Below are 124274 nucleotides of genomic sequence, written 5' to 3'. Positions count from 1 at the left end.
TTTGGGTATTTTGGGTATTTTGGGTATTTTGGGTAGTTTGGGTATTTTGGGTATTTGGGTATTTTGGGTATTTTGGGTATTTTGGGTAGTTTGGGTATTTTGGGTATTTTGGGTATTTTGGGTAGTTTGGGTATTTTGGGTATTTTGGGTATTTTGGGTATTTTGGGTATTTTGGGTATTTTGGGTATTTTGGGTATTTTGGGTATTTTGGTATTTTGGGTATTTTGGGTATTTTGGGTATTTTGGGTATTTTGGGTATTTTGGGTATTTTGGGTATTTTGGGTATTTTGGGTATTTTGGGTATTTTGGGTATTTTGGGTATTTTGGGTATTTTGGGTATTTTGGGTATTTGGTATTTTGGGTATTTTGGGTATTTTGGGTATTTTGGGTATTTTGGGTATTTTGGGTATTTTGGGTATTTTGGGTATTTTGGGTATTTTGGGTATTTTGGGTATTTTGGTATTTTGGGTATTTTGGGTATTTTGGGTATTTTGGGTATTTTGGGTATTTTGGGTATTTTGGGTATTTTGGGTATTTTGGGTATTTTGGGTATTTTGGGTATTTTGGGTATTTTGGGTATTTTGGGTATTTTGGGTATTTTGGGTATTTTGGGTATTTTGGGTATTTTGGGTATTTTGGGTATTTTGGGTATTTTGGGTATTTTGGGTATTTTGGGTATTTTGGGTATTTTGGGTATTTTGGGTATTTTGGGTATTTTGGGTATTTTGGGTATTTTGGGTATTTTGGTATTTTGGGTATTTTGGGTATTTGGTATTTTGGGTATTTTGGGTATTTTGGGTATTTTGGGTATTTGGGTATTTTGGGTATTTTGGGTATTTTGGTATTTTGGGTATTTTGGGTATTTTGGGTATTTTGGGTATTTTGGGTATTTTGGGTATTTTGGGTATTTTTGGTATTTGGGTATTTTGGGTATTTTGGGTATTTTGGTATTTTGTATTTTGGGTATTTGTATTTGGTATTTTGGTATTTTGGTATTTTGTATTTGTATTTTGGTATTTTGTATTTTGGTATTTTGGGTATTTTGTTATTTTGGTATTTTGGTATTTTGGTATTTTGGTATTTTGTTATTTTAATTGGTACAATTTGTATATTTTACTAATTTGTTATTTTGGTATTTGTTATTTGTATTTTGGTATTTTGTATATTTTACAAAATTTGAAAATTTAGTTATTGTATTTGGTATTTTGGTAATTATTTAATTTATTTTCTATATTTACAAAATTTACAAAATTTACAAAATTTACAAAATTTACAAAATTTACAATTTAATTTACAAATTTTTAAAATTTACAAAATTTACAAAATTTACAAAATTTACAAAATTTACAAAATTTACAAAATTTACAAAATTTACAAAATTTACAAAATTTACAAAATTTACAAAATTTACAAAATTTACAAAATTTACAAAATTTACAAAATTTACAAAATTTACAAAATTGACAAATATTTACAAAAAGATATCTCGGTAGCACTGCTTCCTTCATTCGAACTAAACTTATCTACACAGAAAAAAAATCTGAATCCTTAACAACACTGAAATTGAAAAGCCTTTAATATTACATGACATCGAACACGATTTATTGATGTAAATTTATGGATTGAAAAAAGTTGAATCCATAATAGCACTGAATTCTAATGACATGAATATTACCTGACACGGAACGCGATTATTTTATGTAAATTTCCATCACATATGATGTAAATAAAAAGAAGCATCACATATGACGGAATTTTCAGTGCGAATTAAATATTACACGTCTTAAATATTTACATGTCTTTCAAATTTACACGTCTGTTGAAATTCATAGACGTGTAATATTCAACTCGCTCTGAAAATTTCTTCATATGTGATGCTTTTTTTTCGTTACATCATATATGCTGTAATTTTACAAATGGAGCCATGGAGTTTATTTAATATTACATTACACTGAACGCGATAATTTCATGTAAAAATAAAACTGTCAAAAACAGGAACACAAATGTAAACAGAGTGTTTAGTCAAGTCTTGATGAGTATTTTGTTAAAGCAGTTAGCTTCTCAGTCCATCGATATCGTTGGTTCCGGATATCTCCGAAAAGAAGCGGCAGCGGAAGTGGTTCTGGAAGCGGCCCAACACTACTCTGCATGCTTAGATCCGGTACTTCGAAAGAAATTGAAAGGTGGTGAAAATGCCTTTTAAAATTAATGAATCATTAAAATTTGTTTGTAGATTAATAAAGTAAATGAAATTTATTATTAAAAGATTGTTTCTTATCAAAAGATGAAAAAACTCCATTGAATCTGGTCAATAAAAAAGTAAACAAAACGAATTCCCATAGGATTTTTCCTGAATTCAGTAGCTTTAAAATTTACATCACTTTCATATTACACGCTGCATAATATTACAGGCGTGTAATATATAACTGGCACTGAAAGTTCCGTCATATATGATGCTTCTTTTTATTTACATCATATGTGATGTAATTTTCCAGATTTTTTTGGTAGTGTGTAGATACACTTTTATTTTATCAAGAACACAAACCTCTTAGCAAAGACTCAACCCGTCGATATTCTATTTGCCAAGTTTCATTCTATTTGCCAGCCAAGTGTGTCTGACACTGACAGCACTCAACCGGTTTCAATCTGACAGCTGCTGTCAGTGCTTCGTTTGTTTTGTTCTCGTTTCGTTTCGTCGCGTTCTTCTGTTTGTTTCTCGTTCTCGTTCATCAAAACTGAGAGAATCGAAACATTCCTCTCAACAAAAAGCCAGGGTGAGTAATTTTTATTTAACCTTTTTTAGCATGATGAATCTCGTTAGATTTTTCTTAAAAAATCCTGAAATAGAAAAAAATATTATTCTGTGATCTTCTTAGAGATAAAAATAAAGAAAGTTGAACGAAGTCATTCTTGTGAATTGTTAGTTCTTCTGTTACCTTAGTTAGAGAAAAAAGAAATGAATTGGAGAAACTCGTGTCAAAGTTGTTAAATTTTGATGAAATTTGATTTTAATTGAAAATAAATGTAAAAAAAGTATTATAAAATGGGTCGAGAGATGAGCAAATAAATTGGATGATGACTCCAAGAGAGTTTTAAGTCCTAATAACGTGAACAAAAAACAGTTGAGAAGACAGCTCAAATGCTGTTACAAAGTTTATATCCTAGTGGGTTGTTCAAAAGAAAATTCAATGGACAGCGTAAATACTTTTGGGGATACTCTTGTGAGTTCTAAGGACGACTTGAAATTGTAAATTGAGGAGATTTATGAACATGTTAAATTCCTCGAAATTATTAAGCTTGAAAAAAGCTAGGAAGACAGCTTCGATTGAGATATGGTTTTACTGACAGATCTTTTGGAAGAAAGTTATCATATGTTAATGAAGCATGAAAAGGCGTTTTCTCAATCCGAATTATCAGTTTTAATTCTGTTATAATGGAAATTAAAAATTATCAAAGATTCAAAATAACTGACTTGCTTTATGTTGAAGACTATCGGATTTCTTTTTTAAAGATGTGTCTATTTGTTTTGAAAAATCTTTTTAAAAATTTCAACAGAAAAGATAACGAAGACCTCACTAAAGTGATGGGTGGATTTATCTTTTCAATTCTCTTTCAAAAAAATGAGCAAGCCAAAGGCGAGTGCTCTTTCATTAGGATTCGCATTCGCTCATTTCAGTCTTCGTCGAGAGTTCGTTGCGTTCGGTTGTGTTTCGTAGTTGCTCCCTGAATTTCGGTCCAAGTGTGCGCGCGGTGTTCTTGGCGGCTATCAAAGTGTGAGTGACGTGTTTGTGTGCATTATCTCACAGTTCGCCATAAGCTGGTTTTTGTTGGTTGGTTGATTTCGGTTTGTTATCCTTGTCTCTCGTTCTGGTGCTTACTGGATACGAAACGAACAACCAGTCAAGAGGAGTAGTCCTTGTATTTGGGGGGGCTGACTGGTGTCCTGCTCCCTCTTTCTTGGGTTTGAGTGGAACTTTTCCGAGGGGTTGTTTGTGGGGGGGCTCCCGGGAATGTATGCAGAACTGTGTGTATGAAAACGTCATTGTTAGCCTGTTAATGTAGAATTCGATGTATTTCGATAGTATTCTTGCATCATTTTAATTCGTTCAGGATATTTTCCTAGGAAGGCTTTGTTTTTGTTGAGCCGTTTATGGTCACTAGAGAAAGAGTTATAATGAGATTGATCAAACCTTTTTCAGGTGTGTTTGTTGCTGTTGTTGTTAATGGTTACTACCCTTCCTACCTCTAGTTGTTAGAATAAAAAGTAGTTAAACTAGGCATTGTTTTGTTCACAGAACACATACCTTCTCAGCAACAAACATGTAAAACAAATCGAACGAATCATTTTCCAATGTTTTGACGATAGTATTTGATAGTAACATGCATCGATTGCTAAGGTAATTTTCCCAGGAAATTTACCTCTGAAGCACATTCTGTCTGATTATCGGGCACTGTCATTTTTCACAGGTGTGTAGAAGAATTCCGTCGCCGCCTGGCCTGGCTGTTCTCGAACTGGTATTCGTGGCCATTTGCGTGATTTTAAGCGTGTGTGCATGTTTGAAATCAAGTTGTTTTTCTACTGTCTGAAAGCTCAAGAGTGGTTCTAGAAGCGAGACGACGTCGGCTTATGGGAAATGGAATTCAAATTGGAAGCAACAGAGTGCGAAGTTTTGTTACGAAGAGAAAAATACTCGTAGCAAAACGTTTTCTTTCTTCATAAAAAAAATAATCCATATTTCAAAAATTTATTCATGGAAACAAGAATCTCAATAACTCCAGACAACTATGATCTAAAACTCTTTTTTCTACAACACCCTTTAATCAAATCCAAATTAAATTAACCTGGAATTTTTATGAAACTAATAGAAGTAAAAATCGATCTATTATATGTCTTTCAGTTGTTCTGTAAAGTGAGTTTAGTGCTTAAACCAAAATAGAAAAAAACATGTCCATTGGATAACTTAATTGTCTGTGAAAGTTTTGGAAACAAACACGTCAAGGTGTGCCACACCACCCTCATCACTTCTTAAAGGAAAAAAAAAAAGAAGAAAACACAAATCAAGGATTATTTTGGATTCGGTTCGTAAATATCGACCCGGGGAATCCAAAGAGAAAAGTAGCTGACGACTATTAAGCAGTGTGTGAAGTAGTCTGCCAGAAAAGGAAAAGCAAATCGAAAAAAAAAACATCCCATCACCAGGATACTGTATCTGTGCCCATTGGAAAAGCAGGCCGTTTTTTCGAAAGGAAAAACCAACAACAGTGACAAAAACAACAAGCAACAAAAATAGGATTTATTCTCGATTCCAATAGTAGCAGCACAGTAGCTAACTGGGCCCGGTTGTTGACACAGAAAAATATAAGAAAAAAAAACAGCCAACAAATACCGTTGCAGCGATTTGATAAGAAGCAGGTGAAAACGAGAGAGAACATCCATCAGCACCCAAGGTAAGGTATATTGTCGCTATATCCGTTATTGTACTCGTACAAATAGCTCGATAATTGATTTGCTGCATTGCTACCAGAGGAATATAGCAAAGGTTGCATTGGTGGTCGTTGGCATTAAAAATGATTCTGATTTTTTTCAGTATCTCATCGTAAAATCTACTCAACATTGAATAATAATTCTTAGATGAAAAACTTTTAAGCAATTCAATAATTCGATGCGTAAAAAACTATGACTGTATCCGAGGTACATTCACAGTTTTTGTTAGACTACGCGCGCCGGTCTTTGTAAACACATTAGCTTCCTGCGCAGAGAAAATTGCAAAGTAAACTTTGATGTGCAATGCACAATTTTGTATGCAAATATGCGGGGGAATCAGATAACTAATTCACCTCTTAATCATAATCTGTTCAAACGAAGAACTTTCAGTAGGCCGACCTACTGATTAAATTTCTAACCAATTAAACGGGAAGATAACGCCCACACGTGTAGCTTTCCGCCGAATCTTTATTTTATAATTATCTTTAGAAGAGGCGTTGACGATTAAATTAGTAGAACTGTAGACGGTAGTCTCCAGTAATAACCGTAGCGCCACGTAACCCTTACTTTTTACACGAGCAGCGAGGCGCTTTTATTATGATTTCAGCAGAATAATCGAGCGAAATTGGTCAACGTGGTGCAGCAGCAGCAGCAGCGAAGAACGTATGTAGATAAGAGTGTTGCCGCTGTTTGGACGTTTTGGGTTTTTCTTACTGTATGCGGGTATTTTCTTCGTTATCTTTTAAGGAGAGATACTGCACCGTATCGGTGCCGTGACTTTTGGAAAATAAATTTTGCATTATTTGAAAATGGCTGTCATTAGACAAATTTACCTTCGTTACATAAAGTAACAAATTTGCAACAATTAATGTATGGAAAAATTGATAAATCGTATTTTATTTTAATTTTCTTTCTTGCATTTCCAAGTGTTTAAAATAATTTTTAAATGGAAAATAAAAAATCATGAAACGAAGGGTTAAATCTTTCTTTACCATTCCCGTAACAGAGTCAATTACAAATAAATAAAGGAAGTTCACTCGCCAATTTTAACATTCATCTTCCAAAAGCAATGTATGTATAATGTTTAGGAGTGAACATTTCAGAACGTGCCAAAATAACTGCTAGTATCGTTCTCCAATTTCAACATGCATGGACACTTTCTTAAACAAATTCTTAGAAGAAGGAGATCAGGCAATCATAAAAACCAATTAAAAAAAAAAACAAAACAACATAAAATAAGTTGTTGAACAAAATTCGAGCTTATAACTTGAAGGAACAAGTATAACCCAAAATCGACTGCTACATTAGACTGAGTCAATTTGGGGTCATGTTTGAATTTCTCAAACCCTGGGGTCTCATAAGCTTCGTCTTGGTCATAAACTCAACCATGAATTTCTGCAGAATTTTTTAAGTAACGTTTAAATGAGTAAATTTGAACTTTTAGGTTTGTTTGGGAAAATTAAATATTTTGTGTTAGCTAGTATCACTATACCGGTTGATAGGACTGAGATGGAAATCAATCAACCGTTTCGGATAGATGAACTCAGGTTTGCTCTATCAAAAGTGAAAGGCAAATCAGCTGGATTTGACGAAATTGGCTATCCCTTACTGAAGAAGTTGCCACCAGAGACAATGTCCATATTCTAGGAGAAAATAAATCAAGAATGGACCGGCGAGACCTTCCCTAAAACATGGAAACACAGTTTGGTTGTTCCCATTCCGAAACCAGACACTCCCGGACGTGAAGCATCCCATTACCGGCCAATATCCCTAACATGCTGTACATCCAAAATTATGGAGAGGATGGTCAATCGAAGACTAATGCAGTACCTAAATCAAGAAGGAAGACTAGATGAACGTCAGTATGCATTCCGAGTCGGACGAGGTACAAACACCTATTTCGGAGTAATGCGACAAGCGATGGAAGACGCCATCTCCAACGGGGAACACATCGAACTAGCAACTCTAGATCTTTTGAAAGCATATAACAGAGCGTGGACACCAGATGTCCTACAATAACTTATAGAATGAGGTCTAAAAGGACGAGTTCTGGCTTTCATTCAAGGTTTCCTACAAGATCGAACATTCCAGGTTATATTGGGAAACCATCGATCAGACACCTATCGGGAAGAGACGGGTGTTCCACAGGGATTTATGCTCTCTGTAACAATTTTCCTGATAAAAATGAATGGGGTGTTTCAGAGACTCCCAGGCGATATCCGAATATTCGTGTACGCTGATGATATCGTAATCATGGTGGTTTGAGCAACTGTTAAAGCCTTACGAAGAAAGCTGATACAAGCTGCATTTTATGTGGTTAAATGGGCATCGGATGCCGGTTTTCAGTTGTCCGTCCCAAAAAGCGGCTATATACACCTCTGTGAACAGCTACACCATGTAAATAACACACCGGTTCATTATCTGCTTAAAAATTTACGGATATAACACTAAGAATGCTATGAAAAAATTTCCTAGGCTCAGCGAAAAGCAAGTTCTGCAATTTCGTATCGAATGCAAAGGAATGCTGAAGGCAATTGTACTTAAGTTAATGAAGCGATCGCCATTAATTTATCCTCTGACCAAGGCCTTACCTTGATCCGGCAGTTATGAGCAGCGATACCAAATTGGCCAAAAAAGATTTGAGAAGACTTTGACTATATTGACAGATACTGGACGCGTTAGTGGATGTGGATCCTCGGCAGATTTAGCAGTACGGCAGTATTCCGGAGTGATTGCCAGAGGCGATAAATTTGATAATTATGACCGTAGCAAAGAAAGGCTGGATCATTTTTGGAGTGGAGTGCTAGCAAATGCCAAGTGTCCAGAATTCTTCAACATCTTCAAAATGATCTGCTGTCTTTCACATGGCAACGCGAATGTTGAAAGTGGTTTTTCAGTAAATACCGAATGTCTCTTCAAAAATATGCGTGAAGACTCAGTGGTGGCTAAACGACAAATCTATGATGCTGTTTATTATGCTGGAGGGATAAAAGCAGTCCAAATTTCGAACAAACTTATTCAGAGAGTTCGAAATTCAAATGATCTGTATTTAGAAGACAAAGATCGCCGCAAAAAGGAAGCTCTTGAATCAGATCAAACAAAGCTGATGAAGCGTCATCGAGAAGCGGAAGCAAAATCGCTTGAGGTGAAACGGAGGAAAATTTTGGAAGACGCACAGAAGAAGGCTGTAGCTTGCAAGAGAAAATTGTTATGCTGAAATCATAAGAATTTCTACAAGTGGATCCGAACTGGCTGACTTATCTTAAAATTTTTAATATCACAAATAATACTTCCATTGAAATTAGCGTAATGAATTAGTATTCTCGACTCAAAGCTTTCTGTGCGTTTATTTTCGGGAGAAATATATTTTTTATAACTTTAAGTTGCTTCCTCAGGTTGTTTTTCAAACCTGGGATTTTCTGGAAAAACGACTGAAAATTCAGGGAAATCAGGGAATTTTATTACCAGATATGAGTCGACACCCTGCCTAAAGATCCTAGGTGTAAACCGCCACCTAACCTTCAAGCCACATTTAGACAGCGTTAAAAAGAGCTGCAAGACGAGAATCAACCTTCTAAAAACACTAGCGGGCAAACACATGAACACCAACCGGACGACGAGAATCAAAATAAGCAGTGCTATTGTCAACACGAGGTTGACCTATGGCCTAGAGATCACGGGGATGAGAATCGACGCCCTTATCCAAAAACTGAGCCCAGTATACCAGAGAGCAATCCGAACCACATCTGGTTTACTTCCTTCAACCCCAGGAATAGCTGCATGCGTTGAAGCAGGCATACTCCTCCCATTCAATCATTTTCTAACAAGAGCAATCTGTTACCGGACCATCGGATTCCTGGACAAAACCGAACCAAACCGGTCGAACGAGGAGTGCTGCCTCCTAACTGAGGCTAACCGTCTTCTCATCGAAACTATCGGCCATGTGCTCCCACCTGTGTCCGGGATCCACTGGTGCGGAGCTAGGGGCTGGAACTTACCGAAAACTAGAACAGATCTAACGATAAAAAACCAATTCAGAGTAGGTTCTAACCCAATAGCGATTCGGAGAACAGTCACTGAACTCCTTAGGACCAAATATAAAAACTACACCGTCCGATACACGGACGGCTCATTAGCGCTAGGAAGAGTCGGTATAGGCATCTCAGGATCTGACATGGAAACCTCCTACCGCCTCCCGGACCAGTGCACAATATTTTCAGCCGAAGCAGCAGCAGTTTACATCGCAGGAGTGACTCCGGCTGACCGACCAATCGCTGTACTCTCTTACTCAGCCAGTGTCGTCACCGCACTACAATCTGAGACGGTCTCGCACCCATGGCTTCAACAAATACAACTAAAAGCAGCACCAGATACCACATTCGTTTGGATTCCTGGACATTGTGGAATTACTGGCAACGAAGAGGCTGACCGCCTCGCCAAGTCGGTCCCAGCGGCGGACTTGAAATCATGGGTAACGATAGCAATAGCAAATAAATGGGCCGAGGATTGGCTAAATTGTGATCGAGAAGGAAAGGAACAAGAGAGTATTTCCTACGAAAATCAAGGGGAATACATTCCAATGGGAAGATCCTCTGGCACATCAAGAACAACGAATACTTTCACGCTCTAGGAAATGAACCGACAGTTACCGCAGCAGTGATGCTGTTTCTGAAAGATATTGGACTTTACGATCAAACTCAGCGAGCAGAAACAGACAGGAAGGAGGAGTAAAGGAACTGCCGGTGGTGGGCCCCTCAACGATGCCTGCCACCGGTGGAAACCACTTCTCTCTTCAAGCAACCAAACAACTTGGCAATAAACGCGGAACCGAAATTGGACACGATTCGGACAACCCTGAATAATTTGACAACGACCGGCAACGAAAACTGAAACGATTAGGAGACATATTAAAACTACAAAATAAGAAACGTGCAAGTCCTCAACACTTGGAGTGGTCCCATTTGGAATTTTCCTGTATTGGGTGAATTTATTATAATACGGGAATTCTTCCCCACCACTTGGGTAAGCCCCTTCAGGGCCTCCCTCGTACTTTAAAATTATTACAAAGAGACAAACCAGCCCGAGGCTGAAAGTCTCTATAATAAAGAAAAAAAATAAAAATATTTTGTACTGAAAAATCAACATCATTTTTGTTTCTTCTGTGTAGCCGAGCCAACTGATGGTTTTTTGATTTTTTTTTTTTTAATTTGAGGTTATACGATAACACGATTGAGAATTTCATTGAAAGATAAGCACTAAATTCTTGAAGCTGCTTTGCACCAAACTGCTACAGGAGTGCTAGCTTTATTCTCTTTCGTGAAAATCTTCAAGATTGTCACGAAAGAGAACCTTCGTATAACCTCAAATTCCTTCCTACCCTGTGCAACTGCAAACTTATCTGGATATAATAAACAGCAAAATAGGGTAAAGTTTCCAAATTTCTAAATATTTAACCACTCCGAAATACTGCGCTTATAAACGATCCTCTTAAACCACGTTCTCCTCGCTTGCTCGAATATCTTCACCTGTCATCATTGACATCGCTTGACGTTTATCTATCCGAGGGAATAGACGGTACTCTCACTATCTTGCCCAGGGGTTTCCGTAAAAAACATAATGTAAATGGTCGGTTTTGAAATTCGATAAGGCCAATTTGGCTTCCATAGTCATCATCATCATCGAACCATTTTGTGTTAATCTTAAATTTTCCGATACCTCAAAATATAGTTTTATTATTTTTTTATAATAGTCATTTGTGTTTAGATGAGTCTGAAAAGTTTTTTTTCAATTATTCAATTTATTTATCTTTGATTTCAACTGTATTCTACGATTTCTATTTAACAAACAGCTTATTTTCAACAATCGAAAACATTTGAGAAAAAAGTTTTATTTTTTATTTTTCGATCGATCTGATTAAATATTTGATAAGATACTACAAACATGTGTTATTGTTCCAATACTTTGACTTTATTTGTGGAGAAATTCCTGGCACGCCCAGGAAAATCCGTATAACCGCTCTTCAAACCGGCGAATAGCAACGCTTCAGTTTCCACCAAAATTTGTCCTGATTAGTATCGTAAGTCTGCCCTCTCAAAACCACTGCCATGCGCCCATTGGAAATCGGCGAATGATGAACCTCGTCGTCTGCGTACAAAAACTCTCCGGACCAGGAGTTCCGAATCCGGTACTGATCCGGCCTTGAGCCATCCCAAGCCGGAATGAACTGCCAATAGGCCGTCTTCAGGATCTTCATAATGGCCCTATCTGTCAGGACCCTTCGTTTATCGGCAGCCCTAGCTCCCTCATCATCGCCCACCATCAGCCACTCATTCAGCTTAACGTTCCGCAGAGCATAAGATACGTTCCAAGAATCTTTGGTGTAAAAGTACCATTCAGCTGAATGAACCTTCACCGGGTTATCTGTCACGTAAACCCACCGGAGTTTGTCCCATTTGTAGACTCGATCCACGTCAGCAATCAGATCGCCTCCGTACTTCACCGAAACGATTTTGGCACAGTTGTTGGGAAAATTTTCCAGGTTCAGTTGCTGACGTTTTGAGCACTCACAATTGCAGTAGGGACTTGAGATTTTGGCCAAGGCTTTACAGCTGAGAAACATCAGCAGTAGGAACTTCAAAATGTACTCCATGATTTTGACTGAGTAAGTTCTTGTAGCTTAAAGTTGTGTTATTTATAGTGTTTTTGCGCAACTAATTCGGTTAATCGAAACCAATCGATTCTTTATACCTGCTTGATCACCACGAAGCATGAAGTATGAACAATCACTACTGGTAGTTTTGAGTTGAGAGAAGCAAGTTCGATTGTTTTTTCTCTGAATAGTTCGTTAGAATAGAGGAGAGTCTCCTCTAAAATGTGGCAAATTTCAGAGATGACAATTTTTTATTTTCAAAGATCCAAAAAAAGAAACCGTGACATGAGATTCAGGTCTAAAATGTCATGCCTTAAGTCCCGTTTATCATGTCTTATAACTCAGATCTCAAGTTTCAAGCCTCATGTCGCAGGTCCAACATCGCAGGTCTCGCCTTCCAAACCTCACAGATTAGATTTATCCAACTTCTTGAATTTTTTAATGTTGTCCCTTGAAAAGTATTATAGGTATTTTCTCTCGAATACCGTGTTAATTGCGAAAACGGTGTAAAAAACTGAGCTTGTCACCGAAAACCGTGTAAAACAAGTCGTGTAATCGTGCAAAAAATACCATGTAAAACTAAACCTTGATGTAAAAGTTAATCTCAACAACTCAATTGACATAAGCTCTAATTTTTTAGAGATTTTCTAACAAGTTGTATACAGTTATAAAATTATTAACTAGAAGTTCTAAGAAATGTTCTGCAGTGGTGCCAGAAATGTAAGATGCTTCTTTTTTTTAATAGCTCCTACACTGACCATAAACAACTCCAAGAATCTATAAATTTGGTGAAATTGATTAAAAGTGGAAAAAGTTCAATATAAATTTAAAAATTATCCCTTCCTTTCCAGTTGGGAGGATTCCAAATCCAATCTGCACCTAGACCGAGAGAGTATCTTGTAAATGTCCCAACCGAAGACAAAACAAACAAACAAACCAGTGACCGAGTTATTGATCCGTGTTGGCCCTGGTCCAGCGACAGAAGTATAGCAGCCCCCAGTCAAGTCACCCAAGCAGCGAGCAAGCAGAAGCCAACAGGGCCATAAAATATCAAAATCCGTTCGAGTGAAGTGATGATGAGGCGACGATGACGCCAAAATGGAAGGAAAAGACCTTGGTCGCAGTAAAAAATAAACTGCATCGGTCGTTCTCTGCAAACGGAACTGCAGTCAGTTTTGTCTTGCGGCTGATGCTTTTGCTACCAGTATGCAGGGGTAGGTGTCGAAAGGGGGTTGACACCCCCGCCAGTACCAACTGCGATCGAAGCACAGAAAGGTTAAGGGAGTGTTTTCGAGCTTTTCCGAACGGATGGAACTGCTGCTGCTGCAAACAACACTACATACCAACCTAATTGCAATCGATATTGCACACACAACACGAAATCGATACCACTACTCTCTGGCTGGCGGCGGCAACTGGCAACAACTGTCATTATCGGTCCACCGATTGTCGTTACCTTGATGAAAAGGAACGAACGAAAACATGCACAAATATCAATTACTGCAGCACCATAACAGGGTCGATCGATTGAACGCGTATTTACTGTGCATGGTACGCAAATCGAACTCGTTACACTGGATCGGCGAAGCGAGGTGATTATTTTGATTTATGTCTGCAGATTCTTGTGATAGTTCGATATGGGTTTCAGAATAATGAACCGTTTCTTTACGTGGCGAAAAAGAAATTGAAAATTATATGGACAATATTAATTTCAAGGTTGGGGTTATGTAAAGTTTTTGTTGAAAATTTATCCCTCCTCCCACAATTATTCGGTGAAAATTACTGGATTTTCGGTTAAACATGGTTAAATTTCAACTTTGGTGTAAAAATTATCGAACGTTCATAAAAAATGCTTGATTTTGATTCAAAATAACCGAACTTCAGATAAAGGGTGATACGTTCAAAATTTGGTCAATATCAACTTGACTTATTTCTTTCAATTTTGGATTTAAAAAAACTGAACACCCTTCATTTTCCAGGTGTGTGTGTGTAGAATGTTGCTCCTATTTTGATTTTGAAATTCACTCTTCAGTTGTCAAATGCCGTCCTAGGAAATATCAAATGTTGCCAAATCAACCGTTACAAATGTAATTGAAGTGTTTGGGGAACGTTTGTCGACAGCCAGAAAGTCTGGATCGGGAGGAAATCGAAAACCGGAAGCCGCTGAGACGACAAAGAGAGTTACAGGTAGTTTCAAGCGAAACCCTAACCTCTCTCTCCGAGATGCCGCAAATAAGCTGGGTGTATCGTCTACAACCGTGCATCAAGCCAAAAAACGAGCCGGACTATCGACTTACAAGAAGGTAGTGACTCCAAATCGCGATGATAAACAAAATACGACGGACAAAACGCGATCTCGGAGGCTGTACACGACGATGCTGACGAAGTTTGACTGCGTGGTAATGGACGACGAAACCCACGTCAAAGCCGACTACAAGCAGCTTTCGGGACAGGAGTTTATACGGCAAAAGGAAGGGGAAAGGTAGCAGATATTTTCAAGCACATGAAACTGTCAAAGTTCGCGAAGAAATATCTGGTTTGGCAAGCCATCTGTACCTGTGGCTTGAAAAACAGCTTTTTCATAGCTTCCGGGAGTGTCAACCAAGAAATTTACGTGAAAGAGTGTCTGAATAAACGTCTGCTGCCTTTCCTGAAGAAACACGGTTGTTCCGTACTGTTTTGGCCGGATTTGGCCATTACGGTAAAAAGGCCATGCAGCCAACAACGTGCAGGTGGTTCCCAAGGACAAGAACCCTCCTAACACGCCAGAGCTCCGCCCAATTGAGAAATACTGGGATATTGTCAAGCGGAATCTAAAAAAGACCAAAAAAACTGCTAAGGACGAGCAGCAGTTCAAGGCAAACTGGCTTTCTGCGGCGAAGCAGGTGGACAAGGTGGCTGTACAAAATCTGATGGCAGGGGTTAAGCGTAAGGCCCGGCAATTCGGATTTGGGAAGCCTAACTGAATATTTTTCCTGAATTTTAAACTAATTAAACTTCAAAAAGAAATTTAATTTGATTTTTTAAATGAACGATTTCACCGATTTACACGCGTTTTCCCTTGATCAAATTTTGACTGTTATCACCCTTTAGTGCAACGCGTTTTAATTTCGTTTGGAAATTTGCATGGGATAACAAAATTTTTAATTCAAAAATCACCAGAGCTGTAAAATATAACTTTTAAATTATTCCAAATTACTTTAAATGTTTCTTGATTCTTTTTGTACATTTTATGTGAGTAAAGTACTCACCTAACTTGTACTCCAGAAAATATATTCAATGTTATACAAACAATTTTTTTTAACTTCAACGTTTTTGACTGCTGGAGATTTTTTTTTATTATCTGACGATTTACGCCGGGGGTCTTCAGATTTTCCCCAAAATTGAAAATTTGGTTCATTTTTGCGACTTTAAAACACATGTATTTTTTCAGATTTCTGACCTTTTTATTTTTTGAGTGAGCTTCGGTTAGATTTTTTTGTAAATAAAAAATAACCATTTTTCAAAGCTACATAACTCTGTTGTTTCTCAACGGAAATTATAAAATAGCACATCAAAATGCATTGAAATTTTATCAGCTTTCCAAATAGAATAGTTAAAAATAATGACCTTCAACATGAAAAGTTGTAAATAAACTTTAAATGGCGTCTAAAAGTACCGTCTGCACCACCGAATATTTTGCAAAAAATACCATTGTATAGCTCGATTCATGATGCAACTTTCATCTGAAGACACCAAAGTGGGCCATTAACACCTTGTAGAGTTATGAAAGAAATAATGACAATAAATCTCTTTTTTTGCATCGAAAACAAACAATGAATGGTCAAACAACTGCACTCACATATGTAGATAGCAAGCACTTCTAACAACATGGAAACAAAAGAACTTATCAAAGCTGGTAAAAAACACTATTTTTTCGTCCTTTTCAGACTGCCCCTACTCGCATAACAGTCCCATATGAATTTTCGTCATTTGAGGTCAACATAAGGCTTCAACATAAAAGACTAAAAAAAGAGGTTTTGTTTTAGAAATTTCGAAAAAAAAATATCAATTCGTGGCTGTCCTATATGAAATATACCTGAATAACAGTCCCATATGTGAAATACCATGGATTTGGTTACTTTTCAATGTTTTTTTCGGCGAAATAGTCTTTGCTTTATTGCTTTGAATCATTTAAACATTTTTTTAACTCACTTGATGTCGAATGATGCACACTAGTTTTCGAAGGCAGGTCTGACTTTCTTAGGAATGACTTCCTGAATGAAAAACTATCGGATGCAATCAAAAATCGTAAAATGATTCAACTTACAATGTGGAATTCATGATATTTTTTTGCAAAAGTATGTTTCTTTTTCTGACAATTGCATTTAGAAGTTCAAAAATGATCAAATTTAAGTCTTAGAAAGTAGCTTGGTGAGAAAAATATATTTTGTATGGGATTGTTATGCTAGTAGATTCGAAAAAGGTTTCAAATATGATCGATTAACAGTCCCATAATGAATAAAAATGGTGCTCTCGACCTTACCAATAACCCAATGTCGAAAATTTCAGGTCTTTATGACAACCTAGAAACGATTTTCGTTTATGCTGAAAGTGGTGGTCACAATTTAAAAATATATTCCAAAACAGAAAAAGCTGATTGTCTCGCTTGCTTATTTTTGTATATGGGACTGTTATGAAAGAAGGGGCGGTAGATTGTTGCAGCTTAACTGACTTCATGTTATATCCAAAAATCTAATAACGTATTCGTTTATACCCAGTTTTACTGTCATTTTTAGAAGTTTATGCGCTAAGTTTTGCATCCGTAATTCCCCAGATTTAATTTAAAATGGACGGTGGAACACTGAAGATTCGTGTGTGAGCGATCGAGGTAGCAAAACACTGACGACGAATTATGTTCGTTCTAGTATGGTAAACCTCAAAACTGGGCGAATGTAGAAAACGAATACGGTAAAAGTATCATATTTTCATCATTTTCCAGCCTGGGCTGGCCATACTGAGCCCTTTGATTATTTCTACAACATTTGTGCCACTTACTCATACTTTTTTGATCAATGGGAAATGATTTTGGTGTCCAGTGCTTAGCTCCCGATATAAAAACTATGTAAAGCACGTCTATATTTCATTTTTTTAATCACATTTTTGTGATCCCAAACACAGGGACTGAACCTTCTACTATTGGCATTGATTATGCTTCACAATGATCTTTGATCGAAAAATTAATAAGTTATATAGTATATGACCAGGTTGTAAAAGCAACTTTCCCATTATTAGTTATATCACATAAACAATACGATACTCAGAACTTTGGTTAAAATTTAAAGTAAGTTTTGTTGCTAACACTCTACAAATCACGAAAAAGTAGTGTTTTTTACCTGCTTTGGTAAGTTCTTTTGTTTCTATGTTGTTAGAAGTGCTTGCTATCTCCATATGTGAGTGCAGTTGTTCGACCATTGTTTGTTTTCGATGCAAAAAAAGAGATTTATTGTCATTATTTCTCATTAACTCTTCAAGGTGTTAATGGCCCATTTTGGTGTCTTCAGATGAAAGTTGCATCATGAATCGAGCTACACAATGGTATTTTTTGCAAAATATTCGGTGGTGCAGACGGTCCTTTTAGATGCCATTTAAAGTTTATTTACAACTTTTCATGTTGAAGGTCATTATTTAATTTTTTTCAACTATTCTATTTGGAAAGCTGATAAAATTTCAATGCATTTTGATGTGCTATTTTATAATTTCCGTTGAGAAACAACAGAGTTATGTAGCTTTGAAAAATGGTTATTTTTTATTTACAAAAAAATCTAACCGAAGCTAACTCAAAAAATAAAAAGGTCAGAAATCTGAAAAAATACATGTGTTTTAAAGTCGCAAAAATGAACCAAATTTTCAATTTTGGGGAAAATTTGAAGACCCCCGGCGCAAATTGTCAGATAATAAAAAAAAATCCCCTGCTAGTTTGAAAGCTGTTGAACCGTACGATGAAAATAAAAAAATTGCAAAAAACTGCTTTGCACAGCAAATGAGTTTGTTGATTTGTAGAACCTTGGCAAAATCATTTCATGAAATTATTTTCTGTAGCAAGTAAAGCCTGTGTCATTTTTCAATACTTTTCAATGGATTCAGATTTTTTTTTTATTTTGAAGTGGTTTAATTTTTTTTTAATGAAATACTTAGATTCTTCTCATGTTAGCAAAAAATGTAGCTTAAAAATATGCGAAACCAATTACTAAAGACAAACTTTATTCCAATGCTAATTTGAATTTTCAGGATGATTTTATATGTAATTTTTTTTCCATACAAATTTCCATTTCCATTTTGTGAAATCGTATTTTTCAGTCCAACCCTCAAATATTGCAACTCGCATGACTTTTTATCCCTGATTGATAGGATTTTTGGAAATTTCAAGACATGTTGGCTTTATATTTCAACTATCACTGTGCAAAATTTTAATTATAAGCGTTGAGTAGTTTCTGGGATATTGTCTGTTACATTACACAGTCCAGCATTACACATCGCAACAATAAAGCTCAGCCCACAGTAGCTATTATTTTTCTGAGGCATTACACAGCCTAGCATTACACATCGTAACAATAAAACTCGGCCCACAGTGGCTGTTATTTGTCTGAGGCATTGCGTGGCTTAGCATTACACATCGTAATAACAAAGTTTAGCCCACAGTGTCTATTATTTGTCTGAGGCATTACACAGCATAACATTACACATCGTAACAATAAAACTCGGCCCACAGTGGCTATTACACAGCCTAGCATTACACATTGTAACAATAAAGCTCAGCCCACAGTGGCTATTATTTGTCTGTCGCGTTACACAACACAGCATTACACATCGTAAGAACTAAGCTCAGCTCACAGTAGCTTTTATTTGCCTGAGGCATTACACAGCCTAACATTACACATCGTAACAATAAAACTCAGCCCATAGTAGCTTTTATTTCTCTAAGGCATTACACAGCCTAGCATTACACATCATTACATTAAACATCGTAACAACTAAGCTCAGCTCACAGTAGCTTTTACTTGTCTGAGGCATTACACAGCCTAGCATTACTCATCGTAAAAATATAGTTCAGCCCTCTGTGGTTATTATTTGTCTTTTATATTACACAGTTCAGCATTACACATCGTAACAACAAAGCTTAGCCCACAGTGGCTTTTATTTGTTTGTTACATTACACAACAAAGTGTTACATATCGGAGCATCCAAACTGCAACACATTTACACTTTACATAATGAATAGTTAAACCCCTTCGCTCGTAATTCCGCTCCCTTCTAATTTATCAAAAAGAAACCAGTGTTCAATTGAGCGCCAGTGCTTAAGTAGTTCTTCAGGTGTATTACGGTCTCGACCAACTCCTTCCCAATTCATTTACCTAGCTTCCCGCCAATGTAAAGTTTTTAACCTCAAAGGGATCTGTAATTTCCCACAAGCTAACGCAAAAAAAAATAACAAGAATAACAAAAGTTACTTAAATGACAAAAGCTAGTAGTAATTGATTTAAAGTGCAAAAATATAAAATTTCCAGAAATGAGAAACATTACGAAAATTACAAAAAAAAATCAAAATTGACTATAAAAGTGAAATGAATAATTAAAAAAAAACAAATTTAAAATCTGAACTTTAAAAAAAAATTACAAATAGCAAAAATATTTTAAAATAAAACCTCAAAATAGATTAATAAGACACCCAACTGACAATCTGAAATTCTGTTTTTCAGACAAAAAAAAATTCTCGAATTCAGTGATTCGTAGCTAAAATTCTGTGACGGTCTTCTGTGACGCTATTTCTATTAATTTCATTTTAGAATCATTTGACACATCAAAAAGCTGGAAACTACTAGCAATTTTAATAGAAAAATGTTCAAATTCTTTTCATATTTTCATGAAAAAGAGTCATAAAAAAATAGTCGAACGCGACATAAGAATTCATTATTTTGGAAGTCTGTACAAAATTTAGAAAATCTGTGTATTCTGTGAAAATTTATAAAATTTTGTGATTTGTGAAACAGATTCTGTGACGAAATTTTGCTCATTATTCTGTGATACAGGTTTATCCGTGATTTCGGCAACCTTGCTGACAACACCGTAAAAATAGAATAAAATTGCAAAATTGACACAGTATTAATACGAAAATGGCACATACATGAAACCATACTTATAAAAATATTACGAGAGTAGCACAAAAGATTCAGTTATGAAAGAAAAATCATAAAAAAACTAGAAGGTTGCCAAAAATAACATAAATGATCCAAAAGTGCTAAAATTAACAAAAATATTAAAATGAGACAAAATTAAAAACATAATATAAAAAATTGTAAAAATGACCAAAACAACAAAATTGAAACTTCGAATGACAATTTGAACCTGAAATCTCAATCTGAAATCTGAATCTGAAATCTGAATCTGAAATCTGAATCTGAAACCTGAATCTGAAATCTGAATCTGAAATCTGAATCTGAAATCTGAATCTGAAATCTGAATCTGAAATCTGAATCTGAAATCTGAATCTGAAATCTGAATCTGAAATCTGAATCTGAAATCTGAATCTGAAATCTGAATCTGAAATCAGTAACTGAAATCTGAATCTGAAATCTGAATCTGAAATCTGAATCTGAAATCTGAATCTGAAATCTGAATCTGAAATCTGAATCTGAAATCTGAATCTGAAATCTGAATCTGAAATCTGAATCTGAAATCTGAATCTGAAATCTGAATCTGAAATCTGAATCTGAAATCTGAATCTGAAATCTGAATCTGAAATCTGAATCTGAAATCTGAATCTGAAATCTGAATCTGAAATCTGAATCTGAAATCTGAATCTGAAATCTGAATCTGAAATCTGAATCTGATATCTGAATCTGAAATCTGAAATCTGAATCTGAAATCTGAATCTGAAATCTGAATCTGAAATTTGAATCTGAAATCTGAAATCTGAATCTGAAATCTGAATCTGAAATCTGAATCTGAAATCTGAATCTGAAATCTGAATCTGAAATCTGAATCTGAAATCTGAATCTGAAATCTGAATCTGAAATCTGAATCTGAAATCTGAATCTGAAATCTGAATCTGAAATCTGAATCTGAAATCTGAATCTGAAATCTGAATCTGAAATCTGAATCTGAAATCTGAATCTGAAATCTGAATCTGAAATCTGAATCTGAAATCTGAATCTGAAATCTGAATCTAAATCTAAATCTGAAATCTGAATCTGAAATCTGAATCTGAAATCTGAATCTGAAATCTGAATCTGAAATCTGAATCTGAAATCTGAATCTGAAATCTGAATCTGAAATCTGAATCTGAAATCTGAATCTGAAATCTGAATCTGAATCTGAAATCTGAATCTGAAATCTGAATCTGAAATCTGAATCTGAAATCTGAATCTGAAATCTGAATCTAAATCTAAATCTGAAATCTGAATCTGAAATCTGAATCTGAAATCTGAATCTGAAATCTGAATCTGAAATCTGAATCTGAAATCTGAATCTGAAATCTGAATCTGAATCTGAATCTGAAATCTGAAATCTGAAATCTGAATCTAAAATCTGAAACTGAATCTGAAATCTGAATTTGAAATCTAATTCTGAAATCTGTTCTGAAAATCGATTAAAAACACGCGGAAGCAATCCTTTCATAAATGCCGCACCTTGAGCTTCACTTCTGTTTTGCCCCCTCGTTTTAAATGTCGAACAAATCTGACGGAATTGCATCAACTTGCTCGTCGATGACTTGGCGTTTATGTTGCGGGGCTAGAGCTTCAGTCTGCTGAACTGAACGCGACCTTGGCTGAGTTTTCTCGGAAAGGTACACACAAAGAAGAAATAGTAAATTTGCGCTACCCCCTTCGAACTGAGCCACTGTTTCGGTTTTGGCGGGGCTTGGGCCAGCTTATTTTTGAGCCATGTTTTATTGCTTCAGTCAGCTTTTAATGGGATTCGACACACAAGTTTTTGAATTTAATTATGTTTGCAAGGTTGCGGTCAGTGCAATCCTAGTGAGGATTGTTGGGTTGTTATTATTCTTTAAGGGTTATAACACTGATTGGAAAAAAAAAATTTCAATAAATTATCGCAAAAGATTTCTCGATTCTTAACTTTTATAAAATAACTACCCAGATTGTTATTTTTAGTTGCCACCTGCCTAGAAAAATGCAAACAGTAATTTCTCACTCAAACAAAATCCGCAAATCATCGAATTTTACTCGTCGCAGACAGTTAATTTTAAAATAAAAATGCACATTCTGCAGAAACGCCAGCATCAAGCTGCAGTCTGTCAAGTGAACGGACAACCTGGGGTCGCGAAAATTATCACGGTCGTCGACGCTTTTTTGTCTTCGTTGTCGTCGTTCAATCAGAATGGACGCGCAAATTGGCGGTCTGCGTCAGAAAACTATAGTGGCTGTCGAGAGATTAGCTCGCCTATCTAGGCTCTTGGAGATAGATATGTATAGTGTATGATAATTTGTTGAATTTCGAAACAATCTAATCGAGGCTCGCACCTAATAACCGGTGCGATTTTCCGCGCGCGCAGTGATTGTGTTCCGAGTAGTCGAAGGACAACAGGCCGAATGAGCCAATAGCGCGAAACGTGGCGCTGAGCTTGATGGATTGCAAAACTGTTGCAACCAATTATGCTTGTGCCCATGATTGAGTTCACATCCATTCCTGAAAATTAACTCTTTGAGAACTTCAGTCGTGTAATGTGCAACGAACACTTGAACAGTTGAAAATTTTACCACGAACTAAAAAGTTAAAAAAATCTGTCTTTTAAGCCAAAGATGAGGCTTCAAATCCCGACAAAGGCATTTTATTCCGAAGTATTAAAAAAGCACTCTAAAATTCTTACAAATTACTGCAAACTGAGTTTAATTCCCATTTCGGAGAACCAGAACGATACAATATTGCACCAATAAATAAAAATATCACATGAGTCCACCAATTATCCACAGCACAGCACACATTCTGCCAGTCTCCAGCTGTCAGATGATTTTGCGCTCAATTGGCGACGACACGATCGCAGAATAGCAACCACACATTTTGATCATCGAATCGAATCGAGATGATGCTGATGATGGAGAGAAAAAATCTGACCTCTGATCTTGAAAGACAACTGAATGGCGCTGTCCGATGTCCCCCAGTCTGTTCAGTGGCTGTCAGTCGCTCTTGGCTACTGGCCGCTGTGCCAAGAGTCTATTATTACTAATTTATAATGATCGTAGACACACTGAGAGACACGAAAAAAAAATACAAACTAGCAGACCCAGCTAATTGAGGTTGGCTTGTGTTTGTTCAATGTCGTGCGCGTTTTCTCGTATTCTTTCAAAGTAAATATTTTGATTTTCTTTTCGGGTTGGTACTGTCCCAAACTAATTAACCGTTACTCATCAAATATAGGCACGGCCCCCTTCCAAATAAACGAATTTCAAATCAAATCAAAATCATCAAATATAGTTATTGAAAAATTCATCAAAATGTTTGCATACACAAAGATGAACTAATAAAATGATTTACGATTTTTCTATTCAGGATTCCGGATACATTCTCATTTCTGGTTCCTCGATTCCTATTTCAATTCTTAAAGTGAATAATTTTCTCGGTCGTCTGCTATTAGTCTACCTAAACTGACGTGGAAATTACAACAAATCATCAACATCTTTTAGGACAGAAACGGCACAAAGCTCATGCTGGACTTAAGCTGTCAAAAACTACAATCCATTCGAGAGTTGAACTTAGAAGCATTCTACTGATAAGTGTGGATCTAGAAAAAAAACCTTAGGATGTTTTGGCAGTGAGTGACTGAGAACAGTTTTTGAATCATAGCTTTTTTGGTCAGAAACTTCCGATCAATTTAGGGGTTCTATAGGTAGACGCTTTTTTAACCGTACAAAACATTTTTGAAATGTGAAATCATTGGTTTAACATTTGAAGTCAACAAAGAAGTTGATTTCCAAACTGATGGGAAGAGATGAGGTAGACAACAACAACGAAAAAGCAATTCCAGTTCGTGTATTAAAAACTTAAAATCGGTATATAAGGCAAAGTGAGCGACCTCTGGGACATAATAAGCACACTTATGAATATACGCTTCGATGATATGTTATTTTCATTTCAAATATTATATGCGGCAGAGGGTGTCAGATTAACCCCTCCTAGAGGTTCGCGTTTCAACCCTACTCAGTACTTAAGTTAATTGGCAAAATGAGTCAATTTGTCAATTTGAGAGTGATCATCAACGAGCTGTTCGCACAGCACCATGTTACCCGGCCATACGACTGGGACACCAGCATAAACGAGACGATTACGGTGGATGAATTTCGCGAAATCGCCAAATCTCTCCAACCTAGGAAGGCCCCTCCGACCAGAAGGCATTCCGAACGTCGCCAGAACGGGTGTTCCTTGATACGTGCAAGCGGCAGAAATTAGTCCTTCTGCCAAAACCGGGTAAGCCTCCTGGAGACTTATCGGCGTACCGGCCGATCTGTTTAATAGACACAGCGGGTAAGGTTCTGAAGAAGGTGATTCAGAACCGATTCCAGAGGTATACTGAAAGTGAGGACGGACTCTCGTAGAAACAGTTTGGTTTCCGTAGAAAACGCAGCACCTCAGACGCCATCCGTTTTGTCATTAAGATAGAGGACAGGGCCAGGCTAATGAAGAGAAGAGAGCTCCGCTTTTACGCAGTTGTCACTCTGGACGTAAAAACGCCTTCGACAGCGCCAGCTGGACAGCGATTGTGTCGTCGTTCATCCAAATGAGGGTCCCGGATTATCTATATAGGCTTGTGGAAAGTTATTTCCACAATCGCCAACTACAGTAAAAGACCGGTGAGCATACTCACACAAGAGGTTTCGGAGGGTGTGCCACAGGGGTCAATACTTGGCCCAGTCCTTTGGAACATCACATACGACGAGCTCCTACGAATGAGCCTCCCATCGGCAGCTGAACTCTTAGGATTTGCAGATAAGGTAGTCCTCTTGGCGAGAGACTCTTCGACTGGGGAGTTACAGCTACTCGCCACAGTAGATATCCAGGCAGTGGGAAGCTGGATGCACTCCAAGATGCACAAAACCGAGATGATGAACCGTGTAATATCGTGTCCAAACGCGCAATTAAGTGCCTAGGGGTGATGATCGACGACAGACTCAGCTTCACGAGTCATGTCGACTACGTGTGTAAGAGAGCGGCAATGACCACGGCCACACTCATACGGATGATGTCAAACTCCTCGGTAATCCGAAGTAGCAAGAGGAGGATACTGCCAAGAGTGATCGCGTCATTCTTGGGAAGACAGTGTAACCTGCAGAGGCTTAGCAACGTTCAGCGGCTAATGCATCTGCGGGTTCTCAATGGATACCGGATCATCTCGTCCGAAGCCGCCTGCATAGTGGCGGGCGTCATGCCCATCTCGGTTTTGCTAAAGGAGAACGTCTATTGCTATGACAATAAAGACACGCCCAACGTACTAGATCTCGCCAATGAGGACTCGATGTCCCACTGGCAATAGCTGTGGGACAGCTCCGCGAGAAGAAGGGGGACCCATCGTCTGATCCGGCACATCGGGAGCTGGATCAGAAGAACACACGGTGAAGAGGTTTTCCATATGACGCAATTCCTGACTGGTCATGGATGCTTCATGAAGTACCATTACCGGTTTGGACATGACCCTTGTGGTGACGAAGAGGAGACACCCGAACAAGTAGTGTTTTCCTGTCCGAGGTTTGCGGCGGTACATTGTGGGCCCGACACTACAGTAGACAACGTGGTGCAGAGGATGTGTACGGATTCCAACACTAGGTATGCGGTCAGCGATGGGTTCACCCGGATCATGACTGCCTTGCAGAGGAGCTGGAGTCAATGGCAGTCTGTGAACACTACTGAGTCATCCTACACTCCATCGCCGAGGACCATCTGAATAGTGTGCGTCCGGTCCATTGATCGAAGCTACAAAGATAAGGCATCACCTTCTAGGCAGTAAAGGTCATAGATGCGCTGCGAACGGGAGTAGGATATCCCTCCGCCGGGGAGTACCTGGGTAGTGCCGCTTCCTACGGGGGAAACTGGCAATACCTCCCTCGTAACGGACCTCGTAGGAAGGGGGTAAACCACTGTCGGAGGATACCCACGGGTAGAGTGGTTCTCGATGCCGGGCGATTCTCTCGAGTCGGTGTAGGGTGTCGTCACTGTCGGGAAACGTCCGAGTCTTAGCGTTCCAAGTCCCGAATGTGTGCCGTAAAAGGCGCGAATCCAGGACAAGCTGCTCTCGATCTGGCACACGACGGGCAGAAAAAGCCGCATGCCTAAAATCCTAGGGTTTCCAGACAAAGGGATAAAGAAAACCGGAAAACGGCCGAAGTAGACCCCATCGGAAGAGCGTCTAATCCCACGGTTTGAAGCTACAGTCGTGGGTACGCCGCGTTCGTGCGTAGAATTCTCCACCTTCGGGGAGTACCCGAGTAGTGCGGTTTCCAACGACCGAAGCTGCGGGGATGCGACTTAACCTTCTTCGCAGTGGAAATCGTTTGGAAAGGGTTACTCCACGATCGGGGAATACCTACGGGTAGAGTGGCTCTCGACGCCGGTGTAGGATAACGTCTTTGTGGGGAATCATCCGAATAGTTGCGTTAAGTCCCGCGCGTGTTCTGTGACTGGCGTGAACCTAGGATAAGCTGCTCTCGAATCTTCGGGAAAAGTAGTCGGGCTTCGAGTCGTTAGAGGAGATGTTTGGCCTCGAGTCGTTAGAAGAGATGTCAGGCCTCGAGTCTACAGGAGGGGAGGTTTGTGTGATCAACCCCGAGTCTTCACGATAAGAAGTCGGATCTCGAGTCGCAAGAGGAGAGATCAGGCCTTTAATCAACAAAAGGAGGGGTATAAGTGTTGACCTCGAGCCATTACGAGGAGAGGTCAGATCTCGTGTCGCTAGAAAAAAGATCGAGCCTTGAGTCGTGCAGAGAAGAGGTATGTGCACGTCAACCTCGAGTCGATTGCAGGAGGGTCGGATCTCGAGTCGTAAGAAGAGAGATCAGGCCTCGAGTCACGAAGAGGAGAGGTTCATGTGGGAACCTCGAGTCATTGCGGGGAGATATCGATTCTCAAGTCGTTAGAGAAGTGCTCAGTCTTCCATTCGTAATAATGATATGCATTGCTGGAAGTGATCTCGTCTATGGGTATTGCCTTGGAACGCACTAGCGCAAATAGAATTAAATGATAGTGTGTTAAACAGTTCAAGGTGGGAACTACTTAGGTCTGCGGTTCCAGGTGGACTTTAGGGAGTATAAGGTATACACGGAATATAACACGAGTTTTCCCATTGTGCCCATGGACCCAGAGTTGCAAACTGGGGGGATGGAGGATTCAATTTCATTTCGGTCCTGACTTAATACTCTGAAAACAAATTCAGATTATTTTGAATGTTTTACTATCTACCATTCGTTTCATGTTTAAAGCTTTCAAAATCAGTGCGGATGCATTCTTGAGGTAGTTCAGCAAGTTAAGTTGTTCATTGAAAAATAACGGTCTCAACTGATCACCTTTAGGCACCAGAAGAGACACTTCTTAAGGCTCAGTATAAAGAAAAATGATAGACACGAACTGTCATTCTGCAACCAAGTCTTATAGTTTAATGTACGATGTTACTGATAGCAATTCTTGCAGACATGTCTTCAACATGTCGGACTTTATGTTGTGCACTTGGAATCTTCTGACGACCCAAGAACGTATTCAGTAAGTCGTTTTAACAGAAAATCAACAACTTAAAAACAAGAAATGAGGCAGTAATTAAAGTGTCTTACTCTTATTATAAAGTAACTTCGGAATACAAACAGAGCTTCTGAAGAAACGTCGCTGGAAACCGTACTGAATCATTCGATCTTGAATCTTCTCATAAATAACAAGACAGTGTTACTTCAGTTTGAAAGCTCATATCGATTCAACGACCTTATAAAGGCCGTAAATTACTGCTGTATAAATTGAATCTTCTTTGCACTGACTACAACAAACGCATTGATCACTCGTAAATCCAGTTTGTTTACATCGATCAAAACTTAAACCAAGAGTCGCAATGATTTCATAAAACAGTGCGCTAAGTAGCAGTCAAACCGCTAAGACCTGGCATATGATCTTTTCGCGCAGCTTCAACCAGCAACCCCAACATTGAACCGATGCGATCGCCAATCCGTGCCCAAATCGAAAACAATCGAAAGGAAAAACTGAACTGCACAAAGAAAACCCCGACTAGGTACTCGCACGAGAGTTTGGTCTGGTTCAAAGTTGAAAAACATGTTTCCAAAAGTGGAAGGTGGTTTGGCTCTCGCGTATGTCGATGGCTGCCGGCCCCGAATCGAAAACCCAGCCCAGGCCGGCTGTTTTTCTTGGTTGGTTGTTTGGATGAGTCATCAGCAGCAGCCATTGCCGTCGATTGCAAACTGTGCCAGTATATTTAATTCTACGATCAACCAACCGCAATGATTGCCAAGATCAGCCGGGTAGATCTGTTTTGTCTGTATCTCTCGGTACCGAGTTTGTGTGCTTACTGGAAGAATTAGGTTGATTCAACCTTTAAGATGAAGTTAAACTAGTTGGGAACTTTCATAAACTACGTTTCAAAATATGTAGAATAACAAATTATAATTCAAACATGCCAGTTGGATTTATATTACAAATATTCTTGCTTGCCCTTAAAATAAAATGATGGGTTTACAGTCATCTTTTTCAAATCTGATTCCAAACAACTTTATTTCGCTGTTAATCACACGTTTCCTTTATTTAGGGTCAGGTCAAGCTGTATGATCCGTACTACTCTGAAGGCTGAGAACATTTACAGGCATTTCCTGACTGTGATCTGTTCCATGGCTGTTACTAGTTGGTCATAGAGGTCTCGTTGGCTTATTTTGTAGACCGTGCCTATATTTCTAAAGCAATAGTCGTCCTCAACCAAAAAATCCGAAACGAGCATGACTTCTGTAACTACGCATGGTGCCTCCAACAAGACGGTGCTGTACCCTCTGATGACCCTCAGTTTCATCCGACTATAAATACTGTTGGTGTATGTTTTAGTTCTTATTTTATTTACATGGTTTTCCGACTCACGAAATAACATGATGAACAATATTACTACGCTCGTTGTGCCTCACCTCGTTCCTACCGGATTCTCAGCGAACACCTGTTTTGCAGGACATTCGACCAGCATTCTCGCAACATGTCCTGCCCTGCGTATCCGTCCAGCCTTCGCCACCTTCTGGATACTGGGTTCGCCGTAGAGAGCTCGTGGTTCATTCTTCGTCTCCATATTCCGTTCTCCTGCACGCCGCCAAAGATGGTTCATAATTTGCTCGAATACTTAGGGTGTGCGCGGGTCTCCTCAAGCAAAATCCACGTCTCGTGCCCGTAGAGGAAAACCGGTCTGAGCGTCGTGTACAGGTTACACTTTGTGCGAGTGCTAAATCTTCTCGACCGTAGTTGCTTGTGGAGTCCATAGTAGCCACAACTTCCGCTGATCATTCGCCCCGGTTCTCACGGTTGATGTCATTATCTGCGGTCACCAGTGAGCCGAGATAGACAAAGTCTTAAACACTGTATGTCTAAGCATGATTTCCAGGCCGCTCCTCCGTACCGTATTAGGCTGTTCGTCGATCATCACTTGAAGATATTTAACCTCGCGCTTGAATTCTATACCACGATACGTTTGCAGTTGTTTGCAGTAAAATCAGGTTTGTCCTCATGACCATTTTGTAAAAATCATCTGCATGAGCGCTTATAGCTTCAACACGTCTCTGGAACTTGTTGCCGGACGAATTTTGTCGAACAACCGCTTGCTAGTAGCGGGACTCTACAGAACCAGGCTCATTATCGACCCTTGCGATACTCCAGCTGTAACCACCATTTCTTCGCTCGTTATGAACTGTAGCTCATGGTCCTGGAAGTAACTATCCACCAGTTTTCTCAAGTACGCGTCCACTTCTACCTGCGTCCTTAGCGTATTGCTGGCTGTTTTTCAAACCTTTTCCAGAACCACTCCGACTTTCAAGTTAGCATATAAACGGTATGCCGACGGGTACTGCCGTTTCAACACCTCTGGAAACATCTTCAATACACATTTGCAGTGTAAATCGGGGCATTTCATGAAATTCCATGATCTCAGTGGGATACCTACTGGAACCAAGCTTTCTTCCAACTGAAGCAACTTTGCGATGGCAGTTCCTGCCTGTTGATATCCAATCGCGTTCGCTCATAACCCAGTCGTATGAAGTCAGTGACCAGTTGGATCCATTGTAAGTACTGAGGGAACATCTCCCTTGTTTTCTTCTCCAGATTTCATAAAGGTTGTAGGACTGGCTTGTATAATAGGCATAATTGACATGACATGACATGAAATTGACACTATTGGTCGAGTTTACTGCAATCGAAGAAAACATCACGCAGCGTTGCCAGATCGATCGATGCTCGATATCAACGCATTTCCTACGGATTAACGAAAAAAATTATAGGAATTCTGCGAATAAACGAAAATTTCACCTTACGACAAAAAAAAGAGGTCATCCAAATTCATTTTGCCAAATCAATACATTTCTCGATTTTGGTCAAACCTACGGACTTAAGCGGTTTGCAATCTGGATCACGTTCGTACAGTTCTGCGAATTCGTGTTCGTGTTCGTGTTCCTTCGGCAGCCAAACACATCAATCGGACAACGCAGCGGGGCGTGGCTAGGAGCGGGAAAAGTGAATGGGAAATAAGCGAGAGGGTAGTGCGCGGTACTGTTCGCTCGATTTATCGGGCGACGAACGTTCGTGCGCAGAGTTGCCAACATTTATTTTCAAAAATTAGGGGACTAACTATTCTCTTCGTAGTGTGCGCATTGGCGTAATGATTGGAACGAAGATAAAATCAATCTGCACATAAGGCGTTAAACTTGGAAGCAGGGTTGCCAACATTTTTTTTAAAATCAGGGACAGGTGAAATAAAAATCAGGATACGTTAATGTAACGGAAATTTCGCTCAAAGTGATGACCTTTTTGATTTGGTCGTCGCTCCACATTTTCAGCAATGGTATCTCATGCAGTTCCTTACTAACCATTTTAAATCGCATTCGCCAAAATCAGGCAAAATCAGGCTTATTATCAAAGAAATTCAATTCCTTATCAGATTGTCAGGCTGAGCCTCGAAAAATCTGACACATTGCCATCTCTGCTCGGAAGAAATCAGCAGAACGATTTTTTCCGAAGCGAATCTACGCACGTCTGCCGCCAACAACACCGTTGACCAGAGGAGCCCTATTACAATTCTTAAGGTTAAATTATTTTCTCTTTAAACAGTAGTCCAAAGTTCGAGATCAGTAAGTTTATAAACCAAAAAATCGAGGAATTGAGAAATCAAGAAGTCAAAAATTTGAAAAGCCGAATATTTAAAAAAAATCAAGAATTGGAGAAGTAGTGAAGTCGATAAATCATGAAGTCGGATCATATTTTTGCCAAGCATTGCACCGCCAATGCAGTTACACCACAAGAACCGGTATGAAATTTGCTTTCTTTTGCATATAGTTTTATTGCCTAAACCTTACGTTAACGTACTCAAAATCCAGTGCAAAGCTGAGCTTAGGTGTAGGAATTGTCTTAGAAAATCCAAATTGATAAAAAGTTCGAAAAACAGCTACCTTTGAAAAGTCGTCATAAATTATATACTTCGTATTTCAAAAATCTAAAGATGCCAAAATGTGACAAATTACGTCTTCTTTTCAATTCACTTTTTCAAAATTTTCTACTGTAACAGGAACAGCTTTGGCGGTTGATTAATTGAAAAGTACGGGTTTTACGCAACTTTTTACATTTTTTGTGGCCATGATCTTAGAAAATTTTTAAAAAAATTTTCCATATGTGCAACATATAGCTTCTAACTTCAGCTTTCTCAGGCACTAAGTGCAATTTTTTTCGAGCACTTAATAACTGATTTACAACCTTTTTCCTGAAGCAAGTTTTTTCATAAAATTTTTCTTGTACTGTAAATAACTTTAAAGTTATTGATTATAGCTGGAAATTGTCTGAGAAACATATTTGAGTCGAATTATAAGCTTTTCAAAACTATACATTTGGTAGAAATCGGTAGAGAAACAAGGGAGTTTTAGCGAAAACGGTGTTTGCCGTCATTTGACCGCTCGCGGTATGAATAGGTATACCACATACGTTATTCGAAAACCGAAACACTTAAAAAAAATTTATAAACGCAAAAATACTTGCATTTCAAAAACAAAAATAGTCCTGTCGTTAAATTTGCGAAAAAACAATTATATAAGGCGTAATCATCGTTTAAAGTTCAAAAACCGTCATTTGACCGCCTCCGGTACGTTTAGTGTTAAAAAAAATTGTTTTTAGAAATTCACGAGTCTATTTTCCCCTTAAGTATAAAAGTTGTCGTAAAAATGAATGGTTTAACCATGAATTGAATCACGCGATAATCAATAGAAATTTGGCTTACAACTCATGGAAGCACGCCAAGTCTGTGAAAGATAGAAATAATTTCAACACATTGCAGAATAAAATGTATGCATTGATTATAAAAGCCAAAACTGTACGTGACAAGAATCGAGTTAATCTTAATTTACCCCCCTAGGATCTTTTTTTGAATAATTAAAAAAAATTGGGTTGATCAAAACGGATGATAATTTGGCTATTTCTAACTTTTCTGCTAATGGAATAAATGATTATTTCACTTTGAACTTCACTCTAAATAACAGTGAACAATTACATTGTCCCTAAAACTCGCTGGGACTTCCATTTGTTTTCGTTGTAAACCACGAAATTATCAATTCAGTTAGTTCTATCCAATCGAATGCTGTAGATGTTGATTTTCTGTAAAACTTATAAAAATAATCTTACCATACATTCTACCAACCCTCAGACATATCTTCAACACAATAATAAAAACATCAAAATTCCCTAAATAAGTTTTTCCAATCCCGAAAAAGGCTTAATTTCCTGACTTGTCTAATTTGAGACGCATTAGTATTTTGAGTGCAACTTCTGATTTTTTTGAAATACGACTTAAATGTCAAGTTACAGATCATTTAAATCAGGATGATATACGAATTTCAATCTGGTTTTCGCTCTTTACACAGCACTGAAACTGCTTTTTCGAAGGTGCATAATAATATTGCACATACTTTGGATAAAAATGGAATCGCTATACTTTTGATGATTGATTTTGCAAAAGCGTTTAATCGTGTTTCACATATTAGATTAATCAGTAGATTGATTTCAAAGTATAGTTTTTTCCAGTTCTGCTGTTGAATTGATACAATCATACCTAGAAGGACGTTGAAACCCTGTCTTTTTAAATGGCAGCTTTTCTGGTTTTGCTGCCATCGAATCGGGTGTTCCTCAAGGTTCAATTTTAGGACCCCTATTTTTTACTCTACTCATTAACGACATTCCATCTGTGCTAGAACACTGCTCTATACATCTTTTTGCAGATGGTGTACAGATATACCTTTGCGCACACAGAAATTTTAATATGATTGATTTTTACGCCAAATTAAATCATGATCTTGCTAAACTTATTGACTGATCTTATCAAAACAATTTATTGATCAATCCCGCTAAAACGAAAGCCTTGCTCTTTGTTACACAGGCAACTTCTTTAGTTCACTCACCTCTTTTTCTAAATAACTCTGTAGTTAATTTTGTTGATTTTGCTGATAACTTAGGTATTATATTGCTGTTTCAGGATCTTTCCTGGAACCGACATGTTAAAATTAATGCTAAAACAATGTTGTATAAGATTAAAAGACTAAACCTCACAACAAGCCATCTGGACGCATCTACAAAATTAAAACTCTTCCAGACATATGTCCATCCTTTGTTTATCTTAAGTGACTTCGTTGATTCAAATGCTCAGATAGATCAGTAAATAAATTAAAAGTAGCCCTTAACTCCTGTGTGCGGTATGTATTCAATTTATCACGGTATTCTCGAGTTTTTCATCTACAAAAGCTGCTCATTGGTTGCTCCTTCGATAATTTCTATAAGTATAGATCTAGCATAGTAATGCATCGAATTCTTGATTCCGGAAAGCTCCAGTATTTGAAAATTTTGCTCACTCCTCTCAGAAATTCACGAACTAGAACACTAGAAGAACACATGGAGTAAGAACACGTGAAGTTGAAAAACCAGAAGTCGAAAAGTTGCTGGTTCATGAAGACATCGAGAAGTCTAGAAATTGTTAAGTCGAGAAATCTAGAAATCGTTGAGTCGTGAGTCCAGAAGCCGACGAATCAATACGGCTGTTGAGAAGTTGAAAAGTCGAGCAGGAAAATGTCAAGAGGTCGATATCTCAAGGATCAGGAAAAAATATCGAAAAGTCCAGGGGTCAAGAAGTTGAGAAGTGCAAATGTCAAAATGTCGAAAAATTGAGAAAACAAAACGACTAGAAATGAAAAGAATAACTAAGAAAAAGATAATAAGACGTGAATTCCAGAAGACCAACATTGAAAATTCAAGTGTCATGAACATGAGCTTTGGAGAAGTAAAGTACCTAGTTGTGATTTTGAGAAGTCGAAACGTAATAAAGTTGAGAAGTCGAGAAAGTGAAAGGCCAAAATGCGAGCAGTAAAAAAACTTCGAAGACAAAAGATGTTAAATATTTGAGAAAAATTTAAGAAATCGTGAAGTCGAGGAATAAAAAAAAATCGGAATGTCAAAAAGGCGAGAAACGAAAAATCCGAGAGGTTCAGAAACTGAAATGCCGTGAAATTAAATATACGAGAACTGTAGAACTTGATGTTCCTCGGTTTTCTTAAGATGAAAAATAACTCAGAAAGGGTGGAACGACCAAAAAGTGCTTAAACAAACAAACACGTTTGGAGTGTGTTTATTCTGAATTTACATCTTTCTTTTTTTATCCACTGTTGTTATTTAGTTGTCAATCTGATCTAATTTAGATTCTCTAAAAAAAATTATCAGAGGTTAATGGAGCAGCATTTGTCTCTGCAGAGTAGCGCTTCTCCGAATACGTCAATCTTTTCAACTGAGGCAACGAATGCTAAGTCAGCCAGGAAGATGGAGAAAAATTGTAAAATCAAATGAAAATTATTTGAAAACAAATAATTTTTCCAGTAAATTTTGTGTTTATTTATCGAACGGACATTTCTAACAAAATATTCTAGTAAATTCAAACATTCAATTTTATGTTTATCCTTCGAAATAATTGGTTTTTAATCGAATATTTTAAACGTCGATTTTTTTTTATTTTTCAATACCAATTGCACTCCAATATCCTAACGCCGAACGAAATTTACACTTCTGAAATCTAGAAAGGCTCTAATCTAAATCCTTATTTCTGAGAATGGAAGAAATCCGAAATCTAAGTCTGTTTCTAAAGTTGAGACCAGAACTTGAAATTTGAATTCGCTTCGAACCAACCTAATTTTCCTCAGTCGCTACTGGTAGCAGGAAGCAAATAGTATTCCGCGTTTTTTATTCCTTCTTTCCGGTCATCTTGGGACCCCGATTTCGGTCGATTGCCATCGTCCCGTCACGGACAATTCTTGGAGCAGCTCTCGCCTCGCGGTTGTTCATTGCACGTCCACAACTCTTTATGAACCGCAGCGATTGCAATGAATCGAGCGAGAGAGAGAGAGCAAGAAAAAAAAATCATCTGTCTTTGGTTAGGTTAAGGGGAACTGAAGATGATGGGGCAGCCATGTGCCATAAATTGGCTTTACTTAGAAATTCGGCACGCCAGCCAGCCAAGGTCCCAAGACCCCTTCCCTTTTTCGCGGTTCATGTCGATCTTGTTCGCGGTTGCTGGATTTAGACTTTAGACCCATCTTCGTTGTTGATGCATCCAAAATGGGACTCTTTGTACTTTCAATTCGATGCCCCATAGTGGGATCCCTGGCAATTTCATACAAAAAAAAATTGTCATTTTTCGGTCAAAGTTTGATTGAAAGAAAAATGAAAGGGTTTCTTCTAACATTTTCGTTGTACAACATTGATTTTGTTAAAATTTAATAAGAAATTTGATTCGATTCCGGAATCGATCTCACTGTGAACAATCCTTGCCGGAGGCGGCCAATTTTCTCCCGGGAGGGTCTGTGAAGATCATCATATTTTATTACCGGCTACCGGTCGTAGGTTGGTTATTTAGTTGTATTGTATCGCTCGAAAGACGTGGGTTTTCCACCAGATTTGTTTTTCGGATTTTTTTTTCTTCCCTCGCTTTCTTTCTCTTGTCTTATTTCATTCAACAGTATAGTTAAACAGCAGCACAAAGAATCTCTTCGTTTTTGGTCGGAAAAGGTAGGTTAAAGTTTGAATTATTCATTCGATCTGCAGCCTGAATAAAAAACACAGAATCGAGCTAAGTTCCTCCGCCCGCTCTTTTTGGCGAGGCGAAAATTTTATTGCCTTTGTCGATTGCAAAGGATTTGCGGTAAATTTTTGATTTGGGCTGGTAGTTTTTGTTTTTAAGTGTCTACCTATTTGGTCGGGAAATTGACGCATCGATTGTAGCGGTTTCGAACAAATAAAATTGATGCGCGAAAATGAGTCATAATTTACTGCAACGAGAAACACTTCACATCGATTCATCTCACTAGGGTCCATGTCTACAAGATTTTGTGACCTTTTTCGAACGAAGGGACTGCTTTGAGCGGACAAAATTTAACGAAAGTGAGTGGGTTGACCCTAGCGGGGGCCAAAAGTGGATCAACCAGTTCCAGTTTGGCGGGGTCCAGTTTAGCCCACACGAGGCGTAATCATCACACATACTCACAGATTCATGCACATACAACAAACGCTCGCGCGTTTGCGTCAATCTGTAACGTATGCGATGCGTAGGCTGTTGCGCGAGACCCTTTTTCTTCTCCTTCTCCAGTCCAGAGTGCTCCAGATCATGTTGTACCTATAAAACACTTCAAAAGACGACTTATCTTACCCGTCTTAGCTGTCTTTGACGTTTTAAGGGCTTTCGTAGAAATCTTCCGAGGCGTGGCGAACTCGTTACTTTTTTTTTTAAATTTTTAATGGATATGATGCGACAACAATCTTCCACAATCAGCGGCTCAGGTTGATAGGCTAAAAGGCTTTAAGTCTCTCGCATAACTTTGAGCTCGTTAAATGGCCCCAGCATTGCTGTACGGCTGGCTGGTGGCTTCAAGTAATTTGCGAAAGTGACGAAGAACTTTCTCCAGCCTGGATGAGTGAACTAGGGAAGGTTGATTTATGGTGACAGGCAGATGATAACGTGAACGTGTGCCGCGACAAGGAGAGAGCATTACTTTTCATTCAGTTATGTGACTGACTTCTTTCGATGGTTAATGAATGAAAAATCAAACCTGTTTTTCTCTGAATCTTCGCTTTTGAAAATTCACTCTAAACAAAAAAAAAATCGAAGAAACAATCGAGAAAAAATCACAATATTACAAAATTCATACAAAAATTTATATTCACGACCAATCGGAAAAAATGGTAACCTGAATAAATCAGGCCAATCTCTTATCAGTGCCTGTAAAACATTACCTAATCGATGCCGCTCCTGACCATTAACATTCACACTTCCCGGTAAACTCCCGACAGTAGTTTTCTTATCAGGCGGAACAAATCAATGATTTTTTTCTTGTTTTTATTGAACAGATTAGGACGTTGTAGGAGATTTAATTAAAACTTCCCTCACCATTAACGATGTTTTGATCAACTTCCATATGCTTAAATTATTGGAGCGTAATCTCAAAAAAATAATTAACCAATTTTAAATGTCCCCTACGATTTTTTTAAAAACGAACTTTTTCTTTTAATAATGCAATGACTGTCGTTTTTCATCGTTCTAATGAAATTATTTTCTCTCTATTTTTTTCAGTAAGTTCCAGAATCATTCTTGTCATCTTATCGAGGCGGCAGTGAGTTAAGTACGAATCTTCAAAATGTCCAAGAGTCCAAAAAACCATTGACCCCTTGAAAATCTGAATATTAACTCTTAGGAGAATTCTTAATTCTGACATCGAAACGAGTAAGTCTAAATTTTCTGTATTCAACAGTTAGGATTGAAATCACTAAAATGGACGTTTAAATACACATTACCTAGTTTAGGGTAACAATGGCTATTTATGTGGGAAAAATTTTATGATCAAATTTTTAAAACCGACCATATACGTTTTGTAGATTGGCGCCAAAAAAACTGGCCTGTGCTAAATTTCAGCGTAATCGGACTTGATTAAGGGGTGCCTCAAAGTGCTCAAAGTTTCGGTTTTTTTACCCTCAAAAATCATCTATGTGGGGAAATCCGAATAATAGAAATTTTAATTTTTATGCCAAATGACTTAAAAATGCATAAAACGTCGAAATATAGTGTTTTCTCGAAAAAAAAACATTTGGTCAAAAATCGACTTAAAAGTGTCAAAAAAAAAAAAAATTGGCAAAAAATCTACTTTCTGAGACTTAGTCGGGTTTACGAAAAATTTGGCTTCAAAATTAAAATTTCGATTTTTTGGGATTTCTTCTTCTTCTTCTTCTTTCTACTGCTGGACCGCCTGCTGTTTGGGCCGCAGTCCAAGGGGGGGAAGGGCCAGTGGCAAAGACTATATGCCCGGGATTTCTTCTTCGAAGAGTTTCCATAAGTCAATTATTTACCAAAAAAAAATTTTTTTTTCTAGATTACACCAGATGACGTTTTATAAACTTTCGATTTTTTTTCATTTTCCCCCCTTAAGGGATGACAAAAATGACAAAAAATTTCCAAAATTACATAAATGACAAAAATTACAAAAAATTTCCAAAATTACAAAAATGACAAAAATATTCCAAAATTACAAAAATGACAAAAATTACAAAATGACAAAAAAAAATTAAAATTACAAAAATGACAAAAATGACAACATTAAAAAAATGGCAGAAACAACAAAAACGTCAAAAATGAGAAAAAATTACAAAAATGACAAAAATGATAAAAATAACAAAAATGACAAAAATTACACAAATGCCAAAACATGACAAAAAAAGACAAAAATGACAAAAAAAGACAAAATGACAAAAATAACAAAAATAACTAAAATGACAAAAATGACAGAAATTACTAAAAAATTCTACACACACGACTAAAATGACAAAAGTGACAAAAATGATAAAAATGGCAAAAATTACAAAAATGACAAAAAAGAAAATTAAAGACACAAAATGACAAAAATGACAAAACATGACAAAAAACGACAAAAAAGACAAAAATTACAAAAATGACAAAAAATACAAGATATTCAAAAATTACAAAAATGAATGATAGACATGAGACCTGAAATCTGAAATCTGAGGCATGATACATGTGATCTGAGATCTGAGACTTGAGACGTGAAAAGTAAGAAGTGAGCCGTGAGAAGTGAGTCGTAAGAAGTGAGATGTTAAATGTGAGCTGTATAAGTGAGAAATGAGACATTAGGAGTGAGCCGTGAGAAGTAAGAATTGAGAAATTAAGTAGTGAGAAATGAGTATTGAGATATCAGCCTTGAGAAGCGAGAAGTTCTTTTCTCACGTCTCAATTCTCATGGCTCATTCCTCGCTTCTAGCGTCTCATTTGTCTTTTCTCATGGCTCACTTTTCACGTCTCTCTTCTCACTTCTTACCTCTCATTTCTCACTTCTTACGGCTCATATCTCACTTCTCGCGGCTCATTTCCCATTTGTCACGGCTCATTCCCCACTTCTTACGTCTCATTTTTCACGTCTAACTTCTCACATCTCATTTCTTACATCTCACGTCTCATTTCCAACCTTTCACGGCTCGTTTATCACTTCTCACGTCTCACCTCTAACGAATAACGTCTCACGTCTCATTTCCTTGTCATTCCGTATCTTTCACATCTCACGGCTCACTTCTCATATCCACTTATCACGTCTCACTTCTCACGTCTCATGTCTCACGTCTCGGGTTTCATTTTTTATGTCTCATGTCTCAGGTCTCATATTTTTGGATTTATGTCTCATGGTTCATGTCTCAGGTCTCAGGTCTTTGGTCTCAGGCCTTATGTCTTAGATCCTTTATCTCAGGTCTCATTTTCCAATTCTCAGAACTAAGATGTTTCCAGCTTAAAAAAATCTAAGTGTTTACCTTTGAAAAGGACTTCGAATATTTTGTCTCAGATACTGCGTGTTAACACGTTCGACGTCAAGCGTCACCCACTCAAAATGTCCAACTTTGAAAAGCCAAATCATCAACGGGAAATATCGTTTCAGCTCCAAATTTCGGCTAGACAACAGAGGAGAATATAGTTCTAATCCGAGAAAATTTTAAATTAAAAAATATATCTCCATGTTTGTGTTATGACTTTTCAAATTTAAACGTATTTTGCGTCACCCACTTTTGGCGTGGAGCGTGTTAATTACGCAAATCGCATTATAAAACGGTGCAAATTCCCGAAAACCGTGTGAAAAATGCCGTGTAAAAAACCGCGTAAAAAACCTCTTTGTATATGCATTGATATTGCGGTTAAATTAAAAATATATTTTTCCTACACTAGAGTTTTCTTTAATACACGTTTTTTACGAAAAGAAAATGGAAGAATCGAAGCCATGAGGCAGGTTAGACTTGAGACTTTCGATTTGATACGTTAGACATGAAACGTTGGATCAGAGACATGAGTCCTGAAACATGAGAGATTATATATCGTGCTTTAAACCTGAGACAAGGGACCTCAGACTTCAGACATATAACCTTTGACCTGAGACCTTATACATGAGACATGAGGCTTCAAGCAAAAGACATGAAAAGTAAAGTATGAGACCGGTCCCACGTCTCACTTCCCACACCTCGCTTTCCATGCCTCACGTCCCATTTACCATGTCTCCCGTACCATTTCTCACTTTTCACTATTCACGTCTCATGCCTCACTTCTCACGTATCACTTCTCTGTTCTCACGTCTTACGTCACACTTCTCATTTCTCTCATTTTATTTCTCACGCCTCATGTGCCATGTCTCAAGTCATAAGTCCCATGCATCATGTGTCAGGCCTCAAGTCTTAGAAATCAGGTCCGAGCCGTGAGAAGTGAGATGCGAAATGTGAGCCATAAGAAAAGAAAAGTGCGAAGTGAGACGTGGAAAGTGAGAAATGAGAGATAAGGATGCCGTGAGAAGTAAGAACGCCTCACGTCTCACTTTTCCCTTCTCACTCCTTATTTTTCACTTCTCACGGCTCAATTTTCACGTCTCATGTCTCACGTCTTGTGTCTCAGGTTTAATGTTTTATGTCTCATATTACAACATGTCTCAGGACTCAGGTCTCGTGTCAAAGGTCTCATGTCACATGTCCAAGTTTTCATGTTCCAAGTCCAGATTTTAAATCTCTAGTCTCAGGTCCTAGTTCTTGGGTCTTAGCTCAGTGACAGCAATCATATGATTTATGGAGATTTGGCGACCAAAAAAAAGGTCACCCCCTATAAAAATTGCTATCCACATTTTTCCAGACATTTTTATGAAATCCTCCAGATTTTTTTCAAAAACATTTGACAACTCTGATAGTTATTGTCGCCTAAGCCAGAAGTTAAAAATATATATGTATATTGCCTCCCCTTTGTTAGGTAAATGAAACGTGAAACAAAATTGTTGAGAAATGTACTTACAAAAATGTTCGCTGCTGAAATTAGCGTATTTTTTACACGGTTCCCATAATATTCGTGCGAAAATCCGAAAAGTACGTGGATTTGTAAATTTGACTGGGATCTTGGGAGTCTTGAGGCCTGAGCCCTTTTATTTATGGCATGCGAACTTGACCTTGAAACTTTTACCCTTTAGAAATGAAACATAATACATTAGTCTGAGTCGATTGTGGTTTTTTTTAATTTTTCAGTGCCTGAGGTTTTTGAAGCTTCGTTTTGATTCAAAACACATGATTTTTTTTTGCAAAACTTTCATCTAACGTTTACAAAACTATCTCTTAACTTTTAGGTTTGTAAGGGAAAATTCAATATTTTGTTATGAAAAATCAACATAATTTTTCTTTCATGGAACCAAGCCTTTTAACGGTGTGTATGTCAATTTATAAATTCTTTTAAGTACATTTTCTGCTCAGAAAACATAAAATTGTTTCGCAAATGATAGCTCAAATCGTGACCAATGGTATTGTGAAGCACTATTCCAACGGATCAGTCAAACGATTGTATAAACAGTCGTCTCAAATCGGTTTAAATCGGATTTGATAGGAAGGCCACCAAATTTGTTAATTTAGAAGTGATTTCGTACATTTTAACCTTCCGCGCGGGCTTTCAAGATACGAAGTTACGTACGGTCATGTACTAAGTTTTTCGCTTACAGAATTTTTAGATTGGCAGAATAAAAAATGTTAATTTTTCAGAACAAAATATTGAATTTTCCCATACCATCCTGTAAGTTAAGATTTATTCATGTTAACGTTAGATAGAAATTCTGCTACAAATCTTGGATGAGTTTGAACGAAAACGAAGCTTTTAAGACTTCAGGCCCTGAGAAATTCAAAATGACTCCAAACATATTTTTATCAGTTCTTACACATATTGGAAGATAAAATGAGACATTTTCTATGTTATTAAATTATTTTCTACGAATAAAACGTATTTACTACACACTTCCATTCTCAAGAGCCGTGTCTTTATCTTGAAGAAGCTACTCCCATTACTTTTTCCGATTAGCAACGGAGTGGATAGGAAAAAAAGTTTATTTTAAACCGGCTGCCCGGCTTTGAAACGGTGCATCTCAGGTGAGCCACGAACGAAACGATCAATCAATCAATGTGGAAGCAAACTTTTTGCTGAACCTGAAACACGACCAGCACTTGGTCGACGTTTTATCCTCGATTCATCGAAAACATCGTGGTGCACAAGAAATAAAAAAGCTCCTATTTCATGGTGGTTAAGATAACTGCTGCCCAAAAATAGAAGCAAGCTCGCGTCATTTCGAGCTTGTTCTTCTTGAATCGGGGGCGGCATTTTTTTGACGTTTGCTGCTCGCTGCTATTTATAATGCCAAAACAAGCGGGCGCGGCCGCTACTTTGACGTCTCCTCGACTGAAAACGACGACGACGACGCGACGTTTCGACGAATCGAGGAACCCTCCCTGAGATATCAACGGACGGGCAGGCAGCTGACGTCAGGGAAGAATGTGTTTATATGTACGCGAACTTCCCGCGCCCGTTTTGCGGATGCTGACCGTCGCCATTCGAAGATGAAGATGAAGACGACGACGACGACCAAGAGCGAAGTCTGGTCACGGGGGTGATCTTTTAGTAATGTTGTTTTTCTTAAGTTGAAGCTATTCGCACGTCTGATCTTCCAAGTCAATAATTGTGCGTGATTCAGGAACACAACAATGGGTAGTCCCGCCCGGTTGATGAAGACGAGTTTTGCGTCCAGTGACCCGAGGCTAGTGTAGTAGTTTTTAAAGGAATGATCGCTTCCAAGAAAAAATTGATAATTGTGAGTTAGCTAGGACGAATGCGGAACTTCTTCATTAAAGTTTGTAAGCTTTGATCAAAGTATCCCAAGCTGTTACTTCACCATTATTATCACAAAAAGACTTCAAAAGCCACGTTTCAATGTTAAACATACGGTTAACCGAATTCCTGCGACTTCCTTATCAGTACAAATATTGTGCAATCAATTTTCCTTATTCCATCAACATTCACACTTTCAAGGGAATTCCGCAGAAGCATTGCGACTGTTTGATTACCAAGCGGATTTTATCGTGACGCATCGAATGCTTATGATCAGTCACTGTCGGTTGTTTGTTTGAAATATACTCAGTGACAGTCAAACGGGAGAAATGTTCCAACTAGAAAGTTGTGTTTATGTGCAAATGTTGATTCTAAGCTAACTTTGTGCCGAAAATGCACTAAAATGTGCATTGCGACAAAGATGATATGATTGCATTCGCGTCACTGGCATACAAAAACATACAAAAATGAGCTTAGCTTAGCTTGTTTGACTACTCATTTCTACCTTAAATCATTGAATCCGAAATGTTTCATACAATTTTTAGCTATCAATGTTTAGATATTTTTTGAATTTTTCCTCATCTAAATTTAAATAAGACTACTACATTTCGAGTTCCATAAATGCTGGTGTGGCTCAGTCGAACTTATTCCACATCTTCAATGACAGAGGCCATCAATTTTGTGCAATAGTCAAAAGAAATATACTTGGGAATAACTGCTCTTTCTCTGTGCACAAAACTTATGCTCTCTCTTTGATCATCAATAACGGCGCTGGTCACGTCCAAATAGTCAAAGGATTGTTTGGAAAAGAAAGAAGAGGATTAAAGGTCAATTGTGATTCAGGACCACTTCATACAAAAATTCAGGAAACAAGAAACACATTTTATGGGATCTCCATCCTATTGGATAATTCATCCCAGAAACAAGAAAAAAAATTGCCGTCGGTGAGAATCGAACTCACACTAATTTTTTTTTTATCTTCATCTTGCCCATCTGACAGCTAGACCAGTGTGCCACCAGAGCCAGATGGAGAACGAGATTTAATTGTCTAAATCTTTGTGCAACGGCCCATCACCAAAATATGCGCAGTGTCTGGCGTATGGCCGGGGTTTGCCAGTATTGTGAGGGGAAAGGGAATTGGAAACGAGAAACTGTTTTTGCTTAGTTTCGTGTGTTACATACACACGCACAGCTGAGCAGCTTGGCCAGAGGTGCCGGTTTGCCGGTGGTTTATTTTGTCTCCTTCAGTCATACGCAATGCGGTTGCGCTGGAAGGTTAATGCCGACGGTCTCATATCGTATCATCTCCGCTGGCTTTCACTTCTTATGCCAATGACGTTGAAACATTAAGAACTCATGATTGGAGTAAAGGCTCAGGCACTTTCGACTTCTCATATCCTCTAACCGGGAAGGTACTCATATCTCAATGAGTAAAACACAATACCTCTACTCAGAATTTCTGGAAACACTGTTGTGCTACCACAAACCTAACTTGAGTACTCTTATTTTACCGTGTGATGATGTGAACATTTGTACTGTCAGCATCATCACGATTCTATTGTTCGGCAATCATCAGTTACGCTTTGCCCCAATCATGTGACAAACCAAAACAATGTTTGTTTTGGTTTGCCACATGATTCGGTAATAAGTAAACATTGTTTTGGTTCTACTAAGTGCAGAAAAAAATTTCTGAGGGGTGGTCGTTTAGCCTAATGGCTAGCATGTCTGGTTTGTAATTAGACGATCGGAGATCGAATCCCGTCGCCTCCGACTAGATCAAGAAAACTTTTAAGTCTACGGGCGTTAAAATGAAACAAACACACACAACGAAAAAGTAACACACGAAGAAACAAAAATAGAATTGTAAACTCTTCGGGTTATAAAAGAATGCAAAATATCTCTACGGAGTATAAACGGAAACGTCTCTATTGTTTCTGTAACCTTTATAGAAGCTAGTCGAAAAGGCAGTTCCGAGTCGTGCTAAAAATAGCATTGGCAAATAGAATCAGAAGAAGAAGCAGAAAAGCAAGACGCAACGAGCCTGATTCTTTTGGAGGATCCGAACATCCCGTAAGTCGCAACTCTATATCAATGATGCAGTTGGCGGACAAACTTATCCGATACAGTTGTGTTCCATAGGCTCAAACTCTTGGACATCGGCTCAGGAGGCAACTGCTTTGCCAACTGAGCTATGTATATTACAAAACCGAATATTGCTTTACTGAATTAAAATAATTAATGGCTTCATGGAGTTAAAATCCAATAAAATCAATAAAAATGGAAAAGATCACTGAATCTACTTCACATGATAGCTGATCTTGACGATATTAAAACAGCTTGAGCCTGGTTCCTGCCAACTTCAGATGTACAGTTCCGGATCAGCGAAGAACGTCTCCTGTCGACGAAAACCTCTTTGATGAGCTCCAACCTTTTTACGATTTTAGACTTTTACATTGTATGATTTTTATATGAAGTTATTGTACAAAAAGCATTTAAAACGTTTGATAGGGAACTCCACGCTTCATTCCTCTCCTTTTTCCTGTATCTTTTGTGGTATAGTTAGTATAAGGATGCCATATTGCCCGGTTTTATCCGGGTTTGCCCGGATATTTAGTACAAAATTTGGGAGCAGTCCGGCCCGGCCCGGTTGCCCGGATTTCATTGAAAAATGCCCGTATTTTGCCCGGATTTATTCACTTTAATTAGCAAATAATACAGAAAAATCAACGAACGCCTCAAAAACGGAATTTTTTGAGCAAGTTTTTTTAAATAATCATGAAAGGTTTTTTGGAAGCCTTAGATGCTATTCAAAATCCGTCGCCCAAAATAATTAAAAATATGTTTTAAATGTATTAAAATGTATTAAATCATTTTCAAGCTCACATTTTCCGTAATAAATCAGATATCAGGGAAAATCAGGCTTATTTCTAAAAATCAGAGAAAAAAGAAGGTTAATCGGGTCATCAGGAACAACCTTCATAAATCTGGTGAATCCTTAAAAATGAGGCACATTGGCAACACTGCAAGCAACATAAATTAAAGAGCGGAGAACAGCAGAAATCCGTTCGTTCCTTTTTTCTAACCAAGGTTACCGTAGTTCAAAAAAAGAGCCACGAGCAAATATGCCAATGTGTCTGATTTTTCAAGATTTGCCTGATTTTTAAAGGTCCTGCCTGATAACCTGATAAGCCTCGTTTTTTCCCTGATTTTTAGAAATAAGCCTGGTTTTGCCTGATTTTTTAGTTTTAACAGAAAATTGAATGTTTCAGTAGGCAGAACTTTGTACAGATCAGAAATTCAGTGCTTGCTCGTCCTTAATACAACCTTAACTCAATAACTTCAAACTCTGTTGGATTCAAATCTTCTATCAATGTTTTACAACAAGTTTTAGAAGATTTTGACTTCCTGAACTCGAATTGTTTGTCAGATGTTGTATATAGCCTTCAATTTTACTGTTAAGGCGTTTAAAAAAATCAGTTTTGTGATAAATCATCATTGATATTTCTTTATTATTTTTGACTTATTTGTATAATTAATACTTTGAAAGATATCACAATTTATTTTGGTTGGAAATTTTCTGTAATTTCGTTTTAACAGAAGGAAAAATAAAATAGAATTTCTTTAACATCAAAGTCATAGTTACTGTTGATTATTGAAGTAGTTGGTTATTGCGCAAAAACTTTAATTTTTAAAATCGTGTTTTATTCTACAGTTGCTATTGATCTTAGATATTGCGAAACTCGTTATAAAAAACTGGACATTTCACGGTTAAACATATCATGTTTTCGTCCAACAATCAGTCAATTGCATAATCTTCATAATAATAAGTATGGAAACGGAATAAATGATTAATTATGTTTCAAAGACAGCAACTTAGGCAAATGTACTTTTGATCAAAATTAATTGAATAGAGGATTAACTTGAATGAAAATTTCTATAGAAATCAGAATTTTTGTTTCAAAGTTTCTGAAAAGGCTTTGGTTAGTATCTCAAATATTAAAGTTTGAATAAACAAGCCCAAAATGGTAAATTTTCAAACAACTGCTCAATCACATATCACACATTCGAAAAACGAAAGATGTGATGGTCAATCTGTGATATGAAATATGAATAAAATGCATGAAAACACGTTTAAGGTTGACAGTGAGCAGCTAACTAGCTAGAATGTCAGTTCCACAACATTTTACAAAGGTGACCAAAAAATGCACGCAGCTCGATCATTTTATGTTAGCCTGATTTTCCCTGATTTATATTTTTCCTGAACTGGCTCATTAATTTTAGCGAACGGCTCTCAGAGCCGCTCATTAACCTTCCCATGCCGTTCGCAAAATATCCGTTTCGGGGAAATTTGAGTTGTAGTTTGATTTCGTTCTCCTGGCTGTAAATGTTAACCGATTTTGATGATATTATATTCATTGTGTAGGTAATTTGTTCTTATTACTCAAAGTTTTAAAATAAAGTCGATATGTATTACCAAGTTATCAGAAACTGGTTCAGAAAGTAAAAAGTCCGAAAAATCAATTTTATTTTTAAAATGCTCATAACTTTTAACAGCTTTTCTGTATTTAAGTGTTTCATTGATGTTTGAAATCGTCAAGAATCCATCTATCCGACAGTGTATAGATATGTTGGGGTCCAATGAAAGTTTTGACCGCTATCTCAGATCTTCCGGTAGAAAAAAATCTAACTTCAAAAAAACGTTATCCAATTTTTGCTTTGCTTAACTGTATTTCATTTCCCAATGAACCAATTTTCAAAACTCAAATTTCAATTTTTTGACGTTAATTTGATTATTATTTTCATAGAACATACTTGGTCTGTCAAAATTCCTAGTTCTTCAGTATATTGGAATGATGATGAAGAGATTTTAATTGTGCGCTTCGGGTCATATTGACCCGAACGGCATGGGAAGGTTAAAATGAACGGTTTTGCCCTTGTCTACCGTAAACAGTCGCTAGATGGCATGCTAGAGCCGCCGAAATTTGCTCTGGAAATTTTTGGTCGTGAAGTAAATTGGTCACTATCTCATTTGTGTACATCTTGTCGATATAGAGGTGCAAATTTCTACCAAACATTGTTCGATAGATGCAGGAAAGTCTTTCTGATTGAACGATACTGAAAGTTTTAATTAATTTTCGTAATTTACTAAAAAAAACTGCGATTTTCCATAATCTTCTTTTTTTAAAAATAATTAAAATTTATCTGTGTAATTTTGCACATGCTTTCAAATTTATCAAACATAAATGAAAAATTTCAAATTTATATATAATTTTAATTAGTGTCACAGCGCTATGCATTAATGTTTCATTTAATTTTTTTTTTCTTAGAAATCATTTCAAACAGTCGGAAAAAATGTAAACATGAAAAAGGTTTTTCACTTCGTTACTTTATGGAACGAAGGGTTAAATTCAATGTTCTATTGGTTTATGGATAGTACAATTTTAAAAAAGATTTTCGAAAACAGAGAATAAATAAAAAAGCGCTAAAATGTCAAATTGGTCTGATTAAATCACCAACCAGTGTGCAGGTATCAAATTTTGTTTTACTAGAATGATCGTTATTAAAACTTTTTTTACGTCCTTGAAAAGTTTTGCATTGCACGGGTTTACAAATTTCACCAAACTTAGCATGCCTCATCTATAAAACAATAGTTTTGTTGATTTTTTTGGGTACCGGCACGAGCTTTTATTATATATGATTACAACTCTTTTCAAAAAGTGTTTAGTTTTCTGTCGAAAAGTTAAAATATGCTGCAGCGAATTTCTATTTGCCTGACCTAGGTTTGGACATTATCGAGTTAATTAAAAATTAACATGATTTTACTAGGAATTAAACAAAAACGTTTGGAGCAGAGGCACAGAACTGAGATTGAATAATTGGCTGTTTTGCTTCATATTCTCTTCATGTTTCAAATCGGCGTATTCGGACATATACGAATTGAGCGAAATTATGCATATCTGAAAATCGATTGAAGGCTGTTCGAGCCACGGTATTAATTAGAAAATGCAGATATTCCTGTCTTATCCTCAATTTTCCTTGATTAGAACCCGCTTACAATTGAAATTTCATATGCTCAAGTCATTTCGAGTTTTCAAATGCTTCATTTCTTAAAATAAAAATGTTTCATTTTCCGAATCTTGTTAAATAATGAGCCGTCCCTTTTTCAACTTATTTGTTTTTGGAATTCATTTTAACTTTTCCTTCTAATATGCAACATTTGAAGAAATGTAAACGTCTTATTCAACCTGCTCAACTTAGTAAAGGTCACATTAAATATTCACGGGAAAAAATAGGACACACCCCCAACCAAAACCTAGAAGAATCGGGTGCTTTCATACGGGGAAAAACTAGTGGCAGTCACATTTCCCTACATCGCTTGGGGTCGATATTTTTCACCGGATGTAACTGTCTAACTGTGTTTGTTTCGTCCATTTTTTTTTCTGTTGCTGCGTATGGATGTGTGTATGTATTATACTAGTATAAAAAGTTTTCCAACAAACTATCCCGAGCTACTACCGGTGGCCATAAACGGCTACTGCACACACAAGTTCAAATGTCAAGGTTCCTTCCTTTCGACTTCAGCGCCAGTCGAAGGTAGAGCGTTATAGTAATATTCTGGATGCCATAAAAACAGGCACAAAAAGACAGGGCCTCGGTAGTAAATTTCCATTTCTGAAACTGACAAATGTGCGGGAAGGTTTATCCTATAGATGTATGTGGGAACATTCGGGACAGACACTTGATGTTCATGCAAATTTTCCTTTAGATTTTTTAAATTATTGATTTTGAATTTACTATTTTTCTTTTCAAGCTAGAATTCACAAACGGTTCCAAGAACCACACGGCAAACTTCCTAATTCCTATAGGAAGTAATAGGTAAAAGGCAACTGGCAAAATAATTTCAAAGAACGATTAGTTTTCGTTAGGCTATTTTCGATTTGTTTCCGGGCATCGCGTGCCAAGGGTACATTTGGCTCGCGTGTTTGGACCAACAGCTTTGGACCCGCTCGGTGCTATCAGTTCGATGAATAAAACGTCGCTTTATATTCTGGAGAAGAGAGAGGGGGAGAGGAAAAAAAAAACAATTCCAAAAGACAAAGTTGATATCAAATCAACCGTCATTAGAAGGCGTAGTTTTTTGCCCCAACTAATACGCAGAATCGCCTGAAGCCTGCTCAACTGGTATACTGAATACCTAGTGTACTAGTCAGCCGGTAGACTAAATTTCCTGCCCACAGGAAGATGTTTACGGTGTATCGCGAATTAATCGACCATGAATCATCCGAGAAAACGAGTCATTAGTCGTTGAGAAGTCACGTTTTGTGCTATCTGGGGGTCGAGCTCACAACAAACCTAGGTTTGTTGTATTGACAACTAAACGATGGAGACACGGAGCGCTCTAGGTGTGGATTTATTTGCTGTTGAAATTTTTTTCCCAAACAATTGTAATTCAAACATAAACTTGAAAGTCTATCTATCTATCTTATTTTAAAAATTTCAATAAAACTGCACCACCCTAATGGGTTGAGTTCAAAGTACACAAACACAAGGCCGACGCTTCTAGTTAGTGTCTAAAGTTGAACCACTTAAATCACAACTCGCTGATCGTCAACAGCCGTTGCCGTTTACGTCGTTTGTTGATCGAGGAACTTACCGGCGACGACGCTGACACGAGGCGACAATACAATAGGCACGAGAGAAGATCAAGTTAAGTGATAGGTTGTTACTATCTTTTCAATTGATGCTTACTTACTTACGGCATTCATGGAATGCCGTCGCGCTACTGTTTGGTGTGCTCAGTAAATCACAGTATCAGTTGAGCGCAAACTTTACCCGGAAAATTTACATAGGGGTTGAAAAAGTTATGTTCGATCATTATCTGAATGTTGTTAATCATAAGGGTGCAATCAGTTTTGAGGTTTCGTTATGATACCACGTACACAAAAAAATGTTACAAATGTTAATTCCTGGTACTCATTTGGGACTCCTAAATTCGGCCAAAAGTCGCTGGACCGAATGAGACATTAAATGATAAGGCCAAAGGTTATTCGAATCCGATAGATAGATACTAAGCCGAATGAACGTTATGACAAATTGATGGTAGCCGAATGGACAAAATTTCACAAAAATTCAAACAATTTGCCTATCGTGATCTAACATCCAGTCGGCCTAACTTCTACGTGGTCAATTCGGCCTAACGTACTTTCGACCTTATGTATGGCTATCTGACCTAATGTCTGTTCAATGTAACAACTATTGGCTTTACAATTTTACAATCGACTTTACAATCGACCGAGCGAGCTCGATCAAAAAGCACGAAGTAGAAGTTGCTATTAACGGTTTTCTGTGGCAATGTGTTTAAACCTTCCCTGTTCCAAAATTATGGTACACCACTCCCCTTTATTGGAAAAAAATTTTTAGCATAAAATCTTTTTAGAGACACAATTTATATTTCAGATTTTTAGCGCCGTTATAATTATTGATTATGATATTTTAATGGCATTGCAGCGAGATGAATTCTAAGGTAGAGATTTAAGACTTTGTGAAATATATAGCAGGATTGATGAAGCGAGTGCGTTCCGTAGAAGAAGTGAAAAGATGGTAAAGATGTAAGCGAAGGGCAGTTTGTGTAGAAAGCTGAAAACTGTCGGTTAGACTTTTTTCCTCACCGACTGACTATGTAGAAGGGGGGATGCAAGTGCCCGCCCCACAGTGATCCAGAACCCAGAAAAGCTGGCACAGAAGTCGGTTTTTTGAAGCGCTCAAAATCTGTTTAGTCCCCATCCAGAACTTCGAAATTCGTCCAAAAGTCGCTGGACCGAATAGGGCATTCGATATTTGGCCTTATCATTCGAATCCGATAGATAGATGCTAAGCCGACTGAATGTTTTGCCAAATGGACAAAATTCCATAAAAACTATAACAAGTTGCCTAACGTAATCTAACGTCCATTCGGGCTAACTTCTACATGGCCAACCATCAATTAGGCCAATCGTACTTTCGTCCTTGTGTATGTCTTTTTGACCTAATGTCTGTTCAACCTAACAACCATCGACTTTACAATACTACAATCGACTTTACAATCGACCGATCAAGTTGAATCAAAAAGCACGAAGTTGTTGTTGCTGTTGACGGGTTTCTGTAAAAATATGCCAGTAGGAATGCCCCTCGCTTGAGACCTGAATATATTTTTGTGAGTTTTGTAGTGCTGCTTCATTCATTAACTACTGCAAATCTGGTATGGTGGACGTTTGAAGACTTATCAATTGCAAATTGTATTCTGTTCCAAAATTATGGTACACCACTCCCCTTAATTGGAAGAAAACCTTTAGTACAACATCTTTTTATAAGACAAAATTTATATTTCAGATTTTCATCGCCGTTATAATTATTGATTATAATATTTAAATGGCATTGTGGCGAGATGAATTCTAAGGTAGAGATTTAAGACTATGTTAAATATATAGCTGGATAGATGAAGCGCCCCACAGTAGTCCAAAACCCAGAAAAGTTCGCTGAAAGCCGATTTTTGAAGCGCTCAAAATCTTTTATCCAAATATTTCATCATGTTTTCCGGCATTTTCAGGCTACATAAAACCATGAAAATGATAGTCATCATAAGTAAGTTTAGGAGTTCTCAAAAAAAAATGCTAAGAAAAGTTTGAATATTTTTTGAAAATTTCACAAAGATCTGAAAACATTGAATAACAAATCGATAGTAAAATCGCGAATATATTTTGCTTGAAAATTATTTTTATCTTTTGGTTAGGCATATTTTACACAATGCAATATAAATATGTGTTTTGGGATGAAGTTCAATTTTTATATATGGAATCTAGTTGCAAAACACGATAAATATTTTAGGCTTTAAAACATCAATTAGAAATTTAAAAAAAAACACCATATAACTCCGCTCTTATTTCTGGACAACAAAATATTTAAAATTTTGCTGCCTTTTTGCTATTTTTGGAGAACGATTTCGAAGAGTTGAATCACTTTTTCTTTCAAATTTGACTTCTTACCAAATAACCTTCCGGATCACGAACAAAAATGCTATTAAATTGGATCTCTAGGTTCAGTGTTCTAAAAAATTCATTCATGAAACATCCTTATCATATTTTGATGCACTATCAGTATGCACTTATGTGTAATTTATTTTAATAAGGAATATCTCCTATTTATTTTATTTTTTTATTTACATAGTATTCCGTCTTACGACATAACTTGACGAACATAATTCCTAAAATTCACTCGGTCCATGGCAACCGTTCTCCAATTTCTCGGGCACCCCACGTTCGCCAGATCACGCTCCACTTGGTCTGACCACCTCTCCTATATCATATTTAAATTACATTTTCTAAAATTTATTCTTCTGATTATTGACCAAAATAGAACCTTCTTGCTGGTCAAAACTCATTAGAACCAATTGAAACCTAAAAAATAGGAAACTTTCATGGTATTATTGGTAAGATATGAAATATGATAAAAGTCGAAAATAAAATCAAAAGTCAAAATAAGAAAATATGAAACATAATGTGTCTTTTTCTCGTGAAAAATACAAATGAAGTGTTTTGTGTTAAAACAACCATTTATAGAATAAATGATATTTTAAGAAAAAAGGATACATACCTAAATTTCACAATTTTTATCAGTAATTGCGAAATTGTCAAAAAAAATTCTCATCTAAATAAAATTCCTATATTGATGTGTTAATTGATGAAAATTTAAAAAAGTGATTGGCACCAAAGCGTTATCATGTCATATGTTTGTTTCAAATTTATTTATATTGTAATTTTGAGATGATTCTAGATTCAATGAACCTTTCTAGGATGTGAGAGATTTTGCAGCTATCTATTAAAAAAAAATTATACAAGGAACTACTTACTGAGCAATAAAAATTTATCAAGTTCGTACGGTATAAAACAAATTGAAATTTGTATAAAAATATGAACATAATAAGTTATTTTCAGTAGAACTATGATTATTCAACAATTTTAGTAAGTTTCAGAGCCAAAAAAGTTGATAACAGACTTTTTGCCAATTTTTTTGAGAATTGGACCACTGTTCCCCCTTTGGGTTTTATTAAATAATTTCTGAGTTTTGCCCAAATTTGCTCTAATATTGCCCAGATTTTGTGTTGAAATTTTGAAAATCAAGTGCCCAAATTCTGACAGGTTTTTAAATAAAAGCGTGCGGGTTAAATTTTGGCAAATTTTTTTCTGGTTTGTCAGAACTTGCTGTGTGTGAATTTAAATTACAGTTAATCTTTTTACATTTATGCCAACTGTTGTTTGTGTTCCAAATTTGATAATTAATATTTCGGAATAGCAATTTGCTTTTTAAAACTATATAACAATCTAAAACATATATAACAATGCTGTTAGGGGTCTCGAATAACCATAAACCAGGGTGGATAAAAATCAATGATTTTTTCAAAAAAATCAAAAAAATCAGATTTTTTTGATTTAAATCGGATTTTTTTTATTTAAATCAGATTTTTTTGATTTAAATAGAATTTATTCTATAAATTGCATTTGAGGAAAATATTTTGGCATCCGAAGGTTATCTGTCATGTGTTATTCAGGGTGTATAAGTGTAACATTCATGATTCATGATTTTCAACATTCATCAAAGACCAATGCTTTTCAAACTAAATCCGCTTCGATTCGACTTTGTATCTAACGACTTGAAACGGTTGACGGTTGTCTTGGAAAATTTTGTTAAATTTCTTCGTAAGCTAACTCCTTTGTAATGCATGTTTTCTACTGTCCTCGTCTAATTTTATAGTTAGAATACAATTTTTAAAGCTCTTTAAGTTAAAATGGTTAATTTTATGAACAAATGAGCGATTTCTTTTACTGAATGAAAATATTATCGAAATTCACCAAACACTTTTTAAAGAGACTACGAGTTAGAATTTACCACTCAATCAGCCTTCTTTTTCTCTTGGTTCAGAGAAATAAAAAAATCAAACAAATAGAATAAATTCTAATTCAATACATTTAAAAAAGTTGAGCATGAACATGAAATGAAAAAACATGAAATATTTGTCATAATTTAGGCTTTAAGAAAACCCGTTTTTGAAAGAAATCGGCCGACGGGAACCAAAGTTATTGATGAAAAACTGGTTTTTCTTGTTTCTCCCGAAAAAAATGTCTCAAAATCCCATACAAACTTTAGGCTCGTTGAGCGACCCCTAAACGTGATCCGTTCTGGCCCAAATTTGGCATGAGATCTTGTACTAGGCTAAGGATCAATTTTAGCCTGCAGCGTATAACTTTTTCAAAAGTCGGGTCATTTGGGGCACTCTAATCTCCACGTGGACATTATCCAAACTCCAACCTCCTGCTACGTAAACAAGCATTCGGCATCAATCACAAATTTCGGAATATCACAAGGAGCAAGGAAAAAAATCAATTCTTAATTCCCGAGGGGATGCTTCGATGCATAAAAACGTGGAAAAATGAAAAAAAAAAACATTCCATAATCACTAAATTTCAGGTATTTTATTCACTGAGAAACTTTGATTTAAATAACTGATCAAAATCAAGTGATTTAAATCGTGATTTAAATCATGATTTAAATCACTTTGATTTAAATCAAATCCACCCTGCCATAAACAACTTCTCGTACCCAAATATCCTCATAGGCTAAATTCGGTTATATTTGCAGTTCTCCAGTTATGCACAAAATTGTAAGAGAGCTCCCCCATCTTTGCCTATTGCCTTCCTGGAAGGAGGATGGGGTGCGAAATATTCATTGACGCTTTCCTCGTTCTCTAATACTTTCTCATGCCAAATTTAGTTCCATTTGCTTGATTAGTTTTTGAGTTATGTAAAAATTGTATGGAAGCCCCACTCCCTCTTCGTTTCTCACCACTGGAAGAACGGAGGGGTCTCGAATAATCATAGAATCATTTATCGTACCCGAACATCTTTCCATGCTAAATTTGGTACCATTTGCTTGACCTGTTTTCGAGTTCTGCAAACATTTTTATTTTGTTTGTAAGATTCCCTCACCCTTGCCTGTGAAAGGAAACGGTCTCAAACCATAATAGGAACCTTGCCCGGCCTCCAATACCCCAATCTGCCAAGTTTCACACAAATCGGTTCAGTATTTTTCGAGTCTATAGGGAACAAACAGACAGACAGACACCTGCTTGTGTACCACATTTTATAAACAAACAAATTTCTCAAGTTTGAATGGGTGGTTTCCTGATCAGAAAGAAAAACAAAATTATAACAAAATGAGATATTTTGGTATTCAATATTTCCTATCAAAATTTAGTACTTGTAAGATGTTAAAATGTCCATAATTAAGGGGTGATACGGTCAAAATGTGGTCAATATCAACTTGACGTATTTCTTTCAATTTGGCATTTAAAAAACCTGAACACTCCTCATTTTGAAGGTGTGTGTGTGTGTGTGTGTGTGTGTGTGTGTGTGTGTGTGTGTGTGTGTGTGTGTGTGTGTGTGTGTGTGTGTGTGTGTGTGTGTGTGTGTGTGTGTGTGTGTGTGTGTGTGTGTGTGTGTGTGTGTGTGTGTGTGTGTGTGTGTGTGTGTGTGTGTGTGTGTGTGTGTCTGTGTGTGTGCAATGTTGCTCCTATTTCGATTTTGGAACTCACTCTTCAGTTGTCAAAATGCCGTTCATCAGCGCAGCGCATCAAAATTTTGCTCGCGCATGGCGAACATACGAGCTTCTCGCACGCAAAGCTGGCAAAATCGCTAAAAGTTGGCAAATCAAACGTTACAAATGTAATTAAAGTGTTTGGGGAACGTTTGTCGATAGCCTGGAAGTCTGGATCGGGGGGGAAATCGAAACCCGGAAGCCGCTGAGACGACAAAGAGAGTTGCCGAATCCCTAACCTTTCTCTCCGAGATGCCGCAAATAAGCTGGGTGTATCGTCTACAACCGTGCATCGAGCCAAAAAAAAAAGAGCCAGACTATCGACTTACAAGAAGGTAGTGACTCCAAATCGCGATGATAAACAAAATACGACGGCCAAAGCACGATCCCGGAGGCTGTACACGACTATGCTGACGAAGTTTGACTGCGAGGTAATGGACGACGAAACCTACGTCAAAGCTGACTACAAGCAGCTTTCAGGACAGGAGTTTTATACGGCAAAAGGAAGGGGAAAGGTAGCAGATATTTTCAAGCACATGGAACTGTCAAAGTTCGCGAAGAAATATCTGATTTGGCAAGCCATCTGTACCTGTGGCTTGAAAAGCAGCATTTTCATAGCTTCCGGGACTGTCAACCAAGAAATTTACGTGAAAGAGTGTTTGAATAAACGTCTGCTGCCTTTCCTGAAGAAAGATGGTTGTTCCGTACTGTTTTGGCCGGATTTGGCATCTTGCCATTACGGTAAAAAGGCCATGGAGTGGTACGCCGCCAACAACGTGCAGGTGGTTCTCAAGGACAAGAACCCTTCCAACACGCCAGAGCTCCGCCCAATTTAGAAATACTGGGCTATTGTCAAACGGAACCTAAAGCAGACCAAAAAAAACTGCTAAGGACGAGCAGCAGTTCAAGGCAAACTGGCTTTCTGCGGCAAAGAAGGTGGCCATAGTGGCTGTACAAAATCTGATGGCAGGGGTTAAGCGTAAGGCCCGGCAATTCGAATTTGGAAAAGCGGAAGCCTAACTAAGCCTATACTAATTAAACTTGAAAAAGAAATTTAATTTGATTTTTAAATAAACGATTTCACCGATTTACACGCGTTTTCCCTTGACCAAATTTTGACCGTATCACCCTTTACCTTTGTACGATAGACAGGAGAGAGAATCCTCGTTTTCGGCCTCATCCTGAACTGAGGCAGTTTTCTTACTGATGATCTCCCGGTCCAAAGTTTTGTCCACCGGACCCGGTTACGATACACCGAGTTTTAAGTTGAACTGTAAACTACAACACACAGCGGAAATCAGCTGGTCAAACGTTATACGAAATGAGCAGGGTTTCATCAACATGGTGCTTAGAAATACTGGGACACCCTATATGATTGATTTCAAATGTTTTGCTAACGATTTAGTGGATTCAACTTATGTTTATTTTAGAAGTAATCTTGTTTTCGATTTATTTTTATGAATAATTTTATTGGCTCGTTTTATTTTGTTTTCATGTCTTATCTATATATATAAAAATGAATGTTTGTCTGTCTGTCTGTTCCCTATAGACTCGGAAACTACTGAACCGATCATCGTCAAAATTGGCATCTGAGGGTTTTTGAGGCCGGGGATGGTTTCTGTAATAGTCAAAACTCCATCCGACTTAAGGGAGGGGGGGCTTCCATACAAAATTTGTAGTTTTTCGGAACAAATTAAAGTCATGACATCCATTTTCTCGAGATTTTTTCTTCCTTTGGGCGGTTTGTTTTTCGTCTCCAAGGTCGAGGCGTCGAGCCAACGTCGCAAAAGGATAGTAACCGCGGCATAGCATACTGATCAGTGGGAATATTTTGGCGCGTATTTCTCAACCAAGAATATTTTCAATGCAAGGGGTGGCGATATGAAGCCTTGATGTGATTTTTTTTTCTACTTGATTCCTAGCTCATTCGTACAGCACATGGTTATGAATGACGCCTAGATGAGACCCAGATTGACATTTTGTCGATCGAATAAAACATATACATTTTTTTGGCCAAAATCTTAATTTGAAAAGTCATGGCATCCATTTTTGAAGATTTTCTTTTATTTGAGGGGTTTGTTTTTCGTCTCTATGGTCAAGCAAACGTCGTCGCAAGTCTAAAGCATACTGTTCATTGATCGCTGGAAAAATTTAACAATCAGGCGCCTGTTTCTCAACCAAGTACCTACATATGTTTCTTATGCACGTGGGGGCGATATGCAACCTAGATGTGTTTTTTTCTTGCTTAATTGCACGTGGAAATAAATGACGCCTAGATGTGACACGGATTGGTATTTTATAAATCGAATCATAACCAATTGAAAGTTTCGCAAAAATACTTCCATATTTAGTTCGTGTTAATGCATTCGACTTTTCATTCAAGAACATTAGAACATGTTCAAACGTTCAACTTTTTCTGTTAAAAAAAAATTGAATATTATGTTTTCTTCTAGAAATTGTTACTTCGGCCCAAAAACACAACTGAAACGAGTTTAAAAATGAAACTGGGAGCTTTTATTTTTAAATAATTCTGAACTAACCATCGTACTTTTTTATTACATACCAATTCAAGTACGTACTTAACATGAAATGTGTTTTTGTGTAACATGGCTGCATTAAAGAGATTTTTGATTTGCTTCGTTTTTGAAAAGCGAGACTTTAGAACTGATATTTAACTGGACACAAAGTTTTTATGAGAAATTTTTAGTATATCCTTTAAGTGTTAAAAACAATATTCCCTCCTGTCAACTTACACGGTGGCGCATGGGCAAACGTCGAACTTTGAAGAAATTCATCTTTAAAATGATTCAATATGTTGGGAAGACCAGAAGGAGTATTCTGAATGTTGAAACTGAAGCGGATATTGAAAATTCTTAAATGTCTTTGTGAATGACCTTTGTCATTCCCTTTGAACGGCATTCGTTAAAAGTGGAGTAAAACATAAATTAATACTGCAGGAATACTGCAGATATATCTGTGAAACTTGATAGAACAAAAAACCGGAATACGTATTAAATCCATTTTAAAGCCATTACTCTGACGCATCTGTAAATAAGCTTTACATTGACACTTGCCCAAATATACGGACAAAGGTAAACTTAAAAGTTTGTTTTTGCCATCATTTTTGAATATTTGACTTTCTGCAACTGATATTTTTTTGAATATTTATATTTTTTGTCGTAGTAAATTTATTTAAAAAAAAAGAAATTTGCACTGTATTTAATACATACATAACCAATTTAAAATATATTTCACATCCATGATAATTGCTGTTTTGGAAAACTGCAAGCTATAATGTCTCATGTCCACGAGTTTAGAATATGGCAAAACATTTTTTTAACATAATTTTGGCGCGAAAAGGATAGATATTAAACCACTTCGCAGGCGAGAATAGTGAAAAAAGCTGTTTGAAAATGGTTATTAAAAATCCTTTTCATCGTTTTTCTTTTCAAATTTCTATAGCTTATTTTTTCAACTCCAAAAAATACCCAAAATACAAATTACACTTATTTTCGGAAGGTGTAGCAAAGCACAACGGGTCAGCTAGTTTTATTCATACAAAAAGCGTTAAGATGTAATTTTTGTAAAAACACGCTCTGTAACACTGGAGAGATCTATTATCATCCACTTAGAAAACTCAAGAAGCGCGAGAATAATTCTCGTGAATTGGATTTTCAAGTGAAATTCCACCCTCTAAGGACAGTTACAGCCGTTAAAGTGTTTACTTGATCGACGTTTCGAGTTGTATTTGATTTACTCTTGTAAAATCTTCAAATAACTTGAGTTCATCTTGTTGAAACAACTGATATTTTATGTTTATAACCTCAACCTGTGTAGATTTGTGAATTAATACCAGTAATTGGATTTGGAAGTGAATAACTCTCATTAAGTAGTTGAACAAAAACTTACAAACACCGCAAAAAAAACATTTCTCAAGAAGCTCCGAACCACTCGAGCAAAAGTGTCATCAAAAAGCGACAAACACTAATGAAGTCGTTATATTTTAGCTTCGGCTAACTATAAGGGAATGATGCACATTACTAGCTAATTGCTTAACCTCTCCCGCCGAGTGCTCTCTCTCTCGGATTGGATGGAAGGTCTTGCATTATTAGGAACGGACAGGCAAACTACGGTGCTCTGTGTAGTAACTATTTTAACTCCATCAACTACATCCATCGAACGTCGGATGGACTCATTCCATCTCATCTCCGCTGCTGATGTAAGTAAGTTAAACGGGTTAAACTCGAAGAATCGCTAGCTAACTTCTCTCAAGTGCTTGCATCGTTCTTTTGTGCCAAAGACCCATTTGCCCTCCGGGGTGCTGTGTTAGTTGCTTACTTAAAGTATAACCTAAGATCGAAAGTACTTAGACCCTACAAGTATATAAAAGTGTGTTGCTGTTTTGTTTTTAATTTTGCATCCATCTCCCGTACCTCCGATGTTGCAAACCGACTTCAAACTCTGGGCAATGTTTTAAGCAAAAACTTATGCAACAACCGCGAGGCAGCAGCTGATGACGATGTTAAAATGATAATTTCTCATTACTGGTAAAGTTGGGCCCCTTTGCCGAGTAGAGTTGAGTTGAGGCGGCAGCCCGTTGAAGTCGAGTTATTATAATACCTACCACTACATATATGTAAGCTCGGGTGAAACAGAGTGCAACTATCGGTGAGGCCCGTTGTGAGTTGTACAAATAATTTCTTCATGCCTATGCTTATCGTAGATGGAAAACACATAAATACAATAAACTGTTAATCGATTTGTGCTCTGAGTATGGCAGAAGTTAGTATGCTGAAAGTTTCCGAACGACACTTTTTTGTGGGACACGCTTCCGAGAATTAATGAGGCATATAATTGGAACGTGAAATAAGTATATCTGAAGAATCGAATTTTAAGTTTTTTACTGCACTATTTTGAGTCCTATGTTAATATTTGGGATATCTGGCGATCCTGCCAACTCAAATTTCTCTGCAGGCATTTTGTAAATCTGTTGAGCTCGTCCAAAACCCTTTTTTTTAAATAATTCTAACGAAACAAAAACGACAAAAAATGTAATTTCCAGGATTCCATAATCAATTTTTTTTATCACTACAGTACTATCCACCTTAATGATATTTACACTCGAAACGGCCGATATCAATCTGTGTGGTATCGTTTCACTAACAGCAGAGTACCTACTACAACATCTGGGACCAAACGCGATCAAACATTGCCCTATTTGCTCAACTGTTTGCTGCGCGCGGTCTGTTTGCCAAAAGCGCACCATAAAAGAAAACATAATATCATTATCTTGACTGCCAAAATTTCCCTATGTTTCTTTTTGTGTTTTGTGGTGTCGCTGACCAAAGTTGACCTACAACTAAGTTAGTTGGTGGTATCATCAACAAAAAAAACACGACGAGGCCCACATAATGATGGCGGTGCTGGACGGAAAAATGAAACTCCACACTGGTACCTTTATAACATATTCGGTGGTGGACAAACAAACAAAACGCTTGCTCACGTTATCCGCTGCTCGTTGATTTTGTGGTGTTTGACCGGCTCGTTTCGAGTCAAGGGTTAGTTTTGGTATTGTATATAGCTTGGTGTTTGGACAACTTACAAATGAAAACAAAGAAGGTGTTTTTTTGTTAATCTGTTATAGCTGTTTATGCCTCGATTTTTTATTTGTCGCCATCGTTTTGAGGTTTGTTTGTTTATGGCTTAATTTTAGGTTTACAGATAATCGCTGAGTTATGCAACACTTTTGATACGAAAATAAGGGTTCAAAAGTCCTTGCTTAAACCTTCTCTGCGTCACGTCACTCGAAATCGATGAAGAAAGGTTACATATACTAACGCGATTTAAAAAAAAACTATTGCGAAAAGTGTGTTAACCAAATATGACATCGGCAAAAAGTTCAACCGCAAAAAAACTGAGAGACAATTTTTCACATCTGACATAGTATGGCAAGCACAATTTCGTTTTGCCACATATCGACTATATAAGAAAAAGCTTTGACGTCTAAAAATCTACACAGTAAACGAAAATTACCGAGTTCGGTAATTTTTTTTACCGAAATCCTAACATGTGGAGTTCGTTAAACTGTTCGGTAATTTTTTCGGTAAAAAATAAACGAACATCGGTAAATCGATTCTTCATTTACCGATGTTCGTTTATTTTTTACCGAAAAAATTACCGAACAGTTTGACGAACTCCACATGTTAGGATTTCGGTAAAAAAATTACCGAACTCGGTAATTTTCGTTTACTGTGTATGGGCCCAATTCATCATTGAAAAATGATTCAGCCTTTACTCCAATCATGAGTTCTCGAAATCACAGCGTAATTTCAATAATAAAAGAACGCAAGCGACAATAATTCGATTTGAGACCGTCGGCATTAACCTCCCATTAACGTTTTCACGCCTCTCCCAATCCCATCACAAGAGTAAGACACAGGAGGATGGAAATAAATGCCAGCCAGGTACCAGGCAGCCAGCACCAGGCAGCCAGCACCAGGGAGCGCTGTGCTTGTGCAATAGAAAAGCAGTAGAAAAGCAAAAAACAGTTCCTCGTTTCCAATTCCCATTCAATGAGAATCCACTCTTATTCCCGTTTTCTTCATAAGACAAAGGACTCCCTTGAAAGAAGGATGGAATAAACTACCAGAAAAACGCAAAAAGACATCGCTTTGCTTTTTTTTTGGTGATTATAATTTTTGTTAGGGGAGATAAGGGCATAATGACCACCTTAAGGAAAACGCTTATTTAACCATAGAAAACAGCAGTAATATGTGAATTACATCATTGTTTCGAGTTCGAGCACTAAAATAGTCTATTTCCTAATTGGCTGAAACTTGAAAAACTAGATAAAAACGTTTAACAATGCGTTTTAAAAATTTTGCCAAAAGCTGATAACCAGTCACTGTAGGGGCATAATGAGAACCCCCCCCCCCCCCCCCCCCCCTGGGACAGTATTAATGTATTAATCGGGACACGATGACCGTTTTCTGCCGGGGAATCTAGCTGCAAGTTTGACTCGAAGAAGTCAGGTGAGTCGAAGATTCATCAAACAAAGCAATAACAAATTAATCTAGGGCTGTTTGTAGAATACAAACAATTCACACACGCTCATACATTTTGTTTCTGGTGCTTTGCTTGGCGGATGATGCTACTAGCCGTATAATGTAACAATCTAAAAAAATCGATCATGAATGATTAATGGAAAAATAATCACCTCGCATAGAAATCGAACTTCGATTACCTCTCCGACACCTCACTAATAGGCCACATCGTCAAATGCAAACTAGTCAAGCTATAGCTCTATAATTCAGTTGTCTGCATCGAGTTGAATTTGCTGCTAGATTATACGGCAGAAAACGCTCATCGTGCCCCGATTAAAAGTGCTCTGTTCGCCCCGAGCCAACAAATTTAAGTAAAAACGTGTTTTAATATTGATTAAAGTGAAAAATCAAAAATTTTATGATGGTGAGAATTGAGAAACAATGTGTTCATCATGTTGCAGTGCGTACATTATAGATAAAGACGATTTAAAGATCATAAGAGACTATTATTGTTAAGTATTTTTTTATATCTAAAATCACTTGCAAAAAAGAGATACAGAAAAAATAACTTAGGTTTCCCACAAGGAAGTATCTTCAGTCCATTGTTATTTATACTGTACATCAATGACATCAAACAATGCTTACAGTACGGTTGTCTTAAGCTATTTGCGGATGATCCAGTGTCCTACTGGAGTGGAAATAACTTAGAGCTAGTCATTCAAAAAGCAAATGCTGTTTTGAAAAATATTGCAGATTTGCTAAAACAGAGAAAATTGTGTCTGAATCTCAATAAAACCAACTGGATGATCATTGGCATTCGCAAAATCGAGAGTGTTCAAACTTGTTGATTGATGGTTGTGCAATCGAAAGAGTACATCAGGTTCAATACCTAGGAGTACAAATAGATGAAAAGTTAAATTTCATAGCTCACATCGAATATTGAATATTGCGCTATTGCATCAGACACGCAGACAAAGCGGTTGCAAAAAATACACAACAAGATAATGCGAGTGGCATTACAATGCAACCCGATATACTCCTAGTGCTCTTATGCTTGATGCTTATGCTTGATCATACAATAGTGATGAAGATCTGGCAGAACATCAGATAGAAATTTGGTGGGCGTATGATGAACATACGCGGGATTAAGACGAACAAGACGTACAGCAATTGACAACATCAGTAAGCAATACATATTATCCTAAGGATAAACTGTCCCTCCTTCTTCAAAAGATGCGTATGGGGCGTATGGTGGAGGAAGAACTCAAATGGGCCTGTGGGACCATCACTAAAAAAACTTGCAAAAAAGAAATGGTTGAAAAACTGAAAAAAGCAGATATTTTTTTTAGAAATTGTCATAACATTCAAACAGTTGTCGATACGATAATGACTTCTATGAAAAGGTTACTAGAATTGATACATGCTAAAAACTTTTCTCAGACATTATAGGTCTAAATTGAATATAAAAAAAAATATTTTTTTTATCTAGCTGCTAGGTGGTTTAATATTTTTTTCAAAAAGCCCTTGTAATGGTAGACACTATAGGTCTTAAACGCATAGTTTCGGCAGAAAATAGTTTTGATCGCCTTTTTTATGTTTTATCCCTGTGTGCGACGTCGTTTCCGTTTTCATAAACGCAACTTGAAAAACCTGAAGTGGCACAAAAACAAGTCCCGAATATAGAAATCCTGGCTATATTTAATCTAAGCTCGTTCTTCGGTGGCTGCGGTTCTACGGTGCACAGACCAATGGCGGGCTGCTTTTGCCGACTAAACAATTGCGAAATGCAATGGCAAACACAACCGCTAAAACACTTATTCTTTGGTACACTATTACTCTAATGGTAGGACATGCTCAGATAAAAATAGCTAAACAGAATTAATTATAACGCTACACAAAATTACAGGCTTGTATTCGCACTGAATTGTTCGTTGGGTATTATCCATGTTAAGACTTACAGCCAGAGGTGCCAGGTGTACTGAAAAATCAGGATTTGTCCTGATTTTCGAAAGACTGTCCTGATTTTTTAAATTGTCTTGATTTTTTTCCGATTTTCGAAAAACTATCTTTAAATGTTCAGAACTGTCCTGTTTAAAAAAAAATATCTTAATTGTAATCGACTTTATAGTTTAATTTTCAGGATATCGAACAAATATGTAGTAAAAATAAGTTTAACCGATAATAATGTTCGGTTCAATCGATTGTGTTTTTCATATAAACTTCGGGCCAGCCAAATTATTACAAAAATTAAGACGTCTACAGTATTTCGCTTTTATTAATGCAATTTAATTCGTGGTATTCTGAAAAATCCTGATTTTTCTTCATGGTGTCCTTCTTCATGGTGTTTTCCTTCATGGCGGTCGACAAAATCACCTAACATCCCTGATTTGCACCACTGAACTATTTCATAATATTTCTATTAAATCAAAATTTCGTTTTTCAGTCTGTAAGCTGCCTATGGGGGTTTGAGGGTTCAGAACAATATTTTGTTGATATAGATAGTGTGTCAAAGAATAACTTATCAAAATACACCCACAGATCAGGATGAAACAAAATGAGTTGAGAGTGTTATTTTGAGTTCAATGGTCAATCGCCCCGTCGGATTTATTTTTATTCATTGGTTTCGCTTGAAAGTTTGTATGAAGTGTATGAAGTCTCTATGCCTGTCCTGGCATCAGAAAAGTCAAAATGTATGAAACTGTAGCAAAAATGTTTGTCATTTTTTCATTTATTCGATTTTTTGTATAATTTCAAATATAGGATTTGAATGAAATTGTTTTAAATGTACGCTAAACTATGCAAACAAAGCATCTGATGTTTCTTCAAAAACACAGGTCATATATTTGAATGTTGATTCTCATTGTTCTTTTTACGAGCTTTAATTTGATCCCACTATGGATGAGTTCCATTAAGGCAGTAAAACTGGTCAATAACAAATAAGTGTTTCCCACTCAACATTATGAGCGTTTTCCGGAACCACGAATTCGGTCTATCATGTTAACCCATTCGAGACCGATTGCACACCGTGTGTGCAATGGAATTTTTGTGCCTTTGTCAGAACAATCTTTCATTGTGAGTTTACTATTGCTCGGAAAAATAATATTCTTATACCAATGGAATCCTCAAATGTGAGGCAAAATGTATTGGGAAATGGTTTTGATGAAAATCAAACGACATAAAAGATATCTAACAGTAAAGTACTATGAGTTCGAATGTCGTGAAAAGGCCTCCGGCTCGAATGGGTTAATCATTGAAATCATTGAAACAAGCGTTTTGGTGGTTGAACGTAGTTAAACTTAAAATGACTAATAATGAATGTGTGTTTACAAAGCGTTTGATGTTTTAAAATTCAAAAGTCAGTTACAATCTTTCCCACAACGCTTTACTCGTCGAACGGTTCTGTACTTAACTTTTAAATAAAACATGATTGACCAACGTGAATATACTTTTGTACTTTTAAATCTTCTGTCAATCTGAAAGCCAAATGAAGTGAGTCACCTTTTCTTTGAATTTCGCTCATATCACTGAAGGGTTCCAAAATGCATTCAATTTTGTTAGGCATTGTCATTGAATATGAATATGAATATGAACTGTTTGTTCCGCTATAATAAAAACTGATATCTCGAATTAAAAATGATCATTGAAAAAACACTAATATATAAATTTTTGTTTTTAATTGCAGGATCACATCAAATTGTTGGTAGCAGATACGGCAGTTCTTCTATAATAACGTTGAAAACTGTAAGTATAATATTTTCATTATTCGTTCATCAGACAAAACAGAGGCTTTGGAACATAAACCAGTTGATCATCACGTTGAAGTTTACAATGTTCAAATACTTATTACCTCAAACCTTGAAGTCAGACAAATTCACTGAGAATAGTTTTCAGTTATATACTTCGAGTATAAACTATGAGAATAAACTTCAAAAATGTGTGTGCGCTTATAGGAATACCAATGTAATTTTATTGCCTAAACTTTGCGTTATCATACTCAACGTCCAGTGCAAAGCTGAACTCAGGTGCTATAGTAGTCTCAGAAAATGCAGATTGACAAAAAGTTTTAAAGCTACATTTGAATAGTTGTCAAAAATTTTGTGTTTCGTATTTTTAAAATCCATACCCAAATAACGTCAACTTTCCATTTCTAAAATTTTTCTACTTTGACTGGAACAGTAGGCTGAGTCGATTTAGGGTCATTTTTGAAATTCTCAAACCCTGGGGTCTAAAAAGCTTTGTTTTGGTTCAAAACTCATCCATGATTTATGGCAGAATTTGTTTAGTAACGTTTACATGAGTAAATTTCACCGTTTAGGTTTGTATGGGAAAATTGAATATTTTGTACTGAAAAATCAACATCATTCTTGTTTCTTCTGTGGAACCGAGTCTGCTAATAGTTTTTGCGCCAATTTATAAATTCTCGGAAGGAAATTTTCCGCTGAACAACTTTGTCCAAGACCGTTACTTCGTATCTTATTAGGCAAAAAAGTTATTAGCTGTTTAACAGGGGTATGTCTTTTGACATTGAAAAACAATAAATTCAATTGACATCACTGCTGAGTGCCTAGCGAAGTGTTACATGAAAAGTAGTCATGCAATACCTCCATGCACCATGTAATTTACATTTTGTTCAAAATACGCTTTTTGAAACATTTAAAAAAAACTAATAGAACTAAATTTTACAAGTTCAAACATTTAATACGAGCCATTCAATGCGCAACACAATCATCGATTGTCGCCACCCGGATGGTAGATTCCGGAAGTACACTTCCATAATGTGGAAGCACGCTTCCTCTTCAGCTGGGCACTTGAACCGAAATAAATTGAAAAAAGAAACTAAACGGAACCATCGTCGCATAATTAAGTTGTAGGTTCTGGATGTGCTTATGGGTGTCTCTCCCTCTGTGTTTCTTTTTTCTTTCTCTCTATGTTCAATTTATATCGCCTTTCCACAAGTTCTGTGTCGCCCCAATCGGACGGAAACTCTGAAGTTTCGGAAAAAAAATTTAAATTTCGTATAACTTTGAACCTTGTAGAAAATACAATCTGGCATTAAACTTAAATTATAAGATTTTGGGAATTTCGGAATAAATTGTTTATTTTTGTTTTCCAAATCCCAACATTTCCGTGCAGCGGCAATAATTTGTCTCGCTTGGGCCGGTGCCGGTTGGTTCGAATTACCCTAATAATCCACTGCCGTCGGGAGTCATGCGGTCCCCCCCAGGTCATGATTGAGGGGGAAATGTTTGGGAGACCCGCCGCCATCAGCCATGTGTTGATGTGTTTGGAATTTTTAATCGATTAGCAACCTTCTATAGGTATCTATCTGCTGCCGCTCCAAGTCGCCGCCCGGTGGTCAGACATTTTTCAATGGCGAAGGAGAGGGAGCAGGGCCAGAAGTTGAGGGGACACATTTCCTCCGGGGAACTGTAAAATTAATTTCGACAATTTTGGCCTAAAGCTGTAGCTTTAGGCCGGTGATACTCATCGGCGCTTTTCTTGGCGGCTTTCCAGCAACGTAAATATTCCACCATCGTAAAGCCGCGATGCAGCTTTGCTGATATTTCTAAACACTGGCGGCAGCTTAAGTACACTTCTGGGTAGCAAGTAGAAAGGAAAAAGACCAGTAGATTTAGTAGAAAAAAAAAATCGTTCGTGTGTGTGGAAATAAAAAAAACACCATGTTCGTAACATGCAAATGACCTAATCAAATTACGACACATTGACCTCTTCCGGGCTGGTTTTTTAACACTAAAACAAACTGCAGCTGCCTAACATTTGACTTACAGAGCAATTGAGAGCTGTTATTCTGATTATATGTAACTGAAATTGAATTATAGCATTTATAACTGCTAACTAACTAACCCGTAGGAAAAATGTAAGGAATCAGTACATGTAGATTTTTGAAGCCACCATGGATTCGTGGAAGCCTTTTCAACTTTTTATTCGAAGGACTACGTTTTCAAGATCTCTGAGTAAAGGAGGATAAAAATTTCAATTTTTCGCAACAAAACTGGTTGCAACCTAGAGTCATAAAATTATCCCAGAAACTGCAAATGGAGCTTCTCTAAAGCAATTATTTATGTTCTCTACCTTCCCCATCTTTTTGGCAAACGATTCTCTTTCTCCTTACAACTGGAACTATATTCCGTAGACAGCCAGTTGTCCACAACATCCAATTTAATTGATGCGTAACACAATTCCCAATTGGTGCATCGGATGTGCCATCTACGTACGTTTGTACATGTATGGTCATATAAGTAGATTATTTTCGAAACCGAACCAGGCGACAAATCCCAATCCTATAAACAACGATACATTCCCAGCTCCGATAGAAAAAAAAATGAAGCCGGATGACATTTATTTCACGAAGAAGATGCGACAGACTCATTGAATGGGAAAATTTGGCTAGCTACCAAAAAATATTTCTTGATTCTTGCCAGCCAGGGAGCCGTTGGTAGCAAACTGGAAATGACTTTATTTGGAAAAAAAAATCAACTTCAACACAGTTAGGATTGGCAAAAACTGCTGCTGCTGCACCTGAAACGTTCATAATCCACTTCCCAGCCTTGCCGCCGCGAAGCGCGGGCGAGATAAACAGATTATTGTTTACCGAGATTGTGAGATATCGCCGCAATGTGGTTTCAATGGAGCGACTGGGCAAGTTTTGCGGGTTTTTTACTTCTACTTTTGCTTTTCCCATAAATCTTATTCCATGTGAAGTGCGGGACAAAACGTAGTGAAAAAAATCATTCACAAGGTCACTGGGTACCTGACGTGTCGTTTTCCATGATCGTGACACGGATTTGTTTCTCTGACTAATTGTTTCATTTACTGGGCTGGGGCTTCTTCTCCATTCGAGCAGCTGGCTTCTGATGCACTTTTCGGGCTTGAGGTGTATAATTTCAGTTCACGCAATCAGATTGAGGGTTAAGGTTTTGTACAGCAACATTTCAATTCATCTTTCGTATTATATTTTCGGCAACGTTGGGAAATGTTTTGAAATTGATTTTTATTGATATAAACAAATTTCTAAGTGTGCCGTCGAGGTCTCTAAGCCGTAATTGAATCGAGAACGTCGAGGTCTCAAAACTGAAGGTTTGCTTTACGAATCGCGATTTTTAAGCCTTTGAGTTCTATAATTAGTCTATGCCTTCAGGATACCGAGATCTTTAGACCGTCGAGTTCTTTCGGCTGACGAAATCTTCAATCGTTGAAGTATTTAGGCCGTCGAGGTCTTAAGGCCGTCGAGATCTTAAGGCCGTCGAGGTCTTAAGGCCGTCGAGGTCTTAAGGCCGTCGAGGTCTTTAGGCCTTCGATGTCTTTAGGCCTTCGATGTCTTTCGGCCGTCGAGGTCTTTAGGTCGTCGAGGTTTTAAGCCTTCGAAGTCTTTAAACCTTCGAGGTCCCCAGGCCGTCGAGGTCCCTAGGTCGTCGAGGACTTTAAGCATCGAGGTCTTTAGGCTGTCGAGGTTTTTAGGCCGTCGAGGTCTTTAGGCCGTCGAGGTCTTTAGGCCGTCGAGGTCCTTAGACCGTTGAGATCTTTAGGCCTTCGATGTCTTTCGGCCATCGAAGTCTTAAGGTCGTCGAGGTCCCTAGGTCGTCGAGGTCCCTAGACCGTCGAGGTTTTTAGGCCTTTGAGGTTTTAGGCCGTCGAGATCTTCAGGCTTTCGAGGTCTTTAGGCCGTCGAAGTATTTAGGCTGTTGAAATCTTGGATCGTCGAAGTATTAGGGCCGTCGAGGTCTTTAGGCTGTCGAAGAACATTGGGAAATGTTTTAAAATTGATTTTTATTGATATAAACAAATTTCTAAGTGTGCCGTCGAGGTCTCTAAGCCGTAATTGAATCGAGAACGTCGAGGTCTCGAGGCCATAAAAACTGAAGCCTTTGAGTTCTATAAGTAGTATATGCCTTCAGGACGTCGAGATCTTTAGACCGTCGAGGTCTTTCGGCTGTCGAAATCTTTAACCGTTGAAGTATTTAGGCCGTCGAGGTCTTTACTCCGTCGAGGTCTTAAGGCCGTCGAGGTCCTTAGGCCGTCGAGGTCTTTAGGTCGTCGAGGTCCCTAGGCCGTTGAGGTCTTTAGGCCTTCGAGGTTTTTAGGCCGTCGAGGTCTTAAGGCCGTCGAGGTCTTTAGGCCGTCGAGGTTTTAGGCTGTCGAGGTCTTTAGGCCGTTGAGGTCTTTCAGTCATCTAGGTCTTTAGGCCGTCGAGGTCCTTAGGCCGTCGAGGTCTTTCGGCCGTCGAAGACTTTCGGCCGTCGAAGTCTTTAGGCCGTCGAGGTCTTTAGGCCGTCGAGGTCTTTAAGCCGTCGAGGTCTTAAGGCCGTCAAGGCCTTTAGGCTGTTGAAATGTTAGACTGTCGAAGTATTTAGGCCGTCGAGGTCTTTTGGCCGTCGAGATCTTAAGATCGTCGAGGTTTTTAGGCCATCGAGGTTTTAGGCCGTCGAGATCTTCAGGCTTTCGAGGTCTTTAGGCCGTCGAAGTATTTAGGCTGTCGAAATCTTGGACCGTCGAAGTATTAAGGCCGTCGAGGTCTTTAGGCTGTCGAGGAACATTGGGAAATGTTTTGAAATTGATTTTTATTGATATCAACAAATTTCTAAGTGTGCCGTCGAGGTCTCTAAGCCGTAATTGAATCGAGAACGTCGAGGTCTCGAGGCCATCAAAACTGAAGGTTTGCTTTAGGAATCGCGATTTTTAAGCCTTTGAGTTCTATAAGTATTCTATGCCTTCAGGACGTCGAGATCTTTAGACCATCGAGGTCTTTCGGCTGTCGAAATCTTTAACCGTTGAAGCATTTAGGCCGTCGAGGTCTTCAGGCCGTCGAGGTCTTAAGGCCGTCGAGGTCTTTAGGCCTTCGATGTCTTTAGGTCGTCGAGGTCTTCAAGCCTTCGAAGTCTTTAAACCTTCGAGGTCCCCAGGCCGTCGAGGTCCCTAGGTCGTCGAGGTCTTTAGGCATTGAGGTCTTAAGGCTGTCGAGGTTTTTAGGCCGTTGAGTTCTTTAGGCCGTCTAGGTCTTTAGGCCGTCGAGGTCTTAAGGCCGTCGAGGTCTTTACTCCGTCGAGGTCCTTAGGCCGTCGAGGTCCTTAGGCCGTTGAGATCTTTAGGCCTTCGATGTCTTTCGGCCGTCGAGGTCTTTAGGTCGTCGAGGTCCCTAGGTCGTCGAGGTCCCTAGGCCGTCGGGTCTTTAGGCCATCGAGGTCTTTAGGCCGTCGAGGTCTTTACTCCGTCGAGATCCCTAGGCCGTCGAGGTCCTTAGGTCGTCGAGGTCCCGAGGCCGTCGAGGTTTCTAGGCCGTCGAGGTCTTTAGGCCGTCGAGGTCTTTAGGCCGTCGAGGTCCTTAGGCCGTCGAGGTCCTTAGGCCGTCGAGGTCCTTAGGCCGTCGAGGTCCTTAGGCCGTCGAGGTCTTTAGGCCGTCGAGGTCCTTAGGCCGTCCAGGTCTTTAGGCCGTCGAGGTCTTTAGGCCGTCGAGGTCCTTAGGCCGTCGAGGTCCTTAGGCCGTCGAGGTCCTTAGGCCGTCGAGGTCTTTAGGCCGTCGAGGTCTTTAGGCCGTCGAGGTCTTTAGGCCGTCGAGGTCTTTAGGCCGTCGAGGTCTTTAGGCCGTTGAGATTTTTAGACCGCCAAGGTCTTTAAGTCGTCGAGTTTTTTAGGCCGTCTAGGTATTTAGGCTATCGAGGCCTTGAGGCCGTCGAGATTTTTAGACCGTCGAGATCTTGAAGCCGTCGAGATTTTTAGGCCGTCAAGGTCTTTAGGCCGTCGAAGTCTTTAGGCCGTCGAGGTCTTAAGGCCGTCGAGGTCCTTAGGCCTTCGAAGTCTTTAGGCCGTCGAGGACTTTAGGTCGTCGAAGTCTGTAGGCCGTCGAGGTCTTAAGGCCGTTGAAGTCTTTCAGCCGTCGATGTCCTTAGGCCGTCGAAGTCTTCAGGTCGCTGAGGTCTTCAGGCCGTCGGAGTCTTTAGGCTGTCGAGGTCTTTAGGCCGTCGAGGTCTAAAAAAAGGGTCTATCTCGGAGCAATGTAAACGAAATAAAAATGTTTTGTGCTCAAATTGTAGGGTTTTCACGGCACTTTTAAGGAAAAATAATAAAAAAAAATATTTCGATGTTGTTTTGATGAAATTTCTTACTTTTCGTCGAGAACCACTCATCTAAGTTTGGACACCCTATTCACTGACCTCAGCGGCCATTCACTGCCCTCAGCGGCCATTTTGTTCCACAATCTCTTCATCTCTGTTGCATCCCGAGTCGTCCTACCATTCTTCTTCATCTTCTGATTAGCAATTGCTCAAAATTTTTCGATAGGGCGGAATTGAGGGCAGTTGGGTGGGTTGACGTCCTTTTCGACAAAATCCACCAGTTGGCCCGATACCACTGTAGTAACTCCTCGCTGTAGTGGCAGCTAGCTAAATCTAGCAAAAACTTGACTGGTTCTTTGTAAGATCTAACAAAAGAAAAAAAACATGTTTCAGGCACATTTCGGAGTCCATGGTCTTGTTTTTCATAAAAAAACGGGGTTTTTCGGCCGCAGCTCCAAATATCTTGCCAGATCAAACACTTTTCTGCAAAGTTATTGGCAAAAACGAATTTGAACTTGATGGGGACATCACTCCGACCAGTGGCTTTGAAAAATTTTTGGTCAGGAAGCCTCCTCAAATCAGATTTCGCGGTTTTTGAACCAGACCACATCGGGTTTTTGAACGTGGGTGTCCAAAATTCATTTTCGTCTCACGGCTTCTATCACGTGTAACTTTTTTGGAACAAAACGAATCGTAATGAAATTTTCAGCACTGATAGAGGAAACATTTCCGAACAAAGTACTGTCAAAAAATTCTAGATCCGACAACAAGGAGCGCTATGGTATAATAAACAGTGCGTCCAGACTTCTGATGATCCATGCTTTATTTTCTTTTGGATTTTGTGTATAAGTTCTGTAAATTAATTTTTTTTCAAATTTGGTAATGGATGTTGGGAATGACAATAAGGCCTCAAAATTTATAGAAGAGGCTACCAAATCAGGATTGCATAATGCATACTTCAACACATATAGACATAGTTATGGAAAATCGATTATTGGCAAAATCAGAAAAAATCTACTTGTAATTCAAAGAACAAGAAAATCCTAACATTCCAGCAATCTTAATTCTGAATATAATCAGAGAGACATTCTACAACTACATCTATTGACATGCATGTCATGTGTTTCGTCGTTGGAAAGCCTGGGCAAAAAGTCGAGAGGAAAAATCGAAACAAAATAAATAAAAGCGCAATCAACTGCCATTCGTGGTGCAGAAATAACACGCAACAAACAACATTTCAAGTTCAACGGTACTGCCAGCCAGCCAGCCAACCAGCTAGCGAGGACCGATGTTTGTTTACTTCAGCTTATTTTTTTCGCAATGCGTCCGTTTAGGTCGAATTCCAACATACGGTATCGGAAGCATACAGAGCTTCATCAGAATGTGCGGAAGTTGCAAACGACGACGGCGTGTTCTAGCTAGACTACACAAACTTGCAATCGGCAGTAACCTCACACATTCTTAAGTTGCGTAAAAAAATTTGAACCTTTAATTAGAAAACACTTGAAGGTTTTAAACTAAAAATGAAATTCATTTTTGTAGAAGGATAATTCTATGAAACGAAAATCTCAAAGAGAATTGTGGGACGACTGTACCTGGACTGATTCTTGTGGAAAAGAATGCGGCAACATCTATTCGCCATTCGGAGTCGGACAAATCAATCAATCTAATCAATTTCCCACCCGTCATGACTTAATGAGGAATCGTGTCGCTCGATTGAGTGCAGGAAAGCCGTTTAGGAATAAATTGTTGCGTACCGATTTTTTTTTTCTCAACAAAGGAAACAACAGAGATGGAACTGTTAAGCGATTGAATAGATGCATCACAAATAAGAGGCCGAATATGGAAAACAGAATACAAAATAAGGAATTTTGATTTTAAAATTTTCGTACAAAAGTTGAAGAAGTGAATCGACTATTTCAAATTCGTTCTAAAAAGAATATGGAATTTGAAAACAATGAAATTTTTTGAAAGAGGTTTCATGATAACATTTCTAGCTAGCTGTCGCCTTACGCACCCAAAATAATAAACATATGTATACCAGCTTGTGCTAATATGCGTAGGTTTTTTTACTTCTTCTATTTTATTTGCCACGCATCGTATACTAAGTTACGTAAACTGATCGTAAACTTTTGGGAGTAGGCCGACATCTGCTTTCAAGCTGTTGGCCATTGAGTCGGCGCCACCAGGTGGGCCAATTTTTGAGTTCGTTTTTGGGCATAAAAGCATACATAATTGAGTCTAATAAAGCAGGAAAAGGAAGGTACCTTTAATGTTGGGAAATTCATTATATGGCAAAGCCCTCGTACACCCTCATTTGAGAACAAATTGATTACCTAAGTATTTACAAAATAGATGTTGTAACTTTTTAAGAATTGACAAATAAACTATATAATTGCAAGAGGAACTTTAAAAAGTTTAAAAGTAAATCTGATTATTCTGTATACCTAGCATAATTCCGAAACAACAAAGTCAAGGGATTCCTTGAATATTTTTTGTTGTTGATCTTAACGGTATTATTCACGGTATTTCACGGTATTAAAAATCAAAAAAAGTTATAATTGACAAAATCGACAAAAATAAAAATTAAAAAAACACAACACGAAAACGATCTACAAAACTTCAATAATACCCAGACAAATTGTCTGCAGTCATTTGGAATTTTATAATTTCTTTTTCATTTTCCGGCTCTTTCTTTGTCTTCTTTGTATCATTTTTATAAGTTTGAATTTCACCTATTTTAAAAAATCGGCAAGATTGTTCGGCAACATGTTTTGGATCTAATTCTTATGACGAAAATTACAATGTGATAAAAATAATAGAAATGACAATGTGATAAAAATAATAGAAATGACAAAAATGACAAAAAATGACAAAAATGACAAAACTGACAAAAATGACAAAAATGACAAAAATGACCAAAATGACCAAAATGACCAAAATGACCAAAATGACAAAAATGACAAAAATTACAAAAATAGCAACAATGTTATAATTGACAAAAATGACAAAATGATAAAATGATAAAAATAATCAATAATTACAAAAATGACAAAAAAGGCAAAAATGACAAAAATGCCAATAATGACAAAAAAGACAAAAATGACATAAAAGATAGAAACGCCAAAAATGACAAAAATGATAAAAATGACAAAAATTGCAAAAATGACAAAAATGACAAAAATGACAAAAATGACAAAAATGACCAAAATGACCAAAATGACAAAAATGACAAAAATGACAAAAATGGCAAAAATGACAAAAATGACAATAATGACAAAAATGCCAATAATGACAAAAATGACATAAATGATAGAAACGCCAAAAATGACAAAAATGACAAAAATGACAAAAATGATAAAAATGACAAAAATTACCAAAATTACAAAAATGACAAAAATGACAAGAATTTAAAAAAAATGACAAAAATGACAAAAAAGACAAAAATGACAAAAATGACAAAAATGACAAAAATGACAAAAATGACAAAAGTGACAAAAGTGACAAAAATACAAAAATGACAAAAATTACAAAAAAAGCAAAAATGTCATAATTGACAAAAATGACAAAAATGATAAAATGATAAAAATGATTAATAATTACAAAAATGACAAAAATGACAATAATGCCAATCATGACAAAAAAGACAAAAATGCCAATAATGACAAAAATGACATAAATGAAAGTAACGCCAAAAATGACAAAAATGACAAAAATGATAAAAATGACAAAAATGACAAAAATTACAAAAATTACAAAAATTACAAAAATGACAAAAATGACAAAAATGACAAAAATGACAAAAATGACAAAAATGACAAAGATGACAAAAATGACAAAAATGACAAAAATGACAAAAAATGACCAAAATAGCCAAAATGGCAAAAATGACAAAAATGTCAAAAAAAAAAAAAAAAAATGACAAAATTGACAAAAATATCTCTGGCAGAAATGGCAAAATTTATACAAGTGACGAAAATGACAAAAATGACAAAAATGACAAAAATGACAAAAACGACAAAAAAGACAAAAAAGACAAAAAAGACAAAAAAGACAAAAAAGACAAAAAAGACAAAAAAGCCAAAAAAAGACAAAAAAGACAAAAAAGACAGAAAAGACAAAAAAGACAAAAAAGACAAAAAAGACAAAAAAGACAAAAAAGACAAAATTACAAAAAAGACAAAAAAGACAAAAAAGACAAAAAAGACAAAAAAGACAAAAAAGACAAAAAAGACAAAAAAGACAAAAAAGACAAAAAAGACAAAAAAGACAAAAAAGACAAAAAAGACAAAAAAGACAAAAAAGACAAAAAAGACAAAAAAGACAAAAAAGACAAAAAAGACAAAAAAGACAAAAAAGACAAAAAAGACAAAAAAGACAAAAAAGACAAAAAAGACAAAAAAGACAAAAAAGACAAAAAAGACAAAAAAGACAAAAAAGACAAAAAAGACAAAAAAGACAAAAAAGACAAAAAAGACAAAAAAGACAAAAAAGACAAAAAAGACAAAAAAGACAAAAAAGACAAAAAAGACAAAAAAGACAAAAAAGACAAAAAAGACAAAAAAGACAAAAAAGACAAAAAAGACAAAAAAGACAAAAAAGACAAAAAAGACAAAAAAGACAAAAAAGACAAAAAAGACAAAAAAGACAAAAAAGACAAAAAAGACAAAAAAGACAAAAAAGACAAAAAAGACAAAAAAGACAAAAAAGACAAAAAAGACAAAAAAGACAAAAAAGACCAAAAAGACAAAAAAGACAAAAAAGATAAAAAAGATAAAAAAGACAAAAAAGACAAAAAAGACAAAAAAGACAAAAAAGACAAAAAAGACAAAAAAGACAAAAAAGACAAAAAAGACAAAAAAGACAAAAAAGACAAAAAAGACAAAAAAGACAAAAAAGACAAAAAAGACAAAAAAGACAAAAAAGACAAAAAAGACAAAAAAGACAAAAAAGACAAAAAAGACAAAAAAGACAAAAAAGACAAAAAAGACAAAAAAGACAAAAAAGACAAAAAAGACAAAAAAGACAAAAAAGACAAAAAAGACAAAAAAGACAAAAAAGACAAAAAAGACAAAAAAGACAAAAAAGACAAAAAAGACAAAAAAGACAAAAAAGACAAAAAAGACAAAAAAGACAAAAAAGACAAAAAAGACAAAAAAGACAAAAAAGACAAAAAAGACAAAAAAGACAAAAAAGACAAAAAAGACAAAAAAGACAAAAAAGACAAAAAAGACAAAAAGACAAAAAAGACAAAAAAGACAAAAAAGACAAAAAAGACAAAAAAGACAAAAAAGACAAAAAAGACAAAAAAGACAAAAAAGACAAAAAAGACAAAAAAGACAAAAAAGACAAAAAAGACAAAAAAGACAAAAAAGACAAAAAAGACAAAAAAGACAAAAAAGACAAAAAAGACAAAAAAGACAAAAAAGACAAAAAAGACAAAAAAGACAAAAAAGACAAAAAAGACAAAAAAGACAAAAAAGACAAAAAAGACAAAAAAGACAAAAAAGACAAAAAAGACAAAAAAGACAAAAAAGACAAAAAAGACAAAAAAGACAAAAAAGACAAAAAAGACAAAAAAGACAAAAAAGACAAAAAAGACAAAAAAGACAAAAAAAGACAAAAAAGACAAAAAAGACAAAAAAGACAAAAAAGACAAAAAAGACAAAAAAGACAAAAAAGACAAAAAAGACAAAAAAGACAAAAAAGACAAAAAAGACAAAAAAGACAAAAAGACAAAAAAGACAAAAAAGACAAAAAAGACAAAAAAGACAAAAAAGACAAAAAAGACAAAAAAGACAAAAAAGACAAAAAAGACAAAAAAGACAAAAAAGACAAAAAAGACAAAAAAGACAAAAAAGACAAAAAAGACAAAAAAGACAAAAAAGACAAAAAAGACAAAAAAGACAAAAAAGACAAAAAAAGACAAAAAAGACAAAAAAGACAAAAAAGACAAAAAAGACAAAAAAGACAAAAAAGACAAAAAAGACAAAAAAGACAAAAAAGACAAAAAAGACAAAAAAGACAAAAAAGACAAAAAAGACAAAAATGACAAAAATGACAAAAAAGACAAAAAAGACAGGAAAAGACAAAAAAGACAAAAAAGACAAAAAAGACAAAAAAGACAAAAAAGACAAAAAAGACAAAAAAGACAAAAAAGACAAAAAAGACAAAAAAGACAAAAAAGACAAAAAAGACAAAAAAGACAAAAAAGACAAAAAAGACAAAAAAGACAAAAAAGACAAAAAAGACAAAAAAGACAAAAAAGACAAAAAAGACAAAAAAGACAAAAAAGACAAAAAAGACAAAAAAGACAAAAAAGACAAAAAAGACAAAAAAGACAAAAAGACAAAAAAAAGCAAAAAAGACAAAAAAGACAAAAAAAAACAAAAAAAATAAAAAAGACAAAAAAGACAAAAAAAAACAAAAAGACAAAAAAGAAAAAACAAAAAAGACTAAATATAATTAAAAAAAAAGAAAAAAAAAATTTACAAAAATTTAAAAAAAAACAAAAATGAAAAAAAATGAATTTTTTTTAAATGAAAAAAAAAACGAAAAAAAAAATGACAAAAAAGAAAAAAAAGGACATTAATGAAAAAAATGGCAAAAATGACAAAAATGATAACATAAGAAAAAATGACAAAAATGTCATAATTGAAAAAAATATTACAAAAATGATGAAGGCTACCTAAATTATAAAAAATGACAACAATTACAAAAATTACCAACATCACGTAAATAGCAAAAATCATAAAAATGACAAAAATTTTGAAAAAATACAAAAATTACAAAACATACCAAAATTCCAAAAATAACAAAATTCTTTTCACGTCTAATGGTTTAAAATGTATCCCTAAATCTGCTATGCTTTTTTCGTTGAAACACTTCGTTTTTTTACCGAATTTACGAGTTTACGGGCTTCTACCAAATTTAGAAGTTAAATGCAGACCATACTAATGTCTGAGTTGATGCTTGTTTTAACCGCCATATTACTTCGTGTGTGCCTAATTTTTGATACTATGTTTCTATCATTCTGGATCCAAGTATACATAAATGCTTTCGTAACGCGTCAACTCCCGACACGTTACTGCGAAATTCATGTTTCAACATTAACTTCAGTCTTCAGTTCTATTAAAGTTGTCATTTTGGCAACGTTTTTCTCTCAAGCATAGAGCTAAAAATTTACATTTACTCCATTGTTGTGAGTTCAAATATCTGTATGTATATTTTTTGTCTTGTTCTTCTTATCATAAAATCAAACACAACTCTCATTAATTTGGGATGAACAACAAAAACATAAACACCCAGAAAATTATTTGCAAATTTGCAACTGAGATACACAACAACCAAAAAAAATTAACCTCACCCATCGACTGACGACGACTCCAACTGGAATCGACCATAAACAAGTAAATTACAATTTGAACAAAAATCAAAATGAGAGCAGTAACAGCAAAAAAAAAACAGAATGAATCGACGTACGGCCTTTTGAACTATCGTCCGGCTTGGATGCATGCATAAATGACCAATTTATTGGATTCGACCAGCAGCGCAGCAGTGATTGGAATTCGATCGAAATTGGTGTTAGTACTTGTCAATGACGGTAGATGACGCTTCCATGGCTTAAAAATCTGTAGAAACAGTCGCTATTTGATGACCCTTTCATCTGTATAAAAAGTTATCCATTTTGCAATATGACCTGATATATATTAACAACGTGTTAAATTAACTTCAAGCTAAAGTTTCGATTTAATGAGTCACAAATTTAAACCATAAAAAGATTCTCCCTTGTTAGGATAAGTGGCCATAAGTCATTCTTTTACCTGGCGTTCCATAAGGTAGTCACTTAGGGCCTCTTATTTTAAAACCATCTATATATTTGTTAGTATCTTTATTCTATTTAACTTTTACTTACTTAAGGCGCGAGAACTTTAAGTAAGTAAGTAAGTAAGTAAGTAAAAGTTAAATAGAAAAATGATACTAACCAATATATAGATGGTTTTAAAATAAGAGGCCCCAAGTGACTTCCTTATGGAACGCCAGTTATTATATTGAAAAGAATGACTTATGGCCACTTTTCTTTAAAAAGGAAATTCCTTTTTAAGGTTTAAATTTGTGTCAAATTTGATCGAAATTAACAAGTCCTCTCAAAGGAACCTTTTTTATTCCTCTGTTCCGAATTGTCCAGCGGCACCGTCCAGTCGTTCTTTGGTGCAATGCACTGCTGCAATCCCAGCTCGTTGAGATGAATTTCTTTGTATGACCATTGCATTATCCAGTGCCGGTCGATGCCTGGGTCGTAAAATAAAACTAACCACACTATATATGCATTATATACGACAGCAATTGGGGCCACTAACGAATAGAATTGAACTTTGTTCGCAAAAGGACTTGAAAGGCAGAAGATTCGGTGCATACTTTTTGTGTGTTCTATGTTACATCTTTACTTTTTTTTTATCTCCTTCCGGTTTTGCGCACGAATAATCTAAAATTCATCAACTGTGAATAGTGCCTTATGTGTGGCTTCTCACGATTTGCTGGAAATAATTTTTGTTCATCATAAAACAAAAAAAATTAATGATGGCCAACTGCCAACTTTGGGACTTAAAAAAAGGATAAGATTAGGAACATAGGACAAAATTTGGAGCGAATCAGTGAATTGTTTGAAGGAATCATTCGCAAATAATACACAGTTTTCAACTCAAAAACTACTTTAATGCATTCTAGGCAAGTAAGTAACCAATAAAACTCGTCATAGGACATCAAAAGGTGCAATTTACAGGAAGGCTAGAATCTTGAAAAAAAAATTACTTGACCATGCTTTCGATGCCAACTTTAGATACATTTGACTAATGCAACTTTTTCCATTTCTTTCTCGGTTACAGATAACCGCCACAATTCGTCCATAGAGGGCCCGCACCCCGCACCACCAGGAGTGTGGCCGGAACCATGGACGAACGGCGGGTGGCGGATTACTTTGTGGTGGCCGGCTTGCCGGAGAATCCCAAGCTGCTGAAGGAAAACATCTTCAACGATTCGTCCCATCTGCGGTCGGCCAATGTGATCGATCCGATCACCGACATCGGAGTGTTTTTCCCGTCGTTGGGCGAAAAAATTCCAGTCGACTATGAGGTACTGGAGAAGACACCTTCAGGTCAATATGCGGACCTCAACTTTGGTTCGGTACGGACCACGGCCTGTTTTATATATTTTAGAAGGGGCAAGGATAAGCCCCCGCTTGTTGATATCGGGGTTATGTACGAGGGCCATGAACGGATCATGTCCGATGCTGAAATCGTTCAGAACACCCCAGGAGATCGCCTAGCCAATGTAAACAACTCATCCTCCAAAACATTCCTCACATTTCGGCGGGCAAAGAATGATATGCCCTGCAACGAGCTGGTTGTGACCGATTTGTGTGTTGTGATCCCGTCCAAGGGTGAAGTGCCACCGCATGCGTTCTGTATGATCCACAAAACGCTCAACAAGGGCATAATGGGAAGCGACGTGTTCCTGTGCTACAAAAAGTCTATGAACCGACCGAAGCTGATCAGCTACCAGCCGGAAATATTGCATCGATATCCGACGATCGATCACAACGATTTCCCCCTGAATTTGTGCCCTAGCGTTCCGTTGTTTTGTTTGCCCATGGGAACCACCTTGGAGTCGTGGCCACATGTGCCCGGTGGCGACGGTAGATTGAAGAGGAAGTCAATACAACCCATCTTTAGTACGTTTGTCCTGACGGTCAACGATGGAACTTACAAGGTCTATGGGTCCGCTTTGACCTTTTACGAAGACTTCGAGTAAGTTTATTTGCTTTTTCGTGTGAAAGCTCCTGAACTAGTTTTCAATTCTCTTTTCAGCGAATCACAACTAAACGAGCAGCAACGGGAGCTGTTGGAGTGGACGCCGGATTCGCACAAGACACAATCGTTGCACGTGAACAAATCCATCTGTTTACTATCCCGGTGGCCTTTCGGAGACACATTCGAGCGATGGTTGCAGTTTTTACATGTTAGTCCCAACCATAAAAAAGAAATATAAAATATACGAATTAACAAACCATCTTTCCCCTACAGGCGCTATCCACTTTCGAGGAACCGCTTCCGGTGCCTATCGAGCGATACATAACACATCTACTTGACGAAGTGCCATTCCCATCGCCGAGCATTCTGCTGCAGCTGTCGAATCTGAGCAACGATCGGATCCTCTTGACCCTACCGGAGGACTCTCCCCTGCCTCGAAGTGGAGCCGGATTTCGTCAGCTCCTATCCAATCTGGGACCGGAAAACTGTCTTCACGTGCTGCTGCTCGTAATGACCGAGCAGAAAATCCTGATCCATTCGCTGAGGACAGCGATACTCACAGCCGTCGCTGAAGCCGTTTCTTCATTTCTGTTCCCCTTCAAGTGGCAGTGTCCCTACATCCCACTGTGCCCCTTAGGCTTGGCCGAGGTTCTTCACGCCCCACTACCCTATCTGATTGGAGTAGACTCCAGGTTTTTCGACCTTTACGAACCCCCGAATGACGTGACCTGTGTCGATTTGGACACCAACAACATCAGCCTCTGCGAATCCCAGAAGCATTTAATCACAAAACTGCTGCCGAAGCGTGCGGCTCGCATTTTGAAGCAAACTCTAAGAAATTTAGAAGAGTTAAGTCAGAGCAATGGCCATGAGTCGTCTAACAGCCTGGATCGAGATTTCAAGAAAAGAAAACGGGAACAAAATCTAGAACAACGAATTCAGGAAGCTTTCCTCCAGTTTATGGCTTCTATTTTGAAAGGCTACCGGGAATATCTGGTACCGATTTCGAAGGCTCCAAGTAGTAGAGCCACCGATCCAGATGCCCTTTTTCAGATGAACGCCTTTCTGAGGTCGAGAGATAAAGCCCATCATAAATTTTTCCAGCTGCTGATGAAAACGCAAATGTTTATCAAGTTCATCGAGGAGCGATCGTTCGTTTCGGATGGAGATCACAACCTGGCATTCTTCGACGAGTGCGCCGAAAAGGTCAGCGCTTTCGAAGATACCCCAACGGAAATCAAGCTGATCGATTGGGACTCGGGCCAAAGTAGCGAGCGGACCAAGTTCATTCTACCACCCGAATGTCAACCCGGACTACCGGAGCAAAACTACAGCTACGGTTCGTTCATTTTAAATCCCATCTTGCTGAAGCAATCCCGCAAAAGTATGCTGATCAATGCATTGCAACACAACAGCAGCTTGGTTCCCGGTTCACCGATGGCTCGACGAACAAAACACGAAATAAAAACCGCCCAAAAACTGGCTCGCAAAAACCTTGGTAATCCAGAACTCTGGGCCAAGCATCTACTGGCTGCCTGTTATTCAATCTACTTTATCATCCTGCCCAGCTACATTTCGGAAAACGCAGGTCGAGAACACTCGATCCTAAAAGCGGCCTACGATTTGCTTAGCAAAGCCTGTCAGCTGAAAATTCAGTGCGATGAAGTCTGCTATCGGATTATGATGCAGCTCTGCGGAATGCACAACGTGCCGGTACTTGCAGTCAGACTACACTATCTGATGAAACGCTCCGGTATTCAACCTAACGCTCTAACTTATGGCTTCTACAACCGCTGCGTTCTGGAAGCACAATGGCCTTCAGATTCCATCCTGTCCAGCCAAATGCGCTGGAACCGGTTACGTAACATAGTCCTGGGTGCGGCCCACTTCAAACGGGCCGGCAAAAAGTTTGCCGCCCGACGAAAACTCTCAGTCTCACACGAAAACAATCTAAGCACCCTAGAATGTGTGGACGGTACATCCCGCACCAGCCTCGATTCAGGTATTTCGCAAGCCGAGCACACTTCTAGCACCCTGCTAGATTTTGCAGCCTTCGATAAGCTCCGCGGACGGTTGGGGGCAATCGTACGGCAATCCAATGTTCCTCAGGAATCTTCCGGGGATGTTCTTTCAAGTGCCGGACTACTCATCAGCGGCGAAGGCTCGGCTCACTTGAAAAACGGAACCAAACCTCCGCTGGCTCCACCGTCAAACCCTTGTAATCTTAGCCCTCGGATGCTGGCCCGGGCCGAAAGCTTCGGCGGTGATTCCGATTTCATCGATAAGCTTCAGCGACAATCATCGATACAGCACACCACCAACGGTGGCACTCCGAATGGTTTGGACGGAACGCATGGCGGTGCAACCCGTGTTAAAAGGGTTCTTGATTTCCAGAGTGAAAATGGAAATAGCTCCCAGGAGGAGCTATCCAATGGTAATCTGGACAAATCAGCTGTAAGTCCGACTAAGTAAGTTCTATTGATAAACCTTTGGATCTTCTCAAAATACTACAGCTCATATTCCTAATTTCAGGGTCTGCAATCGAACGTTGGTGACGCAGGACGACCCACTGGGTGCCCTCAACGACACTGAAGAGTTGCTCGAGGTTCAACAATCGGTCGAAAAGATGTCCATCAATGGCGGCGGCACCACCAACGGAGGAAATCATTTCCAGGCCCACAACAACACCATCTACACCGACCAGCCGATTCTGTTCAAGGGCCAGAGGTCGGCCACCTTCGACGATTCGCTGCAGCTGAACAAGAGCATGCACCGGTCCGAGACGATGCCGGTGACCAGCTCGGTGACGTCCAGCTTTGCCAGCATCGGGTCGTCACTGAAGTTTAACTTTGGGTAAGTTGAGTTTGTTTGGTATGTTATGGTACAATTTAAAATTTGGAGATACCTTTCAATTGATGTTACTCGATGTTTTTGTTCGGAATGATGCATGCTAAATTTATAAATTTATAATCAAAAGTTATCGTAATTTTGACTGGCTCAAATCATTTTTGTATTTTTTTATATGTTTTATCGGCTATTAATAGGGCTGGATTTTCATGAAATTTCAAACGAAACCACTGATATAAATTCATTTGCAGTGTAACAAGATGATCGAGCAATCAGATCGCATCAGGAGATCGCAAGTGTTAAGGTTAATGAAGTACTCATACTTTAGAAAATCATAGAGTAGGGTAGTAGAGACGTTTGTGATAGTGTATTTTAGAGTAGGGTAGCGTAGCGTAGATGGGAATATAACAGAAAAGTTAAGAATAGGTTAGGTTTGGTTTAGCCTGTCCTGTCCTACCCTACCTTACCCTATCCTTCCCTACCATACTCTTATCTATTCAATTTTATCCAACACTACTTTAGCCGTGGGCGTGATTGAGTGCTCATTTATATCACTTTGATATAAATGGGTATACCTTGACGTATAGCAACATTAAATATAGAATAGTGAGAGTATCACAGTTCAGTGTTGCTATAGGCATCAACGGATCACTTCCGACCATAAGTGAAACGGAACCCCTAGATGTCGGTCCCACGGCTTTTAACTAAAGCTCAATCACATGGTCAATCTGGTCCGATCAGAAATGATTGTTTGACCTTTTATTGTCATTTTAATGTTCTTTTCTATTTTTCTTAATGTTCTTTTCTATTTTTCAGATCATTCGGAGGTGGAGTTTTTTTTTTTTTTCTCTCTCTCAGATATATTCAAATAGTTGGAAAGTTAGAAAGGAGTAGGTTAACATATTCAAATACCATATTCCTCCCCAATGCTCCAGTGGATGTGTATTTGCGGTTTATGAATTACGATGGCTTATTCTTAAATCTAGCTTTTTTCAATCACTGGGGGCTAATTGGATGGAAATGATATTTTGTGGTTTAAGGTTTGTGAAACGGATCTGTCACCTGAGTTGTTTTGATAGTATTATAGTTTAAAGCAAACAGTCTTGGCAATTTTTAAATCTCATTCAAAAGTAGGCATTCAACTATGTGAGGCAGGTAGTGTAGGGCAATGCTCAAACGGTAAGATAGGCTCTTATATCCATAATTTGTTGAATTCGCATGATTGTGATGATGTTGTGATAGGAATAAGGTAGCTTACTTCTACTATTAATTTGAGCTAGAATTTTTATTAGTTTGAAATAGGCTTGCTTCAAAAAGCAAACAGGCTCTCACATCCATATTTTGGTAAAATAGTATGGTTCTATGATATGACAGAAACAATGTAGCTTACTTCTACTATTAATTTGATCTCGGTTTATTATGAGTTTAAGCTAGGCTTCTTCTTAGATATTGATAGATGATATGAACTAACTCTTTTTTTTCTCTTTTTTTTCTCTTTTCTTTTTTTTCTGTTTTCTTTTCATGTATCGTGGCATGTACTACCGAGAAATCATTTGGTCCAATGATGACGTTGAGCGAACCTTCAAGCCATCCCCTAACATCATGGGACCCAGACGTTGGCTTTCGCATGACATGGTTGCCAGCCCAAGGATCTAACCATAAATCAACTGCTGAAGATGGTGTCCTATAACTTGGTGAGATCCTTCCTTTTTATTTTTAATATTTTCAATGCGCTTATAAACCGTAGTATGTAGATGCTTGGGGAGTATGTAGAGGCCAGTCTCGAACCCACCCTTGTCCTTCCTCCAACTGGTATCGGGAGGGGTTGGTTTATTATCTTGAACTGCATTTTATCCATATTCCATGGATATAATGAAGTGCTTGATGGTTTAACCAACGTCTCAAGATCGCTTACTATTCTACGCTGCCTTCTCTAAACTTTAAATTTTCTTCTCCAAACTATTCTAATTTTCATTTCCAGCGTCAGCTCCCCGAGCTATTTAAACGCTATGAAAAAAAAAAAAAAAAAAAAATTTTATCCAACACTACTTTAGGATAGGGGATAAGTAGATTAGGATAATATGTACTTATTGAAAGATAAGATAGGTGCGATTTCAGTAGAGTAAAGTAGAGTAGGGTAGGGTCAAGTAGTGTAGATTAGAGTAAGGTAAAGTAGAGCAGGAAACGATAGAACAAGAAAGGATGGGGTAGGGTAGCATAGACTATTGTACAATAGGGTAGGTAGGATAGGATACAAAGAGTAGTGTAAGATATGGTAGGTTAAGTAGGATAGAATCGGATTCGATTTGATTTGATAGGAAACAGTAGGACAAGATAGGAGAGATGAGGATTGGATTAGATAAGATAGCATAGCGTTGGGTAATGATAGAATAGGGTAGGATAGAAAAGGGCAGCATAAGGTAAAGTAGGATAGGGTAGAGTAGAATATAATAGGATAGGCTAAGTATGATAGAGTAGAATAGAGTGAAATAGAGTGTAGTGCAGTAGTAAACATAGAGACGAATAGAACAGAGTAGGCATAGTAGATTAAGTTAGGGCAGAATAGACTATAATATAGAAAAGTAGGCCAGAGTAAAGAGGAAACGAATAGATAAGGAAAAAATGTCATGTTCATGAGAATCCAGCCCCGGCATCATACAATTAACTTCTTAGTTATTTTCGGTATCGCTAGACTCATAAATAAAACGACTCGATTGCTCTAGACTTTTGTTTTTCAACATTATCATTATTGTTTTTATTCTTTCCTTTTTGTTTTTCCATTGTTACATTTTTGCGCCCGCTCGCTCGCTCGTATAACATTTTAGCCGTTACTCACCTGCACGTTTATCCATGAAAAAAGATTTCAAATCGCTCTCAACCAATGTGATAGAAAGCATTTCCAGCGTCAGGTAAGTTGGGCCCATTTGATTTTCTTCAGTTAAGTTTTGTCCGTTGTTTTGATTGCAGTTTTTGTGCAGTAGCACGTCTTGTCTATGAGTTATCCCTTTTGGGAATTTTTTAAATGGAATCACTTATCTAATACTTTTCCGTTTTAGCCCAAGTCTGACGGGTAAGAAATCCAACGAGATACTACAGGGTGGTATTAGTAGCATCAAGTACGCAGCCACTTCGATGGCCAAAAAGCTAGACGAGATTAAGGAAGCCATCTCGGCCAATTCGACACCGGTAAAAACCGGATCCGGAACGACACTTACCGGAGGTGGCAACGGTTACTCGGAACGGGATGCACTAGGTTCGGAATCGGATCTGGTGAATGAAGATGGCAGCACCGTGAATGGTGGTGGCTCTCGATCTCGCCGTGTCTCGAGCGAGTTTGATCTGTGGGGTCGCTTCAGCGAGTCGCGCAAGTCCAGCTACAACAATCTAGTGCCTCTGGGCGAGAATGCCACCTCTAATGTGAGCTTGAACGCGTATCCTACCCTGCCAGAAAATGTGTACCCTTTGACAAATGAGGTAAGTCGAAATCGCTAGAAATTACTTCAGTACAAAACATATCTCTACTTTCTACCCATCAGGTTTCCGATACCAATGAAGCCGACTACGTGATCCAAATTACGTCCTGTTCCCAGTGTCACAACTGTTCCGTGCTTCTGTACGACGAAGACATCATGGCCGGATGGTCGGCCGAGGATTCCAATTTGAACACCACCTGCCATGCCTGCAGCAAAGTAACGGTACCGTTTCTGAATGTGCATATCCTTTCGGGGGCGCAAAGGAGAGCACTGACTGCGACAAAACAGCAGCAAGCGAATCCAGACGTGATTAGCGTGCCATATCTCAACCCACTTGTCCTGCGCAAAGAGTTGGAGAACATTCTCAGCCAGGAAGGCGACTTTGCCCCGTCGAAGCCAAACTTTGTCGACGAACATCCCATCATCTATTGGAATCTGGTATGGGTGATGGAGCGCATCGATGTAACGACGCATTTACCGAACCTTTGTTTGCCCAAACAGGTTTGTATATTTATTTCTCAATTTTTAGATCAACTCTTAGAGTTATATTTTCTTTTCTTTAGGAGGGTGAAAATGATGATCCTTTAAGCAATTTAAAAACCGTGTCAGTTCACTGTTTGTGGGATAACCCGCGGTTACATTCGGAAGCCGGTCCCGCTATGTACATGCTGTGGACACAAAATCAACCAGCTAGTCCTCTGTTGAAGGCACTTCTGACGGATCAAACATCGATCAATAGGGCGTAAGTTTGTTTTTGTACTTTTACTCGAAATCTTATAACCGTATTCTTTCCATAAAAAAAAACAGCGTCATGCAACAGGTGATCGCGTCCATCCGCTGCAACGATTTGCTAACCCCGGTCAAGCGGTTGGCCAACGAGCGACACAAGTTGAAGCACCGGGGCGTCGATCGAACCCACTCCATCTACCGGGACATTCTGTTCCTGGCCTTCATAGCCCTCGGGCGAGCCAACATCGATCTGATTTCGTTCCATCGCGAGTACGCAGCCGTTTTCGACAAACTCACAGAGAAGGAGTGCAACACGTACTACCGCAGTCAAGATTTGCCCCCCTCATCGGCGGCCATTTTCTGCCGGGCATATTTCAAACCGCTGGTACTTCCTTGACCGGGGCTTTCGTTCCTTAGTGGTGGATTTGGTTATCCACCACTGAGGGCTGGCATCCGGTAGTCGGTAGACGACCACCAAAATTGAGGTAAGCAAGAGAGCTACTCCAGCAAAGCGAGTAGCCACGCGTGATAGAGCAATTTGTAAATTATTCTACTTAACAAATCCCTCAAAGGGTGAAATCACAATAAATTACGGTTAGAGGTAATCCAACTACGAAGTAACGCATTGAAGACGCCAATCATACTTAGAAAAATCAGAAAAAAAACAATAATTATTCACATAATCAACACACTGTTATCCGAAGGAGGCGAGTGTGCGAATGCTCGTAAAAGAATGAGATTAATCATGTCATGCTTGCTCAAAAAACAGGAACACTTTTGCTAACGAGTTTAAATCAATTAAATCAAAACAGCGTACATTCAAAGCTTAAACTAAATCGACTTTAGCGAAATTCTGCTTCTGGAGAACGTCGAACTTCGAAAGCCTCAAATGCAGAGTCAACTACCTACCTAACCTTCATCGTCGCAAACTTACCGGATTAGACGACGCAGTGGTTCACGAAAATCATTCAACAACAAAATTGTGATAAATCTAAAAAAAAGCAAACCGGAGGCATCCATCCTTGCATTGCGCAGCAGAGCGAACTAATTTCTGTTTTTTTTTTTCAAATGTTTGAATTTTGTTTGAAAAAATCTTTTAATTACTTATTTTGAAACCTTAGGTTACAGACCCTATAAAGACGCAGCCAGCAACCAGGCTAAAAGCTCTATTAGATTCTACTGACCGTTGTGTAAGATACCTTAAAACTGCTTTTCAGATCATATCAGATAGTTTGAACACTAACTAGCTCTTCGTCCGGAACAGGAGTTCTTATTACGCAAGTAAGTTTTTTGCTTGTAGCAACCAAGCGCAGTTCGGTGTAAAAATATGTGTTGTATTATTTTAAGTTTCTACGTAAACTAAACTTGTGACGGCTATTCTACGATGGGTAAACAAGTGAAACGTAAGAAAACTGTAGATGAAAATTTGTTTAAGTCCCCTACCCTAGCCTAGATTGATTGGAGTAAATATATGTAAAGGTTCGATGATACGATTTTTCTTGATTTAGGTTATTTTGTGCGTGGTATATCACAGTTCTCATTCACCCACTACTCCTGTTTCATGGTTTTATTCATTCCGCTTTATGTCGACCTCAAGTCTCGTCTGTACTTTAGAGTGTAGTTTTTGTGTCCTCCACCGTGATCTGGCAGGACGACCTTCCTGTGGCTCGGGCCCGACGACCATCCATGCCTCTAGTCTCGACGTTCTTCGTACGGCTCGGAACTTTCCTTCTGCCTCGATGCCTATCCTGAAGGCTGACGCCTCCCATTGGTTCCAGTTCGACGACCTCCATTTGGGTTTCCAGGCCGGCGACCTTCTGTGACATGTAGACGACTCTACGTATTCCCGACCTGCCAACCTTCCAGTCCGACGACCTACCAGTGATTCAGGCCCGGCGACCTTGTCGTGATCCCAGCACGATAACCCCCCAGTGGCTTCGGTCCGACGACTTGTTACATTCCGGCTCGACGATCTTCTTTTGGCCCGATGCCTTATCAATGGCACGACGACCTTCCGCTGGCCCCCGTTTCCAATGGATCCGACCAAACGACCTTACATGACACCTGTCTAACGATCTACTGGCTTGTCAACCTCCACATGGTTTCCTGATTCAACGATCTTCCAGGTGCCTCCTGGTTCGACAACCTTCTCCCGGCACAACGACCTCCTAATGCTAACGTTGGGCTCATTGTCCTTCTATTGGCTTCCTTGCTGGATGACTGTCTACTCATTGATTTCACTTCTCCTTCGTTCTACGAGTACTAGGCCCATAACCTGTGGTAACAACACTCTAGGCAGCGAAAAGGAGAGAGCTTCATGCCGTGGGGTCGGAGGCACACTACTCGACAGCCCGCCGTCCATGGGGTCAGTCTACTTCGACCGTTGTCCGGTCTTCTTCGACTGGCAACCCTAAGATTTTCGGCCCGCGACTTTCTCTTCCCCTTCGTGTGCCACATCGAGAGCAGTTTATCCACATTTATCCTAAACTCCTATCACGGCACACATTAGGGACTTTGAAGGCTACGACTCGGATGTTTCCCGACAGTGATGACATCCTACACCGACTCGAGAGGCTCGCCCGTAATCGAGAATCTCTCTATCCGTGGGTAACCCCCGACAGTGATTAACCCTTTTCCTGCCAGGACCGCTACAAGGAAGGTATAGTGTTATTCCCGCAGTTTCCTCCTTATGAAACGGTACTACTCGGATACTTTCCGGCGGTGGATCCCTCCACTACGTAGAAGATTATGCCTTATGTTTGTAACTTCAAGGGACCAGACGCACACTACTCATCCTACACCGTTCGTGGACTGCCGTTGACTCCAACTTCCCTGCAGACAGTCATGATCCGGGTGAACCCATCGCTGACCGCATACCAAGTGTCGAAATCCGTACACATCTTCTGCACCGCGTTGTCTACTAGCGTATCGGGCCCACAGACGGCAAATATGTTGGTACGTACCGCCGCCAACTTCGGGTGTTTCCTGTTTTTATCACAATCTGGGCTATATGGTGAAGCCACATGTATAAACCGGTAGTGGTACTTCATGAAGCATCCATGAACAGAAGGGAATTGCGTCATATGGATGACCACTTCACCGTGTCTTCTTTCTCCCGATGTGCGGGATCAGACGAGATCAACCTTCCACCTTCCTCTCGCTTAGCTGTCCCACAGGTGCTGCCAGTTGGACATCGAGTCCTCATTTGCGAGATCTCCTACGTTGGGCATGTCTTTATTGTCGTAGCAATAAGCATCCTCCTCTGTCAAAACCGAGATGGGCAGGACGCCCGCCACTAGGCAAGCGTCTTCGGACGAGATGGACCGGTATCCACTGATAACCCGCAGATTCATCATCCGCTGAACGCTGCTAAGTCGCTGCAGGTTACATTATCTTCCCAGGGCCTGCCTTCAGGCCGCTGCTCCGTACCGCAAGATTGACGTGGTCACACTTGACAGTATCCTCCTCTTGCTACTGCGGATTGCCGATGAGTTCAACATCATCCGTGTGAGTGTGGCCGTGGCCTTTGCCGCGCTCTTACACACATAGTCAACATGACTAGTGAAGCTGAGTCTGTCGTCGAGCATCACCCCTAGGAAGGTACTTAATTGCGCGTTTGGACACGATATCACACTGTTTAACTGCAATGTCAGCTGTTTGGGGTGAAATCAGGTTGGTGATCAGCACCATCTCGGTTTTGTGGTGGGCTAGACGCAGGCACTGGGAGTGCATCCAGCTTTCCACTGCCTGGATAGCTACTGTGGCAAGAAGTTGCACCTCCGCTGTCGAGGAGCCTCTCATCTGCAAATCCTACGAGTTCAGCTTCCGATGTGAGGATCATTCGTAGGAGCTCGCCGTACGTGATTCCCGACTTAGGACATCTGCATACGTGCTCTTGGGTGCCTTGGCGATAATCGCCTCTCCCCTCTCCCTGATGCAATGTTTGAATCGTTGGGGTCGAGGTTTGGCTGGTCTTTTCGTCTGCCGGACAGACGGATCCTGGGCTCGTTACTGACAAACACAAGACCACCCTTTGTTTGGGCAAAGGTGTTCACTAGCTGTTTCTCATAAAAGGTTTGACTTCATCCTGGTGGCCATTAAATAGTTCAGTTGAATCATTTTGCTAATATTACAGGCAGGGTTCAACAAAACGCACTCTTTTAGACGCGCGCGGCACACGCAAACCATTCCTCTCGAGCGAAACACTTCTTCGTTTGCGTTCTGGCCGTTGACGCGCTCTCGCTCGAAACAAAAACACGCTCGCTCAATCTTTTCCCCTCGTTCTCGTCGACGAGATGCACTATCCGAAATCTGCGCGAGCGGCCGAGTCGAACAGGCACGGCTAGTTCTATTTTTAACATTCATTTTAACAATCCTTGTGTGAAGCTCTTTGATTTGGCGTTTTTCGCGAAATTTTACTATTGCATGGTAAATTTTTCATAGTTACTAGTGCTGGTAACTATTACTAGTGGCTAGAATATTTCTAACATGCATTTTAACAATCCTTATGTTATGCTGTTTGATTTGGCGAATTTTGCGAAATTTTACTATTGCATGGTAAATTTTTCATAGTTACTAGTGCTGGTTACTATTACTAGTATGTATTTTTAAACTTTTAACATGGATTCTTATAACCCTCCACCCAAGGCTATTGTTTGCTTCTATCTGTTTTACCATATCCATTGATTTAATTATTCGCACAGATTATTCCGTCGGCCCTTTATAACGAAAACACGGCGAACACACCGTGTGCTAAAGAGAGCCGCGCGCGCCGTCCGGTGAGCCGCCGTGTCCTCTCGGTAGATGCTCGGTGTTCCTACACGCACGCGGCAGAAAAACGCAAACGCAGTTTCCGAACCGCTCGCGCTCTCGAATAGGCGCGCGCGAATTCGCTCTGCTCAAAAATTTTCAATCTGCGTTTTGGTCGCAAATTTCTCGAGAGAATTTCGAGCAATCAAATGTGCCCGTGAACCGAGAACGAAAGAGCTGCGTTTTATTTGCTCTTTCTCATTGGACGCACTCCTGCGTGTTGAACCCTGATTACAGGTAACTTCGCAATTCATCGAGCCTCGAATTCGTTTTTGGTTTGGGTCTTGAAAATTTTTGTTTATTCAAATATTTCTGAGGATAAGGAATATAACACTGACATTCAGTTACAGAGTTGTTTTTTCTTCTTCTTTTTCTTGCATGAGTAGTTTAAAATTTTTGGCTGGTGCGAATGATAAAAAATGATCCTAAGAAATAAGGGGTACCTCGAGCTTTCATTTAAAAAAAAATAATGCAACAAAAATTATGACTGAGTATTAGAAATCAAACCATCCTCGAGAGAAAAATCACAAATTGGAGCAACGAATACGAATTGGAACAAAAAAAATTTATAAAATAAACTTTTGTGAGAAACTTTTGAATTTTTACAGTAACGAAACAAAAGGCTCAACTTAAAAGCTAGGCGCAAAAGGTAAGGATACGGAAACACGAGAGACGTGCGCGCTGTCCTGATTGATTGTAACGATCTTTTACACACCGTATATGTACTATATCATGTAATACGAGAATAGACTTTTGTTGTTTCAGGTTTTTGTTTTTGATAGCTGGTTCGGGAAGTTGCTTCCACACAATTACGACCAACAGCGATCCGGCGAATACACACATATACAAATTGGATTCAAGAGATTAAGGAAATGCGCTCTGAACGGCCTCACGGTCGATCTAGTTGGGTGATGCATTCCGCTTCGGCGTGGACGGAAGCAGATCCATCGTTTTACAAACCCACCCGGCAATGTCGACGTGCTCCTGTTCAATGTTTTTGATCCAGTCGTGGTTCTGTAAGTGAATTGAAAAAAAAACATTTTAAGAATATTGGGTTTAAAGTTCATTCGAAGGAAATATTTACCATTAACGTCTTTAGATCGGCCCGCTCCTCGGGGTTCTTTTTCAAACATTTATCGATGAAATCTTTGAACCGATCGGTGAAGGAACTGTGCTCCAGTTTCGGCGGAGGTTCGTTGACGATGTAATCGAGTAGCTCGAAGATGGCCATCGGTTTCGGTTCGATTATGTTTTGTCCCGGTGAACTATCGTCGCCACCACGATCCTGGAAGATCTGGTCCAACATGCGAGCATCCGGCGGGGGAATCGGGTACATACCGATGGCCATCTCAACTAGAGACAGTCCCAGGGACCAGATATCTGACTGGACCGAGTAGTGAGTGCCCTGAAGGCGTTCCGGCTGGAAGAATGGAGGTTCTGGAAATGCAAGTTCTCAGTTCAAAATTAACAGGATACTTACCGACATGTAGCTCCGAGTTCCAACAAACGAGTTGGCCATCGAATCGATCAACTGTCCGGACACTCCAAAATCACAAATCTTAATCTCTCCGCTGCTGTTCACCAAAATATTGCTTGGTTTCACGTCCCGATGCATGATTGCATGCTTATCGCGCAAATAACTCAACCCTTTCAGGACAGCGCTCGTAATCTTGGCTAAAATCGGTTCCGGGATTCGACCCGCCCGCTTCAGGATTAAATCCAACGAACCCCCATCCATGTACTCCATGCAAATACTGATTTCTCCATCACTGTAGAATGCCCCATAGAAGCCTACTATGTGCGGGAAGTTACAGTCGTGCAGCACCTTCAGCTCCCGAATGATCTGCTTCTTGATGGCCGGTTTGACCTCCAGATGGATCAACTTCCGGGCCATGATCAATTGGGTGGGAATGTGTCGAACCTTCATCACAACGCCTCCATTGCCGGAACCAAGCTCTCCCAGCTTCTCCAGATCCTCGTCGCTCAGTTCTCCGATTTTCTCTTTCTGACTCAGGAACACCTTGATCCGTTTACGGGCATTCTCGTCTATCTCGAGCTCCTCCAACGTTTCAGTCAGTGCATCGATACTGTTCTTGGCCTTGCCCAGCAAGTTATGCTTCCCGATTACGTACTCGGTCCCGGAGGGCGTCCTAAACGACGGAGTCGGTGTGGTTTGCTGCCCTGCCGGAACATCCACCGAACCCGGCGGCAGGGTTAGATTTAATTTATTTTTGGTCATCTTAGACATTGGAAAGCTGCCGCCCCACCCGGGGATTAACCTGAAACACCAAGAAACTTTAATTTTCAACTCGATTGTCAAAGGCAATCGCGAAAATGGAAAAACATTTTCGCTAGCAGACTGACCTACAGCGAAAAAAATGAGATCAATAATCGATGAAAACAAACAAAACGCAGAACCCTTTTTCCGCTTTGGTTCCGCGTCGTACAACAAAATCTAGCACTTTCTCGACACGGATTTCTTACAACAGCACTTTAAACTTATTGCACATACAAATATGAGGAAGTTATAGGGCGCTAATTGCAGTTAATTAATTATTTTACAAACGTTTTTCGCAAATTCGAACAGCTCGCGCGGATGCTGGCTGATGGGTTTTGCTGGATGCTGTCTCTCGCCTCTCGCTGAACTTTTGCGTGTTGTGACGTTCGGAAAACGAGTAGGGGTGTCAAGGTGTTATTTTCTTCCAAAATGTAACGCTTGTAACGACAGCAATAATCACTGAAAAAATTTAACATTTGAAAACAACGTGAAATGGTCAAAATAATTAAAGATATTTATCGATATGCTTCATAATTTAATATTACACAGAATATAATATAAATTATGATTATCACAAATGTAAAAAAAAAGTTTAAATCCTAGGAATAAAATGCCACTAAATTTACAAATATCACAAACATGACGGAAAACACTGAAACAAAAACAATGAAAAAGTTCATAAAAACGACATTAACAAAAAAAAAAAGTAAAAATCAAAGAAAAAACAACAAAAATCACAGAAAAAAATATAAAAGAACAAAAAACATTACAAAAATGACAAATAAAAACCAAAATAAAAATTGACAGGAATGATAAATATAAATATATGTAAACTACATGACCGAAATGACAAAAATGAAGAAAATGACAAACAGTATAAAAATAACAAAAACTACTAAAAATACGAAAACAAACATTGGACCGAATGTTAAAAAGGTCCTTAATAAAAAAAAACTAACAAAAAATACTCAAATAAAAAAAATAAAAAATTTAAAAATTGAAAAAACAACAGAAATTTATAAAAATGACAATAATAACACAAAAGAAAAAAAATTTCCAAAATAACGAAAGTTACAAAAAGAAATAAAATTGATTAAAGTTGACAAGAATTAATAAAAGGACAAAAATGACAAAAATAACAAAAATGACAAAAAAAGACAAAAATGACAACAATGACAAAAATAACAAAAACACAAAAATGACAAAAATCACAGAAATCAAAAAAATAACAAAAATTGCAAAAATGACAAAAATTACAAAAATTACAAAAATTACAAAAATTACAAAAATTACAAAAATTACAAAAATTACAAAAATCACAAAAATTACAAAAATTACAAAAATTACAAAAATTACAAAAATTACAAAAATTTCAAAAATTACAAAATCAACAAAAATTACAAAAAATACAAAAATTACGAAAATGACAAAAATGACAAAAATAAACAAAAATGACAAAAAAGACAAAAATAACAAATATAAAAGAACAAAAAACATTACAAAAATGACAAATAAAAACCAAAATAAAAATTGACAGGAATGATAAACATAAATATATGTAAACTACATGACAGAAATGACAAAAATGAAGAAAATGACAAACAGTATAAAAATAACAAAAACTACTAAAAATACGAAAACAAACATTGGACCGAATGTTAAAAAGGTCCTTAATAAAAAAAAACTAACAAAAACTACTCAAATAAAAAAAATAAAAAATTTAAAAATTGAAAAAACAACAGAAATTTATAAAAATGACAATAATAACACAAAAGAAAAAAAATTTCCAAAATAACGAAAGTTACAAAAAGAAATAAAATTGATTAAAGTTGACAAGAATTAATAAAAGGACAAAAATGACAAAAATGACAAAAAAGACAAAAATGACAACAATGACAAAAATAACAAAAAGACAAAAATGACAAAAATAACAGAAATCAAAAAAATAACAAAAATTGCAAAAATGACAAAAATTACTAAAATGACAAAAATTACAAAAATTACAAAAATTACAAAAATTACAAAAATCAAAAAAATTACAAAAATTACAAAAATTACAAAAATTACAAAAATTACAAAAATTACAAAAATTACAAAAATAACAAAAATTGCAAAAAAGACAAAAATGACAAAAATTACAAAAATTTCAAAAATTACAAAATCAACAAAAATTACAAAAAATACAAAAATTACGAAAATGACAAAAATGACAAAAATAAACAAAAATGACAAAAAAGACAAAAATAACAAAAATGACAAAAATGACAAAAATTACAAAAATTACATAAATTACAAAAATGACAAAAATGACAAAAATGACAAAAATGACAAAAATGACAAAAATGACAAAAATGACAAAAATGACAAAAATGACAAAAATGACAAAAATGACAAAAATGACAAAAATTACAAAAATTACAAAAATGACAAAAATTAAAAAAATTACAAAAATGACAAAAATGACTGAAACCACAAAATGAACAAAAACGACAAAAAAGACAAAAATAACAAAAATTACGAAAATGACAAAAATGACGAAAATTACAAAAATTACAAAATTACAAAAATTACAAAAATTACAAAAATTACAAAAATTACAAAAATTACAAAAATTACAAAAATTACAAAAATTACAAAAATTACAAAAATTACAAAAATTACAAAAATTACAAAAATTACAAAAATTCCAAAAATAACAAAAATGACAAAAATGACAAAAATGACAAAAATGACAAAAATGACAAAAATGACAAAAGTGACAAAATGACAAAAATGACAAAAATGACAAAAGTGACAAAAATGACAGAATTGCAAAAATGACAAAAATGGAAAAAATGACAAAAAAGACATTAAGTGACAAAAATGACATAAGTGCCAAAATGACAAAAATAAAAAAAACAAAAAAGAAAAAAACTTCAAAAATTGACAAAAATTATGAAAATGACAAAATTGACAAAAATGACAAAATGATAAAAGTGATATAAGTGACAAGAATTACAAAAATGACAATAATAAGAATGACGAAAATAACAAAACGTACTATAAACAATCAATTATTGAATACCTAAACGATAAAATTAACAAAATTGGCAAGAAAATCGAAGATGACAGAATTGACTATAATAAAGAAAATGAAAATATGAAAAATTCTTTGCATATCCCGAATAGAACAGAACCATGGTATCACATTCATTAGCCAATGAATTCAAATGTGACCATGTACTTCATGGTTAAAAGTACATCCGAGCGTGAAAAATATAAGAATTTTAAACATTCCAAGTTTTTCGTGTACGGAAGATTTGATGGCTGCGGCACTTTGTTTTTCTTTCCTCTACACAATCAGCAGCTTTCTAGTATTTTTAAAATTAAAGAATTCAATCGAAGTTTTCGGAGATGGACGCAATGGAGAGTTGAAACTGAAGTTTACAAGAGACAATCAAGTTTAACCTATATTTTTTTTATAAATTCCAGCAAAAAAAAACCATCACATTGCGAGTGAATGGATGCCGGAAGCGGCTACGGAATCCCAAATAGTGAGCCTCAGACCGGTCCAGCGAACAGTAAATAAATGTATGTAGCGTTATTTTTTTTTAAATAAATCAAAAGTTTTGAAAAATCCGTCCGTTTCAATAATACTTAACTATGAAAATGATGACAAAACCAAAAATAAAAACAAAAACCCCACCATGAGCAAAAATTTTAATTACAGCGCCTTAACAATGAAAATCATTGGGTTTTCATGGTTTTACTATGAAAAAGTGGAAGCTGTTATCACCATGAACTTCATATTTTTTAGCTTCCGGATGTATGGGAAATCGCCATTTTTTTCATGGTCACGCTGCATAACAATACCCCTTTTTCATGGTTATTTTCGTCAAAACGATGAAATGTATGGTCGAAAACTATGAATGCTTATGTGCATTCACGGTATCGTGGACGATAATAAGCATTGTGTAAACCATAAAATTTATGGTATGTGAATATGGAATTCGTGGTTTTTTCATTGTACAATTCTATTCGGGATAATAGTTTAAGTTTCTAAAAGCGTCGACTTTTTTTCAAATACTGGAAATATTAGAAGAATGAAATTATCTTTTAAATTATCTCAGTTTTTGTAGGAAAAATTGAGAAATGCATTTCGAAGTTGTCAGCATAAGAATTATGAAGTTCCTCACACGGAGTTGTTTGCAGTTTTTTGGTCAATTAACATTTTTTTCAGATTTTAGAATTCCCATTTGGCCCTTATTCTGCGCCGCGAGTGACGTGACAGTTGGCGAGTCACCCCACCGTCACTCGACTCTTGTCACCTTATTCCGACAGTCGGTTTAAGTGCGAGGTGACAGCAAGTGAGAGCAAGTGACAGAAGTTCATTCCCAGCTGAGTGACTGGGTGAGCCCCGAACTGTCAAACATAGATTTTTGTTTTTTTCTTCGGAATTTTTTCAAGTTTTCGGCGAAAATTAGCGAGGAAAAGTCTCCCAAACAAGAAATCGAAAATGATTTGCACAAAATCATCGGCGTCTGCGATGTGTGCTTCAAGGAGAGTGCCGGGTCGGCCATTCGGTGGAAGAAATCGACGCGGTCCGGAATAAGGTATTTCCCGACTTGTCAACAGAACAGCTGATTTCTCATGTTTATAATTTTCGGCATCTGGTGGTAGGGTAAAAATAACAACAACACTACGCATGTTCAATGGTGCGATAGTAACGAAACCAAATTGGCAGTGCAATATTAATGGTTATGCAAAATTCTTGATTTTTTAAACTAGCCTAAATTAAAAAAATGTAGGCGTGACATACTTTGAAGGTAATGTTGATGTTATGTGATGTTAATTTGAATAAATTATATGTTTTGAAGAAATAATTTAACAGTGCTAATCTCCCAAGTTCAAAATGGCGACCAGTAGATGTTAACATTTTTCAAAACAAAAACAAAATGCTACCCTACCACGATCTGTCTCAGGAAATACTCTATTCGCTGGAACTTGAAACGCTGGAATTTTATCTTTAGCGAATGTGCCAGCTTGGGACCTCTAGTTGTAAACATTTTAAAAGTACAATAATTGTACAATTATTGTCAGTCGAGATAGTAAAAACGGTAAGTTAGCTAAAAGATACGGCACACACGAAAAATATACCTACCATCAACTTTTTATTTTCAGATCTCAAAAATTGCCTCTGCGTTTATGATAACTTCAGCGTTTCAAGGATCGTTTGATAGAGTACCAAATCGAGGATTAAAATCCGTGCACTATATGATACCAAACTCCGGAAGCCAACGAACAAAAACTAGGTTACCATCAGTAGGTCACGACAGTTATGACCACAAGGATTGCTGTTGAGAAATCCGTCGGCTCCAGATTAATGATAAGATTTCGCGGTCGTGTTGATCACGAATGACACCTGCGATGGCTTCTGATTCGTCTTCCAATTTACAGGAAAACGATGCCGAATTGCCAAATACCGGAAAAGCGGTTTGCACCTTCAAAAATACGGTGAATATTGTGAAAAATCAGTTGAAGGCTCCCCAGCTGGGGGATAATCACAGCTGGAATGTAGCTCAGCAGCCGAACAAAAAAAGAAACCAAGAAGGGTTGATAGTGGATCAGGTCATACGCAAGTAAAGTTTACAACTAGTAGTTGGTAAGGCCGGAGAATCGGAGTCATCGGGTTCCATTAGAATCGACGGATTACTGTCAATCGATAGTGGTTATTCCATACAGACTCCAAATCGGGTTACTATTGTTATTATGGTTATTATATTTATCATAATAAAATTTTTGTTTTCGTAAAGTTTTCGAAACTAAATAAAATAAAAATTTCCTTTCCATTCATGTCATTTGTCTTTTTTATCAAAAAAATGTTAATTTATATTCAAAATTTAAGTAAATTGGTTGAATTGTATCAAAACTAGTAAAACTTTGTACTAATGTACAATTTTTTATAATTTTTAATGAGTCCAAGAAATTGTAAATTGTAAGTATCAACAAATTTATTTGCTCCCAAATCAATTAAAAATTTCTATTGTTTGTTCAAGAAACAATTTTGAATTATTAAAAAAATGTGGATAAATTTATCAGATTGTTTTAAAATGATCAAACTAATTCAATTAAATATAGTCACATTCTAATTATTCCGTTTTGCATCAATTTTTCATTAAATTTCTATCATGTCGCCACCTGGAAAGGTACCGACAATTGTCACCTAAAATCGTCACCCGAATGCGACGATTCTCACCCACGGTGACTACGAGATTAGGGTAAGAACTCACAAAGTTCATCCGAAGTGACGTTCCTCACCTAAACCGACTGCTGGAATAGAGTGACTTGGGTGACTCTACTATCGTCACGTCACTCGAGGCGCAGAATAAGGGCCTTTTTTTCGGTTCAAACAGCTACAAGGTTTTAGTTTTAGAACATTACGCTCGAAAAGCACACAGCAATTTGCACCGGTGTTCCGCCGTTACGCCGCGTTACTAGTAACGCGTTCATCCGCCGTCCGCGCGCGAGGAAATTCGGATGAACACCCATCGTTGATCGGAAAACCGCGCGCGCTCTTTTCAATCTGTCAATCACCCAAAAACGCCTCTGAATTTCGAATTTACGGAGGAAAACAGGCACAGTTCGGTCACATCGCTTTTTGTTGGGGGAAAATAATTTCGGATTTTTCGGTTGAAAACGGATCCACTTCCGGTCCAAAAGTGTCTCGATCGACGGTGCGGAACTTGTTCTGTGATTGGGGATTGGTTTTGTGCCCGGGACGAACGATTTTGGTGCTGTTTTTAGTGTTTGGAAATTCTGCTATTTTTCGAATCGGAAGGGAAATTGGATCCCATCCCAGGTAGCCTCGCCAAGAAGAGTAGGGACAAGATCGCAAGAAAAAGAGCCGTATCCTCCGCGAAAGCCTGTAGTGGGAAAGGAGAGGAAGAAAAGGAAGTTCAATAACATCTTATTGGAAGACAGAAAATCGGGGACAAAGTAATTACGCGCAGGCCGACAGTGGTGTTTGGACATCTGTTGAGTTTCGGGGTATCGAGGATCGAGAGTTATCTAGGCAGTTGAGGGGTACAAAGTTCGACTTTGTCCAGCATGGAAGCGGTGGCCAATGGTGAGGGTAAGACCTCACCGTCCTCGGCTAGCAAGAAATTGAAGCAAACTCGGTTACCCTTTCAGGTAATTTATTTGTGACTTATTGATATAAAGCATTTAAATATCATTCTATGTATGTAGTACATATGCTGAATATGTAGTACATCTGAGAAGAAAGTGAAATTTTTGTTTCTCGTCATTTATTTTTATATTGATTTCCGTTTATTTCCGCATTACAATTTCCATTTTCATTCTTTTTTGTTTCATTGTTAACTTTTAATTTTATTTACTCTTTTTTATATCTAATTTCATTCTTACTTTACTTTTCTTTTGATTTTTATTTTATTTTCTTTAAATTTTGGCTTATTTTTTTTATTTTTCGCGTTTTTCAATTATTTTTTTTTACTTTGAAGCTTTTTTAAAATATTTTTTGATTTTCTTTTTTTTTTAATAATTTTTATTGGTTTGTTTTTATTTTTAATTTATTTATTTATTTCGTCAATCATTAGTAGACACATACATATTATTAGTTCATTAAATGAATTAAATTAAAATTTTTACGTATATTTTTCATTTTATTTTTAATTTTGATTTTCTAAGCTTTTTGGCAGACTGTTTTTACACAATGAATTTTTTCTTCTTATTTTGTTTTTTTTTTCGTTTTCTGTTAGATTTTTTAAAATAAATGTTTCTATCGGCGAAAATATTTTTAATCGAAGGATTCATCATTCAATTTTAATTCCTTCTTTCTTCTTTTCCTTTGTTCTTTTTTTTCCTTTTTTTTCAATTTTTGTATCTTTTTGCGTCTTTTTTTTTTTCTTATTTTTGCCTTTTCTTGTTTCATTGATCAACTAGACATCTCCTTTGTGCCATTTTTTCCTTTTTTCATTTTTCTTATTGTTTTTGGTTTTTTCTTTTCCTTTTTCTCTTTTTTTCCTTTTTCCTTTTCCTTTTTTCTTTGAAATATTTTTTCCTTTTACTTTGTTTTGTTTTTCCTTTTTCTTTATTCCTGTTTAATTTCTCCTTGTTTCCTTTATTTTTCAGTTTTTCCTTTTTCGTTTTCCTTTTTTCTATTTAATTTTCTATAATTCTATTTTCTATGTCTTTTTCCTTCTTTTTTTTCCTTTTCCGTTTCTCAAATTTTCGGTGTTTTATTTTTCTTTTTTATTTTTTCAATTTTGTAGCGTTTTTGTTTGGCTTACTTTTTTATATTAATATTTTAATGGTTTGTTCTTATTTCTAATTATTGGTTAATTTTCTAATTTTTTTTATTTTATTTTTGATTTTGATTTTATAGGATTTTTTGGTGTATTTTTTTATGTTCTCTTCTTCTATTGGGTTTTTCTTCGTTTTTTGTTTGATTTTTTTTTATAAATGTTTTTATTAGCAAAAATATTTCTTAACAACGGATTCACCACCGGAACGGAATTAAAAAAAATTCCTTCTTTCTTTCTTCTTTTCCTTTGCTCTTTTTTTCCTTTTTTTAAAGTATTTTTTTTAATTTTTTTTGTATCTTTTTGCATCCTTTTTCGTATCTTAATTTTGCTTATTCTTGTTTCATTGATCAACTAGACGTCTTCTTTGTGCCATTGTTTTTTTTTCTTTTTTTCCATTTGTTTTTCTTTTTTTCCATTTTCCTTTTGTTTTCGTTTCTCTTTTTCCCTTTTTCTTTTTTCCCTTTTTCTTTTTCTTATTCCTTTAATTTTTTCTTCAAAATATTTTTTCTTTTTCCTTTTATTTTGTTTCTTTCCTCCTTTTTCTTTATTCCTGTTTAATTTCTCGTTGTTTCCTTTTTTTATTTTTCAGTTTATCCTTTTTCGTTTTCCTTTCTCTTTTTTCCTTCTTTCTATTTAATTTTCCATTATCTGTTTTCTATGTTTTCTTCCTTCTTTTTTCCTTTTCCATTTTTCAAATTTTCGATGTTTTGTTTCCACTTTTTTAGCGTTTTTAACATATTTTTTGGTTTATTTTTTATATTGATTTTTTGTTGGTGTGTTCTTATTTTTAATTATTGGCTCATTTTTCGTATGTTTTTCATTTTAATTTTGATTTTATAGGGTTTTTGGTGGACTGTTTTTTTACAATAAATTTTTTCTTCTTCTTTTGTGTTTTTCTTCGTTTTTTGTTTAATTTTTTTTGTTAAAAGTTTCTAACAGCAAAAATATTTTTTATCAACGGATTCATCATTCTTTCTTGATTCCTTCTTTCTTTCTTCATTTCCTTTGTTAATTTTTTCCTTTTTTTTTCATTTTATTTTTTTTAAGTTTTTCTTGTATCTTTTGCATCCTTTTTCGTTTCTTAATTTTGCGTATTCTTGTTTCATTAATCAACTAGACATTTTCTTTGTGCCATTTTGTTTTCTTTTTTCCATTTTTCTCTTTTCCATTTTCCCTTTTATTTTCGTTTTTTTTCTTTTTCTATTTTCCCTTTTTTCTTTAAAATATTTTTTCTTTTTCCTTTTATTTTGTTTCATTTTTTTCCTTTTTCTTTATTCCTGTTTAATTTTTCCTTGTTTCCTTTTTTGTTTTTTAGTTTATTCTTAATCGTTTTCCTTTTTTTTTCATTCTTTCTATTTAATTTTTCACTATTCTCTTCACTTTTTTCATTCCTTCTTTTTTCTTTTCCATTTTTCATTTTTTTCCTTCGTTTTTCGTTTTCTTTTCCTTATATTTCTCCTTTTCACACTGTTCCTCATTATTATTTCGGTTTTTTTCTCTTTCTCCTTCCCCTTTTTCGTTCTTCATTTTTTATTATTCTTGTTTCATTAACCATTCAAACATATGTTTGTACATTTTTAATTTTCCTTAGGTTCTTTTTTCTTGTTTTCTTTTTTCTTTCTACTTCTTCCTTTTTCTTTTTTTCTTTTTTTCCGCTTCTCATATTTATTTGTTTATTTTTCTGTTCTAATTTTTTTTTAAATTTTCTGTTTCTTTTTTAAGGTCAATGTTTTGACTGTCTTGCTAGTTTATCGCTTTAATGCATTTGTTTCTATTTTTTATGATTTATTTCACATTTTTATTTTATTTTTGTTTACGATGTTTAAATTTATTTTTTTTGCTCTTCATCTGCTTTTTTTCTTCAAACCTTTTTTTCATATTAATTTTCCATTTTTCTCTTTCTTTTTCTTTCTTTTCCCTTTTTCCTTTGTTCATTTTCTTTTTCCATTTTTCCACCTATATTCTTTTCCTTTTTTCCTTATTTCCTTTTTTTTTTCATTTCTTCTTGTTTCACCCTTTTTCGTTTTTAATTTTTTCCTTATTCTTGTATCAGATTTCAATTTTTAGTTCACAGTTTTCATGTGAGTTATAAATTTTAGTTGGCATTTTCAAGTTATCGGTTTTTATTTTTCGCTTTTTATTTTTCTGTTCTCTTTTTTCAGTCTTCAAGTTTCCTTTACAAAGATTTTAACGTTCAGTTTAATTTTGAAATTATCAGCCTTTGTTAATTTCGAATATTTCCTCGTTTTACCCAACAGGTCCTCACGGGTTCCCCAACGCCACCGGTTGCCGCCCGGAAGACGACTCCGGTAAAAGCGCACCCGATGGTGGTGATTCCGTCCAACGGAAACGATCCACCAACGTCATCGAAAACGGAAGGTTCCACTACCAAAGTCCCAAAAGTTTCCTCGAACCGCAAACGTAAACCCTCGACGTCGGCACTCGAAGCGGAAACGCGGGCCGCCAAGATCGGACGCATCGCCGAGGTAAAGGAAAACGTCAAGGATGCTCCGGTTGTGGTGCTGCTGGATGATGAGAGCAATTCCGAGGAAACACAGGGAACGGCGACAAAGACTCCGGCCAAGACTGGCCAAGGTGAGTCCAGCGAAAAGAAGGTTTCCAGTAGCGGGAAGGACAAGTTTATGATTAAACTTCCGGTGAGCAAGAGGAAATCTTCCGTTGGAAGGAAGGACGATGGCGAGGAAGGTGGAGCATCGTCAGCTAAGAAAAAGGATAAGAAAAAGAAGAAAAAGTCCAAGGATCAAGATAAGCAGGGGGCGGTTTCGTCGAAGAAAGAAGCAACCGTAACGGATCCGGAGGTTTCGATTTTAATTGATGACAGTGAACTTTCAGACGGAGAGACAGAAAAAACAGATAAGGAGGGTAAGGAAGAGTCAAAAGAAGATAAGGATGTAAATGGAAAGGAGGCTGATGCTGAACCAGTCACCTCAGAGGAGAAAAAACCTGATATAATCGAAGATGAAAACTCAGCTGGCAAAACAGAAAAAGATACTGAGGCTGATTCCGTAAAAGAGTCAAAGGTTGAAAAGAACACATCTGAAACCGTTGAAGAAAAGGCAACTCCCAAAAGAAGAGGGCGTTCTTCAGTTGTTCCGAAGCCTGACTCAAACGTCGAAAAAGTGACGCTGAAACGTGGCAGATCAGCTAAGACTGCTTCGGTGGAATCTGGTAAGAGTGCGACCACAAAGGAAAATGGAACTAAAGTTGACGATGATAAGAAAGATGATGAGGTTGAAGTAATATCAGTTTCGCAAGAAAGTTCTTCAACTGATCAAAGGAAAGATTCCATTGAAAATAAATCTGAAAACTCGGAAAACTCGAAAGATAATGATAAAAAAGAACTAGAAGTTGAAACCACTGACAACAAGACAGCTTCGAACAGGAAATCAGCTAGAAAGAGCACTGTCAAAAAAGCTGATGATAAGACAGAACCATCTAAAACGGGCTCGACCAAGAAAACTTCCAAAAACGAATCTGTAACGGAGTCGAAAGCCAACGAAAAATCGCAAGAGTCTGCAAAACCACCACCGAAGCCGACAAAGGGAGCATTAGATAAATTTTTCGCTAAGGTGCAGACACCGGACAAAAAAGCGAAATGTTCACCGCCGAACGGTGCCATCGATTCGCAGGATGCGCTTCAGGAGGTTCCAAGAACCCCGGAAAAGACCAGATCCGTTCCTGTGAATCCTCAGGTGGAAAAGGTGAAGCAAACGGACCTGAACGAATCGATGGCGATTGATGAAGATTTGCCGGAAGAAACGCCCTCGTCCAATCCCAACAATAGCACGGTGATGAGCATCTGTCTGGATGATTCCAGTGATGAGGCGAATGCTGAGGAAAATGCCTATATGCTGTGTACGCCCAATACCAAGGAACGCTCCGGAAGTGGTTCCGATAGCAACAAAAAGCAGTCGTTTTCGGATCGGAAACTGACTCCCAAACAGGTCGCTCGAAAGCAGGAAGCAGAAAGAAAACTGGCTCTGAAACAACAGGAAATTGAGGAGAAAAAACGTAAGAAGCAGGAAGAAAAAGATGCGAAAATACGCGAAAAAGAAGAGCAAGAACGGATGAAAAAGAAGGAAAAAGAGGAAAAGGAAGAACAGAAACGTAAGGAACGTGAAGAAAAGGAAGAGCTAAAACGAAAGGAGAAAGAAGAAAAGGACGAACAGCGCAAAAAGGAACGTGAAGAAAAGGAAAAGAAACGACTGGCTGAGATCGAAGCGAAAAATGAGGAGAAACGCAAAAAGGACGAACAAAAAGAAGAGGAACGCCGCAAGAAGGAAGAAGAAAAGGAAGCCGAGGAAAAGCGCAAGCAAAAAACGGCTCAAGCTTTTCAGAGCTTTTTTGTTAAGAAAGAATCTAACGGAAAGGAACCGAAGCAGTCGGATGATGAAAATTCCATGGATCAACTCGCCGGAAACGGAGAATCCGGTGAGCAAAACAGTCGCTTCATTCCGTTTTGCGTTAAGGGTAACATGAGATTGGCCCCGGTTTGTCGGCTGCAACTCAGCAAAAGACGGAAGCAACAGTTGGAAGAAATTTTACTCAAAACCAGTGACGAAAATGGAAATGACGCCGTTGCTTACTCGAAAGATCACTTGTATCTGGCTCAGATCAAAGCCGATCGTTACGAAGTTGGACGATGCGATCGAACATGGATTGCACAAGATGATGAAGCCGAAGAGGACGATGTTATTCTTTTAGGTAAGTGCCTAGAGTAAACTTTTTCAATTGAATAATCTTTAAAAAAAAATCTTTCCTCCTAAATTTAGACGACGACGTGTGCCACGAAATCGAAACGGATCCGGCGGCGGCTCCGAGCAAACGCTACCGGGCCAAGTTCTTCCTGTTCGAGGAGAACCGGCGGCCACCGTATCGGGGAACGTGGCGCAAACGTAGTGCTGTCATCCATCCTAGACGTCCGTTCGTTCAGGATACGGTTCGTTCACTGGTTTGTTGCTTTTGAAAGAACAAATTTCACTCTTCATCTATATCGTTTTTAGAAATTTTTCGACTACGAGGTCGATTCGGACGACGAATGGGAGGAGGAAGAACCGGGCGAGTCTCTGCACGGAAGCGATGACGAAAAGGACGTTGATCCGGAGGAGGAATACGAGGTGGACAACGACTTCTTCGTACCGCATGGGCATCTCAGTGACGAGGAGATGCAGGCCGAAGACGATGTGGACGAGGACAACAGTCCCGAAACTCAGAAGGCAAAGCTCAAAATTATGCAGCAAGAATTTGCCGCCGAAATGAAGAAGAAAACGGAAAAGATCAAGCCCCGTTTGATTGGCTGCCTGTGGGAGAACTCCGGGGATCAGAACGATCGAAGAGGTATCGAGTGCTCGTCCGTCATTTGGGATATCCTCAAAGCTCGGGCTATGCTGTTCGATCCGGAGGAACCGATCTCCTTCACAGTTCAGAAGAGTGAACCGGACTCGAACAATTCTTCGCCCTCGAAGGATAAAGAAACAGCAGGCTCGTCAGCACCCTCGGAACGTAAGTCCAAACAGGTCAAACTGGTTGACGAAGGTGTTAAAGAGCTGATCAATCTCATCCACGGAAGTGGACAAAGCAAGAAATTCCTGCTGATGGAGTTTCTAGCGTATTGGGCTAAAAAACGGGACGACGGGGAACAGGCACCCATTTTCTCAGCTGAAAGCATCCGAGCAAAAATTGGGGAAATTGCCAGCTGGCGACCTTGCCCCGATGAGGGACCGATGCAGAATAAAATGTGCTGGTACGTTAATCGGGACATGCTGGTGAAGTATGAGCTGACGGACATGAAGATTCCCACCGGTTGGCAATTTATTCTGAAACCGTTGGTCAAAAAGTCTACCCGGGAACGAAAGGATCCCGCTGTAAATGGAAGTGAAGGAAGTGCTGCCGGTGACGATGCGGACAACGAGGAAGGAAGCTCCAAGAAAACGCCGCCGAAAAAGGAAACCGCCGAGAAGACCAACAAGAAAGTCAAGTAAGTGGGTGGAATGTTAAATTTGAAATTAATTGTTACAGTAATTTGGTTAATCGGAATTTGTTAGATCATCACTAATCAAACCTTTTGGGAGCTGAGTCTAAGTTCAGTGGCCTCTTACTTATTCGCTAATCGGAAGTCTACTTTTGACTATCCTTTTGTTTTTTCTTATGAAAAGGGGCTATCGGTAGAGAAGCGGTATTTTCAATTATGGTCTCTAAACCCGCCTTTCATAGGTATCTATAGATTCAGTTTGACGATAGTCTTCAGCAAGAAGTAATCACTCATTATTGATGATTCAAGTTTATCTAAAATTTGACAGGAACATAGAATTGAATCAACGTCATCTTTCAGAGTAGTCCTAAAAGCTAAGGCTTAAGACTGTCAATGTAGACTCTGAACCCTGGACTCTGGAATCTGGATCTTGGATTCGGTATAAAAAGTATTTTAATCAAAAATATCGTCAAACTGTGGATTCTGTCTTTCGGATTCTAAACATTAGACTTTCGAGTCTGGGCTTTGGACCAAGGTTGCCGAAATCACAGGAAATTCTGTAATTTCACAGAATTTTGAACAAATTTTCATCACGGAATCTGTCACAGAACACAAAATTTTGAAATATTCACAGATTTCACAGAATTTTTGAATTTTGAATGCATTTGTGAAATTATAATTTTTTTTGGCCATTATAAAATTTAGATTTTTTACCTTGAATTAGAAATGTATGTTATGATATTTAATTTTTCCCAACTAAAATGTTTATAAGACTCAATTTATCATGAATTTTCAATTAAATTAAAGGAAATAGCATCTCAGAAAACCATCACAGAATTTTTGGGTAAAATCACAGAAAGTCAGATTTTTTCTTATCAAAAACACAGAATTTTTTTCGGCAACTTTGCTTTGGACTCTGGACTTTGTACTCCGGACTCCGGATCCTAGACTAAAGACTCCAGACAATGGACTTTATACTCTGGACTCTGAACCCTAGACTCTGGATTCTGAACTCTGGACGCTGGGCTTTGAACTTTGGACTTTGAACCCTGAATTCTGGACTCGGGACTTTGGACCTTGGGCTCAAGACTCTGAACCTGGAATCTGGACTCTGGACTCCGGATCTTAGACTAAAGAATCCAGATAATGGACTTTGTACTCTGGACTCTGAATCATGGTCTCTGGATTCTGAACTCTGGACGCTGGCCTTTAGATTATGGACTCTGAACTCTGGATTCTGGACTCAGGACTCTGAACCTTGGACTCTAGACTCTGGAGTTTGAACACTGTATAAAAAGTCAATTTTTGGATTTTGAGCTCAGGACTTTTGACTTTGGATTCTGTTTTCGGAACTCTGGACTCTGTAATCGGGACTCTGAACTCTGTACTCTGTACTCTGGACTCTGGACCCTGGATTCTGGGCACTTGTCTCTGGACTCTGGACTCTGAATTCTGGACTCTGGATTCTGGACTCTGGACTATGGGCTCTGGACTCTGGACTATGGGCTCTGGGATCTGGACAATGGGCAATGGACTCTAGACTCTGGACTCTGACGCTGACTCTGGACTCTGGACTCTGACGCTGACTCTGACGCTGACTCTAGACTCTGGACTCTGAACTCTGGACTCTAGACTCTGGACTCTGGACTCTGGACTCTGGACTCTGGACTCTGGACTCTGGACTCTGGACTCTGGACTCCGAACTCTGGACTCTGGACTCTGGACTCTGGACTCTGGACTCTGGACTCTGGACTCTGGACTCTGGACTCTGGACTCTGGACTCTGGACTCTGGACTCTGGACTCTGGACTCTGGACTCTGGACTCTGGACTCTGGACTCTGGACTCTGGACTCTGGACTCTGGACTCTGGACTCTGAACTCTGGACTCTGGACTCTGGACTCTGGACTCTGGACTCTGGACTCTGGACTCTGGACTCTGGACTCTGGACTCTGGACTCTGGACTCTGGACTCTGGACTCTGGACTCTGGTCTCTGGACTCCGGACTCCGGACTCTGGACTCTGGACTCTCGACTCCGGTTTTTAGACTTTAGATAGAATGGACTCTGGACCCTGGATTCTGGACACTTGTCTCTAGACTCTGTAATCTGGACCCTGGACTCTGGACTCTGACTCTGACGCTAACTCTAGACTCTGGACTCTGGACTCTGGACTCCGGACTCCGGACTGCGAACTCAGTTCTGGACTCGACTCCGGACTTTAGACACTAGATTACGGACAATGGACTCTGGACCCTGGATTTTGTACACTTGTCTCTAGACTCTGGAATCTGGATTCTGGACTCTGGTCTCTGGACTTTGGACTCTGGACTCTGGACTCTAGACAATGGATTCTGGACTTTGGACTCTGGACTTTGGACTCTGGACTCCGGATTCTGGACTGCGAACTCTAGATTCTTGACTCCTGACTCTCAACTCCGGACTGTAGACTTCAGATTACGGACAATGGACTCTGGACCCTAGACTCTGAACTCTGAACCCTGGACGTTGGACTCCGGACTCCGGACTGCGAACTCTGGATTCTGGACTCCGCTCTATAGACTCTTGACTCCTGACTCTCGACTCCGGACCTTAGACTTCAGATTACGGACAATGAACTCTGGATCCTGGATTCTGGACACTTGTCTCAAGACTCTGGAATCTGGATTCTGGGCTCTGGTCTTTGGACATTTACTTTGGACTCTGGACTCTGGATTCTGGACAATGGACTCTGGACCCTAGACTCTGGACTCTGGACTTTGGACTCTGACTCTGACGCTGGACTCTGGACTCCGGACGCTGGACTGCGAACTCTGGACTCTGCTCTCTAGACTCTTGACTCTCGACTCCGGACTTTAGACTTCAGATTACGGACAATGGACTCTGGACTCTCGTTTCCGGATAACGGAATCTAGACTTTTAACTCTGGACTCCGGACTACGGACTTTGAACTCTAAACTATGGATTCTGGACTCCGGAATTTGGGCTTTGGATTCTGATTTTTAAACTCCATACTGGGCTTCGGACCACAATTTCTGGACTCTGGAATCAATACTCCGAACTTCGCTCTTGCTCTGGACTCTGTAACCCAGACTCCAGACTCCGGACCCGGGACACCGGACTTTGGAGTCTGGATTTCGGTTTATGGACTCTGGAATTCGTCCCTGTTTTGGTCTGTCTGACTTACTGGACTTTTGCAACCAAGTCGGTCAGCTTGGGTTTCCCTCTGATCTGTCGCTAATTGTCCGTATACAACCTTTTTCGGACTCCCGAAGTGTGCTCCTCGATTTTCTCTATCTTTCCTCTTGTACGGACACGCTGTATCTTTCTGCTTTCACAAGGTTTACTATCAGCCCATCATAACCCTCATAACCCCTCTCGTATAGAATCCTATGTATCTCCTGGTTCAACTAGCAGAGCAGTATGATCGCTTTTGAAAGTTCAGCATATTCAGACGACTAAATATCTCCAATAAGTACCTAATATGCACTACACGGAAACTGATGAAACATACCCAATTTTCTTATAATTAAACCATGCTAACTAACATCAATCTTTGCAGATCCTCGAAAGCATCTGCCTCTACAAATGGTCCACCGACTAGTAGCAACAACGGAACCAGTGCAACCGCAACGGCCACAACCACCAACATCACCAAGTTCACCAAGAAGCTGTCGGACGAGGACAAACGAAAACAGCTGACCAAGATCGATCCGAGCTCCAAATCTACCAACAGCACCGGTGAAGTTAGCACCAGCAGCAAAAAAACGCTGAAAAGTGCCGCTACCCAGGCCAAGGCGGCCACCGCAGCTAAGAAGGAAGAGGCATCCAGCAGCAGCAGCAGTAGCACCACCAAACCCGGTGAAAAGAAACGGGTGCAGCTGCTGATGTCGGTTCCCCGAGGGCAGCAGATCAATCAAACCACCAAGAACAGTTTAATCAGTAAGTTCTTAGCAAAGGGTGGTGGTCAACAACAATCGAGCAAAAATGGTGATAATGTTGTTAGTAGTAGTGATGATAGTAGTATACCTTCTTCTTCTAGCAGTACTAGCAGTGATAGTGTTAAGGCCAAAAAACACGAAAGCAATAGGGTTGTGGGTAAATCGGTGGAAGCTATGGAGGTTGATTCTCCTGGCGACAGTGACGTTATCTTGATAGACGATTAATGGGTGTGGGTGGTTTTAGTGGATGTTTTATGGAATATTTTTTGCCCCCGGAGGACACACACCACACCGCCCCCCTGTCGCGCACGTGTTATTCTTGTTGCAAATATAAATCTGTATTGTGTAAATTATTTTTGCTTCTTTATATACATATTCTGGTTTGAACTTATAGATTAACGAACGCGACACAAAATATGATGTCGAATGTGGACGGAAGTTCTGCATTAAAATTTTAGATGTAATTCCGAATGGAAGAAATCATCATAATCCCAAAATCGTGTTTAGGATTAGCCTATATAGTTTTGTATAGATTAAGATATTATATTCATACACTCTCATCCCAATTATACATAGCATAAACCATTCGTGGAATTCGTATTTTACAACTTGAAAAACAAAATCTTGCTAATAATTTTTAAATTTAGTGCGTCAAACAGACATACAATATGCGTTAGATTGTTTTAAAAAGTTGAATAAACAAAACTTAAAATAGTTATCAAAATCTAATAAGTAATTTAACCTTTCTTACTAATTTCTTTGTTTGAATATCACCTCCATGAAGGCTCAATGTTGAATACCCAACGAAAGTACCTTCAGGCCCTTAATTAATCTGCGATTAACCGCAAACCCAAGCCATGCTGCTTCAGCTGCTAATTTTTCATCTCCCTGCCAGTAAAGCCTCTCGCGTTTGAGTCGTCTGTGTCCCATCTAGATACGGTGCAAGTGCTAAAAAACTAATTAAACCGTTTTGTCCCCTTTCTGGAGGAGAGTAGCTTGAGCAAATGAGATCGCGTGGAACTCGATCGTCGTCATCCCTTCTTCGTGATATTTTTTAACACAGCTTGATCCTTTCTTTCTCACCCAGGTTTATGATCACGCGAACAAAAATTTTCCGTTTACTGTTTCAAATCTCTGTGGTTGTTGTGATCCTACCAAACAACAAGTAGTAAAACAAATTTGCGTTAAACCACGGCAGCATTTTTTTCCTTTAAAAGCGGGAAAAAATTTGCTCTGTGCAGCGAATCGCGCCCGGTAAAGATCGATCCCGCGATAGTCACGGTAATTGAACACCGTTTTTCTTGTTGTCGCGTAGGGTCCCGCAGCAGCTCTGTTTCTCTTTCTCTTTTCATTCAATCTGTCTGTCCTTGGCTAAAGTGAAGCTAGCCGCGGAGGAAGGTGTGATTTTGTCGCAAATCGTGCATCGGCAGTTGACCTGTTTTATGCAAAGGTTAGGCTCTTTATCGCCGCATATCGCTGTTGTATTGAATTCCTGTCATCAATTCTCCGGTCAGGCATGCTTCTATGGAAAAGAAAATTAAAGATAGACAGGAATAAAATAGAAGTTAATACCAGTTCAATTACCCACTCTCAACTAAATGTGTAAGATTCTATCTACTAGGTTTGTTATTCCAAGTTTGTTATAAAAAGGTTATTTATTCAGCCACTCCGAAAAATGAAGTAGCGAAATTGAGTGGACAACATCCTTTCATATTTTTTCTAGTTTCCACAACCGTAAAAATTCCAAAAACCTTAGTAAGCAACCAATCAGCCAAACCACACCTCACACAGTTTATGATGTCCAAAAGATTAGCTCACTTAAAGTGCCATAAGACGTCTCCCCCCCCAGGTATCAACTCCCAAAATCGTTCGAACGCGTGTTCGAATTACGATCCACACAAAATAGCAGCGCGCCCAACATCAATTTCCACAATGATGTTGGTTGGCCGCCAAAACAGGTAAAATGGTCCTACATATTTTGGTGAGGGGAAATGGCAGTTTTCCCATGTTCGGTACAATTTTTCTTTTATCAGGGCACTTTTCGATTCGATATGTCGTTCTAGTTTATTCACTTTTTTTTCCTCCAGGGGTGGCCATATATCATCGTATTGACTTTTTTTTGGTCTATCTTCATTCACTGTATGGCGACCGCGTGGATTTATGGTTGGGTTGGGGAGATGAAATCTCTTTTTTATCGATGGCGAAAAGTGAAAAAAAATCGTATTGGCTGGCTAGGGTAAACGGTAGTCATACTTGGAATATTATTTTTTCGATAGTTTCTCTTCGTCTGATTATCTATGTTTCGCATATTCTCATCTTTTGATCACCGCATTTCTTCTAATCTTCTCATAATCTTTTATTTGTTTTATTTTTTCTCCCCCTTTCGTCTCTCAATCACCATATTTTTTCATCCATTTTTTTCATCTTCAGATCATCTCATTTTAACATTCTTCTCTCTATCTTTTCTTTCCATCTTGTCATCTTCTATTCTTATGATCTTTTCACCTTAAACGCTTCTCTTAGTTTTAAAGTCTCTCTTATCAAACAATTAATCAATCTATCCTTTCTTTTCTTATGAAAAACTAGTAAAATATGTCAAAAGTTGGGTGAAACTTTAGCTGCATCCTGCTGTAGTCCATTCTCTTATCTGATAATCCTGTCTCCTATTAACTATCTGATCTTCTTATCCTCTAAGTACATGTTTTCCTATATTGGTTGGTTCTTTTATATCAATTTCTCATCTTCTCTTCGTCGTTTTTTTAGGTTCTTGCCTTTTTCTCTATTTTCTTTATAACTGTTGAATTCTTTTCTGTACTAGTTTTCTCGTTTGTCTCACTTTCTACCATTTCTCCAAATCGTTATTTTTCATCTCATACTCTTCTCATTTATCTGATCCACACCGATTTTCAACCTTCCTTTCGACGACTCTTCTTAGCTCTCATCTTTAAACACTTTAATTCTTCTTTTTCTTTTATTTTTATCTTTCTACGTAAGAGGGTTAACATTTTATTTTTCCGTTTTTTTATATGCTCGCATCTTTTCTTAGTCTCAACTTCCCAGTTTGTCATCTTATACTCTTCTTATCTTTTCATTCTCTCATTTTCCAAACTATTCATATCTTAATTTTCTCTTCTCATTTCTTTAGCTTCCATCGTTTAGTCGTCCCATTTCTTGTCTTTTGTTCTTTATATCTTTCATCTTCTCATCATCTGATCTCCCAGGAAGCTTAATAACTTCTCGCATCTTGTCTTCTTCTCATTTCTTCCTTTACTCATCTTACCATTTTTTTTCTCTTTTCAGTTCATTCTCTTTATAAATAATTTATCTTCTGGTCGTTTTCCAGTTTCTCATGTTATTTTTTTTATCGCTTCTCTTCGTCTTTATTTTCGTTTATTTTTGAAAGTTTTTCATACTTTCTTCAATGTTATCTAATTTTTCAAGTGCTTTTTGGAGAAAACATATTTTGTTAAGTTACTCGTGGGCATGAAAAACTATCTTGAAGTTTGCCTAAGAGGATGTTAATACAGAAGTGATTAATGGTTTCCGCATCCAACTAAATTTATAAATTTCTTTAACTTTTTTTTTCTTAAAATTGCATCGAATTTTGCAATATTAAAACGTTTATAGCTTTCTTCCGGTTTTTTGTACATGATTTAAAGGAAAATTATCTGAAGATCATAAAAAAATGAAAGACAGCGTGACACTCATTGTGTGGAAAACTCTGGTTTCAGATGTCGAATATTTCTTTTTTTTCTACGGGTTATTCCTGCAGGTGGAATATTTTGCAATCCACTATCGTGTAATGAACTCCTTACATATGCTACACTCTATATCCTAGCGATTGCTAGTTCCACCAGCGATCGTCAATACGCGCCATCTCGTTGATCAGCTTCAGCCAAGCTCCACTCCGGCTGGACCTACGGCTTTCGTGCTGACCAATCCTGGATACAAATCTCAGACTGGAGTGATTATCCCATCGAAAATGAAGTCACGCTGCTTATAACAGCTTGGCTCGTAACGGCATCGAGAGTAACGGAAGATCCTCTGCGCTGGTAGTTGGCACACTTTCTAACCACAAATTTTTTAAAGGACCCCTATCGCTCTAACTGGTACTCTGCGGTATCCTAATATGCATCTGAACTCACGATTAAAAGGAGTATATGAGAGCCAAAAATATGTAAAGAATGGTGAGCAATCGCTACCACAACTTACCTTTATTATACTTACGGAGTCGTCAGGTCTGGAATTGAACCGCAATAGGGTCCTGACCCGGGACTCCATAGTTTTCCTATTTTCCAGACTTATCTAGGCCCATAACCTGTCGAAGTTACATGTTTCAGTGGTGGTCGTACCCGTACGACGCGGGTGCCCACAACATCGAGCCAGTAACGAACGAGGAAATTGTGGCTATCGCTAAGAAACTTGCGGTGAATAAGGCCCCTGGTCCGGACGGAATCCCAAATGCAGTGCTGAAGGTGGCGGTACAGACCATTCCGGATACTTTCAGAGTGGTGCTACAAAAGTGTCTCGACGAGGGATCTTTTCCCAATTCGTGGAAAACGGCGAAGTTGGTGCTACTACCGAAACTTGGGAAACCCCCTGGGCTACCATCATCATACAGACCCATTTGTCTGCTGGACACCCTTGGTAAGCTACTGGAAAGGATAATATTTAACAGATTTATTATCAACACAGAGGCGAAAGTGGACTGTCGAACAGATAGTTCGGTTTTCGGAAAGGGAAATCTACGGTGGACGCCATCCGAATAGTGACAGAGTACGCGAAGCGCGCATATAAAAAGAAGCGGACAGGTATTCGTCACGGCGCCATTATGACAATCGGCGTTAAGAATGCCTTCAACAATGCCAGCTGGGAAGCGATTGCCAAAGCGCTTCACAGGATGCATGTTCCCAATACCCTCTGCAGGATAATAGGAAGCTTCTTCGAAAATCGAGTCCTGACGTACGAAACTGAAACTGGGTTACGATCTACTGCCCTAACAGCGGGTGTTCCATAGGGTTCCATACTCGGACCTGAGCTTTGGAATGCCATGTAAAATGAGGTGTTAACGCTGAAACTACCAGCAGGCGTGCAGATAGTCGGATTTGCTGACGATATCGTGCTCATGATCACCGGTGAAACAATCGAGGAGCCCGCATACCAAAAAACTATATCTTGAATAATCAATACGATACACCTACGGCCCTTGGAAAAGTGATGGTTTCGATGAACGTAGCTATTATTTTAAACTGTACTTCGACAACGATAAAAAAGAAATATGAACGTTCATGTGAATAAGTGACGGTATCTGAAAAGGTGAATGAAGGTTTAAACGATTTACTTCAATTTTATAAATAATCATAAAACTGTTCACGAACCTTAACACATAGCGTTTACGTCATGTGTCAAACTCACGTCAAAATGACCGAAACGCGGGTCAGAGATGCCAGATGGTTCGAAAAAAAAACTTAGCACTGATTTGTGAAAATTTATGTATTTTAAATATAAAATATTTTGACTAATTTATTTGATTTATTCCAAAAAGATACATAAAATTAATACATTTTTGTTACTAATACAATGGCTTCGCCGTTTAAAAAGTTCATTATAGGAAAAATCTTTAGATTTTTGATATATCTTATTTGTTATGGGCAAAAAATTATAGTTGATGGCGGTGCAATGTTAGATTAAAAATGTAATTTCAAGTTTTATAAATACCAACCAAATCTTTTGGTATTCTATTCTAAATTTTACTCATGCTGTTGAGCCTTGAGTTGAGTTTAAAATGTCAAATCTATAAACTGTGAATTCTTGAGATGACACGAGACCACCCAACTCCCACCCCCACTCCCTCCTGAGACGACGAAAAGATAAAATAAAAATTAATCTCCAATAACCCTTTTTATTTTCACATTTTATTCCACATTGATACAATTTTGAAAAACAGTCTAGTTGACATCACTGCCGAAAACACAAAAAAGAGAAAAAAGAAGCCTTTGTTTTTCGCGTTTCAAGGTTCCGTACCGGTAAATAATTGGGATTGGGCCTGCTAAAAAGAATAAAGCTTGCTCTTTACTCTTACACAGATTTCCATAAGAATGACAGCTAATCGGAGTGAAATTGGAGTGAAGGATATTGCTTTCTCTGTTTAACACACGAGAAATCGTATACCGGGATTGCGAGCGCGCCCATCGCCCATACCAGCACCAAAGTTTTCTCCGATTGTGGTTTGCCGGGCGGCAATCGGCAGCCGCAAATCGGATGTTGAGGACATATAGGGACTTTTTTCAGCGATGATCGCAACAGGTAAATCTAATTTTATACATTAACAATAACAAACATGAAAAGGGCTTTTTTTTCAGCAATATTTTCGCTGAAGGAGCAATGGATCCAGCAGCTGCGCCAACGTTCCGCCCGTCAGTCGGAAATGAAACCTGGTTTAGGAGCTGATGAAAACAAAGTCGGAAGGGTAAGGAGTGGTTCTAAACAAGTACTTGCCGTTCCAGGCGGATCCCCCGGAATGGTTAGGTTATTTCCGGGGTCCTGGTCCGCCGGCTAAACTGTTTACCAGGCATTCCGTAGCGGCTGTACACCGTTGTGTAAGTACCTAATAAAATCTCAATGAAGATGAGTTGAAAATATGAAAGTATGAATTTATAAAATAATGAAAATCCGAAAATCCCCAAAATATTTTCATCTTTGTGTGGGTGAGGGTCGAAGGTACAAAAAAGATTAGAAGTTATCGTCACTTAACAGTTTAACGATACAATCTTATAGTTTTTTTCCATTGGTTACGTTATATGAGGCCATCAAAAAAACAGTAATTTTGGATCGAACGGTTCGTACACCGATTTCCGTAACAGTTCGATTAACGGTTTGATAAATCGTTCAAAATATGTCTACAAATGTTCATTCTAGAAACAGTTGAGTGCGCTGAAAACGTTATTCATAAGCGTTTTATAAACCATACCCTAACTGTTCCTAGAACAGTGTCTCTATACAGAGGTTTTAATAGTTTTAAACAGTAACATAACTTAACGCCATATTCAACAGACCGTCGTTTTGGAATTCAAGATAAGTGCAATGTTTTTTATGGTATCAGATATCATTTTCTAATCGTTTTTTTACACTGTCTCGAATCGTTTTATAACTACTACATGAACTGTTATGTTATAATATTTTCGTATTCGGGTAACTCCTTCCATCCAGATGCCAACCTTTCCTACAGACACTGTACCAAAGTCTTCCACCTCCCGAATACGAAAATATTATAACATAACAGTTCATGTAGTAGTTATAAAACGATTCGAGACAGTGTAAAAAAACGATTAGAAAATGATATCTGATACCATAAAAAACATTGCACTTATCTTGAATTCCAAAACGACGGTCTGTTGAATATGGCGTTAAGTTATGTTACTGTTTAAAACTATTAAAACCTCTGTATAGAGACACTGTTCTAGGAACAGTTAGGGTATGGTTTATAAAACGCTTATGAATAACGTTTTCAGCGCACTCAACTGTTTCTAGAATGAACATTTGTAGACATATTTTGAACGATTTATCAAACCGTTAATCGAACTGTTACGGAAATCGGTGTACGAACCGTTCGATCCAAAATTACTGTTTTTTTGATGGCCTCATATAACGTAACCAATGGAAAAAAAACTATAAGATTGTATCGTTAAACTGTTAAGTGACGATAACTTCTAATCTTTTTTGTACCTTCGACCCTCACCCACACAAAGATGAAAATATTTTGGGGAT

The 124274-nt window shown here is 37.8% G+C and overlaps 3 protein-coding genes across 4 annotated transcripts; 2 read left to right on the top strand and 1 right to left on the bottom strand.

Annotated features, from left to right (window-relative positions):
• Nucleotides 1-3683: 3683 nt before the first annotated feature.
• On the top strand, nt 3684-92680 carry LOC129757627 (DENN domain-containing protein Crag-like). 2 transcript variants are annotated; one of them, XM_055754899.1, is made up of 12 exons: nt 3684-3773; nt 4899-5448; nt 67943-68000; nt 83215-84135; nt 84196-84346; nt 84412-86606; nt 86671-86991; nt 89811-89894; nt 90042-90459; nt 90522-90959; nt 91022-91200; nt 91266-92680. In XM_055754899.1, exons 4-12 carry the CDS (start codon nt 83279-83281, stop codon nt 91582-91584), a joined length of 4962 nt encoding a protein of 1653 aa, XP_055610874.1. In that variant the 5' UTR covers nt 3684-3773; nt 4899-5448; nt 67943-68000; nt 83215-83278; the 3' UTR covers nt 91585-92680. The 2 variants fall into 2 exon arrangements, with proteins under 2 accessions (XP_055610874.1, XP_055610875.1); XM_055754900.1 differs by lacking the exon at nt 89811-89894.
• On the bottom strand, nt 87506-98640 carry LOC129757628 (dual specificity mitogen-activated protein kinase kinase dSOR1-like). Its single transcript, XM_055754901.1, has 4 exons — nt 98361-98640; nt 97477-98275; nt 97081-97416; nt 87506-97010 (listed from the first exon to the last, which is right to left on the bottom strand). The coding sequence occupies exons 2-4, from the start codon at nt 98242-98244 to the stop codon at nt 96897-96899; spliced, it is 1218 nt and encodes a 405-aa protein (XP_055610876.1). The 5' UTR covers nt 98245-98275; nt 98361-98640; the 3' UTR covers nt 87506-96896.
• Nucleotides 98641-104842: 6202 nt separating this feature from the next.
• On the top strand, nt 104843-117243 carry LOC129756860 (chromatin assembly factor 1 subunit A-like). Its single transcript, XM_055753900.1, has 5 exons — nt 104843-105444; nt 108836-111302; nt 111371-111537; nt 111602-112575; nt 116129-117243. Exons 1-5 carry the CDS (start codon nt 105361-105363, stop codon nt 116730-116732), a joined length of 4296 nt encoding a protein of 1431 aa, XP_055609875.1. The 5' UTR covers nt 104843-105360; the 3' UTR covers nt 116733-117243.
• Nucleotides 117244-124274: the final 7031 nt, after the last annotated feature.

Source organism: Uranotaenia lowii, chromosome 3, assembly GCF_029784155.1.
Source record: "Uranotaenia lowii strain MFRU-FL chromosome 3, ASM2978415v1, whole genome shotgun sequence".
Classification (NCBI taxonomy): Eukaryota; Metazoa; Arthropoda; class Insecta; order Diptera; family Culicidae; genus Uranotaenia; species Uranotaenia lowii.
The sequence above is the reverse complement of the archived record's forward strand: the minus strand, read 5'-3'. Positions and strand labels throughout refer to the sequence as shown.

Bases quoted from the DNA above. Each gene is read 5' to 3' on its own strand.
- LOC129757628 (XM_055754901.1), bottom strand. From the start codon at position 98,244: ATGTCTAAGATGACCAAAAATAAATTAAATCTAACCCTGCCGCCGGGT. The intron at 97,417-97,476 runs GTAAGTATCCTG...CCATTCTTCCAG, and splicing joins GAACTCGGAGCTACATGTCG to CCGGAACGCCTTCAGGGCAC. The intron at 97,011-97,080 runs GTAAATATTTCC...ATTCACTTACAG, and splicing joins CCGATCTAAAGACGTTAATG to AACCACGACTGGATCAAAAA.
- LOC129757627 (XM_055754899.1), top strand. From the start codon at position 83,279: ATGGACGAACGGCGGGTGGCGGATTACTTTGTGGTGGCCGGCTTGCCG. The intron at 89,895-90,041 runs GTAAGTTGGGCC...TTTCCGTTTTAG, and splicing joins GAAAGCATTTCCAGCGTCAG to CCCAAGTCTGACGGGTAAGA. The intron at 90,960-91,021 runs GTTTGTATATTT...TCTTTTCTTTAG, and splicing joins ACCTTTGTTTGCCCAAACAG to GAGGGTGAAAATGATGATCC.
- LOC129756860 (XM_055753900.1), top strand. From the start codon at position 105,361: ATGGAAGCGGTGGCCAATGGTGAGGGTAAGACCTCACCGTCCTCGGCT. The intron at 111,303-111,370 runs GTAAGTGCCTAG...TCCTAAATTTAG, and splicing joins GGACGATGTTATTCTTTTAG to ACGACGACGTGTGCCACGAA. The intron at 112,576-116,128 runs GTAAGTGGGTGG...CAATCTTTGCAG, and splicing joins AAGACCAACAAGAAAGTCAA to ATCCTCGAAAGCATCTGCCT.